This window comes from Callorhinus ursinus, unplaced genomic scaffold (genome assembly GCF_003265705.2).
Source record: "Callorhinus ursinus isolate GAN/ISIS: 27379988/994484 unplaced genomic scaffold, GSC_fseal_2.0 scaffold11, whole genome shotgun sequence".
NCBI lineage: Eukaryota > Metazoa > Chordata > Mammalia > Carnivora > Otariidae > Callorhinus > Callorhinus ursinus.
The window spans coordinates 14295205-14439383 of NW_027397073.1; the positions used below are offsets into that span (position 1 = coordinate 14295205).

The 144179-nt window shown below is 39.7% G+C and overlaps 1 long non-coding RNA gene across 1 annotated transcript; it reads left to right on the plus strand.

The window, feature by feature from the left end:
• Nucleotides 1-69043: 69043 nt before the first annotated feature.
• LOC112835296 (uncharacterized) lies at nucleotides 69044-119703 on the plus strand. The gene is made up of 3 exons (XR_003211169.2): nucleotides 69044-69161; nucleotides 73357-73489; nucleotides 119557-119703. It is a non-coding gene; the product is annotated as an uncharacterized lncRNA (long non-coding RNA).
• The last annotated feature ends 24476 nt before the right edge of the window (nucleotides 119704-144179 follow it).

A 144179-nucleotide genomic window follows, 5' to 3' on the forward strand; every position in this document is an offset into this window, starting at 1 on the left:
TGAAATTGATACATAAGAGTAAATATCTAATCAAATGCTTGATTTGCTGATATTAAAGAAGTTTCAGTGCACTTAATTATTCAGAAGACGACTCAAAACATTTATAGAGAATTAGTGACCGACAGATTTTTTTAACCAGCCTATTGCATTAATTACAATAATTGTTTTGGCAGGCTTCTCAAGAATAAGAAAACTCATTCAAAATGCTTTTTTTCTTCCCCCCATAAGAAACAGGAGATTTTATATAAGGATTGGTAGGAGTAGACTAATTTCACGGAGGTCTTGCCTATGAACAAATACATGGAAGAATTTAGGATTAGTTGACATCACTTTAGTGCCTACCAAGTAACAAGTGATGTAGTGTTTTACTTATGTTATTTCATTTAATGCTTTCTTACACCATAAGCAGTGGATATTATCTCTATTTTATAGATAAATAATCTAAGGTTGAGAGGTTAAGCAAGTTTTCTTGAACTAGCAGCCAGAAGTAGCTAGAACATTTTAGATGTTTAATAAAAAGCTATCATGTATTAAGTAAGCTTCTTCTATTCCAGATAAGAGATCTACAAAATGCATTATTTAACTAGTGTTAAGTAACTCCACCCCCCAACAGGAAGGGTGCTAGAGTAATGAAGCAAGAGCTCATAGTCCAAACAGTATGGTGTCCATCCTTCCTCTGAGATGAAGTGGTTGTGGGGTTGGGTGGGTGGGATTTACATGCATGCAATGCTCTGCCAGGTGATTTACTGTCAGCAGCTGCTCCTGAGTGCCCCCCCTCCCCAGGCTGGACTGTGTCCAAGGAAACATGCAAAGATGTTGGGAATTTGGATATAATACTCTGATCCTGAAAAGAAAGTAAACACTTTGGGGTTATCTACTCTGCTCAGACATTGTTTCCTACTGCTCTAGCCCCAGATGAATTGAGTTTTAGGGCAGCTGGTCAGTGGGGCTGCTGTCGCCCCCCCTATGTACTGAAGTGGGGAGCATTTTGGTTCAGGGCCCATTATTATTGGTGTCTTTGCTTTCTCTATCATGCTTGTATTACCCAGGTTATTGGCACCTGGGCTGGAATTGGAACGATTTTATCTGACGTAGGTTTATGGGTCTTCTCTCTGTTAGCAACGTGTCTTGTTTCCCACCAATGCCAGTCCTCAAGTGACCATGCTTTGTTCACTGCGGCCTAAGCCCCTACGAGGCAGGATGGCATGGTGGCTGCAGGTATAGACGTGGACACCTGACTGCCTGGGCTCAAATCGCGGGGCCCCATGTGACTTCATGCAGGTTATTTAAACTTCTGGTCTCTCACTTCCCTTGCCAAGAAAATGAGGGTAATACAGTAAGAGTACCTCATAGGGCTACTCTTGGGTCTAAATCAGATAATACGTATTAAGTGCTAACGAGTGGGTTTTTATGAAAGCGTAGTGGAGGGAGACAGGAGTTACTTTACGTTGGTACAATGAGGAAAGCATCACAAGCAGGATGGGGAGAATTTTAATTGGTGGCATTTGGGTTTCGGTGGAAGATACCCGTGGTAGAGGAAACCACGTAGGCAAAAGCATGAGGCAGTTTGTGTGAAGAGAACGATGTCTTCTGCTAGGGCCCTGCTGGAGAGTAGTGAATGGTTAGGGTATGTGGATTAGGGTATGACGGGCCTTCTTGGGTGCTGGGTGCAGAAACCACTGGAGCCAGGTGCTCCAGACTACTCCCCACTTCTCTACTCTGCTGTCTGCATCTTTCTGCATTACCAGGTTTTTTTCTTCCCGCTCATCATTTCTTTTCCTTTCCTTAACTTTTTAGCTTGCTTTTTGGGCTCATGCATCTTGACTTTATCTCTTTGGATCCTGTCAGCTTCAACACCTGACGCCAACTGCTTAGCCTCTGGGCATCGAATAATCACATTCCTTGGAGGAATCTGCTTGGTCATCCTATCTTTTCTCATCAGGACAAATCATAGGCCACTGCCAGCCTATGGATTGATTGCTTTGGGTCAGGTGCCATCCTTTTGTCTGATGAGCTATGAGTAGAGGTGGCAGGATCATGTGATATAAAATATAACCTTCTAAACATCAAGCACACTTTCCCGTAGAATTGCTATGGGCCTGACAAAATGCTGAGGCTTGCTGTGGCTAATATATTTGGGAAAGTTATCAGGGCTATAGACAGTCATTTGAATAATTCACAGAGCCATGTGACTTGAAGTCACGAGAATGGTTAGCATCACTGAAGAAATGAAAAAATAAATTTAAAATGTGTACATGACCTCTTAGGACTTGTTACATTTAACGGGTGAGAAGAGACAGAGGTTTTAAGCTATAGGCTAAGGTGGTGTAACGAAGGTGTCCACTGCCCCTGAACAGTGGCGAGAGAGTACATGGTAAGTTCTAGCCACTTCTGCAGCTGCATAGAGGGCCAAGGCAACACAAGCTGGACCTGCTATGGACTTCCACCAGCAAGATACAGAAGAAGAAGAGAAGCCAGCAGATCTATTTCTTGCCCTTCCTTTCCATCAAGGACTATTTCAAGAAATAGTTTCACAGGCTCTGTGGAGACAACTGGCGAGATTGAGCAACCAGCTGTGTTTGCCGTGAAGTTGTGACCAGTGCAGGAACACATCCCCATGTTTTTGCTCTCTCTCATTTCCTCCATCACTTCTCTCTCTCTCTTATTTTTTGCTTCCCTGGGTTTCTCCTCTTTATTCCCCAAAGCATTAGCTAATAAGTTTTTCCTAGAGCTCAATTTTCAAGGGAACCTGGGATAAAACACCTTCATTAAGTATACTGCTCACAGCCCACTGGACACCCAAAGCCACTACAGTCTGGTGCTTCTCACAGTGTGGTCCTTGGATCAACAATATCAGCATCATCTAGAGATTTGTTAGAAATGCGACCTCTTAGGCTTTAAGAGCCTTGTTATACATACTGAATCAAAAATTCTAGTTGATTTTGATGCACGCTAATGTTTGAGAATCACTGCTCTAATCTAGAGGTTGACAGACTCTTGTCTGCAGGCCAGCTACTTGTTTTTATGAATAAAGTTTTATTGAAATACGGCCACACTTATTTATTTATTTATTTTTTTACTTATACCTTATAGCTGCTTTTATGTCACAGGCAGAGTTGAGTAGTTGAGATGGTCTAAAATACTTCCTGTGTAGCCCTTTAAGTGATGGTTTGCCAACCTTGTTCCAGTCCAACTCTGTACTTTTTTCCCCCACAGTGAGTTATACCCTTATCAAGAGTCAGTGGTTTTCCTTCCCAAACTTGTTTGTATCAGCTGTTCTTGTTACTGCAATCATTTAACCTAATTGCATCTCAGTATCAACAAGTGTTATGAATTCAGTGAGGAAATAGGGATTTGGAATTGTGTCTTCATGAATACCAAGTTGACTGTTTTGTAGAGTTGTGGAGTGAGTAGCTAGAACATAGAGTAGGTATGTAACGTGAAAGTAGGTATGTTTAATATAACCATAAAGTACTAGAAGGAAACACTAACAATCCAGGAGGATTTTGCATTCATTTTGAATTTAGATTTAGACTCCACTTTAAAAAAGCTGGAACTGGGAATTGCAGAGAGTGTACTAGGGATATGGTTTAGGAAAGAATGGTCTTTTAGAACGTCTTTAGAAGAACCATAGGCTTAGCCCCATAATAAAAGACTAGTAAATAAATAAATATATTTTAAATTAAAGTGTATTTTTTTAATGATTTTTGTGATTTAAGCTTTAAATAATATTCTCGATCGAGTAGTCAGAATACTGACTGAGGCAGTAAGAGGGCTTAAGGCATATGGAGGCACAGTGTTCACGTGTCATGCCCACAGACACCTGCAATTCTATTTTTGTCCTTTGCCAGGCTAGTAGCAGACTTTCTCAAATGGGTTCTTTGAACTCATGCAACAGAAGCACCTTATTAAAATCTAGATGTTTGGAAAGATCCCCTGGAATTTTAATTTTAATGGCCTCCATGTGGTTCTTATATATTTGCAAAAGAACCAATGGTACAAGAATAATCACCTATTTAATTATTTCTGTTCAAGTCATTAAATATAATGCAACCCAAACTCGGAGGATTATATGAAATCACTTACTGCTTACTTTTTCCTAATTTCACCCATGAAAAACGTGTTACTGCATTCTTTGCAGCCCTCTTTAAATTCCTTTGATAGGAAATGTTGGATAAATAGGCAGGTTTTAGTCTTGCTCCTGTTTACTTTACAAAAGCCTCCACTGGACAGTGATTTTTAGTCATTTGGGGGAGTTCCAGAGTTGAACTATTTAAACCCTAAAGCTGTATAAGTATAAAGTATAAAATGGAATATAGATGTATGCATGAATGTACCTGCATACATATCTTTAAGTTTGGCTCAAGGCACCAACATAGAATAGATGTGAAATTTGAAAATGGAGCACCAAACTCCACTCAGGAATTTCAGCATCAGTGACTGAGAGCTGCCGGGATGGTGGAGAGGGTGGGGAGCAGGGCTCCTGAATCCATCTCTCTGGAGAGCTCTATGACGATCCTGTGCCTCCTCTTGCAAGTGCAGAGTAGGAAGGGGCCGCTTGAAAAGCCCAGTTTCCTGGGGCTGGGACTCTGAGGTCTGGTGCCTGACTGACATGTGAGAAAGCAAAAACAACATGGAGCATGGTCTGTTTCTTGCTGCAGCAGTTCTCAGCCAGAGAGGCTCTCCTGTTCTTCCCCTCCTTGTTTCCCCTGCGGGCAAGCTCTCCCCTGTGAGTGGGGAGAAGATGAGTAGGAAGAGAATGCAGAGGCGGACAGCAGCTCTCTCCCTAAGCAGGACTGTAGGCCGGCCTCCTACCCCAGAGGGATGGAGAGTCCTGGTCCCCTGGAGTTTTTAACCCCGGGCTGGGGAGAATCACCCCACTCAGCAAATCCAAAGAAACTTTGGGAAAGAAGAAAATAAGTTGTATTTTAACTGCATCTACCACGTGTTTGGTCAGCATGCCAATTACACGTGTATGTACATGCTGGTCCCTGAAGATAATGGCTAAGTAAAGACATTGACAAAGCAGCTTCAGTAGTAAGGCCCTCAAAATTTGGAGGGGGGATTTTTGGAGGCATTTGGCGATGTTGCTGTCACCTGCATTTTTAACCAAATCGCTTGAAGAAAAACCTGAAGATAGAGCTTCTTTGTAGCCATTTGGGCTGCAAGACTGTCTTTTGGATCACCTTTCAGGGCAGATACAATCATTTGTCTGCCTGAGACAGTCTTTAGCTAAAGGTCAAACAGAATTTTCCTAGACACCCCAGGGAGAAGTATTTAAAAACCTAAATCATTGTCCTCTGATGTCAAAGATAGTATTTGGAGCGCGTAGGGGCTTACATCATTTTCCTGAACTTAACACCACATAAATTGCCATCTTATATTATGTCACATGCTAAGTGATCTTATATTTTACTGTAATCCATGGATGAAAATGACACTAAAATATTCACTTACCTACAAATCACGCAAACTGTGCTGCGTTTTTCCTGTTTGTTGTTCCAGATCTACTTTCTACTCTTTCTCCTTCCTCTCTGAGGGTCTGTCTCAGGGTTTCTTGTCTTCTGGCTTCTGGATACAGGAGAACAGAGGGGAATCTGAGTGGCATCGGGGTATTTTTCTTCAGATTTTATCCTGACGGGCTCCCTATGCTGGCTGCTGCCCAACTAAGAACCCTCTTCCTGTGGGGGTCTCACCTCATAGCCCAGGGATGGTACCTCCTGCCTATTCGAATGGGATTCCCTGTTACCTCTTGTGGTCTCTCACACCTTTGCACACATTTATTGTTTTCCTCAGATTACCTAGTCTGAATCCCATCTGCCTCTTGCCAAGACCCTGATTGATACCCTGTCTGTTTTGTCATTTAGCACATAAAAATATAATACATATTTAAAATATTATTTTTCTTAATGAGAAAAGGGCTGCAGGAATCATTGGTTTACCTCTCTTCTACTTCCTTCTAACTTTCATGTCAGGATTTGGAAAACTCTGTTTCTCACAAACTCTCAAACTTAATTTTGAATTGAGGCAAAACCTCCACGTTCCAGAAGGATAACTTTGGAGGCGTTGGGGGGTAAAGAGCAGAGTGGATGAAGCTCAGGACGCTTCACTGCAGCTTCTACCAGAATACCTCCCTTTTCATCTGTTCTCTAGGTTGGACGTCTTTGTAAGAATAAGTTTGTACATTTGATGAACGGATTCTACTGTGTGAAAATCAGTAGGTTAAGGCATAGAATATTCCATTCCCTTTAAAGTATAAATCATTGACTTGAAAGGGCTAATACCTTATTGGCCATTACCAATTATTCAGATCCTTCCCAAGTAGGGCTTGGGAGTGTCTAGAGCTGGGTTGAAGGTCTTGGTCCTTGTGTTTGTGGAGACTCAAGGAAGGTGATATGGTCAAACTCAGGAGGAAAGCTGAAAAGACAGGTTTGAGTTCCCCATGTGAGGACAAAAAGATCCTGTACCCATTTTTTCCTGACTCGTAGTTTGGCCAACCTATCTGAAGACGAGGGGCTGCATCACAGGGCAGAGAATGGCCTCGAGAGGAAGCAACGCCTGGTGGCTGGCATTCGGGCATTTGTTATGAAAAAGAGTGTGTGGAGAGAGCTAATCACCGTCTGATTATTGTTCATAGCTGAAAGCTGGGAATCATCCCTTAGGCTTCCCTCTCCCTCAGTTCCACATCCATTCAATCACCAGTATAGGGATGCTCCTTGTGAATCAATCTCAATAATGTTGCTTCTTTCCACATTACTTCTTCTCCCTTGGGCATTCTTCTTGTCACTTGGCTCAGTCCTTCAGGACTCAGCTTTTAAAGGTTACCCCAGACAAGTCTTCTCTAATCTTCTAGTCTAAGCCAGTCACTTGTTATGATCTCTTACCATATTCTTTACTTTTCCTTTATACGTCTAAAACGTGAGTTTTAATGATACACTTATTTTTTTTTTAAGATTTTATTTATTTATTAGAGAGCAAGCGAGAGAGAAACAGCATGAGAGGGGAGAGAGTCAGAGGGAGAAGCAGGCTCCCCGCTGAGCCGGGAGCCCGATGTGGGACTCGATCCCAGGACTCCGGGATCATGACCTGAGCCGAAGGCAGTCACTTAACCAACTGAGCCACCCAGGCACCCCAATGATACACTTATTTGAGGTCGTGGGTTGCTATGTGACTCTCTTAATACTTTTACTTCAGTGAGGAAGTATGACTCTGGTTACCCTTGTATTCTTGGCACATAGACCAGTGCTTGGCATAGAGTGGGTGCTCAGTAAATACTTTTGAGAGAGAGAGAGAGAGAGAGAGAGAGAGAGAGAGTAGATGCATGCGCCTGAGCAGAGGAGGGAAGGGGCAGAGGGGGAGGGAGAGAGAGAATCTTAATCAGGCTCCATGCTCAGTGCAGAGACCAGTGCAGGGCTTGATCTCAGACTCTGAGATCATGACCTGAGCTGAAATCAAGAGTTGGACACTTAAGGAACTGAGCCACCCGGGTGCCCCAACTCAGTAAATATTTCTTAAGTGGGTGGATTAATCGTAGCCCCTCACCCTTTTATGGAAACTTCCAGGCTCCCAGTTCTGTCACTTCTCTCTGCTGCATCTCTCGAATCCCTCCCCTCCCTGCCATCTGCACTGTCACTACTCTAGTTTATGCCCCATCGTCCCTTCCCCTGGATGGCTGTCACTGCCTCCATGCTGGACTCCCTGATTCTACTTTTGCTTCTGCCAGGGACATTCTCCACACATGAGTAGGATGCTCTTCTTCTCTTGCTTAAGAGCTCCCATTGCCCTCAGTCGGAAGCCCAAATTGTTTGACTTGGCTGAAGGCCATTTCTTGGTTTTACACCTGCTTCCTCTCCAGTCGTAGCTCCTGGTTTCTCTTCTCCAGGTATATCAAACTGATTTCTAAACCTTTGGCTCCTTTTTCTTTGCTTCTGAACTGGTGCACAGGCTATTTTTAAAGCCTGAAATCCTTGTTTCCTCATTTTTCCTTCCTTCCCTTTTTGTCTCTTCTTTCCCTCCTTTTCATGGTTGACCCTTGTTCTTCGTCCGGGGTTGCTTTAGATGTCACTTCCTTGGGCCCCTGTCGCCATGCCTGGGCTTCACTGTCCCTTCTATGGCTCTGAGAATTCCCCATATATTTCCCATCAGAGCACTTTTGTGTACTGTCTTGCATTTCTTATTGACTTGTCTCTCTCCCACTAGACAGTGGAATCTCAGAGGAACCATGTTGGCCCTACACAGTGCTGAGTACGTGGAAAGTGCTTGGTTCATTCTTGTTGAATGAATGAGTGGAAGGGTGATTTTGGTGAACAGGGGTTTGGGTGTTGTTTTAGAGATAGTAGAAGTAGACAAGCTGTGATTGTTACTGAGATATTTCTTGGTTGGTTTGTTTATTATCTCATTAAATTTCTCCCTCCTGCTTTTTCAAGTGGGTATCCAGACCTTGCAATTTCTTCCCTCAGGCAAAGTTTAAAGTAAGGGGGCAGAAAGAAGGAACTACTTGGAACCCAGGGCTAATCTTATTATTGGGTTTTTTGTTTTTAGCCAAAGCTCTTTGAAGAAATGATGCTGCATATCTTAAAGAGGGAATGTAAAGAGGGCATTTTCAGAGGAAGAGAGACCAGAATGGAGAGATTCTTCTAAAATGGGCAAATGGGAAATATCTGTGAGTCCTTGGGCTAGAACAGGGCTGTGAGGAAACAGCAAGACCTCAGGGAGAAGACTGTCTAGTACGCCTAGGAAGTGAGCCTGTAAGGATGCTAGCATCTCCAAAAACAGTGGACGTGCTCTTTGTGGGACCCCCGTACTCAGGGGTTGGGTAAGGAAATAAAATAAACAAATAGAATATATATGTTAAATATATTGTTAAATTAGACTTTGTCTTTTAACAAAATTCTTTTAGGGCTTAATATTATGGTATCCATCCTTATTTTTAGTTGTGATATCTGTCTACTGGAATGCTTTCCCTAGGGTTCTGGGTGTGGTCTTAAGTAGGTAACAGAACCAGTGTGGGTTTTTTGTTTGTTTGTTTGTTTTATCATAGACATCTCTGATACAGTAGATTTGCCCTGTTTTCCAGAAGGAGAAATTACAGACGGGAGCTGTTCAAACATAGAAGAAAGGCCATAGAATAAAGTGACTGGAAATAAAAAATATCCAGGCTTTTGTAAGTTGTTTCCTTACTGTGTAACTCTTATTTGCTTTTAGATAATTAGACTCATTTGGCCTATTTCAGTAGTTCACGCATTTATTCATACACAGTTATTTTTTGTCTCCTAGTGCTGGGCTAGAAGCTGGGGACTCATAGCTGGGGAAAACAGGAGCATAGTACATTTGAGACCAGAGATGGATATTTTAGTTCCAAACCATGTTTTCAGAATGGACTTTCATACATTCTGCTTTGTCTAAAGGTGTTTATTTCATCTAGAGTGCATGCACTAAACCAGGGGCCTGTTTGGGCAAAGGTAGTGCTCTTTGGTGACACATATATATCTGGATAATCCCACTTCTTATGTAGCAACATCAGCAGTGTTGCAATCATCATTACCATGAGAGCAAACTCTTCTAATCTGACTTTGAATACTTTCCTCTCTTCTCACTCTACTCTGACAGCAGTGCGTATGGGCATGCCTCCATTATCACCCCCTTCCTTGAAATAGTATCTGCCGTGCTGAGGAAAGTGATGAACTGTGTATGTTTAATCTTCCAATTATTGAAATAGATTCATATATTGATCAAATTTACATTATGGATAGTGAATCACCCACTGATAACTGATAGCATTTAGTTCTTTGGAGAATTGATAAAAATAATCCACAAAGGCACATTGAGAGATCCAGATATGGAAGTTTCTGGATTTTAAACAGGACAGTTACAGAGGATACTGAAAATACCATCTGATATTAACTTTGCACAAACCCTGAAATCCAAACTACCTGATCCATGTAGAATAGATTTGAAGATAAGAGTTCATTTTGGCTTTACATTCCATCTTCAATGTCTATAAGAATTGGTTTACCCACTTTACAATCAGGCAACTAGAATGCTAAGCAAAGGGACAAGAACAGTCCTTAAAATTTGAAGAACTGAACTGAATTTGGCCTTACTTGGAAATTTCTGGCTTGATTAGAACCTTTGCCCCCAGTGTCAAGTCAGACCCTAAAGGTACTAACTTTGAACTTTGTTAAGACCATCATCATTTTCCTTTTTTATTTGTTCCCTTACAAACTCTGTCAAGTAAAAACAGAAACAACAAGCAAGTAAGCCAAAAGACCCAACAACAACAATAAAATCAAGACCATGCTGGTTCTAGGGTACTTTTATTCTGATAACAAGAACATTATACACCCTATAGCATATTTATCAAATAACATTAATATTGTTGTCTTATTAGACAGAGCATTATATAGAACATCAGGATCACTAATGACTAGATTTATTTTTTTCTTATTAATTCCTTTTTAAAATAGACTTAATCAGGGGCACCTGGGTGGCGCAGTCAGTGAAGCGTCCAACTCTTGGTTTCAGTTCAGGTCACGATCTCACAGTCTTGATACTGAGCCCTGTGTCAGGCTCTGCGCTCAGTGTGCAGTCTCCTTAAGACTCTCTCTGCCTCTCCTTCTGCCCTTCCCTATGGTGTACTCTCTCTCTGTCCCTCTAAAATAAATAAATCTTGAAAAAAATAAAATAAAATAGATTTATCAAAATACAAATAAAATTGACACTATTCATGCCTGCTTTTCTTACCTCTTTATACTAGCACCCTTCTGCTGCAGTGGGAAATAGTAGTTGCTGGTAGCATCAGTGTCAGATTAAAATAACCCAGTGCCTTATTCTTATTTATGAATCACAGTAATAATATAATTTAAAATAGTTCTTTTCCTCTGGGGGAAAAATAATGTACTGTAACATTAAGCCTAAAAGCACTGCTCAAAATCTAAGAGTGTTGATTCATTGCTTTCCTTTTTTTTTCTTTTTTTCAAGCTTAAACTCCTGTAATTCTCCTTTAACTGGTCTTCCCAGTGGGCAGATATAACCTCCAAATGGTATAAAACTCTGCAACTCATCTTTCCACTTGGAAACTAGCTAAATCTGCATATATTCTCTTCAGGGGAGAATTTACCTTGCCTTCCAGGAAGGCTCCATGGTGATTTGAAAGCATTATCTTTCAGTCTTTAGAACTCTGAGATCTGGCTTCTACCTCCAGGACCTACAGATAGTACATACCCTAGAGCTGCCATGCCAAGGACCTCTTAAGTGCTCAGCATTCGATCAGATAGGTTTTAGTGTTAAAGCTTTTGCATTTGTTGTTCTAGCACTTGGACTATTTATCTTTTACCCAGGAAATATTTGCCAGTCTGTTTTACAATTTCAAACCGAGATAAGAGACAATTTTTATTTGAGTATGTTACATAAAAGTGTCCTGAACTAGTTTCTTTCTTTCTTTCTTTCTTTCTTTTTTTTTTTTGAGTTGGAAACTCTTTGGAAATAAATATGCTTTAGAGTTAAGGAGTAGTGTGTCAAGCTGGAGCCTAGATTAAATTTGTGTGGGCTGTTGAGGCTGATATTCCAAGTGCTCCCTTAGCCAGAGTTACAGGGTTTGGTGAATAGATTGCAGAGTTTGGGATAAAAATGGATTGAGCTCTTGCAGCTCCATTCAATTTAAGATGAGAAGTATGTTCAAACACTCCTAAAGAAAACTTTGCCACTTTGCTTGGGGCTTATCTCTGATCCCTGGGATTGTAAACTCCCATCAAAAGACCCAAATTAATGATCGCATGCCTCAACTCTTCCTCTGCATGGAGCTTGGCTGTTACTTTTTAGTGCAGCCTTCCCCAACCCAACCCTTCTCCTCTGATTCCACAGAACCCTCAGCTCACGCCTCTTCTGTGACACCTTTCGTGATGCCTCGCTTAGCTGTTCGATTGCTTGTTGCCCATCACTGGGACATCAACATTTTGGGGATGCTGTAGTCTTGTTTATCTCATCTCTAAAGGCCAAGAACCTCTATCATGGTTTAAAACAAGTGTTGGTTGTTAAATTGATGAATGCACAAATAAAGCTGAAGAGGTACAATGTTTGAAATATGAATTGGGAGCCAGTGCTGCTCATGAGATGGAGGGGAAATCATTCTAAGACTTGTGTGCATTCCTGGAGGAGCACAACTGAACCTCGTTGTTACCTAGCTCCTCTTATTTCTGTTCTTTCTGATCAGATAGGACCAGTTTGGGTCATGTTTATTGGCAGGCCCAGGCAGAAGCTAATAATGACTCTGGAACGTCTCTGTTACCCAGAAGCTCCTCGTTTTTTATCATGTAGCTATCAGAACTCCCACTGGCTTATCTTTGCAATAAAACATTGCCCTGCAGAGGTTGTGCTCTTCCTAGGAGGTGGTCTTATATTGTGGAAAGAGAGACCCAGCTGTGCTACTCAGGATCTGTGTGGCCTTGACCACACTGCTTATGTCTCTGAGTCTCTTTCTTCAGTAAAATGTGGCCTGATCTATATAATTCAAGGTGAGGATTAAGTGAGGTTTAATATGAATCACATCAATTACATTGCTCTGCACATTGGGATATCTCCAGAAAAGGCTGATTTCCCTCATGCTGCACCTCTTCTCACACGCTCACTCTCTGTGATGGTCAGTGTTTCTTTGCGAGCTATATGTGCCTTGGGAAACAAGAGCTCCCGAAAGGAAAGCCTCCTTCCCTGGAGTGGCTGCAACAGAGCTAAGAGCTATTGTGTTTCTTTCTCTCTGGGCCCCTTCTTCTGAATCCCCATGTTTCTGAAGAGTTGGGCTCAGGGCAGAGGTCACCAACTTCATCAGACTCATCTTTGTGGGTACCCATGATCCCAGATGATCATGATGGCCTTTGAATCAAGGTGGCTCATTGGGCTTGGGATTGAGGGGAAGGCAGGTGGGTGAAGGCGCCATCATAAGCAAAATCTAGTGCTTCAGAGAAGAGGAGGAACAATGGATACGTTCAGAGGTTTGGAGTGATTTGGTGCCATCAGGCCAGTGGGCAGATTACACTCATGTTTAAGCAGTTAGTGCCCTGGTCCCAAACTCCAGGAAGTCTGAGTAGTCTAGATGCAGAATAGAAAGCCACATTTGTCCCCCATGTACATTGATTTCCCATGAAGTCTGTTGCTTCTCTGTGAGGGCACTGAAGGGGACTTTGACTTCTTGGAGGAATTGCAGCAAGTTAGTTGGACAGATTAATTAAGACAGATCACAGAAGCAAGCAAAGAAGGGGTTCTGGATAGCCAGTCAGAGTAGGAGGATCTGGGGTTGGTGCCTGGTAGCTAACTGATTAGGAGGGCAAAGCCCTATAGGAAGAGACTTGACTCCATGTGTTGGCTTTTTCCTTTCCATACCACTGAGTCTAAACCAGTCCCTTTAACATAATAAATGCTAAATCAATATTTGGTGGTTGAAGCCATGAATTCATGTTAGAGAAATAAGCAGAGACTCTCAGGAAGAACTTGAAACTGAGCTAGGACTGATTAGCAATAAGGCTCTCATTGTGTAGGCCTGCAGGGATAGGGGATGTTCTGGATCTAAATGAAGGCAAGAATTCAGATTTGGAGGAGTAAGAGGTACAGTTACTAAAATGGAGAACAAGACTGAATCTTACACATGATGTATTAGGTATGATCCTGGTTACGGGCACCTGGGAACGGCCTCAGTGTAGGTTCAAAATTGAACCAAGCAAGAAGCTTGGTTCCTGCCAAATATTAGGGCAGAGTAATATTGTATATGTTTAAAATAAAGTCAGTGATTTCATAAGTGAAATAGTTTCTATTCTGAGTTTTCAAGTCAGACGCATTAAAGTAGAAAATAAATATGTTTTGTATTTAAAAGATCATGTACATCTATTGATCACAAGAACATTACGTGTATTAATTGACTTAATCCTTGCAACTTTGTGGAACAAATTCTGTTATTATCCTATGTTACAATGAGAAAACTGAGGCCAAGAGAGCTTACATAACTTTGTAAAGGTCTTAAAGGCTTATCAGTGGTCGTGGTGGGATCCAAATCCAACAAGTCTGGCTCCTCCATCCACTCTTGTGACCACTGTTCTATTCTCCACTTCCTGTGGAGAAATGATGCACCATCATCCTTGGAATTAGGAATTTACAATAATTCTTTTTTGAAAAATAATCCCTCTGTGAGTTAGTTGCTTCTAAATTAGGCAAGTAATTGGACAACTGTTTACTTAGGCTGTTTGACACAAGCAATAATTGATCACCATGTACCAAGAAGACGTTCTAAAGTCAACAAGCCCAGGGATATATTGAACTTGTAAAACTGTAACATTTATATTTGACTTATTTGATAAAGGAACTAATAAAAAATAATGCTATCAGTTGCTCTCTCTCTTGCAAGTAATATTAAACCTTTATGGCATTCTTTGAAGGGTCAATTTTGGAAACCAGGGAACTTTCCCAAGCTTTAATTACTGTTGCATTTTAAAACAGGAAAAAAATTATGTGGTTACCTAGACTATCTTAAGGATAAAAGACATTTACACTAATTTGATCTTTTGCAGTAATTTATTTTAGAATTCTCAGTGGTAACATTAATCTTCAGTAACTTATTTGAGGTGATATTGGATTCCAAAAGTATTTTCAGAATTTTATTGTAGTCCAGTGTGAATTATCTATCTTTATTTGAATGTTATAAAATAGGCACTTTTTACAAAGCAAAAAGCATTTCTGATAGCCTAGACAGTGAAGCAAATGGCTGGCATTTGCTAGGTTTATTTTATTAATTTTCATTCTTTTTTGGTGACTTTAAAAGTAAATCTTTTATTGTAATTTAGACTTTTGTATACAATTCCAGGATTGAAATTAGTGTTAATGAAAATGAAAACATGTCCTAATTGTTGACATTATTTATTTCTGCAGTAGCATCACTTCTACATTTGAATTTTATGCCACGCAAATATCACCTGAAAAGGAAAGGAGTTAGCTATGGATTTATCACTTAGATAATATGGGAACATGGAGATCATTTAGGGCTAATATTTCCCATGTATAATAATTGCAGTAACTGGTTGATGAATAGGTCCTAATAGTGTTGGGCTGAAAATCTAGACTTAAGTCATTTTAGGCTCCTTTAGAATTTGTAGTGATGGGGAGAATTGGAGTGCCAGGAAAAGTGTCATATCACCTACAAATCACCCCTTCATGACAGCAGGTTAGGGTTGGCTTTGCATGCCAAATAACTCCATCCATGTACTTTCATTTTTTTTTTTTCAAGTTATATATGTTGAAATGTTACTGTCTGTGAAAAAGATTCCTAATGAGACCTTTAGGTATAATTCATGCAGGCTTATATCTGGGCAGAATTAATCTGCTCACAAATAGTGAATGATGGATTTTTTTTGTACCCAGTGTTGGGAAGGCTTTTGTATTAAGACAAACTCCCGTCAATAGAGGTGTCTTTGGGAATAGTGTAGTTATAATAAAGTGATTGGTACAAGGTCTAACCTATACATGGATCTGTGGGATTCAGCCTCCTACCCCCACCCCCCCCGACTCTTTTCTCCCTTTAATTGTGTTGATTACCTTGGAAGGTACAGGGTGAGCTTGACCTTCTTTAGTTATATAGGTTATAAAATATCTGACTGTTACCTGTTTTGGAGAGACATGGCTTCATCCTGGAGTGAACAACTTAGGACACCTTTGGATAAACCTAGGGTTCAAATCAGAGGCGCTTCTGACACCTAAAACCTCTCACTTTTAGCCTGCGATAGTTCTGAGTGTCCATCTGAACATAGGGGTTACAGCGAGATGAGAAAAGCTTCAAAGCCATTGGTGGATTTTTACAGCTTTTTGATTACTTGAAACTATAACAGTTATAGTTTACAAGTATGATTATATGCTATAAAACACAGTTTAAAAATTGAAGTTACACATATCTCGATTTATTACTAAAAACATTATATATATTTGGTTTAAATAATTTGCAGGAAGGGTGCTTGTTTTGTGGTCACGTGTAATCTTTAGAATCTGGAAACACTGAAGACTCATGTCTTCAAATCACCGATGGCAACCAATGATGTAGGGAAGAAAGCTAATAATCTGATTTTACTTTGTGCTTTCATCATTGCTCTCACAATTATGTGGGGTTACAAGGTGCAATTTCCTTTCCAGACTAAAATCATCTGGCCATCTTCCAAATTTTGAGGGCTTATTGATTATTCACTCAAGAAGCAGAGTGAACTTAGAACTCTTTCTTAAGAAAAATCCTGCTTTTGCCTGTGGGTACTTCCTTGTCCATCCCTGCCAGTGGGAAGCTCGATAAGATTCCTCAGTGGCCATCCATGAATGTTTATCTTACTCTTTTATTGTTTGTCTACAGTGTGTGATCTGCCCTCAGTTACCGACATAGAAATGCTTCACCCAGGCTGTTGGCAAATTGCCAAGTTTTTTATCAAAGGCAAGTGGAGAGTGATAATGATATTTGTTTTATATTCATTCAATCTCAGGTGTGCAGAGTTGGATTGCGATCCTTGTTTCATGATGTAGGGTAACCGCCTTTAAGGATGTTTTTTTAGAGGACATACATTTAGTATATCCATGACATAGGCTCAAAATGATTTCAGAATGTTTCATGTATAGTCATACAGTTGCTTTGACTGAGTTCCGTTTTGGTGTTGATCTGAATTTTTCAGGATACTGCTGAAAAGCCTGACTATTGAAACTACTATTAAATTTGCTATAGGGCTGTTATTAGACCTAATTATACGATTTGAAGCTCAGATGGAGACCCAGCTCTAGCACTTAAGACTCTTTTTAAAAAGTGAACACTTTTTTTTTTAGTTTTTTTTTTTTAGTTTAGTTTTAGTTTTTCTAGTTTTATTTTTAGTTTTTGCATACCTATTCCTCCTACTTCTGGAAATCACAACCATTTCAAATATGAATCATATCTAATCAAGTATCCATTGAGCAATTCTACACTTAGTTTGTGTGGGTGGAGTAGAGCCGATTCTACTTTCCCATGTGAGGAGGGGCCTGGCCAATCAGATTATCTCATCTACCTTACTATAATATTGGATTCAAGAATGGGGATGTGACTCAATTAAAGCTAATTTCAGTACTTCTAGAAAAACAAGAGGCACTGGCTTTTTTTTTTTTTTTTGAGTGATGAGGTTATGACATTTGGGCTGCTAGTAGCCATTTTGTCACTATGAATGAAGATCCCACCAATATAGCCAAAATGGGGGAAACAGAAGTTAGAGACGGAGAAATACTAGATCCTGATGACATGGTGTGAAGCCTTGGCTCCACCTGTCCCTAAAACTACTCTGTGGCCTTTCAGTGACACAGTAAGTTCAACCAGACAGTAAAGGCTCCTCCCGCTTACAACAATTTGAGATAAATGTAAAGAATTGCGAATCCCTTTGTTGCTGGATCTTGGGTCATCTAATTTCTCTATGCCTCAATTTGGCATTCTTTAAAATTATGTGTAATTTATGGCTCTGTTAAAAAACTTCATGGTCTGCTATCAAGTGTTACTTTTCCTCTGTGTTTTCCATCCTAATTTATATGTTGTCTGGTCCCTACATATGTATGTGTGCTTGCAGTAATGTATACATGTGTTTATGTATTAAGGTATGGCTTTCTTGAAGACCACACCAAATGCTCTGTAGAATGAATTGAAGTATAACTAAATAACATGCATTTTCTAGTAACATTTTAAAATAGAGCTAAAATATCTACCTGATGTAATATCTATCTGTCTATCCATCCATCCATTCATCCATCCTATCCTTTCCTATCCTACCCTTGGATACAAGAATACAATAAATTCCCAATTATATAGTAAAAATCTCAGTTAACTAGGAGGCTCTTATCTGTGATGATAGTCAACCAGTGGCTCCATGTCCACTAAGCAGTGGCATTGATAGGTAGTTTAAGCAGAGGAACTAACATTTATGGGGCTTCTGCTCCCATAAGCATGTTCTAGGTCTTTTACATAAGTTGTCCTATTTAGTTCTCAAAAACCACCCTAAGTTATCTTATTTATATATCATGGAAACTGACTAAGAGGGTTTTCATAACCTCTCAAGATCCCATAAACGGTAAGTTATAGAACAGGGATTAAAACCTTAGTCTTTCAGTTCAAAGCCAAGTTTGTGCTGTCCTTGCTGGTGTAGCCATGGAAGCTGCCTCGTCCAAAGCCAGCATTTAACTGCAGCTGGATAATTGGATATGCTGCTAATAACTCTGGTGTTTTCATTAGTCCCTTTTGAGGTCCACTGGTAAAAGAGATTCATGTTAAAGTTACTCTTGTGGGTACTGTTGGGTACCACCCTGTTCCCCCTTCAGAACCAAGGCATTCATTCTTCAGCTTCTGGGAGCATTGGTAAACAATTGCCTTTCAGCTGAGTCCTTCTCTGGGACTTATCCTCCATTGAAGGACCTGCCTTGTCCAAAGTTATGCCCCCTTCCCTCTTGGTTAGTGTGGGATGTAAAGGCCCATGCCCTGTGCCTCAAAATGGGATGACTCCGAAGGTCTGTCCCAGCTCCTGAGCTTCTTTTGGGACCTACAAGGAGACTTCTATTGAAACTACAACATGGCTTAGCTCCTCCCTCTTCTCATGCACTTCCCTCACTCCTTCATGAGCGAGAGCACATACCAGTCAGTCTCCTACACACAAATCCCTGTCTCCGTCTGTACCCCATTGACACCTGACCTACGACAGCACTCACTCATTTGCCTATTTATTCATCTGTTTACTTATCTATCCATTTATCCACCATATATCATTCACCATTTATTCATGTACCAAAGGCTTACTGTTTTTTTTTTTTTTTAAGATTTATTTATTAGAGAGCATGAGAGCATGGGGGGAGGGGCAGAGAAAGAGAGAGAGAGAGAATCCTCAAGCAGATAACCCACTGAGCGCAGAGCCCAGTGCGGGGCTCAATCCCACGACCCTGAGATTATGACTTGAGCTGAAATCAAGAGTTGGATGCTTAACCAACTGAGCCACCCAGGCGCCCCAAAGACTCATTGGTTTCTCATATGTGCCAGGAATAATGGAAGATTTGGGACATAATTGTTTTAGGATTAGCTAGCTAGTCATGTAGTAGAGATAAAGGAAAAAAAGGAGGAAAGGAAAAAAATAATAAATAGTTGAAAACATCTAAGGTGTGAAGTATTGCAAAACATTTATTAAAATCCTGTTTAGGCATCCACTGTGTGTCTTGAAAAATATGAAACTATATTTGCTCTGTAATTGCTTGAATCATACATCTTTTACCTTGATTAGCAATTTCAATCAACCAAGACATTACTGAGCATTTTCAAATAAAAAGCTGCATATTTCTCAACCAGAAGTCCTCTATTCAACCTTTTTACGTTTTAAACACTTCTGGTTTCTTAGAATTGGGTGGTGTCATTTCTTTTCTTTTTCTTTTTCTTTTTCTTTTAAGATTTTATTTATTTATTTGACAGAGAGAGAGAGCACAAGCAGGGGGAGCAGCAGAGGGAGAGGGAGAAGCAGACTCCCTGCTGAGCAGGGAGCCCAATGCGGGGCTCGATCCCAGGACTCTGGGATCATGACCTGAGCTGAAGGCAGATGCTTAACCGACTGAGCCACCCAGGCACCCCAGTGGTGTCATTTCTTATAAAAATAGTAATTTCTCTAAAATACAAAACTACGGATATGAACAAAAGGAGATATTTAAGATGTTTTCTGGTCTTTTAGATTTTTTAATGTGATTTTAACTTTGTGTCCTTTGATTTTTAAACTTACTTCCCTTTTGGTCTTATGTTCATCTACCTCTAGATTAGAATACTCTATTTTGACATGAAATGTACTTAGATTTTTAAACATCATAACTGCTAAAAAATAGCCTTGGTCAGATGTCTGAAAAGCTTAAGCTTACATAAGCTCAGAAGAGCAAAAGGCTGTTTTCTTGAGAGCCACCTCTGAGGGTTAGTGTTGGCTAAAATAAGCCTGTTGATAATAAGGTGGAGTAACTTGAACTAGTGGAGGCAAAGTGTGCTTCTATCTCGAAGATTTTGAGAATTTCCGTTCTATAATGCGAGATAGTCCTCTGCAGCATTTCCAAATCAGCCATCTAAATCTATTGCCTTTGTTTGATTTCTGTGTTGGCAGACCCGTGTAGTCCCTGTGGGATCTTGCCTTCTGTTTCTTCTGTGGGTTCTCCTTCTGCCAAACAAATTTTCTTGCTGTATCACAAAAGCTAAAGCCAGTCAAAAGAGGCTTTATCGCCATATTTAGACAGAAATACAATATCAGAAATTATAGTGAATGCTTTTGCTTCTAATGGCTGCAAACGGCTGTTGCCCCCCTGGCCATCTGGTGGCATGTTTTTCTTTCCTCTTCATTTATGGACCACGTGGTGGTTTCTATCTCTCTTTTTCTCTCTCTCTATTCATTTTGCCCACTGCTCTCATCCACTTAAGTCTTATTAAGGACATTGTCAGAGTCAATCACTATTGTGTGCAAAGTATTTGCAAGTCCTTAGAAAAAGAAGGGACATAAGCCTCTTATTCCAAGTAAACATTCTAAGGCCACACTGGAATCATTTGGGAAGAAAAAAAAAAAAAGCACAAGATTGCCCTTTCTATGACAAGTTGCTATTTATCTAGATAATGAGATGCACTCTCAATAAATCATGTATATTAATTTAGTGTGAATTTACTTGGCTCTATCAAGTTATCCTTATGAGATCCAAATATAATAACATTAGAAATATACTTTTTAAGGTTCTGGAATCAAAGCCAAACATGGACATGTTAACTGTACATATTTATATATAATATGTTGATATTAGTGACTTATCTGACTCACATTTGGATTTACACATGTCCACCCCTGCATTTGCTCCAGAGAGTGTCACCGTCAGCTAACAACGGCACCACTCTATGGGCCTGGAGAGCGGGAAGTGAGGAAGAAGCCTTATAGCTACTGAAATTTACAAAAGGAATTTTAAGTAGGCAGATTTTAATTACCCCAGAATAGAACTTGGCCGGCACACCAAATTGTTCTTCCTCCTACTCATTTTGGAATTTCTGAAAAGGAAAAAAAACAAAACAAAACAACCACTAAATTGGTGCACATATTTATATTCAAAAATATACCTGGCTCTAGTCCATTGCATTTGATATCAGAAGTTAACATCTTTAATTTTCAACTCTAGATCAGTAATTAGATTGCATACAGAGAGGTTACATATGGCTAAGTCATCTGTAAGTGAAAACTCTTATCATACCTGGCTGGTCAGTCTGGATAGATCATCTATCTATCTATCTATCTATCTATCTATCTATCTATCTATCTATCATCTGTGAAATTACCATAATATCAGGTCAGGCAAAGAATCCTGGGTAGAGTGGGTTATTTTTGTATTCTTGCCCATTCCTGTGAAATAGTGTTTCTCAAAGTACAATCTATACACCATCTGCTTTGAGTTTCCTGTAAGAAATTCAGATGCCTGGGTGTCACCTACACGTACCGAAACAGAAATCCTGGAGAGCTGGGTCTGGGAACGTGCATTTAAAATGTACTCCCAAAGTAATTCAGGAGTACATTAGAGTTGGAGGCCCACTACTCTAAAACATGCACAGGCCTTTTCCCTTAGGATCCAGTAAAATCTGCAAACTGAATGATATAAGAAGTAGATTTTGTTTATTAAAAATAGTTTGAAGGGGCGCCTGGGTGGCTCAGTCGTTAAGTGTCTGCCTTCGGCTCAGGTCATGATCCCAGGGTCCTGGGATCGAGCCCCGCATCGGGCTCCCTGCTCCACAGGAAGCCTGCTTCTCCCTCTCCCACTCCCCCTGCTTGTGTTCCCTCTCTCGCTGTGCCTCTCTCTGTCAAATAAATAAATAAACAAATCTTAAAAAAAAAAATAGTTTGAAAAGCCTAAAGCACAGTAGAGCTGTCCCATTCTAGTTGCCCTTCAAGCCCTGACACCCCCTTGAATGAGATGGGTAAAGCAGCTCTTTCTCTTCTCTCTTCCCTTTCTATCTCTCTTTGTGCTTGCATTCTCCGAGGTTTTCACATGTACTATGGCACAAAGGTACTTGTTGCTGAGATTGATTTTCAGCTGTTCTAGGGAATGGCATATGCTTCATTTTTAGCAGCTCAAAAGGTAGGAGAGGAGGAAGGCTAAGGGCTTGAGAGTAAGACAGACTTGGGGCCACATTTCATCTCTCTGTTTCCCTTCTGAGTCTCTTTGGGTCATTTAAAGAATGCTTTTTGAGTCCTGTGTCCCTCATCCCTAAACAAGTGGAAATGATACCAACTTCGAAGGGTTGGTTATGAGGATTAAATAAAATAATATATCCAAAGAGTTCAGTACAGTTTGACAGTGCTCAGTAAATATTAAAAAACCATTGTTAGTATTTTCTTTGTACTTCAAGCCTGGGACAGAGTTGTTTCACTATGACAGGGTGGAGCAGAGACCCCTCCAGGAGTTTGATAAGGACATTCATCAAGATAATCATATGCCACTCAACACTGAATCTTGTCTGCCGCACCCCTAGCCTGTGCTGTGCACATATACCTGGTGTTGGACTGGGTCTGTGCCCCACCAAGAACCCCTCAATCCCCCTTTCATGTTCTGTGGGCTCCTGTGCCCATCATCCAGCTTCCATGTGCTTTTCTTCGAATGACTCACACCTGTGACTTTCTAGGGAGCCCTGCCCTTGCTTTGCCTGTACCCCCAGATAGAAGAAAGTGGCTAGCCGTTTCTACCTCCACCTCACTCTCTCGGCCAGTGATTGGTGCATGAATGTGGAAGCCCATCTCTTTTGCCTGGAGGTGGGATCCACTGTGAGGTATAATTTACACTCCTGAATTCTCTACAGGATCAGGCTGAGGTTGGGACTTGGTTTCTTTCCCTGCTCCGTCTCGCTTCTGCCTTCCTTACTGGAGTTTCCTGGGAGCATTCCTTAAGAAATCACTTGCACACAAACTCTCATATCAGTGTCTGCTTTTGGGGTTCCTTAGTAAGGCACATCCCCACACCCCCGGGCTTGGACTCTGCAGAAGGTCCCCGGTTCTCTGCAGCTCCAAGGTCACACATAAACTGGTTTCCACATTTAGGTTTGAGCGTTTAGAACAGGGATAGGCAGGGTTCAGATAGTAAATATTTTGGGCTTTGCTGGCCATATACAAGTCTCCGATGCTTTGCTGACCCCTGGTTTAGGACAGATTTCCCTTTGCCTTCACTTCTGACTCACCTGTGTGTTTTTATACTCATGCCTGCCTGTCCTTCACTAGCTTTTAGTTGCTAATGATGGCTGGCCCAGAATGGATGGTATACCCTTCAGTGCCTTTACATTTCTGGGAATAAACTGAAAATATGAGGCTCAGCATTACTGCTAACACCTGGATCGTGTGACTGATCTCCAGATACTTTTTTATTTGTAAGTTACCAGTGTTCATATTTTAATGGTCCACAGCCATGTTAATATCAGAAAGACAGAATTTAGATCTATGAATCCTGTGGAAAGCAAGCAGTACCGACACCCAGAAGAGTCATTAGTATTTTGTAGTCTTTGCTTTATTGTTTTGCCTCAAACTAGCAACCTTCAGTGGATTGTTGACATTAATCCTACTCTGATACCAGTTTATTTACTAAGTGACAGAAATTCAGCATTAGCTGAGGTGAGAAAGGCTTATTTACATTCAACATTACTTGACATCTTTGTAATTTTCCCTTTTCATGACAAAGGGAGAATATTTACATTAAAAACACATCAGTAACCTTAGTAATCTCCTTGAGCAGACAAGGGTACATAAAATCAGGAAGCAAGCTAAGAATGATGGGAACGCAAATGCTGTTTCAGACAAATCTTAAAGCGGTAAGATTAAAGAAAACCATGCAACCGTAATTAGACCGGGGAGGTCAGGAGACACTGTGTGGTCTCCAGCTTTATTTTGGTGAGGGAAATCACTGTTTAAAGACCTGAAAAGAAGTCATTACCTGCATTTGAGATTCGGATCATTGCAGTGAAGGAGTTAAGGAAGTCGGAAGCCAGTCACTGCAGAGTAGTTGCAATATATCTGGAAGTAAAGCTTTTCTAAAAAGTTGAATTTTTATGTAGTATAAATTTAAATTTTGTCATCAAATAATTCTTTTTTGCTCTAAATAAAATCAATATTGGATTGCAACACCCACAGAGTAGAATGCATTAGGACATTGGGATATAATTTGTACTGTAGACATATTCACAACCCTCTCAACTTGTCTTGCAAGTGACAAAATGAAAATAGTGGGGTTTTCGTGTATCTCTGAGAAGCCGGCACCCTGTGGGATGTCTCCTGGCAAGGAGGCGTGCCAGGCAGAACTCAAACAAGTTCTAGGTGGGTCAGGTGTCATTGGCACAGATCAAAACTTACTCAGTGCTCTGCCCCTGTTCTCTCTGGGAGAGGACATATTAAACCTGTCCCAAAGTTCTGAGGAGCTATACTGAAATCCCCCGAAACTTCTGAGAGTAAGCTATGTCATACCGCATCTCCCAAATTTCAGTTGGACTTCTCTTTTAAAACTTGGCAATAAAAGTAAGAGTCCCTGAGAAGTGTAGATTGAAGCAAAGAGAGAAATAAGCTGGGCAGAATCCTTACTCTAGGCTGATGTCTTTTAATATGGAGTTTAAGACTTTTTTCCTGGAAAGTTATCTTGACATTATTTGGGGAATTACTTCTTGGACTATGTGAAAACACATTGCATTGACTGTGTACGTAGGTAAACGATGATTATCACCACAATATGTTACAGTTTTCTGTTGTCTGCTGAGTCCCTGACCCTCTGGCACTTGGGGAGGTGCTGGACCTACCTGGCCACACTTGGCAGGATGGCTCGAGGGGCAGCTCTCAAGCCCAAAGTCAGGCTGGAGACGACACAGAGCTGGCGGGTTCCCCTCAGTGATGCTGGAATATGAAAGAGTGGAATGTCTGTAGACCGGTGAGAGGCTCTGGGTGAAAAGTTGAGGGTTAATCACAGAACAAGCTGACCCAGAGTGTAGGCTGGGAGCCGGGTCCCAGCTGCATGGAATAGTCCTTTCATGTCTGGTTAGAAATTCACTAAATAGGTGTATCTCAGAAGTATTCATGTGGTAGGATCTTGACAGACAAGGTCGAAGTTGGTTTTCATTTCCCTGATCTGGAAGTAAGAATTCCCTTTGCGGTTCATGTTCAGCTATTCAGCATTCTTTTTCTCTACTTGGGAGATCATAGTTTTCTTTTCTGTCAGAACACTTAAGATTTTCCTTCTGGTACCAAATAGGATTGATTTTACACTATTGGCATCTCTGAACCTTACTCTTTATCTTTCTTTCCTGTATCTCTTTTGTGTGGGCACTTTTAATAGATTTTCATTGTTAAATAGTGAGAAGATCAATTAGTCCTGTTTGCTGGATGCTTTTGGCAAAGATGAAGATGATGGACACTCTGCTCAGCCCGCCAGCACTACTCACACGTGTTCCTAACTCTGACAATTTGAACTTGGTGGTTGAGACTTTCCCCTTGTGAACTCAGTATTTATCTGTGGCTCACAGGTGACTTGAGGAGGTGACATGGGAAAATCTGTATGTGAACAGTTAATTTGGCAGCATTTCACAGCCGGGGAAGAAAAGCAGCGTACGTACAATGTTGAAGCCACGGGGCTTCATCTGTCCTTTGTGTTTTGAGCACAGAAGGTGGGGGGGGGGAGGGTACAATGAGAATCTAATGTTTGCTCTTGTGCAGAGCCACAGAGCTCCCCCTTTCCACATCTGTCTTATTTTCCCACATTCCTGGTACAAACAGACAGAAGTTGTTATTACAGAAGGTGAAGCTGATAGCTTTTAATACATCACATCCACTAGGATGAAGGCATAATTGCTACTTTTATGTTCATTTTACAGTGAATAGTAATTAGCCTTTGGCCCATTACAGTGTGTGAACATCGAATTACCCACCTGCTCTTGCCATGTCTCGTTAACTTAAACTATGTGCCTACAGCTTTATCAGAAAACAACTCCTTCCCCATCTCCCAGCTGGTATGCTACTTTAGATACATTCATTTAGAAAAGGCACAAACTTGAGGATGACAGTCTCCCAATTTGTCCTGAGTACAGGACAAGGACTTTTAAAGATGTTTTTAGTTACAGTGGTTGGTATAGGTCACATAGCTTTTTGGAAATAAAGGCTCACTACTTCCTGTGAAGACCAAGATATCTTTTACTTTTGTTCATGGCATTATTTGTTTGACTGTTAACTGATTTATGAAGATAATTTGACAACCGTGTTACAAAATCAATGTGTATGCTCAGTCCCTGAGAAAAGGCAGGTCGATGATAAATAACCTTCGCTGATTTGTAGCAAAAAAATTTCCCTCTGGAGGAAATGGGACCCGAGGTGAAATAGTCAAGATTATCACCGAATAAAGCACGAAGGAAAGCTTGCCTCTCTGTAAAGCAAAAGTAACATATATTTGCACATTCTAGAAATTAGAGATTCTGGTGTAAGTTAGAACCTTAGGAATAAACTTGGGGAACATTTGGTTGAACCCTATCAGTTATAGAAGAGGCCCTGCAGGCTTAAAAGGTAAAATATCTTGCCTATTGTTGGAGAACACACTTAACTTTTTTCTTATAATATGTTTAAGTGACTCCAGCATCCAAAAGAAAAGTTTGGTGACACTTTAAAATTTGCATTTGAGTTAGAAGAGAAACAAGTAGCTTAATTTCTGGCTTAAAAAAAAAAATTCCTCCATGGAATTCTGCCATTGCTTTATTTCTATATATATGGTGATGCTTTTGTTCTCAGGAGGGAGGAATACCTCACTATTCGGGAGCCCCAGCCACTGGCTAGTTTTTAGGTTCTGAGTCCAAAGACTATGTAGGTGTATTGGTTTCCAAGGGCTGCTGCAACACGTTACCACAAACTTAGTGGCTTAAAACAGCGCAGATTTCTTATCTTACATGTCTGGAGGTCAGAAGTCCGAAATCAGTTACAATTGCTCCAAAATTAAGGCACCTGCAGGGCTGTAGGCAGGGTCTGTTTCCTTGCCTTTTCTAGCTTCTAGAGGCCGCCTTCATTCTCCAGCTTGTGGCCCCTTCTGCCTCCGTCTTCAAAGCACATCATTTCATCCCCCTTCTTTCATCTCAGGACCATTTACTTAATCACATCTGCAAAGTCTCTTTCATCGGTATAGGAAGGTATTCTCATAGGTTTCAGGGACCAGAAGGTAGACATTTTGGGAGGAGGGCATTATTCTGCTCACTACAGTAGGGCTGAGGGAAAGGAATGGGGCTTCCAGTAGTGAGGGCAGTGTGGCCTGTCTGTTGAGACTGTGGCAGCAATTGCTTTAGCTGCTCTGTTTACTGGTTTTGTGTCAGGAGGGCCAGCAGGTTATCCTTGAAGTTTGCCCTAACTGGTCTCTGCATGTTGCAGCTGCTGCGTCACATTTGAGCAACTTACCACGTAATATCTCTGAACGAGCAGGTTGGGGGACATGGGAAGCTGAAAACAAAGTACTGTAAGAGGCTTTGTGAGTCATGCTTGGTGTGATTGTCACAACGGTTTAGAAGCCATAGAGAGCTTTCAATTGAAGCCCGGCTGTCTGCAGTAACTAGATATGTATAAGGCTTGTACTTCAAAGGCAATAAACATCATCTTTAAAAATCTAGTCTTAAAATCTTATTTTTTTTGACCTGCGAATTGCAACTTAACTGTTTCACAATAGAAACATCAGGAAGGGCAAAGAAGAGGCATTTCTGTATGAAGTTTCTATGCACAGTTAGCTAATTACGTTTGTGGTTCATTAATATCTTGTTTATGAAAAAAATCAGTATGAGACCTTCAGGGTCTTTTCTCACTCAGGGGCTGTATAAAATTATCTCAATTTAAATAGCATCTTAAAAGGTTTAGCATCCCTTGGTAAAGATAAAACATCTCATCATTATCAATTAAAGGACTCCTGAAGTCTTTGAAAAGAGGACTTGTTTGCTTAAAATATGTGAAGGTCATGCTCACCCTGTAATAGTCAATGAGGAGTAGTCATTTGTTATTTTTAAACAGGCTGTCATTTAGCCATTATGAAGATGAATAACATTTGTTATTACCTAATAATCTTCCTGTTGATTACAGAGAAAAGACACTTGCAGACACCTCATGTGCCTTTCTTAGTTGCTAGATTATTAATGCCTTTTAATTAAATTCTGTAAACACAAATTAAGGTCTTTGTTCTCTAAATTTTGAGCCTCGCTTCTAGGCTGCTAAACCATGCCTTGGTCCATGGTATTTTGACTTGCATGTTATTTGCCTACTGTTCGTGCAACGTTGCAAAAACAAAGTTCATTTTTTAATATCAAAACAGATTGTCAATGGATCATATGCTGCCTCTATTAAGGTTAGTTTTTGGATGTCTGCCTTCTTGAAGAGAGTTAATGAAGCTATAAGTTACCTGTGTGCCTTCATTTGGAGTCAGGCCTAATTATCTGGATCTTGGCCACATTATTGTCCGAGCCTTATTTCTAAAGCAGATGGAGTCACTCAGGAATGACTTCATTTGTATTAATTTGTTGCACTGTCTTCTGCTATTCATCTCAGAAGAACTATACAGCCTTTGTCACAGAGAGCAGGGAAAGACAAAAGAATTTTGGTCAGAAATTAAGAGCAAGATCTACTCCTTCCATTTACGGATACTGATGTTCCAGCCTAGAGGCATTTAAGTAGTAGCTACTTTGGGGCAGTGGAATGGTGTAAGAGGGTAATTGTGCTCTCTAAGATTCATGAGCTTCCATTTTTTAGAATAAGTCAGATGACAGACATACTGATCCAGCACTTTAAAAGGGAAACTCTCTGGGGATGCCTGGGTGGCTCAGTTGGTTAAGCGGCTGCCTTCGCCTCAGGTCATGATCCCAGGGCCCTGGGGTCATCGAGTCCCACGTCGGCCTCCTTCCTCAGGGGGAAGCCTGCTTCTCCCTCTGCCTGTTGCTCTCCCTGCTTGTGCTCTGTGTCTCTCTCTGACAAATAAATAAATAAAATCTTTAACAAATAAATAAATAAAAGGGAAATTCTCTGGAGTTTTTTTTTTTTTTTTGCTGTTGTCAGTTTTTCACCAGGCTTTGGAGAGCGCTGGGGGCAATCTCTGAGGGACATCTCCACCTCTGCTGACTCTGAGCATCGTGTACCTTGTTGGAAAGAACAATCACACTTTGTTATTACTAATGGATCAGATACAGGATCTCCTGGCTAGGGGCTAAAGGGTGGTCACAATTCTACCTTGCATCCCAACTGTGGCCATCTCCAAGGAAAATAGTGGGGACTACACTCTTAATTCAACCATGTTCATACACTTTCTGGGGAGATAGGTTGGGCTTGGTTTCAGAGATAAGAGAATTTGGCTTTTTCTTTTTTTTCTTTAAAGATTTTATTTATTTATTAGAGAGAGAGAGAGAGAGAGAGCACAAGCGGGGGAGCAGCAGGCAGAAGGGGAAGCAGGCTCCCCGCTGAGGAAGAAGCCCGACATGGGGTTCAATCCCAGGACCCTGGGATCATGACTTGAGCTGAAGGCAGCCGCTTAACCGACTGAGCCACCCAGGCGCCCCAGAATTTGGCTTTTTCATTGGCAAATAATAGTGGAGGCTTCTTTTGCTACTATTTTGGCAACCATTAAAAATCGTCCCTAGCTTTGTCAAATAACAAAATTCAACTGAGTAAATTTAAAGAACCAACTGGCTTTTTAACAACTCATGAATTGGACAGCATCCCCAAGCAAGTAGAAAGGACCCCAGAGAAGCTGTACAAAGTGGAAAGTTTTTGTAGGTAGAAGGGGGAAGGGATGAAGAAAAAGCAGATTACTTCATCTTCCTTTGGGGGATGGAAAGGGTCTGTATAACAGATTACCTCATTGGTGCTGACCAGACAATTGCAGACTGACTGGTTAAGACTACATTTCTGGAGAAGGTGGTAGGTTGGGTATTAAACCTTGGTTTGGTGATGTGGGTTTAGCACAAGTGACTCCATTTTGGGCCTGTTGTCACTTTTTTAACAGCTTTCACGTGGTCAGCAGGATATGTCAATTTAGATAAAGAGTAACAACTTTATTCAATATCTAAATTGCTATTGGCAAATACATGAACTCTAATGATTCCACTAACTTATTCTAATTATGAAATGTACGATTAGAATGTGTCTACATTGATATCAAAATAACCAAATGAAAATAGATGATCTTACCATCAAGATAATGACAAGTAGTCATTGATTTGAAGAACCCAAAATACAGAGGCTATTTCTTCAAAAGAATTTTTTATTTGCCCTTGAGAGAAATTGCTTCTAGATGGTAACTTTTGGACATTTCTGAGATTATAATATATTTAAAGTTTTCATTAGAATTCCCTAAACTAGGAGTTAAATAAGACACAATGTTATTTTGTTCCATGTATTAATTTGCTAGGGCCTCTGTAACAAAATGCCACCAATTGGGACGCTTAAAACACCAGAAGTCTTTTGGCTCACCATTCTGGAGGCTGGAAATTCAAGATCAAGGCATTGGCAGGAAAAAACTTGGACACAGATGTTACAGGATTTCTTGCCTTCAGCGCCCTCAGTTCTTGGTCACACTGTTTCAAAGAATGAAGAGGTAGACCAGACAAAGAGTGGTGGGCACCAACACAAAGTTTATTGAGCGATAGTAAAGTTTAGCAAAGTTTATTGAGTGATAGTACAAAGCTCCCGAAGAGGGAGGGGACCCAAGAAGGGTGCCACCAGAGTTTCTAAGTCTAGGGGTTTTTATGGGCATGTTGGCAGGCTGTTTTAATCTGATTAACCCTCCCTGCACCTGTCACCCAGTCAGCATTTTGTCATCTACCTATCACATGGGAAAGGGTGGAGGGTTCCTTCCAGGGTGGTGTAAAATCCTTTTAAGGGTGGTTTCCTCTTAGGACGGGGGCCCCTGGTCCCTTTCCAAATATCTTTCATCACGGAGACAGACATAGATTCAGGGAGAACGGCATGCAAAGATGAAGGCAGAGATCCGGGTGATGCTTCTACCAGCCAAGGAAAGCCAAATATTGTTAGCAAACCCACAGAAGCAAGGGAGAGATGTGAAACAGACTCTCCCTCATGAAGCTCAGAAGGAGCCAAACCTGCCAACACCTTGATCTCTGATTTCTAGCCTCAAGAACTGGGAGACGATTCACTTTGGTTGTTTAAGTCCCCCAGCTTGTGGGACTTTGCTATGTCAGCCTGAGCAAATGTATACAGCTGCTCCTATGATCCAGATCCCGGTTCCTCGGGAGATCTCTGTCCATACAACGGAGGTAGCCCCTCACAGTCCCTCTCACACATCAGTGTCCCTCCTTCCACATTTCCCAATTATTTTCCTCCTATAAAAGGTAAGCTCTTTGAAGGGGACTTGTCTCCCTGTTTACCCTTAGGCTCCCAACTCTGGTACACATTGGGCCCTGAATAAATATTTTTTGAATAAATAAATCATTTTATGATTATTACCTATATTATATCTCCAGTGATATAAAAGAAGACAGTAACAAATGAGTGAGATAGCATAGGAATTAATTTGTAACAGCCTAAATATATCAAAAAGATTTTTTATTTTATGAAAAAGTTTTTTTTAAATTCAAGTCATAAAATCTTGGACGATCACTTTGAATTTTAGTTTTGGTTTTTTTAAAAAGTAACAACTAGCAACAACTAGTAACAAATTTAATTGGTAAAGGAATTGCATTTAAATAGAATGTATTACAAAAATGTAAAGCTAATCAAATTGCTTCATCCATTCAAAACATCTTTTATTCGGGCTCTCTAAAAGACGATAATTTAATTTGAAAAGATCAGATGTATTGATTGAAATATGATTTCTATGATACTTAATGGAAAATTGAGGCAAATGGAAAGGGAATTTATCTTTTGTATTTGTTAATATCTGACTGGAGGCTTGTGCAAGTTTAGTTTTAGGCAGAATATAATAGGATTTTTAAGCCTGATATATATCCCCAAATTATATTCATTCAGATGAACTGGCTAAGATGTCCAGATCTCTGACAACCAGTATTGTGTTGGCAGTTACGAAGTTTTGCAGAAATCTATAATAGTTCATAGCCAAGTGTGCTCTGTGCTAAAAAGCTTCTTGAAGAAAACTTCCATTGATATTTTCAAAGGATCCTGCCCCTTTTAATTGAGAAGTTGCTTGTTTAGACTTTAAATTAAATCTACACATAACAATTTGGATACTATCATTTTTAATATATATTTGTATTGAGGTATAACATCATACACACACACACACACGCACACACACTAGTGATGTGGTTTGGAGTGTTGGGGTTTGGAGCTGACGGACAAGAATGAATTCTTGAGACATCTGTGGTGCAAAAAGGTGGCTTCATTAAAGCACAGGGATGGGACCTGGGGGCAGAAAGAGCTGCTGCACCAGGGTTGTGAGGGGTAGCTGATTATAGACTGGAGTTGGGGGAGGTAAAGACAAAGGCAGGTTTCCAAAAGGACTTTCATGTGCGAAAGAAGACTCACAGGATCCTGGAGGCCAAGCTGTTCTGCAGCTAAGGTTGTTTTTCCCTCTAGCAAAGCATCAGCAATAAGACAGTTGGGAGTTCCTGGAGGAATATTATACTCTGCCTGCCTCAAGTTATTTGTCAATGGGCTGCAGGTTATAAGGAAATTTAACTTTATCTACATTTCCTTCTGCCTTTATTTCCCACATCACACACACACACACACACACACACACACACACACACACACACACTCTATAATAAGCATAAAACTCCACTGATTTTTACCAAGTTAATGTGCCAGTGTAACCAGCACTGAAACAGCAAATAACATTATTATTGGTGGAAGGGCCAGTTCAAGTGTTTTGACCATTTTTCTTTTCTTTTCTTTTCTTTTTTTAAGATTTTATTTATTTGGAAGAGAGAGAGCACACAAGGCGGGGGAGGGGCAGGGGAGAGGGAGGAACACACTCTCTGCTGAGCAGGAAGCCTGATGCAGGACTCCATCTCCCAAAACTGTGATCATGACCTGAGCCAAAGGCAGAAGCTTGACCAGGTGCCCTTATTTTGACCATTTTTCTATTGACGTGTTTGCTTTCTTCCTTACATATCCTGAGTATGATCCCTTAGGTTGGACATAGAGTTTATACATGTTTTGTTCATTCTGTGGCTTGTTTTTTCACACTTTTCCTGGTGTCTTTTGTTAGAAGGCATCTTTTATTTTAGTGTAGTCTGATGTCATAGTCTTTTACTTTAGCACTTTTTGTGTCCTGTTTAAGAAATCTTTATCTACCCCAAGATAATGAAATACCTTCTTATGTTTGCTTCTAAAAACTTCATTGCTTTACCTTTCCTATTAGATCTGTGGTTCATCTGGACTGATATGTAGCACCAAGGTATAGTCACAATTTATCTGTGATTGTGTTTGGGGATTGTAATGATAGGTAATTTTATTTTTCTTTAAAATTTTCATTATTTTCTATAATAAAAGTATATTAGTTTTATAATTTTAAAAGGGTAAATTAATCACCTTTCACTACATTATACTGGGTAACAAAAAATCTTGAAATCTCAGTGGATTTCAATAGCAGATACTTGGTTTTTTTCTTTACTTATGTTGGTGACCACCAGTCAGCTAGTATGGGTCTTATCTGATCTGTGGTTATAGAAGTTGAATTCTTTCCATTCTAAGACTCAGGCTAAAGAAGCAGACTCTCTCCATGGCAAAAGTACAAGAGCAAATAGTCTGGCAGAAATCTTCATTGCCTCTACAAGTTTCCACTTGAGGGTGATATAGGGCATGTCTGCTCACATTTGGCTCTGTTAGAAAATCACAAAAGAGAGCAGATCACATGATGGAGGCCAAAGGCAATGGCAGAGAGAAAATTGCTGTAAGGAGGGAATGAAAAATTCCAAATATTATGATCTGCCACAGAGGCTATTTTATAATGTCATAGGTCTCGTGTTGATTCTTCCTTGCACTGAGTTCCTCTGCATGACATTCAATGCCTTTCATAATGTGGCCTTAATTGACACCCCAGTCTCGGAGCCCACCACTCTTCTATACAACCTTGATCTTGTAACCTGGGACTGCTCACAATTCCACGAACACAATTTGCATTTATAAGCCTGTATGTTCTTATTCACTCTGTCCTTCCTTCCCCCAACACATTTTATGGGCTAGTATTAGGTTACTTGAAGTTTCCTGAATGAATCACAGTCTTCCATGACTGAGTTCAATTATTGCCTCTGCCTAGGATGTTCTTTACTTCTTCTTTCCTTGAAATTCTACTTATCCGTCTAAGACTTCGTGAAGTCTTCTTGTGTTCCCATTGTCAGAATTAATCATTCCCTTTTCTTGCCCAATTATGGCACTAATTGCAACCTACATTAATTTCTAGGTATCTGTTCACATATTGGTCTCCCCCAAGGGGTTCTATGAGTTCCTCAGTTGACATTTTATTCCCTTTGGCATTCCTTCTAGAGCAGAGAGGAAGCAGTTCCTGGCACATAGTAGGCATTCAACTGGAGTTTGTAGAATTAAATTGCACACCAATATGGCCATAGAATAGTATTTAGAAAACATGATGGGAGTTTTAAAAAGAATCCTAGAGTTGTTGGTAGTGAAAACTTTGTAACTTCTAAGGAAAGTTGCTGATCAGTGAAGCAAAGAACAAGTCAAGAATCAAGTAAGGTTTGCCCTTCAGGAACGGATGACTGACAACAAGAAAGCTACACGTGATTTATTACCTTCTTAAGGTGCATACATTTATTTTGCTCAGGGCGTGTATTTTATACCTCCTAACAGCCTTCTAGAGAGTTTAAAAAAATGGTCTCTGACTTTTATGCTCCCCAGGTCACTCTGGTGACTGTACCTGGTGGAGAGGAATAAAAATAAGCCATAAAGGCCTGCCTCTCGTGCTCTTGGGGTTCACTCTTTTTTCTTTATAAAAACATACATCTTACTTTTTGGTAGTCTGAGTTATTTTCAGTGGGGAATTCACTTTAAGCTAATTTCTCATTATTTTTAGAAATATGGTCTCATGCTCGGGAATGAAGTCTGTCTTACACTTTTGTACTTTTTAAGAATGCTTTTTATCATGGGTTCGCTAGGAGGACATTTTGCTAATTTTTGATCACTGACATCAACATGTATCGTATCTTGCATTATTTTAAATGCCTGTTTTATCCACTGTTCTTCTGAGAGCGGTGTTTTTCAAAGGCTGGTCCTTGGACTGGCTATTGGTCTTTGAACTGTTTGTTACCAACCGGTCCCCGGTAAGAGAAAGGGCTTGCGCTAGAGTGTAAATTAACTCTGTCACTAAGCACTACATTTATTTCAGCCGACTTTTTGTTTGTTTTTCCATAGCAAGACTTTATTGACGAAGGAAGCAGTGCATTGATTTACATTCTGACACAGGCTCCTTTTCTCACTGCGGACTGGCGTCTTGAGGAGCACTGCTGTAGAGAGCCTGCCCCTCTCTACGTGTGATATGCCCCTTGTCGCTGCTTACTGACGCTGGAGGGTGCTCATGGCTCATTCAGTGCAACATCAGTCTCTCTTCCTCCCTTTTGTCTCATTCTTTCTCCCCCTCTGTCTCTCTGTCGTCGGAACTAAAAGTGTAGCCTTATCTAGATGTAGATGTCTGTTTGTGGTGGATGTTCCTGAAGGTATTAGCTGGAGTCAGTCTCTGTCAAGACGAAGCCACAGCAAACCAACGTCTGGGGAATGGAAGCTGTGAGCACGCAGGAAAAGGGAATGCGTAAGAAATTTGGAGAAAAGCTATGGTTCAGGATGGCAGAGCCGAAGGGCCATCTGACGGGGAGAGGGCACACACACATGCTCCTTGCCAAACAAGCCCTCCTGTTCCCTTTCCCAGCCTGAGCTCCACCCCGCAGGGATTCTGATTGCAACAGGTCTTTGGGGGAGTCTGTAAATCTACGTTTTAACCGGTGCCCCGGGTTTATTGGGGAACTTCAGAGGAAGAACTCTGGCTGTTTTGTGAGATGACCTGTACTCATCAGCTTCAGTCCTAGCCAAACTGTAGACATCTGGACTAAATGCTGTATCATACCTTTCTCACACCTCCATGTTTTCTCATATGTTGTTCTTCTTGCCTGCAATTCCTCTCCCTTTTTCTCACCCTGGTAAGAGTCTCCTAATTCTTGCAAACATAACTGACACGTCAGCTCCTTTTGAAACTTCGCCTTCCTATCCCCATCCAATTTTCGCCACTCTGCTTGGGTCTTTGCTGCATTATTTTGGCCTTGACCAATTTCTTTGCTCTCCCTTAGAGAAAATCTCCCTGCTTGTTCCTCATTTCCCATTCTGTCTCCTCCTAACTTTACCACATCCCAAATCCCAAATTCCAAGAGTCTGTCATCTGCCCTTACTGTCTGGGATTGCTCAGGAACATTTTGGCACTGGTCATTAGCACCCTCCCTTTTTGCATCTGACATTTTATTATGAAAAATGTAAAAAATACAAGACATAGAACAAATAATACAGTGAACAACCCATACAGTGTGCACTTAGATTCAATAATTTTTTACAGATTTTGCTGTATTGCTTTTATGTTTACAAATATATTTTTATCTTTTAATTTTTACTGAACCATTTATAAGTTGAAGATACTGTGTTACTTTATTTAGAAATACTTCAGAATGCATTTCCAAAATATGGGGTCATTTCCCTACATTACCCCCACTTTTTGGATATACTTTTCCCATATTTTCCTCATTTTTCTCCTGTGTCAGTGGTCATTCCTCCTCAACCGCTTTTACTAGATTTTCTCCTTTTCCTGAGCCTCTGTATGTGGCTCCACTCCAAGGCTCAGGCCTGTTGCTCTTCATTTCTCTAAAATTTCTTTTTAGTTCATCTTATTCCATCCCGTGACATACATTTGTCTGTCTGTCTGTTTGTATTGAAATATAGTTGACACGCAGTGTCAACTGGCCTCAGTTTCAGGTGCACGACATAGTGATTCTGCGGCTCTGCCATGACATTTAAATACCATCCATAGGCTTCAAAATTTGAATTTCCAGTCCAGTCTTCTCATACTTGAACCCTAGATATGTTTATATAACTGTTACTTAGTATCCATATTTTGATATAAAATGGGCATCTCAAATTTATCATGACTGGAAAAAAACTATTTGTTTTCCTCTTATTCATGTCTTCCCCTGTGCAGTAAAGAATCTAACAATTGCCCAAGGAGAGGTCTCGCCTTTGCTACCAGTTTCTGGGAGGTTATCTCTAAGCCCTAGGCAACTCATGCCAGATAGGTGTGTATAGGAGTGTCTTTGCCTATGGACCTTGGGTCACGATAGTCTAATATGATTTAGGGTGGGCGCTGGCCACAGCAGAAGGACCAACAATGTAATACGGTTGGACGGGGGGATTTGGGTCATGCAGCATCACTAGATCTCTGGAGAGACTAGGGACTATGATCCCCCCACTTGGGCAATCAATCATGCCTACATGATGGAGCTTCAGTTAAAAGTCCAAATATGAGGCTCAGGTGAACTGCTTGGTTGACAATACTCTGTGTATATTTCAGAGTCCGGAGTGCTAACCATTACACCATGGAACCGCCACAATACTCTGTGTATATTTCCACACACGGATGCTGACAAATTAATGCTGTCTTGACTCTGTAAGAGATGACACCTGGGAGCGCCATGTTTGGTATTTCTTGGACTTCACCCTCTGTGTTTTCCCTTGACCAACTTTGATCCGTTTCCCTTACCTCTGATAACCCATAACTATGAGCATAACAACCTTCAATGAGTTCTGTGAGTCCTTCTAGTGAATTATAGAACCCCAAGGTGGTCTTGGGGTCCCTTGAACTTGCAGTTGGTATCAAAGGGAAGGTGGTCTTATGTGTGGGCCCTTCCCTCTGACTTTTCACTTGGCTAAACTTACACATCCCCTCATCAGTTATTATCTGTGTAGGCTCTAGTACACTACTTAAATTCACTCTGCTTTCTTCTTTACACCTATAAAGTCGGTATGATTATAGTACCTTATAGGGTTGTTATTAAATGGTTCAAATGTTGAATACAGGAGTCCAAATAAATTAATAAATGTCAATTTAGTAGAACAGTACATGATGCCACTGTGCTATCTGTATTAGTATTATGTTCGTTCTTGCTATCATGGCCACTCTAATCAAAGCCACCATTGTCCCTCACTTAGATCACTGCAGAGCCTCAAATTGCCCCGTCTCCTTCCCCTTTACAAACCTACAGATTTTTCTTTACGAATTGCCTAGACTGAGCTTTCTCAAGCACGTCATTTTTTTTTATAGTGCCCAAATGGTTTTATATCAGACAGAATAAAGTCCAGAGTTTTTAGTAGTTCCACTCCTCAGCCCCTGCCCATCTCTCCAGGGTTACACGTTACTACTGTTCCCCTTGCTCAGGGTGCTGTACTCTGCACGGGGCCTTTGCCTCCTATGCTCTTCTTGTGGGTCTGCACAGAACTGCATTCTTCCCATTGTCAGAGGCCTGCTCAGGGATTGTCCATTGACGGGTTTCTGCTCATCGCTTTAAGCTAGAATCCCCTCCCCTTGGCACTCTGAATTTCTTTCTTCTTTTTTTTTTTCCTTCAGAACCTTATCAGTCTCTGAATGTAAATAGGCTGTTTTAAAATGTATTTGTTTATTATCTCTTTTGCCCACTGGGATGTTAGTTCCACGAAGGTGTAGAGTTTAGCTGCTTTTTTTAGCATGTAATACTTGGAACATCCAAGATGCTTGGTAAGTATTTGTTGACTGAATAGCTAAATGGTAGATCAGGAAGCAGGCAGATGGGTTGTATCCAGCTAGGTAATTCTAGCCCCAGACACAGGGCACATAGTAGGACTCAGGATCTCTTGACTGCAGGGAGGAGCGGCCTGAATGCTCTTTCTAGAAGGATGAAAATAATTTTAGTTGTTCCCAGAATTTACTCTTAAGCTTTCTTTTCCTGGTAGGCTAAAATGGGATTCCCACTCTTTTACAGTCTTTTGAAAAAAAAAAAAGGAATATAGCTGTTACGAAATTATTGTAGTGCTTCTCTTCAAGTGCCCCCTCTCTTCTTTATGCCCTGAATGAAATATGTAGACTGGTAAATCATTGAGGCTATACAAAACTCTAAAAATTATCATCAAAAAGTGAAAAAAAATCATGAAAAATGAAATCTATTCACCTACTGTTTTATAGAATTTCAGTTTCAACATAAAAATAACTGCACAAATTACATATTCTTTTATTTGTCTAAGTGCATGTCTGTGTGTGTGTGTGTGTGATGTGCATATATATGAGATTTTATGGTGCACCCACCATGTAGCTAAAAATGTACCTAATCTAAGGAATTATGTGAGGGCAGTAAAGGGAAGGCAAAATCTGTCCCTCTTAGAGTAAAGCTTCTCCTGTGCAGTGTATTGAGTCTAAAATGACTGGGCATTGTTTGTGATGAGAACCAGCCACCTTAGCAGGAATATCAAGGAAAAGTTTTTTTCTGAATTATGGGGAAGGAGTTTTCTCTGTCACGGTTCATTGTCTTTTACTTAAAAGAAGGAGGCATGACTTTTTAGGGAAAGGTCTGTAGCTTCCTATTTGCAAGCAAAACCTTCCAGTAGTTACAATCATGGCATTTGCTTTCATTCCAGTAAGTGGATTTATTAAGAGAAAAGAGGATGGGAGGGAGTTGGAGGAGAATTTTCGTGCAGAAATGAAGCTTGAAAATGCCTGGAAAATGGGAAGTAAGGAGCTACTGGTACAATTTGGATTCTGCAGGTGTCTGACTCTCGTCGGTTAATTTGTAATGATGTTAGATGCTGTTTCCGTAGTGGAGCAAGTACTGATGTGGGGTCATGAGACCTGGATTCTTATTCTGATTTACTAATATTGTTACTTAAGCGTCTTTTAAGTTCTTGAGGCTTTTTTTCATATGAGTTACGAGATAGTAATATTTTCCCACCCACCTCACTGGGTTGCGAACAACTGCAAGCAAGAAGATCTATGTGGAAGTATTCTGCAAACTGTAAAGTACTATAAAGAACTATGATATAAAGTATTCTAAAGCATTTTCATCTTCTTAGTGCCAAACTCAGCATTCTAAGCAGAAAAGATATAAGCAATTAGCAGAGTGTTTGGGATACAGAAAAACATCCACAAAATGTTAGCTGGTGTGATGAGGATGATGATTACAGTATCCTTTCATTAGGAGCAGACCATCCCTCCATTGGTGTATTATGGTACAAACCAACAGTTAAACAAGAAGGTAGCAGGAAGTTATATCTGTGAAAGTGTAATTCAAATAAGCACCTGGTAGACTGTAGTATCTTTTCTCACTCCATTTTAATTCCTTTCCATTCACCTTTTATAGGCATTCATTGCCTAGCACCATCATAAAGATAAACAAAGTGTCTTGCCCTCAAGAGGCTTAAAGTCCAGTCGTGGAGATAGACAAGTAAATATTTAAATACATGTCATCAGATTTTAGAGTGCAGTGATCGACGTGTGGGCATGCCACAGATGAGGCACTTTGGATTATTTGTGACTCGCCTATCTCAAGGCAAGGGAAATTACACTTAAATTTGCCTTCTGTATGTAGAATTTGTCTGTATTTCAGGACTCCTGGTTTATTTTAAGCTTTCTGTCCTTTCCAGGACAATTTAGCACTGACAGATTAAAAGTCAAGGTTCAATTGATTAGATCATTAAGATAATCAGAATAGACTCTCTCTGATGCAAAAGATCTAATCTAGACTCAAACGAAGCTCAAGCAAAATAAGGAATGTACTGGTTCACAGCACTGGGAAATCCCCGATTGCCCAGACTAGCTAGCTCCTAGGACTTCCCTGGCTTTCCTTTCCTCCTCTTCCTTTTCTTTCTTTTGTTTTCTTTTTCTCTCTCTTTATCAGCTTTGCTTCCCTCTGTGGGTTGTCTTTGTTCCGTCCTAGTGAAGAAGGTTCTCCTTTGTGCATTCAGGGAGGATATCCCTCAGTAGTCCTAGATTCCCCTCCTTTTCCTTTATGAATCACAGTGGAAAGAAAACTTTTACCTTCTAGTTTTGTCATTCAGTTCTAGAGGGAGTGGGATTTGTCTTCCTTTAGTCATGGACTAACTTGGGAACAATAGTTGTGACCGGGGGAATATAGCACCATGCTTGACTAGGTCAGAGTCAAATGCACTTCCCCATTGCCCACTGGGTGGGGATGGGGGTGTTAACTGTGACTGCTCATTTTAAAGGATAATATTCCAAATAGAACAACTCTGTTCTGCAAAGGAAGCAGTACTGCATCAAAGCAACAGTATGTGCTTCTCACAAATAGAAACACAATGCAAGGATTTCTCTGCAATATTGTCAACACGTTCATACTACAATGGATATTTGTTAGATTGCCAACCCTATACCTTTGCTTCTTCTAGGAGCATCATCATTCTTCTTAGGGAACTCCTCCTCCCTCACTCCAGCCCTATAGTTAGCAGAGACCTGCATTTTCCTACAAATTCCACCCATTTGGCTGCAGTTATTGGTCTCATGCTTGGCACCTGACTTAAATCAGGCCAGAGCTCTTTCTGAGGTTTCTGTGTTGGGCCTAGTGAGGGTGTATTACTCAGTGACAGCGGGTTTAACAAAATGTCGAAGGGAAATGTGTGTGTGTGTGTGTGTGTGTGTGTGTGTGTTTTAAGAGCTTATTTATTTATTTAACACAGAGAGAGTGAGAGAGCACAAGCAGGGGGAATGGGAGAGGGAGAAGCAGGCTCCCCACTGAGCAGGGAGCCCGATGGGGGGCTTGATCCCAGAGCTCTGGGACACTTAACCGACTGAGTCACCCAGGCACCCTGGGAAGTGTGTTTCTGTTTCCTGCTATGTGGAGGAAATTGGTCCATAATTGGTTCATAGTTTGAATAAAGCTGATACACAGAAACCATGGATCAATCAGTTAGTGGTAGTGATTAATTGATCACTAGATTCCTGATTTTTACCACAAGCCCTTGCTACTCCCCAGGACTGTGACTCCAGAACAAGAACAGCACTATCCAATAGAAACAGAACGTGAGCCACAGAGGTGAACCATGTTTAGAAGTTGAAATTTCCTAGTAGACATACTAAGAAAGGACAAAGACACAGGTGAATTTAATTTGCACAGTATTTTATTTAACCAATGTAACAAAAATGTTATTTCACATTGTAATCACTATAAAATATAATTGATATACTATACGTTCCTTTTCTCATACTAAGTCTTCAAAGTTCGGTGTGCAGTTTACCCTCATGGTACAGCTCAGTCTAGACGAGTCACATTTCAGGTGCTCAGTAGCTACATGTGGGGCACGGCTGTGCTACCCCAGTGGACAGCAAAACCCTAGAGACATAGTCAGAGCCACAGGGATGGGGAACAAGGGAAATAATCCACACTGGGGATACTTCCTGAGACACTCAAACCAGATACTTACATTTTCTGACATCCTTCCTATTGATAAATATATCATCCCAAATATCTATAAAGGAATTCCTTACTTTGGGATTAAAAAAATGTTGATTCTCGCTCCATTCTTATAACTATTCCAGAGGTTAAGATCTTTTTGTTGTTACCTTGTCACTCATACTGCTTTACATTTTTGTCAGCACTTACTTAAATTTTTCCCCGTTGACCTGGTGTCACTAAATACGTTTTAGAAAATGATAAAAATTATCATAACTACACGAGAGATTTTCTTTTTACAATTGAAAAATACATTGAGGCTAATACTTCTTCTTTCCACTGGCGGAGATTTACTTGAAGGTATCTTTACAAATGACAGTTTAACCTTTTAATTGTTTTTTGTATATGCTAAATTTAATTGGTTTCTTGTAGCCTCTCATTAAAATGTGGAGCTGCAGTTAAGAAAAGTAATAAAAATCGTTTTTCTTCTCTTTGCATCTTATGAAAAGATAATCGTAGTTTATGTTGCTTTATGCCATGGCATGCATTGTGTTGTATAATGATGGCCTATAGTATTTTGATACTTTGAAAAGGATTACTGTAACTTTATAGTCAAATTCACTCATTATTTTCTTATCATAATACATAATTGCTTGAAACAGTTTAGGACAGATGTAATGACAGTTTTAGTTCACCATCCTTTCATTAAGAGAACAAAACAGGTAAGCTCCCTGAGGAAATGTCTTTCTGTGTCCTTTACTTCTGTATACCAGTTGCCTAGAGCAATGCCTAACCCAAAAAGACTTTCAATAAATATTGCTTGAATGAATGCAGTAGTTACTGTAAGTAAAGGGCTCAATTAAAAATTCAAAAGGCAAATAAAAAATCCATTTTGAGCACATACTCTATGCTAGGCTCTGTGTAAAGTTTGTAATATATATTACAGATGTAAATCTTATAAAAATCCCATGAAACACGTATTATCCCATTTTACAGATAAGAAAACTGAGACACAAAGAGAAGTTAATATTTTCCAAGCTCACATAATTAAATAGCAGAGTTGGGACTGACTTCAGAGTTGTCTGATCCCAAAGCTTAAATCGTGCATTAGTTTCCTAGGGCTGCTATACAAAGTACCACAAACTGGGGTGGCTTAAAACAACAGAATTGTATTCTTTCATAGTCCTGGGGACTAGAACTATGAAATCAAGGGCCATGCTCCATCGAGAACATAGAGAGGAAGATTCTTCCTTGTCTCATCTAGCTTCTGGTATTTGCCCCAATCCTTGACTATTCCTTGGCTTAATTAGAATAGATGCAGGGGATGCATCCTTCCAGTCTCTGCATCCACTGTCTTTGGTGTTCTTCACTCTATGCGTCTCTCTCCTCTTCTTACGGACACCAGTCACATCAGATTAAGGGCTCACTCTCCTTCAGCATGACCTCATCTTTTTTTTTTTTTTTTTAAAGATTTTATTTATTTATTTGAGAGAGAGAGAGAATGAGAGATAGAGAGCACGAGAGGGAAGAGGGTCAGAGGGAGAAGCAGACTCCCTGCTGAGCAGGGAGCCCGATGTAGGACTCGATCCCGGGACTCCAGGATCATGACCTGAGCCGAAGGCAGTCGCTTAACCAACTGAGCCACCCAGGTGCCCCCAGCATGACCTCATCTTAACTAATTATATTTGCAATAACACTATTTTGAAATAAGCTCTCACTTTGAGGTCCCAGAGTTTAGGACTTCAGTATCTCTCTTTTGGGGGACAGAGTTCTACCGTAACAATCACCGTATTTGATAAATTTGTCAAGCACAGATATTTATGAAGCACCTAGAAAGCCCAAGGCACTGGGCTTGCTTGCTGATCTAGGAATCCAAAAAGGTATAATGTAGTCTTCCTTTAATCTGGTTAGGAGGACAAGATGTATTTCCATACAAATAAATGTCAGTGATAAGGAGGTTTTAGACATGGGGAGTTGGAGGTGACGACAGTACTTATGAGAAGAATATCTTGCAGAAGTTCAGAGATAAAGCTGTAGATCTTACAGGGGAAGACAGGGCTGGAAACTGATAATTGGGGATTATGTGCACATAAGGGAGAGAAACCGTGGGAATTGGTGGAAATGCTGATGGTCATAATCAGTAGGAAAAGAGAACCGGCCCTCTATCAGGAAAATCAGAGAAACCACTCATAAAGGAGAGGGGCCGCTGCCCAGGTAAGTTCCGAGAGGGCAAATGCTGTGAGAGAGCAAAAGAGAACAAGGAGGGGGAAAGGCCACTGACTATTAGGATCAGAATGTTTGGGGGAACTCTGAGTACACCGTTTCAGCGGAGTGGCAGAGGCAGGAAGTTGCTTGCAGTTTGCATTGAGGTTGATGTGGACGGAAAACTAGACTTCGAAGGCCGCGAGCTGGTGGTGGTAGGGGAATCTGGGCTTCCTTGTAAGGGACTGCTGCGTGATTTCTGGGCTCAGTGAAGTGCCAGCTGGCCTTCTAAAATCTCAACTGTGAGTTGACTGATGAATGTTTCAAGTGTGTCCTGAGTGCCAGTTATGTGCCAGGCATTCTTCTCATTGGTGGGCTCTGGCAGAGAATAGGGAAGGTGTGAGCTGTGCCACGGCAGCACTTCTGTTCCAGTGGAGGAGGTGGACGATGAGCAAGCAGCTGAGTGCATAGGCAATATAGTTTCTAACCTGGTAAGAACAGCAAAGAAAAATAAAACATCGTGAGGTTGGAGAGCAACAGTGGAAATGAGGGAGAGGTGATGAGCTAAGATTAAAATTTTCCAGTTAGGACTTAATGCAACATATACATTTAGTTCTGGCTCTGCTGTGCATGCTGGTAATATGGAAAATATTGGCCAAATTCTGAAGATTAATTGTGTCATTTTGGCCAGTTTATTTAAATTTTTTTCTATGTCTCATGGAGGAATTAAAAGAGTAGGAGGGAAACTCTGGGTCCCTTCTGACTCCGCTATCACTGGGTCATAGTCTTTCTTGCAGCTCTTCATCCTGTATTGGTGTCAACCTTAAAAGTGATCCACGTGTCTTTCTTTTGTGTCCTAGTCCAGAAGTATTGTGAAAATACAGACATTGACAGTTTGTGATGATCTAAAATAATCACCATACTTTAAATGTAAATGATTATCATTTTGGATATATAAGAATACAGGAGGAGAAGGAGAGTTGAATTTAATACTACCTGTAGGTTATAAGCTGTGGCATAATGTAACGAAAGAGTAAAAATCATCAGGGAAGTAACCCCTTTTATTGATTTTTTTTTAATACTTTTTAAGATTTTATCTATTTGACAGAGAGAGAGAGAGAGAGAGAGAGTGTGCACAAGCAAGGGGAGTGGCAGAGGACAGAGGGAGAAGCAGGCTCCAGGCTGACACTTAATCGACTGAGCCACCCAGGTGCCCCATGAAGTAACTCCTTTTATAAGATATTTGTTGAGCATTAAGTGTCTGCCTTCGGCCCAGGTCATGATCCCAGGGTCCTGGGATGAACCCTGTTGGGGTTCCCGGCTCAGTGGGGAGCCTGCTTCTCCCTCTCCTTCTGCCCCTCCCCTCCTTGTACTCTCTCTTGTTCTGCTCTCTCTCAAATAAATAAATAAAATCTTAAAAAAAAAAAGATATTTGTTGGATGTTTTTCAGTGGATTAGGAAAGGGTGATACGCTGACTTTAAAACAGTGGCAGGCTCTAGTATGAGTCTCAAAAGGATGCCTGTTTACTAAGTATGCAGGAGATGCCCCTTTAAAACTCATTATTATGGGGTATCTTTATCTAAGAAAAGAATCATAGTGTCATTTCATTTCAAATATCTGTGGTTTTCTGATTTGGGAGAATTATTTTGTAATTAGGAACACTTGTTGTTTTGAAAAACCTGGCCAGCAAACACTTTAAGAAAAATAAAGTCATTACTGGGTGTTTGTGTCTAAAGGGTAATAAATGACACCCAAATATTCCATTTTGTATCGCCTCATGTTTTCCAGTTCTGACTGAAATTGAAAGCTTGAAAATCCCATCTCCTGCCTGGATGGCGAAGCTCTGGTGGCGACGGAGGGAGGTGAGGTGGCCCGCTGCTCGGTACTGGTGAATTCAAAGCCAGACGGTGTGCTGGGCACCCCCACGCCCGTTCCCCAAATCCTTCAAAAGAATATACTCTCACATGACAGTGCCAAGAAAATAAGGTCAATATGCATCTAAATAAATTACAAAGGCCCTCACTGTGCAGTAGGCAGCCAGGCCCGGAGGAGCCATGCTGGGGTCTGAGTTAGCACCAAATGTGCCGGCTCTGTGGGAGAACTGCTTTCCCTGCTTTGCTGGGGTGGGGAAGGGAAGGCAGCTGCTGCTGTCCTTTCACTGCCATCTTTGCTGACAAGGTTCAGAGTGACGGGGGCCTGCTGCTTCATCAACTGAGAAAGGCGTAGTGAATTGGCAGCTACTATAATGGCAAGAATGTTTCCTTCTCCGTAGGACTCCGTGTGGAAACGAACAAGAGAGTATGATAATGTGTGCCTCATTCTCCGACTTAGATGGTCAAATGCATCTTCTCTGTTGACCTGTTGATTATGTTGGTTATGCCTCCCTTGATTGCCCGGGACTCCAGTGATAGGCATCATAAAAACAGATAAAACACATAGCCGTGACTGCAAACACTCATTCGCAGTGCTGAGGCTTAACAGTCCAAAGTACCAAACAGATCGCATTTGACTTTGTAGTAAGGTTTTATGTGTAATCATGACAGATGTTCAGGGAGATTATCCTTTTCCATCTCCACCCTGCTTCCCTGCAACTGAGTGCATGTGTGACTTGCTCTAAAATAGCCTCTCTTTTATAAATAGATGAAGCTTGAGGCCTTCGACAGTATGAAGTCAACATTCTACTTATCAAGCGTTTGTTTTCCCAACAGAAGATGCTCCTTTCTTTTAGGCCAGTAGCAGGCTGCCCTGCAAGTCCTCTTTGGCTTTTTATGCCAAGAGCTGCCTGACTTCAAAGCCACTCTATGTCATAATGCAACTTTAAGAATTTGTCCCCTATAACAATTGCATTTTGGATGGTAAAGATATTTTTGATGTGTATTTACTTTGTCGCTGATCTCCCTTTAGGGGCTTAAAAGTGAACAGGCATAATAAAATGTTCCTTGCTGTTTCACTTCAAATTTAAGGATTGACTGCACCACATGCCTTCTCTAGACTTATTTGGTTATCTCTAGCACTGCCCCCCTGCCCAAGTTCTCAATGCCAAGTGATGGTTGAAGAGTTTGTGTTTGACATGGGTGTTTATCAGTCAGATTGTGACACCTTATGACATGATCTAATGTCAGATGAACTTCTCTAAGATTGGAAACAAGCAAGGAACCAGGGCATAAGAATCTCTGAAAATTTTTTTCAAAGCAGAGAGCTATAGATCTGTAGGAGGTGGTAAATAATGTCTTTAATCTTCTTCTATTTTGTATTATTTCTCATTCATTTCAAAAACTTCACAATTTCCTGGCATTTTCTCATTATTTGTTTGCATTTTCCAAGTCAATGAAAAGGTATGCTTAGGCTTTATCTGGAAGGCACACACATTTAAGTATTAAAATTTTCCTCTGCAGGTGCATTTAGGAAGCAAAACAATAACAACAACAACAACAACAACAACAAAAAACCAGGCCATTGAAAAAGAAGGAGAGCTTTCAGAGTCTCAGTGTAGAACTTAGGGTACATAGGAAGGTAATGAAAGAGCATCTCATTGCCTTTGTGGGCAGTCACTCGAAACACAATGCTCAGCAGAAAAAGGAGTCTGGGGGAGAACCCTCCTCAATGGTCTGAGTCCCATCTCCCATGAAGCACCCTGGTTGCTGTTTAAAAGGGCCATACTGTACAAGTTCCTAAGCCGTGAGTGAGGTTAGAAATCCTTAGCTTGGAAATTTACAGTTGTACAGGACAGTAAAGTCATCCAGGTCAGCATTTCTCATTTCACTTGCAGAAGGCATAAAGCCTAAAGGACTGAAGGATCTGTAAAAAGTTGCAAACCAAATTAACAACTAGAAACTAGACCTCAGACTTCCCTAAAAATTATTTCTTCCTCCAGGTACTGAAGGAAATGATTTCCAGAATAAATCTCTTGATCTGTGTGTGTGTGTGTGTGTGTGTGTGTGTGTGTGTGTGTTTTGGAGGTTTTAGTACTACATTTGACATTTTCTGAACTGATAAAATGGATAAAACAAGAGATCCATACAAATCCGTTTTCACTGGTCATTTATTTCCCCATGAAGTACCTTTATTTTTTTTCTTTCTTTTTTTGTTTTAGTTATCTGTCTCATAAATTCTCATCATTCTAATTCTGTGTATAATCAAGGCATCAGTTTTAATTTGACTTCTGAGACTTCTGTATTGGAGCCTATACTCTAAGAAGATACTATCATTCCTGGACTTTGGGAGACACAGAAGGATTAGATGCTATCTACCCTATCCTCAAGAAGCTTATAATTAATTTTGGGAAATAAGAAATCTATGGGAAAACAAAATTAAGCAATAATCTAAGATGACATACCACACACTGTTAGATTTCTGGAAGCCTGGGAAGACTTCGTGGAGGAGATGATTCAGGTAGATTGTAGAGAAAATGCATGATCTGATTGATTGTGGTTATTTGTTACACAGCATCAGTTGTGACTGGATTGGTAGCTGCTCTTTTGGGTTATTTGCGCGTTGCGCTGGGCCCCATCACTATCAGTGTTCACAGATGGAGCATCAAGGGCCAACTCGGGTCTTTCCACCACTTTCCAAAGAACAGGAGGCTATATGAGAAGTTCCTATTCTGTGTGTTTTAGCTTTGTGTTTTCAGTGCTCCACTTCTAGTGACTTTGGCTGAAGTCTGGAACAGCATTGCATTTGGGGGAAGGGGAGCCTAGAGGAGCTTTGCTTTAGGATCTGAGCATAAAGGCGAGTTTCTTCTTGCCAACACTTAGCAGAAGAAAACATTTTGATCTCTTAATTATGACATTAGTAAGTTGTCTGTTTCTTAAGATGTTCTTCCTGTGACCCTAGCAGCTCTCACTCCTTAGGCATCTGTAAGACACTCCAAAATTCAAAGAACAAAGGAATGCATTTAGTGTAAATTTATAAATTTATAAAACTTATTTATAAATCAGTAACTGAGAACTTCAGCTTTCATAACAAACTGGTAAAAAGTTATCCTCTTTGGGAATTCTAATAAAATATTCATCTGGTTAGTGTCAAAAAATTTCTGGGGGAAAATGCAGGGAACTTGAATGCCGAATATGATCGCTTCCTGACTTTATACTGGCATTAGTTTGTTAGCAGAATGAAGCTTGCTAGCTAGTGCTTTTCACTAAGAAGGCTGAAATAGATTACAGGTTGTTTTTTCTATCCCTGAGTTTTGTTTTGTTTTTTTTTTCCCCCTTTTTTTTTTTTCAATTGCTCTCCTGAGAGAAAATTGACTGTATGACAGGGAAGACAAGCGTGAAACCTTTCATAATCCAGGCTTGTGTTCTCAAGAGATTATCTTTGATATATGAGGCTACTCGTTGAGTCTTTCCTGGAGTTTATTTATTTGACTACATTCCCCCAGCCTTAAATGCCTCCATTAATCAATACTGAGCTTTTCCACACTGAGTCTGCAGAGCTCATCAAGATGAGAAATTTTTAATTAAAAAATTTTTAAAAAAATTCCCAGGTATATACATAATCCTTGGGGAAATAGCAGATCTATTCCTGGCCGATAACATATCCACTGACAGTTGAGTTTTATTTTTGTCCCTGTCTTAGCATTATTGATGGGATTGAGGCGAGAAGGGAAGGGTTTACTCAGAAACATATTCATTTAAGGAAGCAAGGGTGCTTCAGGAGTTTAAGGCAAGGGCACATTCTTCGTTCATTGTCTCACTCATTCAATGAGCTGGCACGTTCCAGGAGCCTGGTTGACTCTTGCGCTATTAAGTGAACAAGATTGCCCCTGTTGACAAGGAGCTAACGGTAGAGGAGGCTGAGACACAGCAGTCAGTGGCCCATTCTGGTGGAGCTTGGTACAAGTGACAGTAAGGATAAGTTTAGGGACATCAAATTCCATGTGTAAGGAAAGACTTTGTGGTTATGGAAAGGAATGCAGACAGAGCCAAAGAAGTCTCCTAACTGATCCATCTGACTTTGAAACAGACAGTAGCCCATGCAGAGTACATGTCCTGGATCAGCTAGGCTGGGAGAAGTGCAGGTGGGCTTCAGGGAAGAAGCAGAAGGCAATGGAAGGCTGGAAGCACTCTTCTTGGTCATAAGAATGTCATTTTTTTATGCCACCCTTTCTCTATTTGTATAGTTTAATTTTTATCTTGTCTTCGAAGTAAAATGACTTTTAAATTAGTGGACACAGCATACACTTTGATGCTGCAGCACCTATAGAAGAAAATGTCATTCATTCATTTATTCAGTACTTATTGAGCACCTACCATGCATGCACGGTGGGGACTTAGAGTTAGGAAGAAGGCAGACACTGTTTGGGGGTAGGGAGATATTTTGATTCTTAAAACAATGCTAGCTGATAGTATATATGTGTATTCCTAAAGGTATGTGTCTGAGTGTGACTGTTTTTTGCTGTGTCAACTTACTTAGCTAGGCTAAACTCTGGGGGCAAAAGAGAGGGCAGCAGCCATTCGGGAGCATACACATACCCTCTTCCAGTTATTCGATGAAACACAGATCTAGGTGTTTCTGTGAAGACGTATTGCAAATGTCACGAAAGTTCCTGAAGAGTTGACGTGAAACTATGGAGATTATCCTTGGTAGGCTAGACCTAATCAGATAAGTCCTTAAAAGGGACTGGATTCTTCCTGGAAAAAGAGATTCCCAACAGCAACGGAGACTGCGGTTGCTCTCCCTTTGCTGGATCTGTCCCCCCTGCCTGCCTGTGACATCAGCTTTGGCCTGTGCCTCTGGGGTTCCGGCTTGCTCATACTCTTCTCTTCCGGCCTGCCTGCCTGCCCACACATCTCAGCAATACTTAGCCAGCCTCTACAATGGTAGAAGCCAATTCCTCATGATAAATCTCTCTCTCGCCCCCTCCTCCTCTCTCTCTCTGTACGTATACACATATGTACATCTATGTGTGTACGTGTGTACGTGTGTACGTGTGTGTGTGTGTGTGTGTGTGTGTGTCCATCCTACTGGTTCTGTTTATGTGCTTGACCTTTGACTGATACATTGAGATTTTAAAATAATACTATAACCTCATTTAACACGCATTTTAGGCTCAGAACAGTTATCATCACTTGTGAAATGAAGAAGATATTATAAATCTATGCAGAAATCACCCAAATATATTTCATGAGGTCTGGTTGGCCCCTCATTCATCATCTTTGCCTCGCATCTTAGGTTAAACTGTGAAAGGCATCTGGCCACAGAGTGAATTGCCTGTGTGATTACACCGCTCGTGCTTGCAGCTTTTTCTGGCTCTGTTCTGGAATGGTGGTCTTTCCAGCTGGCTGGATGGGAAAGCAGCACCATGCCAAGCTCTGCTGGAACATTTGAAAACAACATGGCATATAACGTAATTAAGTAGGGATGACTGAAGACTTAATGCTTTCACTAGCTAGAGTCAAGTCTAAGTTGAACCCAGAAACTTTATCTTTGTGTTTTTAAAGAGGAGAAAATAAAATTTTATGGAAAACTTTGGACTCTTTGTTGTAATTCTTTTAATTTCATCAGAATACAGAAAATTCTTCAAACTCACTTGAGTGGATTTTTATAACTTTGTTCATTATTTATTGTGAGAGAAGTATATATTTTTAAAAAAGATAAAATATAAGGAACTACCCATAGTAGTAGGAGGTACCTTATGACCATATTTTTGCATTTTTTTTTTCTGTGCATCTCTAAACCACCTTTACCCTGCTCTGCTGCGTGTCACAGGTGGCTGGACCCTGCAGACTCTTTCATTGGTTGCCTTGCCAAATGGCTTCTGCTAGTTTCAGCCAAAGGAAGGCCCTGGTGGGGAGGTGGGAGGAAGGAGAAACTTAGTCCATATCTTGCCATTCTTCTTTGTCAGAGGATCAGTGTCTCTGGTGGTGGTCCCAGAGAGCCCTGTCCTCTGTAGTGTTCTCACAGGGAAACCCCTGCTTTTATTCTAGCTCCTCTGGAATGACGCTGCTCCTGGAATCTGATAACAGCATCTTTTCTTTTTTTTTAAATTTATTTCTACCTTATGTGTGATAGTGACTTCCTGATATTTGATTATTTTTCTCCAGTTGTCCTTTCAGTTCTTCCAATACCTTAATTAATTAGTTCCCACAAATGAAATTCTTCTATTAAACAGCCTGACAAAGGTACCCATTTCTTGGCAGTCTTCTGATAGATCCACTTACTTTGTTAATATATTCTAAATGCTTTTCTATGGCCATATGGTCTAAGACCTGCATCATATTTTTTTATCATCTTTATTGAGGAACAATTTACATACAGTAACATTCACCAGTTTTAAGTGTACAACTTGATGAGTTTTGACAAACAGATACAGACGCATAACTACCACTACACTTACGAGATAAACATTTCCGTTACTCTCCAAATTCCCTTGTGCTTTTGTGCAGCCATATCTTTCTCCCTATTCCAGCCTCTTGCACCCACTGACCTGCTTTCCACCCATTTTGCTTTTTTAGAAAAGATTTCACATAAGTGGACTCCTACATGGTGTTGTCTTTTGTGTCTGACTTCTTTCATTTTGCCTACTGATTTTGAAATTAATCAATGGTGTTGTATGTATCAGTAGTATTCCTTTCAATTGTTGAGTGGTATTCCATTGTATGAATAGATTACAGTTTGCTTTTCATTCCCCAGTTGTAGGATATTTGGCTTATTCCCAGTTTTTTGCTCTATTATGAATAAAGCTTCTGTGAACATTAGAGTACAAGTCTTTTTGTAGACATGTGTTTCATTTGTTTGGGGTAAGAAGTTAGGAGTGGAATCTTTGGGTCTTATAGTAATTATATGTTTGACATTATAAGAAACTAACACTGTTTTCCCAAGTGTCCATACCATTTTGCGTTCCCACCAGTTTATGAGTACTCGTTGCTTCACTTCCTTACCATTACTTAGTATTGTCAGTCTTTGTAACTTGTTCCTTTTAGTAGATATGTAGTGGTGTATTGTTGAGGTTTCATTTGTATTTCCCTAGTAACTACTGATGTTGGGTATCTCTATGTGTGCTTATTTGTCATTTGTGTATCTCTTTGGTGAAGTAACTATTAAAATATTTGACTCCCTTTTAATAGAGCTGCTTATTTTCTGATTGAACTGACATAGTCACTGTTGTATTTCACATACAACTCTTTTATTATATATATGTTTTGCAATTATTTTCTCTCACCCTGTAGCTTGCGTTTGTATTTTCTTAACATTGTCTTTGAAGAGCAACATTTAAAAATTTTGACCTCAATCATATTTTAATGGCTCTATAGTATTCCATCTTAGGAATTTGCCATAATATGAATGAGTGAACATTCTGTTTCCACAGCTTTACTGCTATCACTACACTGTTTTGCTCCTTCTTGTCTTCATATCTTCTGTGAGTTAATTGTCATCTTATTTGGGAAAGTGCTATAATGATTCAGCATTGTTGTGTTTTTATCTGAGAAAGATTAAGTATTTTGAACTCTGTGGGCCTCTTTATATTTTAATTTTTCACTGGGGGCATAGAGAAGAAAAACAGTGCCTAAATCATATCAATTTTTTTCTATGGTAAAATGCATTCACTTTCTTTCTCCTTCCCTTTTAATGCTGAGATCTTGAGAATTTTGTTTAAAAATGTTAAATACTGTGATTGTCTTTAAAAATTTTTTTGAATATGTTAAAATCATATTAATGCTTCAGGATAAGTGTGTATGGTCAATTGATCATACACACTTATTTAATTAAATGATAGTAAAGGGATAGCAAGTTATGAGGGCAATAGGCCCAGTACAATGAGAGGGAAGATAACAGCAGACAAGCAATCTCAACAGTTGTTGATTTTTTGTAACATGGAAATCCCATGGAGAAGTGATAGCTGATTAGCAGAGAGGAGGAAGCAACCCTATGGATTTTACAGGGAGATATTAATGAGAAGCTAGCTGATTTCCTTTGCAGAAATTTGGAACCTAAGAATTAGCAAATGGTAGTGGTTTTGGTATGCTTGCTTGGAGGTTCTTATAGCTAGACATATATCCTTAGCAGGGAGAAAAATGGAGATTTTATCCTTAGAGACCTGACAGATCCCTGAAAATAGATCCCAGATACTGTACGTTGGATGTCCTTTTAGTAGGAAAAAACAGCTTTTCCATCCCTGCAGCAGAGACCTTCCTCTCATTCCTTCAGTGTCTACTTAACTTGTTCGTGCTCCAGGTTAAAAGTTAGTGAATGACCAATAATCACAAGACTTTTGAGGAAAACTTTCTACCTAAAAAAGAAAAAAAAAAAAAAACCAAAACCACATGAATCTGTAAGAAGCAGAGAATGAGGGAATAAGAAAAATGTCTAAAAACTTCTTTAAGGAATATTCTAAGTTGGATAAATGGTACATACTAATTTAGCCAACAAAATGAAGATGGTTTGAAATAGATACATTTAGACGACCAAAAAAAACAAAAACAGAACCCAAAACAAAACCCTCCTGGAAATAAAAAAAAAGAGAGAATAGCCAAAATTTAAAAAAATTAATTGAAGAGTTGGATGATAAGGTCAAAGAAATATTTCCAAGAATAATCCAAAAGGACCAGAGGGAAACTAAAACCAGAATAGAGGTTTCGGATGTTCAAAGTCTTGCTAAATGGATTATAGAAACAAAGAACAGTGAAAGAAACGTGAAGGAAGTTATGATAGAAATAACACAAGAAAAATTTTCCAAACTGAGGGATGTAAGTGTCCAAATGACAAGTCCGGCATAGTGAAAGAAAAAAAAAAGCCCACATTAAACCACATTATCATGAAATTTTAGTAACTTAGAAATAAAGAAAAGATTTTTAAGCTTCCAGAAGGGAGAAAGATAGTCCACATACAAATGATCTGAATGGAATATTGAAATTGGAAGCAGGAAACAATAAAACAATTGGTATGGTATTGATAGTGAAGATGATTTTCGATTATCCTTTAAGGATAATTGAAAGATGTTTTCAAACATGCAAAAAGTTCAGAACCCATAACTTTAACACTTACTTTCTTAAAAAATTACTGGAGGCTATACTTAAGCAGAATAAGGAGTAAACTAAAAAAGTGTAAGACACAGGGTGAACCCTATTAAGAGGAGACCCAACACAGGGACATCCACGGATGTCAGTAAAGGGAAATCCTAGGACTTCTACAGTGCAGCAGAGCCAAAGAGCAAGCAGTCTAGATTGAAATAAACTTTTGAGAGGCTTTGGAAGGAAAACTACAGTAGAAAAAAAGCAAAATGATGCATAAGATTTTATATATATGTATATATTTATATAGATATCACTCAAGGCTATGTATAGTACTTTTCCAGACATGATAATGTAAACACTAGCTTTTATTTAATATATATTAACATTTATATGCCAGTATATTGAATTACATATTAAATAATAATACATGACTTTAATATATTAGCATACACATACATATTAGTTGAGAGTGTACATGTTAGATGTGGAAGTGGGATGATGGTGGTGTGGGAGAGATAAAAGGGGGTTGGAGGGAAAATATGGAAGTAAATAATGGAAGACACACTCTAAGAGTTAAAAGTCATGAGCCCAAAGGAGTGGATATCGGGAGTGGGGAGGGGATAGGACAGTGTTTGCCATTTTCCATTGTAAACCTTTTAATACAACATAAATTTAGTACATGAATTGCTTTGAAAAATTTATTTTTGAAATTATCATATTGTACACTTTAAGTATATACCACTTTTATTCAAAAAAATTCAGGCCCAAGATATATATCTCCTCTTATCACCATTAATTTCTGTCTAACTTCTAGGGGGACTACATGAAATAAAGGGAAAATCTTTTCATGAATCTTAACTGTGTTTACTTAAATCAACACTGCTTATATTTCAACAGCAAAGTTGCTTTAATACATTCCTGATTCACAGTATCATTTTTATGATTTTCAGTAAGTCACTAATCCTAACACAAGATCAGTCATTCAAGTCATTTGGGTTAGTAGTTATTTTAGACTCAATTTCTGTAACATTTCTCATGGTATAGACTTTTAGATTTCTACTGTCCCTTGACTGTGATATACAGTAGCATTTAGATTCATGGAGTGTATGTGACTAAATCTTAGCAATCAGCCCAAATTATCCCTTGGCAGGAAGAAAGAGTAACCTACATATTTGTTTGAAGTTATTGAATTACAGAAGTAGTGTGATTCCTTTCTTGGTTATGGAGTGAAACAGGTGCAAAAATCCCTGATGATGGAGCAGGTTATATTAACCTTTTCAACAAGACATTTGGGACAGGCAGTTAATCTATGAAGCCATCAACTGGAAAAAGACATCAAATCCTTACAGCTCTATTGAAGAACTGTCTGAAATGATATATATGTATATATATATTTGGGTGATAAGAAGGAGAAGTAAGACCCCTTTTGAAAATTAAAACAGTAGTTCTTAACCTTGTTTGTGAAAAGTGGCCCTAAAAGATTTTTCCTAGTTGATGGGAGTGTTTGCTTTACTGCATCTGATGTAGTTGGGTTAAAATTCCCAAGTTAGGTATTTAGCTACAGGAGAGTATACCAACTCTGGGAATCTGCAGACCTGGCTGCCTTATAATATTATTTATAAGAGTTGGCGTTTGAGACCAATAATGGGAAGACTTAAGTGGGAGGGAGCTTTGCACAAATGGAAGTCCTCATTTTCTTGCTGCTTATTCATTATTTCAAGGCCTTTAGATCATATTGACCTGAAAGTTCCATATCAAAAGAGATGGGCCTGTTCTGAACTGTTTTTATTCTAAAGGTTAGTGCAGCTATTGTATCATGATGGAAATTAAAGTAAGCACTGGAGGAAGTGTTTTCGTTGTGATTACAGAGACTGAGGAAAAGGTTTTTAATGGAGATGGAAGAATGACTTTATTTCTTTAGAGGGAAAGAAACTACTTTTTTAGAGTAAAAAGGAAAAGAATCAATCAGGAAAGTTCTAGTGTTACTCTGAAAGAAGGTCGGAGGGCAATGTTGAAAAATCCCCAAATGACGAAAAGTGCTGCACAGTTCAGATTAAAATGAGTTTAGTCATTAATTTAGCCAAATTAGAAGTTGACTAAAACGTTTGATGGGACTGTGGATTCTGGTCTGCATTTTTCCATGTCCTCGATACGTACACACAGTATTGCGTACTCCTCTAATTTGATGGGTGGCAGTACAAATCAGAAGTGGGGGGCAAATAGTTGATCCAGATTGTTTTAAGTTAGAGATGTTCAGGATGAGCCATAGAATATTCCCCATGGGTCCATTCATCTTCATGCATATTTTTTTTCCCGGGTGAAAGGAAGATTCAGGACTATTTTCTTGTATCTGAAACCTGACTGTTGTTTCTGTCAATGAAATGTTACCACCGTCTGCTCATTTACTGAGCTTAGGAGTTGGCTTGCTTAAGCTTCAGGGCATATGGAGTCAGTGGGATTCCCAGAAGAACCCTTACAGGTTTGTACTGGCAAACCTCAAAGTAAAAGCCGAATATGGGATTACTGTGAATTGAGAAGTGTAACATCTGGGGACATAAATGGACAGTTTTTAATTGGCAAGCTCAACATTCAAATGAAATTGTAATAGTGTTCACCAAATTTGGTTCACAAATGTCGATACTTAAATATTCAAATATTAGGACCTACGTGATTTTGTACAGTAACTGTTTCCCACATTATTTTAAGTTATAATAATGTAGCTACTTTTCGAAGATGGTGATTTCTGTGTTCTAAAACATTTGGATGATCTCTAGGACAGAGTTGCATGACTCTACATCTGTGTCTTTTCTATGCTAGGAAATGATTAAGTAAGAAAATCATGATTGAAATGCACTAAGATCCATGCTAGGTTCTCTCTCTTTCTCTCTCAACCATTTCTTTAGAACCTATAGCTAGCTTTGGGGTCTCGGTAGAATATCTGGATAGACTGATTGTCTCTTATAATTTCCATTGTTTGGTCTAAAGCCCCCCGACGTAATTGATAGCTGTTAGCACTGTTGGAGTTATGCCACTGATGCAAACTTGTCTTTCTTTTCTCTCTTTCTTTCCTCCTTTCCCTTCCTTGATTGGCCTAGATTCACACCAAATGTGAAGAAATATTAATAAAATGGTATAGGTATTATTAATACGGAGGTCAAAAGGAGATTTAATATTTAAAGTGAATTGGTATGAACACAGAAAGGCAAATACATATGAAACCCTAGCATCTGTACCTACTTTGCTAAAGTTTTGATATTTTCCACTTAAGGTAAAATTGCCTAGAGTGTCCATACTATTGGAGAATATTCTTCTAGTTGGGTCTTTCGTTTATTGCCTCAACAATTTACTTTTAAAAAAATAACTTCTATCTTCTCTACATTTTTTCCGTGTTAATCTACCATCACTAATATGCGAGTTTAGAAAACATGGACCCTTTAAGCATAATATTAATATTTTGGCAATACTGAAAGTCATGGGATATCAAAAGATATGTGGACATGGAGACATGACAAACTTCATTCCATGACCCTTTTGAATTCTGAGAGCCTAGATCATAGAAGGAACTAATTGAAAGGAGAATAGAGAAGGCAGTGTAATAATATAAATCATGAATTTTTCACAGAGGTTAAATTTTCTTGCACCAGGTTGTACCCAGACGTTGCTTCAGTGGTGTAGTGGAGTTCAAGCAGACACATGGACTCTAAGCTTCTGGAAGGCAAATACTATTTGCATTAGTTTTATGTTGCCTGGTAGTGTAAGGGACCGAGGTTACTGAGGATGATTGGATCTTGGTACACTAGTACTTTCCACGTAGAGGTGTGTTTTTGAACAGCATATGGGTTTCTATTGCTTTAAACTATTCTTTTACCCAGAATTAACCTTGACATGGAGCAGCCCTTCAGAGGGAGTGAATTCTCAGTACTGATTCTACCAGAGATTATGGTTTATTGATATTCATTCCTGTTTTCAGTAGAATAAGAATCAAAGTTATGTTCTTGTCCATTTTCAGAGTCCCCATTGAAATCAACAAGAACAGTTATTGGTGTATACAGAACGTTCCACAATATAACCCAAATACAAAAACATGTTTTGTTATTTGGCTCAGTAAAATGTATTTCTTCCTATTTTTTTCTTTTACCTAACTTGCCCCTCCCCTGAAATTTTACTCTAGTTATTATTTTTTTAAAGAAAAATCTGTCTGTGTATTTGAGCAGGGGACTATCTGCTAAAAAAATGGCTTTAAGTTTTTAAAACATTTTATTTATTTATTTGAGAGAGAGAGCACAAGCTGGGGGCGGGCACGGGCAGAGGGAGAGGGAGAAGCAGGCTCCCCGCTGAGCAAGGAGCCCCATGCGGGACTAGATTCCAGGACCCTGGGATCATGACCTGAGCTGAAGGCAGATGCTTAACCGACTGAGCCACCCAGGTGCTCTGGCTTTAAGTTTTTTGACAGGACAAGTTTTTGAAGCAAAATGAGTGTGCTAGAGCTTCATGTCAAAACAGTAAATGAACCTTTTAACATTGCTAATAACTGTCATTATGAGAAAAACATATGACATTGCAGGTTGGAGTGTCTCAGAATTACACAAGAGCCTATTCCAGTTCCAAGACAAAGAAATGCCACAGTTATAACAATACGAATACGGTCAAAATGCAGTGTATCACATCTGCGTTTTAATTTATTATGAGACCTCTTCTGTCACAGGCTTCAACAGGCTGCACCTTTTTCATGTCTGCATCGTGTAAGAATGGTGCCATTTTTTCTTTAACAGACAGTAAAATGTCACTGGTAAATCATTACCTTCATCACCTCAAATAACTCAAAGCTTGCCTGTCAAAATGCAGGAAGGAATTCACATGATTACAAATAAGCTTATCATCACCAATCTCAAGAAATAGTGGATACTGCCAAACTGACAAGGATACCAAACTCATTTCAAACTAGGAGAGGAATTGGCTTTCACCAGGTTGAACATATTCTTTGGACACAACAGTAACCCTCCACATTCCATGTTGTACTCATGGTGCCTTTTATTTTTCTCATAGTGATCACAGAGATAAACTGAGACATCTACAGTTTCCAAACAAGCCTTCTTTATGACTAAATATGCATCTTTCTTAAAAATCTTGGTACTCCTGCTGCATCCAGAAATGAGCAGAGTTATTTGGACCTCCCGGGTTGTTTTCTAGCCAACCAGTGTCCTAGCCATAGTCATTCATTGTCTTCAATTCCTAAGCCATATAACAAAAGCAGGCATGAACAGTGCTGTATCTAGTTCCTGGTACTATGTGCTAATTCTCTTCAAGCCAGAACGGTACTAACTGTGCCAAGCACATATCTCTTGTTTGGTTTTCCTTTGCATAATTTCTTCAGTTAAAGATTCACGTGACTCTTGGAGTGGATTTATATACCTGTTTGGAATAGTCACAGACTTTTCCATTGGTGAATGTGCCCTTACATCTGTATGGGAAGCCAAAAGCAATTAGTATTCCAGTTGAGATGAGATTATAGCAAATGATATAAGCATATGGCCAAATATTCCTTTTATGCCAGAGTCTACTTACTAGTTTTCACTTCTGGAGTCAATAAAGAAATCAATTCTGTCAAAAAAGAAAATTCAATAAGAAAATCCTTTACTATAAAACTGTAATTATAGATGAGAAATTTCTTTTGCAAGAGAAAAAAAAGAGCATAAATATAGTAACTCCCTTATAGATCATTCAACGGAACATGAAATAGCTATGCAAACAAAAATGACTGTATTTTCATTATTCCTTACATAGAAATTCACAAGGGAGGAATTTGAATGTTTTTTTCTTCCTGACTAAATCATTGTGATATGCCATCATGGTAGTTTATATACAGAAAAGGAAAAGCATTATAAATATGTTGGGTTAAGCAATAATTTAAAAACTGAATGCTCTTCTTTCAACACATTGATTCAATCATTAAAGCTCCCATCTGTGAGCTGGTTTAGAAAATATTGAACTGAGCAGCATCCCCAATGTCTTTGGCACTATAGAAGCCATGTTCTCACTGTCCCGATGACCTATTTAATGACCTGAGTATCAATATCCACTTCATGTGAATTCTGCTTGAACATACCCAGGTATTGTTGACTTTGTATGAAAAACAGAGAATTGTTTGCTAGAGAGTGGGTTTACATTTGATTAATTTTATCATTCTTCCAAGGCTGTTTTGCTCTTGATGCATAACTTAAAATTGTAATACTGTACTCTCATTTCCAGGTCATGAATGTGAAAAGTAATTATTTTATTTATACAATAATTAATTGATAGGATTTAGTATGTTCAGTAGAGTGTTGCATTTTTATAGCATTAAAGCCTTAGTGTCTTTAACCTTAGAATTCTTGTTCAAGTAGAATAATGAATTAGCCTGTTTGCTAGCACCTTCTTCACCCCTGTGTAACCTTTCAACGCATGGACATTCCACAGACTTCCAAAAATGCTTTCTTCAGGGAGGAGGGAAGCCTGGTGGTGATAAAGCATGAAAACAGAGTCAGATGCTCACTCTTACAGATGCATTTGGGCAAGTCTTTTTTAAGATTTTTGACTTTTTTAAGTCAAAATCTCATTATAAATAAGGTGTTAACAAAAGTGAAGTAAATGAAAAAATTAAGCACAGGATCAGATATTTTTAGTGTCTTAAAAATCATATTATTGTATGATAAAACTACTAGGCCAACTGGGTTAATTCACTCATGCTTCACGCACACGTGTCCTCTTCTTGGGAGGGGATCCAGCTGAGATTATTGTTAGTACATCTAATTTCCCAAACAGGGGCGCCTGGGTGGCTCAGTTGGTTAAGCGACTGCCTTCAGCTCAGGTCATGATCCTGGAGTCCCGGGATCGAGTCCCACATCGGGCTCCCTGCTCAGCAGGGGGGTCTGCTTCTCCCTCTGACCCTCTCCCCTCTCATTCTCTTTCTCTCTCTGTCATTCTCTTTCTCTCAAAAATAAATAAAATTTTTTAAAAAATTAAATAAATAAATAAATAATTTCCCGAACAGGGAATTTTGACATTAGGATTCATTGTGGGGGGAGGGGCCCGCTGGTGAACTTATTAAGTTGTGTGGTTCATGATATTTTTTTCTGGTGACAAAGTCCTTAGTTTGCATCAAGTTCTCTGAAGAGCTCATACCCCATAGGTTTAAGATCTCTGCTCATCACCAATAAAGGATCATGGTGATGACAGTGATAAGTCACATTTTGTTCATAAATTCACTAACCCATATCTAGTGCCCAAATCTGGAAGTTAACCCTCTCTGAAAGATTTCATTGTATTCTCTCAAGTTACACATATTTTTAAATTCCCATTCATGCAGTGGCTTCTCTGGTCTCAGTGTCCTGAGCTAGAAACCAGGAAGTCATTATGCTGGATTTTGCTTTGTCGCTTTCAACCACCAATCAGCCAGTCATGTTGTGTGGATTCAGCATCATACATAGCTCTCAAAATTTGCAGTTTATGTCTTCAGACATCCCCATAATTTCTCACTGAGATGACAGTATTTGCTTCTAAATGGATTGCTGCATACAACCCAAGACGAGTGATTTTTCTAATGTACAAATCGGATTAAATAACACCCCTTGCTGTTTAAAACCTCTGTGCCTTCCATCTGTTCTCTAGTGGAGATAGTGTTACCACGGCACAAATACAAAACTCTTGTGATGTAATATATGACAACGAATGAAGAACATTTTGATCTCATTTTCTTTCTGTTACGACTTTCTAAAATGAATTTCTGGCAATAGAATGGCTTATCTTTCACTGTACCATACCTTCTAAGTGACAATTCAGTATGGATACAGATGAAAGAATTTGTCACATGGGAAATAGCCAAATAGGCAATTTGGACTGGTAGGACCAGATTGTTTTCTGTCATGGCTTTCCAGAAGAAGTCATGTTTATTTGAGATCTTAAGGGGATAGTATGAGAATAGAAAGAGTTCTAAGCAGAGGAAACAGCATATACTATCACCTTTCACACTGTTACCTGGCAAATGTCTATCTTCCACACTAAGCTATAATTTCTTGAAGTCAAGGACAATCTCATATTAAATGTTCAATATATATTTGTGGAGTTTTGACTATTTGTGGTAGTTATGCCTTTACTCCTCCTTATAGTCATACCTTTGCACTGTGACTTTGCAGGGCTTCCTATTAGAGGTAGCCTGTTCCCTCTCTCCTTGACGTTGGACTGTTTTGTGACCTCCTTTGACCAACAGAATGTATCAGAAGTGATGTGTCAGCTCGGCACCTAGGCCTCAGGAGACTTGGCAAGCTCCAGTTTCTCTGCAGTTCTTAGCTGGCTTCCCAGGGAATTGCTGGAGGTGAGAGATGACACAGGATCAGAAATGAACCTTCCCACTTGAGGCCATCCTAAACCAGTCAGCCTTCTTTGGACCTGGTTGCTGATTGTAGGCACATGAACAAGCCCAGCCTAAGTTAGAAGAACCAGCCCAGCTCAAGTTGCCAACCCACAGAATCATTAACTAAATAAATTACTGACTTTTTAAAGCCATCTGGATTTGGGGTAGTTTGTTAGGCATTCAAAGCCAGCTTGTGCATCATTTAAACTTATAAAGCAAAATCAATCTTGAGAAATAAATATTATGCTTAAATGTACCAGATATAACTGAATTGACTGAATTAATTATTACCTTAGTACCATCCTAGATTTAAAACTACAGACTTACAACTTGAAGATGAGACATTAGTTGGTTATTTGGAAGTCAGCCTGTCTGTCTGTCTCTCTTTTTCCCTTTGGAAGAACATTTCATACTCCCCCTTTCTTTTCATGCTCAGTATTAACCAATAGTAACTGAGTAATAAATAAGGACTTGATAAATTTTGGTCAGGTATTTTGACAGTATTAAAAATCTAGAACCATTTTGAAGAAAACAATTTCAGTATAGAAAATCTAATGTCATTAAATCCAAAAGTCTGAGCAAAAACCATTTTACTATGTATCTTCATCTTTCTCTTGATTCACTCTTAATTAACAACCATATAAGTAAACAAGCATCTGTTACAAGCTGGCATAGTCCTAGATTCTACTATGGGGGAAATGGAGATAAGTGTCCTCCTTTTATAAGCTTATAATTTTTGGGGGGGTGTCAGACCTGTGACCTTGAATTATAAATTTTGAAATATGACCTTGAGCCTTGAATTATAAACTGTAATTCCAGGCAGAATAGATAGGGGCATAATAACAGAAGTAAAAGCAGCAAGTGAAGAGGATAATTATTAATCTGACTGAAGAAACTGAGAAAGACTTTATGGAATAGTCGGTTTCTAAACTACACTTTGAATGATTGATGACATTTTCATCGGAAGAGAAGGTTGAAAAAGACATTCTGTGCTGGCATAACAAAACAAATGAAAACATGGAGGCTTTTGAGTATGTGATGAACGTAAGCAATTGGGATGGCGAGACCCAAGGGTTGAGGGGCTGAGGGGTGATGGTGGAAGATCATTTGTTATATGGTGACCTACTTCATAATTTTAAGAACTAAATGTAAGATAAATTAGAGATAACAATACAACTACCTTTTGAAAAGAATACTTTGAGGGGAAAAAAGTAGAGCATTGACACACCTAGAGGGGAATTCAGGGGAAAAAATGTAAAGAAAATATTTTTTTTACAGCATGTTTGTAGACTGAAAACAATGATCCAGTAGATGGGGAAAGACTTAGGCTTGTGGAAGAGAAACATATACAAGAGAAGTTCATGGATGGGTGACAGAGGGTGGGATTTGAAGTACAAGTTGAGGGATTTTCTCTTCCGAGCAGTTAAGGGCAGTTCTTCCATCAATATGGGAGGGAAATCAGAGTTGAAGTCTACAGAATAAGGAAGGTTAGTAGATTTGTGGTGGGAAGAAGTTATATGGTGGAATTTTAGAGAAATGTGGGTCATCAGGTCAATTGATACTCTGGAGTCTGCTCATTTGTAGGGTGACTGTTCTTTCCTGCAGTACTCAGTGGTGAAGTATTCTAGAGGGAGAATTAGTTCCTCCAGTTGCCTATGGACTATGATAAGCCTTTTAATAATACCCCTCCTGCAGTTCACAGTGGCTTCCCATTCACACTGCCTTAATTCAGGCCCTGTCTCTAGTCTCCACCAACCTACTTCTACCTTCCATATTGAGACCAGAGTGATTTTTGTAAAGCATCTCTTTTCAATCACTTTAGTGTTGAAAATTTCATCAGAAGTCTTCAGTCCCCATAAGATCAAATTCAGATCCCATAGCATGATGCCTACGGCCATTCATTCTCTGCCATTTGCCCTTTCTAACTCATCTACTACTTTTTCACCACTGTGACTTGTGCAAAAATCAGACTGATGTACTTAAGTTCCCCCAATATCTTGTGCTATCTTATGCTTCTGTGCCCATGCCTTATGCTTGCCTCTGTCCATAATGGCAGGTATCTTTTTGTCTGTAGGTTGAACTCCTCATTCTGGAATCACCTCAAATGTTGTCTCTTCTGAGAAGTCTTTTTTGTCCTGTTTAGTGGAGTTCAGCAAGTTCCCTCTGTGCTCCCATAGTGCCTTTCTTAGTTGTGTAACAATAATTGATTGTGTGGCTCTGGAAGGCAGAGATCTGGTTCTCTTCCATCTGGATATCTCCATATCTGACATAGTGCTCAGAAAATAACTGTTTGATCAATGCATAAACTGTTGAATGAGAGAAATTGAGGTTTTGATGTTCCTAGTGTGGGCAATGGAATATATACACAGAGATGCCATTAAACATGATAATGAATACGCATGAGATTCAGGTTTGGGGAATGGGAAGAGGAATGATGTAGCCAACACACATGAAAAGGATGGGAAGACATTCCGTGTTGGTAGCTGAAGGGCACACAAGCATGATGCTCGAGGAAGTCACGACAGTACTATGTCTTTGTCTCTTCTCATTAGTCTTAAGCTTGTAAATTTTCACTGTACACTGTGCAAACTGAATAGCCGGCTTAGTATTATTTTTGCACTATCTATTCAGAGATGGGTATGTGTTTCACCTCAGAAATCTATAATGCATGCATGTATAATTAACATGAGATCTGCTTGAGGAGTGCAGTAGACCCGTGTTCATGGGCAATCATTTGCATTCTTTTTTTTTTTTTTAAGATTTTATTTATTTATGTTAGAGATTGAGCGAGCATGATTGGGGGAGGAGCAGAGGTAGAAGGACAAGCAGACTCTGTGCTGAGTGTGGAGCCTGACGTGGGGCTTGATCCCATGACCCTGAGATCAGGACCTGAGCTGAAATTAAGAATCAGATGCCCAACTGACTGAGCCACCCAGGTGCCCCAATCATTTGCATTCTTGAGGATGTTTATGCTTATCTTATTCCACGTCTGAAATCTAGCCTTACCCTTACATAGGTGAGGCTCCAAGTAACTGCCTGATTTAATTAATTTATGATAAAGTTGACTCTGTTTTTACCAGTGTATCCATTGTCTCTCTCTCATTATCAGAATAATGGGACTCAGAAGGCTAGGAACACCAGTGAACCTAAGGGGAAGGGATCGAAGTGACTACCTGGCTTATTTCTTATCTAGGCTTTAACTTGATGGGTCAAGAAGTTCCTGTGGTTCACTTCCAGTCTAATTCAGCCTGCTAAACACATTGGTGCTAGGGATCAAAGACCTGAATGGTAATGAACAGGGTCAGTATGCTTGTGTGCCCTCTGCACAACCCCCATGAGCATTTGCAGCAGGGATAGTTGATAGGAGAGTTTGGGATTCTAACGACTGCTATAAATGGGCAGAGTAAGGCAGATACATGCACAAAGGACTGGAATTTGGGGAGCAGACTCTCCTGGGAACCTCCAACTATGGAAACAGCTGTAAATTTTATAGATAATGCTCCACATGGAGGAAACATGGTTCTCGTGCTGGAAAAAGGATAGGCGGAGACTCATGTTGGCAGGGATGGGAATTCATTTTCTGTGCCAGAACAGACTCTGTAAGAGCAGCTCCATGTCCGCTGGGTAACATCCTAGATGGAATAAGGAAGAATCTAGTCTTGCAAGGGAGGGAAATTTGTTTTCCAAAGAGGACTCGCACCAGAACAAGTAACCTTTCCTTGTGTGTGTATTTGGATTTGCTGACTGGGATGCCTTCACTGCCCTGTGTTATCTTTTTTGTTCTAAGTTTTGGCCAGGGATGGGAAGTGGACATGTTTTTCAGCTTTTATTACGAGAATCCAAATTTGGGTATCCAGAATGTCTACCACAGGGAGCTTTTGTTATTGGAATTTTCTTGACGTTTTATCACCAGTTTACTTATTACAATTCACAGTTCAAAGAGGACTTTAAGAGAACCCAAATTTGTGATTTCTTGATGCTGAGGAAGCCCGGTTCCTAGAGGTAGAGGGAACTATGAAAGCTTTCTTGGCCACCAAATATGATTATTGGCATGTGCACAGAAAATTGTTGCTTTGATTTTGAAAGGGGGTTTCTGGGAATTCAAGAAGAAAATGGGAAAAAATGATTATTGAAGTCAATACAGAAACTGTGGGAAAGCAAACAGGTCAGGAGACATTCAGATTCAGAAGATGGGTCTCTTCTTACTGTAATAGTTTAAGGTTTATAAGGCCGAGCTGAAGGGGTGAGGTAACTTCTGAGTGACTGAGGACCTCGGGGGAAGCAGGGTCAGATCCGATGTAGCAGCTGGACAAGGGGATAACCTAGCAGTGTGTGTGTGTTACCATTAACATGGGAAACATCGTTCATGTTCTAGTGAATTTTGAAGCTGAGGAAAGCAGTTTGGGAGAGCAGCTGGAGGGGAGTATCATGCATTTTTCTCGTGGCTCCTTAGGGGCAGACTTAGGAAGAAATGAGTGGAATGCCAAATTCTGAAGCCTGCAGAGAGGGATTTGACCCAAATGTGGACATAACGTGGAGACTTGACTTTGGTAATTGGAAATCACAAGCTGAAAACACTTCTGAATAAGAGTTATGGTTATGGGAATGGCAGAATTGGTCTGACTTTGTACTCTGGTAGAGAAATTCTGAAAGAAGAACCAAAGATTGGAATCGCAGAGAATATCAGGACCTGGAATTTAGAGGCTCGAATGCTATCATGTGGCTTGCCTTGTTCATAGGAAAGAGGAGAGTTCAGAATAGAGACTTCTCAGTTCTACGCTGGGTTCCAGGACCGAGGGAGAAGCCTTACGGGCAGAGTGTCATCAGGCAAGGAATTCTGCATGACCTCATGCCCACAAATGGAAGTGCTCTCCATATGTGACAGTAATCTCTCACCAGCATTGTCACCAGACATAAATGTGAGATTTCTTGGTCTAGACTTTAAAATAATAGAACTCTTCTCAAATTGCAGGCTGCTATACTGATCATGTTTAGTTCTGAGATTCCATGTGTTTCCAAATCTTATGGGTGTTATTTATATGTATTTTGACAGCTCCTGGGAACTCTGAACAGATTGTGCTCAATTTGGAGGAGTCCATCGTAACTTTCAATGGAAGTGTTCAAGGCTGCAGTTGTTCCTGGTTGCTCTTGCTCGAGAATAGACCCAGACCCCACCCAGGAACTGGGGTAAGACCCCTCCAGCTGAGATGGAGCCACATAGGAGAAAATTCAATCAACAGTTATTGGGGAGACACCTGCTTTGTGTCAGGCACTCTTCTATGCCCTCATAGTCAAGAACTTCGTCTCCTAGAACTTATGTTTTAGTGGAATGTGACAAACAATAAATATGGTGAAAAGAAATGTGTTGGAGGAAAAAAAAAAGGAGTAGGGTAGGGGGGTTAAGATGCTAAGGTGCTAAGCCTGGGTGCCATTTCCAGGGTTGGACTGGGCAGCTTGAATAGGTTTCATTTAGAAAATGACATTTAAGCAATGACTTGAATGAGTGAGGGGTTAGCCTTCTGGGGGAGGTGTGACGGAGAAAGTGAGCCTTTCAGACAGAGGTGCATAGTGCATCAGAGGAATAGGAGAGGGCACCACGGCAGGGAGGGAGGAGGTGCAGGAGGGAGGGAGGAGATCTTCGACATATTGAGGAAGACTGTCAGCAGCTGTAAGGATTTGGGATTTTATTGAGTGAAATGGGGAGACACATGGGGGATCCAAGTGAGGGGGTGACATGATTTGACATATTTTATAAGGACTATTCTCGAGTTTATACAGTTTGTGTGTAAGGGAGCAAGGGTAGAAAGATGGAAGCTCTGTGTAGGGTGGTAGCAGTGGGGTTGGTGAGAGGTGGCTGGGTTTGGGTATATACCAAAGGCAGATTTTGGGTGTTTCTCCAAGGCAGAGTAAAAGGATTTGCTGATGGATTGACATGCAAAGCGAGAGAGAGACGTGAATAAAGTTTTTTGGTGTGAGCCACTGTACGGAAGGAAGACCGTCTTCCTGAGGTGGGAAAGGATGTGGGTGCAGGAGGTTTGGAGTAGGGGGAACATTAGAAATCCAGTAATGAAAATGCTAATGCTAGATGCTTTTGCCCAATTCTGACACTTGTATCAGTGTGAACCAATCGAAGATTTATTTTGTTGAACATTAGTGTCTTTGTGGAACAAAGGAGTGACCAGACAAGGAGAGAATTTGTGGTATTCTGGGATGGGGAATATTGGCATATTGTGTAGAGATGACCTTGTAGCTCTTGGACTGAGGTGTTGCCTGTCAGCCACACTGTAACTTTGCTTAATAAACTTGATTCAATTAAAAATGAGGTAGAAATAAATAGGAAATTTGGCGTGGTGGCCCTGTAAGCCTGAGAAGCAGATTAAGCAAGTTATTTCAAGAGACATTTCTAAAAATCCATGGGACTGACCTGTCCATCTTGTTGGATCCTGGAACAGCAGGGGTATTATAGTAGCAAGCTTGCATGATGCTGAAAAGGCTTTTAGAATATGACACCCATCTCCTCCCTTTAGAACAGGAAGCCCTCTGCCTTATATTTTAAGGCCATCCAGCTGAATAAAACATGGCCAATATGAAGGAGTGTCCTTAGGAGAAGGAGAGCCCAGGACTCCTTTTCCTTCATCACACTGCCCTAATAACGCCGAAGAATCAAATCTGGGCTATAACGCAAATGAGTGGAGCTTTCTATGGGACGAGCGAAGATGGTACAAGCCCTGGGATCACTATGAAATGCGGTTTTGGCAGTTGAAATATTGTCTCTTAAAGTCCCACGCAGTTGGTGTGGCAAAATGTCTTGGGCCACTTCCTGCTGGGTGTGGTTGCTCTCGCCTTTGGAAGTCTCAGCAGGCCGCTGAAGTAAGACACCAGGACAGGGAGGCTCCTTCCGATGGGGACTTGTCTCTATGCTTTCTCTTACCAGGGGTAACCAGGGGTTACCAGGGGAGGTGACCAGACTCCAGTACAGTCCTGCTTTCATCTCCAGATCCCAGACCTCACTCCACCTCCAAGGACACTCTACTAAACTACTGCTGTACTTTTAATATTGGTCTGAAGTTTTAGTACTGTGATAGAATAAAGGGTTAGAAATCTAATGCATTAAAATATTCTGTATAAGAAAATTTAATTTTATATAATTGCAGAGTGTATAAATACGTTTATCTCATTTTTAAGATAATGAATGCACACTTGGACTAGAAGCACACAAGGTCTCAAATGAACTGTATTAGAACAAAAGTATCTTCAGTGTTAAAACAGATATAATCTCTCATTAAGCTCATAGTGGCCAAATAGGTTTATTCTTAAGCCTTCTTATCTGATTTTTTTCTCTTATCAGCATTTTGGAGGCAATAGTACACATAACTGTAGCCACAGGACTCATGCTATCAAGATTTAAAGGAGTGCAGTTAAAAGACCTCCCACGTGGCTTTGAAATGGTAATATTAAATACATTTGAGTGCTATACAAGTAAAATTAGCCATAGGTAATTAAATATGGTTCACTTGATGATTATAGCCATATTCCAGACTATGTGGAAGACTCGAACTCTCTGTAAACAAAAGTATGATTATTTTCATTTCAAAGACCAAAGCTGAAAGTAGGACCCCACAGGAGGTCTGTCACCCACTAGCTTGCACATGTGACTGTGTAAAAATAACTTTCTGAGGGCAAAGATCGATGGCGTTCTTTAAAGAAGAACATAGGGACTCAATAACTAATTAGCTTATGTCTCCCTGTTCCTGTAATTGCAAGCCATGCTGGAATCAACTTCCTGAAAGTGTGAAATAGCTATTACTGTACGGCTTGCTTCTACCACCAAACTCTATTTTTACACTTGGGATATTTCTTTTCTATGGACTTAGTTCAGCCAAAAATTTATATAAGAATTCTCTCTTATGTCCAAAATATAAATATAACATCCTTCTCTAGGGTGAAACTAACAATTTTAAGACGAATATGAGGAAAAGGTTCAGGTTGATGAGCTGAATGTTAGAAGTCAAGAGCTCTCGACTCTCTTTTTTATCTTCAAAACAGACCTGTGCCAATTCTCATTCTGGAATAGGCATCTCATAATTTACTTCACTTTTTTAACCTGCAAAATGGCACAGTAGACATCTATATATACAGTATCATCAACTCAAACTCATTGGAAAGATTCATGCAAGTGAATTGATTTGGAGAGAGAGTCTGGCTTTATCGTAAGTGACATTTTTAAATAGACAGCTGGGTAGAAGTAACATAGCAACATAAAGATAGACTTGTATTTTCATAAAACTTCATCACAACTAGTTGAAAAATGGAAAAGAAAAAACCCACACAATCCAACCAGGTAATTTGATCTACTTAATATCAAATATTTTTTTAATAAATTGTCAGTTGCACTGATTATAGAAGTAGGGTCTTGTCTTTCTTTTTTTTTTTTTCAGATTTTATTTATTTATTTGTCAGAGAGAGAGAGAAAGAGCACAAGCAGGGGGAGCATCAGGCAGAGCCAAAGCAGAGCTCCCCGCTGAGCAGGGAGCCCAATGCAGGGCTCCATCCCAGGACCCTGGGATCATGACCTGAGCCAAAGGCAGACGCTTAACGGACTGAGGCACCCAGGAGTCTCAGGGTCTTGTCTTTCCCTGCTTTGTTCACTGTTGGCTGACAGTGTGTAAAAGTGAGGCCACATTTGACATGTAGTCATGATCACAGAAACTTTTAGACCTAGTCATCTGGGATGACTACACCTGGATGACTCCCTCTCATTCTTCAGGCCTTAAATATCATGTCCTCAGACAGGTCTTTGTTGACACCCTCTGTCTAAAGAAGCCTTTTCTCTTAGCACTTTCTCTCTTAAAATCACTTTGTTTCGTTGTTTTATTTTATTTTATTTTAAAGATTTTATTTATTTTAGAGAGAGAGAAACAGAGAGATAGTGTGCACATGTGGAGGGGAGGGGCAGAGGGAGAGAGAGAGAGAGAAACCTAAGCAGACCATGCTGAACACAGAGCCCAATGCGGGGCTTGATCTCATGACCTTGAGATCAGACCTGAGCTGACTCTCAACTGACTGCGCCACCCAGTGGTGCAGGCGCCCCTGTTTCATTCCTTTAGAACACTTAACAGTTTGGGGCACCTAGGTGCCTCAGTCATTAAGCGTCTGCCTTCAGGTCAGGTCCTGGGATCGAGCCCCACATTGAGCCCCACATGGGGCTCCCTGCTCGGCGGGAAGCCTGCTTGTCCATCTCCCACTCCCCCTGCTTGTGCTCCCTTTCTCACTGTGTCTCTCTCTGTCAAATAAATAAGTAAATAAAATCTTAAAAAAAACACGATTTTTAATAATCATGTTTTTAAGATGTTTGGGGTAATTGTCTGTTTTTCTCCTCCAGGATGGATGTTCCATGAGGACCTTGCTTATCTTGTCTGTCAATGTCTAGCTCAATGCTGGGCACATGGAAGATACTCAGGAAATAATTGCCAAATGACTGGAATAATGAACAAAGAAGATCGAGCACTGCCAAGGTCAGTCAATAATGGTCCTATATAGTTGATCAATTATATGTTGGTACAATGGGGGAATACAAAGAGTTGTATGTCCTCTAATAACTGTGTTTTATTTAGAGAAGTCAGGCACTTGAAGCACATATAGTTGTATAAGAAGCATTGTATAAACGAGGGGTGCAAAAAAATAACTGTCTTTCCAAGCCTGATTTCTATTTTGAGAACTGATTCAGTGGGTAGAAACAATTTGGTGTCACTCCCACTGAGTTAGATTTAATTTCAGGTGGCTGACATATTGACAGAGTCTTCAGTGGTTCTATTAGTATACCAGTCTGATGACAGCTATTAGTCACAATGGCCCCGGGTGAGATGCCCATCACCCATTATTTGATCTATCCTGGTCAGATAAAACACTCTTCATTTCTGTCCTGAGAGGTTCCTCCAAGCGTTGTCGTCTTTCACATAATTGAGCCTTGCTCATCAGTCCCATGTCTCTTTTCTGGCCCAGAGAAATAGGGAAAGACAGAGTGGAAGCCTTGTGATTTTTAATGGTTTGAAATAGGAACCATTTATTTGCTCCCAGTTCTGCTGGTCAGCAACTTGGGCAAGGCGGAGAGCGTTTCATCACTACTTCGCATCGTGTTGGCGGGACTCATTTGTTGATGGGCAGATAGGCTGGACCTGGCCTGTTCCGAACCACTTCACTCACATGTCTGACGGTTGCATGGGACTGTCAGCCAACCCATCTTAGTTCTCGTCCATGTGATCTCTCCATATGGCAAAGGAGTCCCCCCTAAAGGTAAGACCTAATGCACAAGCACTTAACTAGCTTCTGTTTGCCCTGCATTTGCTGATGTGCCATTGGCCAAAGAAAGTTACATAGCCAATCCCAGAATCAGTAAAGGAGAGAGGATTACACAAGGGGGTGGACACCAGGAAAAGTGAGTCATTAAAGGGAACAAGCTAGATGATGTTTGCAGGCAACAATAGACTAGGAGCTCTATCCTTTACAAATACTGTTATGTTCTCAAATATGATTAAGACAAAGCAGCCCAGAGATCACATAATTAAAATGGAGAGGTACAGGGCCCTGGTTTTGTGTTAATGCTTTCATGTCTGAGGCAGTGTTCCCTGAGAGTTCATTGTTAGAAGCATCAGTATGAAATCCAAGGCAGAATAAAAGGCCTTGTTAAGTAAATCCTTGCTCTAAAAAAGTGATGCCACCAAATATTGAGAACAACAACTCACATCCATCCTGAGGAACAAAGAACACATCAGGAATTAAACAAGCCTTTGCAGCTACTTAGAAAATCATTAGTTTAGCAAATCTTTCTTATGTAATTGGTATTTGAGGCAGTTTAGTGGAAAGGGATGTTATTTTGCTTTTATTAAGCATCAAATATTTAATGCATTCACGTAACACATTTTGAGAAAAATCACCCTTATCCAGTGGGCAATCTTGACTGCACCATGCTATCAAACTTTATTGCTCATTTTGCAGTCATGAGGGACAGTTCATAGTTTTAATGAAACAGGAAATATTTTGATTAGCATTGCAATTTTTATTGAAACATTTATAGTATTCTAAAATGATTAAGTAGCCATAATTAATGCAATATTCATTTCTTATTGTAAAATAAAGATGGTTATTATCATCAGGCAGTGAAAGATAAAATGGGTTGCTTTAAATGGAATCAAGTCATGAAATAGAATACACGGATTGTAACAAAGCCACTTCCCTAATGGGTTCGCTGCTCATACTCAGTGTCCAGGGTTCTCTAGGAGTGCAAACATCACACAAAACCCAGGGGTTTTCTGGATGTTACTGGAAGTCGATGGATGAGACTAGTTTTGTGAAATAAAGTGAAACAACAACCTCCCGGGCAGAAAGCAAGGAGCTTTCTGAGTGCGTCTTTCAGTGATTGATGAAACTGAGTTAGATGACAAGATAACAATATCTAATCTAATCTAACCATCCCCCAAATCATTATTTCAGCCATATCTTAGCATAGGACAGAGAAGAGCAACTCAGGTTTAATGTATTTGCTATGTGTCAAGAACTGCTCTGATTTCTTCATACGTATTATTTCCCTTAGACACTGGAAAACTCCGTGTCTGCCAAATGATGCATGATATTGTTGACTAAGTGACAAAAAAGTTCTTAGACTCTCTCTGCCATATTGTATGTAGAACAGACAGTAAAGAAATGGAAAATGAAAGGGGGGATGATTTTTATATTGCTTTCCCCCTGAAAACCTCTGTTGTTTATTGTTTATTAGTACAATTCTGGATTTCCTTAAAGTGTATTGGTCTGCTACATAGTTACCTTTACATAAGGGGAATCCAGAGGATGAAATACACACTTAACTTTTCAGCTCTGCTTCTTTATGGTCATCGTCAAAATTACTTATATGTTCAATGTTCAGCTTGGTAACAGATTCCCTTTTGAACACTATATGCTATACTCTTGGCAAATGGACATTTGCATAATTTTCAGTTTGGGGCTATTGGAATAGTGCGGGTATGAATATTCTGGTGTATGTTTCTGGAAGAATACACATTTTGGTTGGTTCTATGCTCTTATGTCCAAAATATAAATATGTGCAAATGGTCAATTTTGGTAGACACAACCAATTTTCTAAAATTAAATCAACTATATTCCACCATCATGTATGAGAGTCTGGTTACTTAATATCTTCACCAGCATTTACAAATGTTTTCTCTTTTCCATCTAGCCATTCTCTTGTGCATGTGATTGCATTGTGGTTTTAATTTTCTTTCCCCTCATGGCCAGTGGAATAATCACCTTTTCATATGTTTATTGACTATTTGTGCACACTGTTTAGAATTTTTAAAGAGCACTTTTATTTGCATAAAGGGGAGGTACTTGGGGGGTAGTTTTTTTCTGATAGCCTCAGCCAAAAAGTCATTTATTCACAGTTGGTAAATTCACTGAGCCAGCAGGATTAGGTACTGTGACTGACCAGCTGAGTGGTCTGTAGTATTCCATTTACCTGGTGTTCATAATAGAGTTGTCTTGTTTTGTTTCTTTAGGGTAAGACTGTATCGTGAACATTTTCTGCAACTTTTCCCCTACAATAGCACAGATCTATTTAATTTTATTTAATGACTGAATAGTAGTCAGTATGTCATCTCACAGAACACAGAACTTATCCAACCAGCCCCTTCTTGGTGGACATTCAAGTTATTTTTATTTTTTTACTATCATCAAAAATGGTTCAAGTGATATCATTGTGAATTTGTATGATTTCTGTGAGTAAATACCTAAAAGTGGGATCTCTGGTTCAAAGGTGGTACATATTTAAAATTTTTAATTAATGGCAACGTGAGGTCCTCCAAAAAGATGGCATGAATGTAATAAAGTAAAGAATTCTCTGTTCCTTGCTACCACACCAATATTGGTTAATGTCAATAATTTTATTTTTACCAAACAGCTGAGTGAGAGATGATATACATTTTCTTGAATTTACTTATGTCTTTTATATTTTTCTTCTGTAAATTGCCTGTTTATATTCTTTGCTCAGGGTTACATAGTTCAGCTTTTTCAGGGGCGAGGTAGTTGAAGTAAATAAAGGACTGAGGCAGGTGTAAGACAGTGGGGAGCGAGGGGGTGTTGCAGAACTGCCTCACCACTCATTTCACATAGGATTCCTGTTTATCTTTTTGCTCATCCATTGCAGCCTTTTGTCTGGTACTTCTTCGTGTCTTCTACTATGTTTTTAATTTTTCAAAGAGCCATTTTTTTTTGTGGTTATATTCTGAATAAAACAGACTTCAATTTTTAACTTTCAGATACTGTGTTAGAATTATGTCTTTTCTTCAGTTTTAGTTTGATTTATATTGTTATTATTTTCGCCTATCCTATTAAGTTGAATTCATTTTTAGTCCTTTTTGGTTAATAATTAAAGGTCAGCTGCGAAGAGTTTGACCACTCTTCGCCTAGGACATAAAAAAATTTCCAAAAAGGAGACTCAAATAATCTTTAAAAGTAGGATGTGGCTAAAACCATATTAGAGGAGACTTCATAGCCTGACATATTTTAAGCCGGCAAGGTTGAAGTCTTTCTTTCACCAATATCCACAGATGCAAATGGCATCATTTTAGTAAATTCCCATTAATCTTGGCTCTAGGTATTTGGAACTTTTAGCAATGATGACAGAATTTGAATAGAATCTTCCCTATACTTCACAAATCCATTATAGATTATGAGTCTAACTGGTATAAACAGACTCATAGAGAATATATATATATATCTATTTAGAAATCTTGTTAGAAAACTTGTCTTAAGCACCTTCTGACAATTTGACCCTGCTTGTTAAGTATGAATAGTTTGTGCACTAATTACTGATAACTTGTATGAATTGGAAAAATCAGCTAGCACTTGGTTGATGTAATTTAAATTGGGGTGTGTGTGTGTGTGTGTGTGTGTGTGTGTATTTAATGAATGAATGCTTGTAAAAAATGAGGGTAATTTATTTTTGTGTGATAGTAAAAGTGAATGTGTTTCTTCCTTTTATTCCGTTTCTGTTCTCTTCCTTAGAAGGCAATTACTGTTAACATTTGGTTGTATATACTTCTAGGACCTTCTCTATACACTTATGTTTATAGAAACATGACTCTTAAATTAGGGATATGGGCATACAGGTGCAGTTTTTAAAATATGCAAATGGAATTCTATCGTGGCTCTTTTTATTTCACCTATCTTTGTGATCTTTGCCCATTTGCACAGGTATGGTCTCCTCATTTCTCTTACTGGCTTCATAATATTCCACATATATGCACAATAATGTATTTATCGGAAAACATTTAGAGTAGTCTTTTTTTTTTTTAAAGATTTTATTTATTTATTTGACAGAGAGTGAGTAGTGAGAGCAGGAGCACAAGCAGGGGGAGTAGGAGAGGGAGAAGCAGACTTCCCGCTGAGCAGGGAGCCCAGTGCGGGGCTTGGTCCCAGGACCCTGGGACCATGACCTGAGCCAAAGGCAGATGCTTAACAACTGAGCCACCCAGGCATCCCATTGAGAGTATTCTTAAAGTTATACTTTGACAACAGTGTAATGACCATTTTCTAAAGACATAGCTTTGTGCACATTCTGGAGGAGAAACCCCTGGCAATGTAATTCCTTGGTCAGAGGGGATGTATATTTTAAAAATTTGGATTGGTGATACTAAATTGTTCTCCAAGAAGCTCTGTCTGTTTATATGTTCACCCTCTCCAAATGTAAATGTCTGATTTCCCATAAAATATTCAACAGTAATGATTACGAATCTTTATAGTTTTTGCAGTAGGGTAGGTGAAAAATTGTATTTTATTTTACTTTTGCCCAACTGGGAGTGAGGTCGAGCATCTTTTTCTTTGTTTATCATCCAGTTATGTGTAAATTATCTATGCAAAGCATTTACTTGGACTTTTTTCTTCTCGAGTAAAATAATTTTAGGTTAGCTTTACATTTATGCAAATATAGTTCTACATTTCTACTGAGGATTTTTGTTTTTCTGAACCCAAAGCACAATACAGATGACATGGACTGTGACTCTTTTGCCTCTCCTCCTACTGTTTATATTTACAGGCTATCTTCTAGTTGTTTTATAAACAAGCACATTAATTTTTAGATCATCGAGCTATATCTTTGACAGGAATTCATTTCATGATCACTACCCTGCATTCTTGTTCTTCCAAAGGTCAAGCCGTTTCAGTAGTCTCCCTCACTGTTGAGGGACAAACAAATATATTTCATCAAATGTGTTGAAAAAATAAAATCTATTCTTATTTTGCTTTCCAAGACTGATAGTGTTTCAACAAAAATCTTTCACAAAACATGGCATGGAATTACTTCTCTGAATTCTGTGTTTGAGTACATGGTATGGACATTTCATTCACTTTAAAACAGATACTACTAAATTATTAAAGAGGGAATATACCTTAAGACTTTTAGAAGAAAGAATTGTCATGAGGGTGTGGACCTGAAAAAGAAGGTCCAAGTAGAGAGAGTAGAGAGAATTTGGAAACCTGGTTTTGGTCCCGTTGTGGCACTAACTAGTGATATGTTGGTTCACTTGTATTTGTGATATGTTGGGGGTCGTGGTTGATACTTTTAATGATTTCTTTTGTCTTTCACCTTCTGTGCTACACAGTACAATTTCATGCAAGTGCTTTCTTAGCCTGCTAGTTTTCAGGATGAAAATATCTCTTGAGGTCAGTGAGAGGGTGGTCACTTACCCTCTTGAAGAGACATGTGGGCGGTGGTCCGTTGGCGAATCTGATGCATGTGTGCACTGCCATTACTAACCACACAACATTTTGGACTCTCTGTTGAAAATAGCATTTTTACAGAGAATTGGGGACTACATCAAACATTCCCAACTGGCAGTCAGATATATAAAAATTTAAAGCTTAATTCAGCAGTGAAACTTGTTTGTCAGAATGATTGACGTCCTAACAACTCCAAACCTACATCTTAATTTATTATTTGAAGGCCAACCATTCCTTGTCATTTTAAAGCTGACTTGATATAAACTTTTAAACCTTAACAAATACAGAAATATAAATATAAAAAAACATAAAAGTGTTCTCTTTTGAAATCGACAATTCAGACTTTAAAATGTGTCTTAAACATTTTAAAAGAAAGCATCCTTCCACTGACATTCTGTCATCCATTGTCTTGTGATCTCTAGCTGTTCTTGCTGAGGGGAGCCTGCATGCTGCTGTTGGGTCTTGCCAGCACACATAGAAATCAAAGTACTGAGTGGAATTACCAGACCTAGAGATGATTATGTTAGCCATCAAATCATAAATGACTCAAGGACGCCTGGGTGGTGCAGTGGGTTAAGCATCCGACTCTTAGTTTCGGCTCAGGTCATGATCTCAGGGTCCTGGGATCAAGGCCCTGTGTCAGGCTCTGTGCTCAACAGGGAGTCTGCTTGAGATTCTCTCTCCCTCTCCCCTGCCCCTCCCACTTGTGCACTCTCTCTCTCAATAAATAAACAAATGTAAGAAAATCATAAAGGACTCAATTTTCAAAAATTGGAAAATCTCTACTGTGCAGATAAGTTCACTTCCTTGAAATTGTTATTTTTATAGTTGCGGCTAATACAACAGACAGTAACAAAAGATGCCCCTAAGTGCACAATATAATCTGAGTACAGAAGGCTGCATATTATTGTTTTAAAAAAGACCTACATTGGTAAAATGTATATATTTTACACACGTATTACCTATTACTGAGAAAAATGACATGTATCCACTCAATATTTATGTATAAAACAGGAACCCTAAAGTCTTGAGTATGTCTCTTTAAGAAACTCTGTCTCAAGGCATCTTTTAAAAAAGTGATGACCTTTGGGAAGAGCAGAATTAATGCTGTAATAAGAAGCTCACTGATTGTGAGAGGATTGCCATTGTGAATTAATAGATATGTCAATATACAACGTCTTTGAAAGGAAATGCACTTTACTTCACTTTCAAGAGAGACAGCATTGTAGAGGGTCAAGGAGTATCTGACAAATTGTTAGGAGATGTAAATTCTGGTCCTGGGACTGGTACCTGTAATTTGTGTCATCTTAGAATAGTAAACTTTGAGGGTCAAGTTTCCCTTAGTTGTAAGATGAGGCACTGGATGGTTCTTGAAGTCTCTTCTGTCTCTCATATTCTGATTCCAAGAGACTCACATTCATTGCAATGAATTCTCCAGTGCAAAAGCTACCAGCTGGAAGCAGTCAAAGCACTTTTGGGAGCGACTGTGATATTCCCCCCCATTCATTTATTTATCAAATAGTATTAGTTACTTAATGTGTTCCAGATACACTCTAGGCATTGGGAATAGAAAATGAATCAAATACAGCATCTGGCCCCAAGAAACATACAGCTTACGAGGAGTCAGCTAAAACGAAAGTGTTGCAGATGCACGACATACAGTGCACAGGGGGTACGCACTGGGGAGGAGCAATCTGCCACCATTCAGTTGGATGAAGGGGGAACGGACAGAAAAAAACTTTGAAGAGGAGGGAAGAACTGAATCATTTCTCGGAGTTCGCTAGAGGGATGGTGGATGGTATGGAGTAGGCGAGAGTGGGGAACCTAAGATTGCACTGAAACAGTTATTTACTTAGGAAAAATGAGAGTTTTAGGCTCAAAGCGAACATAAGCATTTGTGAATTAAATTCCACTTCGTATGTCAACACCAAGGTGTCATGATTATTAATTAATACTGATGGCCTATGAGTTGTAGGAAGATGTTCACAACACAGAGGAGGGTGGTAAACTGTCCTTTTAGGGAATTTTAGGAAGGGAGCTTCGTAAATTTGTAGTTAACTGCTTTTATTATTCTTTTTTCTTCTTTTGTGCAGGTAATGGGTTAAAACGTAACACGGAAGGGTGCTCTGGTTACATGTGTTATTTAACCTAAAGAGTGAAGAAAATAGATTGCTTATTGCAGAGCCGTACCTTTGTACCTACCCATATATACACGAAAAGTATGCTTTACTAAATAATGATCCCAACAGAACAGATTATGACTCGCAGGTTAACGTTTGTTATTTAACACCCAAGTAAAAAGTGGGCACTAGGGCTACAACAAGCTGGTCACTAACCCCTGTAATTTCGTAGGGTTATTGTTATTGCATCATGAACATATATAATGACCTAACAATTTTATTCACCGTGTATGTTGTGTTTACCGTACCTTACCGAGATGGTCCCTATATCCCTGCAGAGACTGTGCTTCCACAAAAATACTGGAAATGATAACGGACACGTTATTCTTTTTTATTGGTGTCAATCATTTTGATGAGGGGATATCTGAATGTGGCATAGGCCTTATTGACAGGGCTGCAACATGCCCTTGAGCGGCTCAAGCTCTGGACTTCGTGTGACATGTGATGCAAATATCTGTTTGTCTTCCAGACTAGATTTAAGCTCCTCTGAGGGTAATAACCTCGTCATCCTGACTTGTTTATATTACTCCTCTGTGTGCACCCTCTATCCCCCTTCTCTTCTCAGACCTGATGAAACGCCAGTGTTTGCTAAAGAAATAGCATAACTATACAGCATGTGATAACTCTGCGTAAAACAAATTAGTATTTTATATTCTTGACATTGGGATATGAGTTTTTTTAATTAGCAGACTAGCTTGAAGCCAGCCAACCTTGAATTTGAATCTGGTTCTGCCCTGTGAGGGGTGGTAAAGTAGAAGCACCTGCTTATCACAGGTCTCTTTCTCTTCCATGCATAGTATCAAATACTTTATCTCATTGAATCCATACAACAACCAGGAAAATTATGCTAAAGAATCCCTTTTACAATTGGAAGAACTGAGGCTCAGTTAATTCCCCAGGTTCCCACAGCTAGTAATTATTGCAGCTGGGATGCGTTCGCAAACATTTTTCCAAAGCTTGTACACTGCTGCTTTTTTGAAATTCCTATGTGCCCTCGGATGGGGTACTAGCATCTCTGAGCCTCCATTTCTCCATTTCGAAAAATGAGGGTGTGACGATGAATTTTACGTGTCAAATTGGCTAGGCTACTGTGCCAAGCTTTTTGTCAAATAGCAGTGTAGTTGCTGCAGTGAAGGTATTTTTAAGAGGTGATTAACATTTCAATCAGTGTACTCTGAGTAAACAGATTACTCTCCATAATGTGGGTGGGCCTCATCCAGTTAGTTGAAGACCTTGAAAGACTGATGTCTTCGGAAGCAGAAGGAATTTTGCTTCCAGACCTCAACATAGAAATTCTACCTGAGTTTCTAGCCTTCAAACTCAAAACATCAGACAATAGCAGTTTGCTAGATTTTCCAGCTTTCTGGCCTGCCCTTCAGATTTCAGATTTACCAACCATATGAACCAATGCCTTTAAATAAATCTCTCTGTCTCTCTATCTCGGTCTCTGTCTCTGCCTCTCTCTATGTATACGTACATACATTTATTTATTCTATTGATTCTGTTTCTGTGGAGAACACTAACACAGAGGTGAAGAATACTTATTTCTTGGATATAAAAATAAATACTGGATGGGGTAATGTATGTAAAAACACCTAGCATTCCCAACCACTCAGTATGAGTTTTGTTATGTTTCTTCTCTATTTTTCGTCTCTTTCCCTACTGTCTTCTTTCATGCTTATTTTTATTTTTTCTTTCTTTTGCCTTTCCCTTGTAATACAACAGTTTCTTTATGGCATAAAAATAATATCTTTTTAAATTTACTAACTGTATCAATACAAATATTCTATTAAAAGTAGAGTGATAGTGCATGACCATTACTGCCTACAGTGGCATTTACATGTTTGCTTTCACAAGTGAGTAGTGATAATTCATATATGCCACGTGGCTGTGAGTAATTGCTCCCTTCTGAAGATAAAGGTTAGAATGGTCTGTAGCCGTCAGAAGTTATTCACTGAGTGTGTACAGTTTCAAAATATATTTTCCAGAGTGTTGTTCTGTCTCTATTTTCATTTAAATATTCCTCATTTTTATGCAATGCAGACTTTACATTGGAAAAGCATTTTATTGTTGATTTCTTCATTGGATAAGTAGTATGGTGAATATGGTGAATTTGACACTCAATGCACTTTTCCTTCCACAACAAATTAGAAGACACTGGGAGTTGTGAGGTCTCAATATAGGGATTGAGAATGTGTGTAGGGATATAAGATGAGAGAGAGCGCAAGAGAGACAAAGGAGAGAGGGAGAGAGATTTGAGATGGCAGCACGAAGGCTCTTTTATCACTGAAGCTATCACCAACGTCTTAACTACTGATACATGAAATTTAATTTACAAGAAAGAAGGTTTGCTTCTTAATACTCTTGGGAGGCAGTGCATGGACCGAATTCCCACTAAGATGTCAAATGTAAGCTCCTAAAGGGCAGGGACCACATCTTGATCACTGTTGTAGTTTTGACTGCTAGCACATAGGCGCTTAATAAACATTTTGATTGGATAAATGATGCTAGAATCGATTCTGGAGTCTGTGTGTGATGAGTTAGGCAGGAGTGTGTGGATGTACTAGAAGCTTGGCAGCAAAGGTGGGGGCAATTGATGGTGTAGAAGGGGACAAAGGAAACAGAGAAGCTTTGTAGTAGAATAAGCCAACTTGACACATTTTATCATTCTGTCACAAACAGATCAGGACGTTGTCAGCTTCGTATCTCCATTTACCTCTCAGGTATATACTGTGCTGATGAGTCACCTGGCCAGCCAGCTATGCTGCTAGTCACAGCTGAACCAAAAACAGCCCCTGTGGACAGCCCAGGGGGCGGGCAGCCTGGCAGGATGGCAGGCATCCAGTGACCATGCGTGTGGCTTTCCCTGGCTGGGATCTTGCTCTCTCTGGCGAATCCAACCTCCCTGCCATTCCTGAGGCGGTATCTGTTGTGCTCACTGCTGCAGTGCTATCCTGAAGGAGTTAATGCAGCTTCCAGAAGGGACCTAATTTAGAACCTGGCAACAGCTTAGCCATTGAAAGAAATATGGCTCACTGCATGCCAGGTGATATAAATTAAAGTTAATGTTATATGTGTTGAAATGTCCTTTTAGATATTATGTGTAATTTTGAGTATTAGGAAGTCCCAGGAGGCTACTTTTTTTTAGAAATCATTCTACAAGATTTCCCCTTATATTCCTTCTTTTAAAACCACCAGTAAAATGTTATATGAATAATCGTATTTTTAGCATAGCAGGTAGACTAAACATATAAAAAGTTATTAATAATAGACTGTGAAAATTTCTATCACAAAAATAACAGCCAAAAGGTTAGCGTATTATTATATAAAAAGCTGACGTTTCTTTGGTTAAAAAAACAAACAGTGAAGCTCCCTTAAGAGTTTGCTTAAGCGGAGATATAATTAGTTAGCACACATATGGAAAAATATCCAACTAAGCTACAAAGAAATTAAATTTAAAGCATCTCTGACATTACCTCATATTCTGGCTGTGCAAACCTGGAAAAATTACTTGATCTCCCTGCTTCAGGTTTTTCATCTGTTAAATGGGGTAAAAATATGACACAGGGATACTATGAGCATCTCATGTATTCTTGTGCATGTATTAACCATACATGAAAACTGCTGACATACTACCTGGCTCAGAATAAGGCTCAGTAAGCTTAGTTGTTATCATTATTATCCCAACATTTAAAAAAGTGATCATATAAGCTAAAAAACATGCTGTGAGAAGTACATATGTTCATACTGCAGCGGTATAAATGGGAATAAGCTTTTTGGAAATCAATACGAAAATATGGTTTAAGAATTGTAAGCTTTTATATTCTTCACACAGTAATTCCAATTAAAGGTTATTTATCTTAAGGAAAAAAGATTCGGAGAAATTAAAAAATAACTCTGTGTACAATATACATAACCCTCACACTACTGGGGTGCTTAAAATGTCTCTTTCTATGAAGAACTATTATGTAGTCATTAGAAATAATAATTACAAAGATTATTTAGCCAACCAAAAAACATTAGTATGAGGAAGCAAATAATGCAAATAAAATAAAAAATGGTCCCTATAGCAAAGACAGTGTTTTCTGATTTTTCATTATCAATAGGACCCCCCCCCCCCCCAATCCGCATTTTGGCTCTGGGATAGAGAGCAGAGCAAATAACTCCTCAGGAAAGAAAAGGAAGTGACATGGAGGACACGTCCTGTGAGTGTGGTAAGTTGGAGACAGGGAGTTAAGGGAAGTGAAATAATGAGGCCATCCTATCATTGCCTCCCCACTTCCTCCCCCCCCCCAGGCTACAATCTTTGAGGGAGTGGGTGTTACCAGATACAGCGACAAGAAAGCCAAAAGCAAAGAGCCTTTTGTGTCCTACTTTCCCTGTGGGACTTGGGGTGGGGGAAAAGGAGAAGTCTGCCATGCCTAGTAACCTTGCAGCAACATGATGCAGACCCAGCAGGATGGGAGTGGTGATGTGGTAAGCTTGCACAGAGGCACAGTTGTGAGTTAGAGCCTCCATCAGCTCCCATTGCCATGGAACGGGCCCCAAAGTGAGAGACTGTGCAGTATGCACTGTGGAAGAATAAGAGAATAGCTAAAACGAGAGCCTTTCATGAAAGTATTTGCCTTGAGGTGGAGATGATCTTGACACATAATCCATGGGAGGTTCACTTTAACCAGGAGCTACTTAAAAGCTGTGACTAAAACCCAGAAGGGTGAGATTAAGGTGGTGTCAAAAACAAAAGGTTGCCATTCTCAGTTTGAGGCAAAAAACAAATCACAAATGCACTGCTACTTGCTTAGTGGACACCAGTATGGAGGGGCATTTGGTAGGTAGAATAATGGCCCACCTAGGCATGTCCACATCCTAATCCCTAGAACCTGTAAATATTCTACTTTTGTTGGCAAAGGAGGGCATTGCAGCTGTGACTAAGTTAAGGATCGTGAGATGGAAATTATCCTGGTTAGCCCAATGTAATCACAGGGGCCCTAATGAAGGTTGAAAAGGAGGCAGGAGTGTCAGGGTCAGAGGAGGAGATGTGATGATGGAAGCAGAGGTCAGAGTGATGTGGTCATGAGCCATGGAACTGTGGGTCGCCTCTAGAAGCTGGAAAGGGCAGGGAAACAGGTTCTCCTCCAATGCCTCCAAAAGGAATACAGCCTTGCCAAAACCTTGATTTTAGGACTTCTGCCCTCCTGAACTGTAAAATAATATAGCTGCATTTTTTAGTTTTTAAGCCAATAAGTTTGTAGTAATTTGTTACAGCAGCAATAGGAAATTAATAAAAGATCCAAGAAGAAACCAGGCCAACCTTTTCTCAGCAGAGACCAACAGTGATCGCTAAGGCACCATGTGGACTCCAAGTCCAAAATGCCCTGTGGACTCACCAGCGACTGCCATATTGGGGAGCGGTGCGGTGGTAGAGGTGTGCGTGAGGGGAATCTCAAACTCAGTTTTTACCTGAAAGATACTGACTAGGCACAGACTTCTCATAATTGTCAAGTTTACATTTTTCTTCCTGCTACTTATTTGGAGGAGGCTCACAGGAAAATAGATCAGTCATATCATGAAACTGAGTAAGAGTAGGTGGTTACACTGCTGTGATCATAAGTAATGATAACATATCACTGACTGACTTTGCATCATATGCCAGGGACCACCCAAGCACTTCACGTGCTTTTTGAATGCTCAGAACAGTACTCTGGGGAAGGTACTGTTACTGCCTTCATTTCCACAGAAGCAGAAACTGAGGGATCAAGAAATTCACTAATTTACCAAAGGTCTTGTGGGTTTTAAGCTGCTGAGTCAAAATTTGAACACAAACAAGGCTGAAAGGAAATATAGGAAAGTGAAAACAGTTTGATTTATTCTGTTGGCACGATTGTGGGTTTGTTCTTTTTGTTTTATTTTTTGTTTATGGCAAAATAAAGTCATGATCACACTTTTTTTTTTTTTAATATTGGCAATTTCCAATCCGTGAACAAGTTGTATTCTGAAATTACCAGCCAGGAGAGTTGGAAAAGCATGTGGTTTGTAGACAAACAACGGCTGTATTTGAGTCTCTACTCCAATACTTATTAGAGATGGCACATTGGGCAATGTACTTAACTTCTCCGAGTTTCAATTTTCTTATCTATGAAATGAGGATAAAAATACCTGTTTTGAAGGCCTTTTTGAAATATAGTGCCTGAAATGCAGTCACTCAACAAATGTACTTTCCTTTCCCCAACAAAAGCTTTATTTTGATAGTTATCAGTACTGGCAACCTGGTTTCCTACTTAAAACAATAAAATTCTTGAAGGCTGAAATTGCACATCAGTCAACAAATCTGTGTCACTTACAGTTTACCGGAGGTGTTTACTAGGAGTGCTCCTTCAACTATACATACCTATTGGTCCTAATATTGCTTCAATTGGGAAATGAAATCTGAGTTACAACTTGGTGGGACAAGGCTATGTGCTGTCGGGCCCCAGACATGAGTGAGCTCTACCCTCTGCCCTTCTTCTTCACCACCCGCAGCCTTGGCGATGAGCTCTCCATTACTACTGTTGAAAACTACAGCTGGTGCTGAGCAAGGAGTGAGAATCGGCATTAAGGAAGGGGGTAGGACAGGGCTTTTTCCAAAAAGAGGTTGGGTAGATATCCCTGGGCAATTTTACTCAATTCTCTGTAGCTGCTCTAGAGAAGAGAAACATTCTCCCGGGGGTCTAATCATGACTAAGTATCATTGCTTCCATCGCTGGGTTATCAGGCCTTAGAACTGACTCCATAGATCTCTCATTGGCACACCTAGGTCATTCATAAAATCTAACACTTAGAGTGGATTCTTGGGCACACACTGTAATACACAAAAATCTTTCGCCAACCTTATGGTCAGGTACTGTCTATGCACTTATCTGTGAGAACCCATGCCATGGCTAAGCAAACATCATTGTTTAGCAACCTGGATAGAATCAGTTAATCAGGACATTATTTACCATTGAGTATTTTGTGCAGTTTGTACCCAAAAGCCGCTCTGTTTTAAAGGATGTTAAAAATGTGTTTGGTTAAGAGGATAGGAAAAAAAAAATAAAAAAAAGAAATCATGGAGAGAATAAATAAACGCATCCAGCCATAAGGCCTGGAATGCGACTGAGCAAAATTAAAAGGCACGAAAAAGGGAAGAAGCACACTGTTAGATGTGATCTGAGAAGAGATAGAGGGTTGATGGAGTGCTAATCAATCATGCCATCTCAAGCAGTCCTCTGGCAATGGATTCCGATATTTCTGCCCTAAGGCCGTTGCCATGAATTCATAAAAGAAAGAAGGTAAACAGAGCATTTCTGTTGCACTTAAACAACAGCCCCACATGAGAATGTTTTCACTCCCCTGCCACCAACTGCTCCATAAAGATCTGTTACTTTTCAGAAATCTTGGGTTGGCATCATTAAATGAGTTTTTCTTTTTCCTTCTTTTTTTTTCTAACTAGAGAACCAAGTCCCTCTATTTGTACTGTTTCCTTTATCATTGTGACTACCTTCCTTCAACTGAACCACCTATTCATGTGGATCCATAAAGCATAGAATGAAGAATATCCCACTTTTCATGCATCTCATCTTCAGCGATGACCTGACAAAAGCAAAGAAGACAAGACAAATACAAAATAACACTAGCAAGCTAGTTTTAATCATTTGAGACATCAGTGCTCTCTGCCATTTTTTGCTCAAAGCATCATTTCGGACTATTGCTTTAATAAATTCTGGACAGTTGGCATTTGAGTTGATCACATAATAGTTTGGGGAACACAGCTAAGGAATTATATACAGCATTAGAATTTAGCAGGTTGAACACACAAAAGTAATCATCAGTAGGAGTCCATGAGTAGTGGATGAGACTTGCTCTGTGTATCTAGGTCGCGAACGTTGGAGGGAAAGGAGCAATCCCATATGAAGAAGATTAGCACTTAGAGGTTAAATGAAAAAGTTCAGTGAGTCCTGGATTAACACTAAGCCTCAGAGTTAACAGCTTGATATAATGCAGCAATTTTCCACCTATGTCACACAGCCCATACCAAACTACATAGCTGACAAGTAAGCCCAAGGTATCTTCAGTGCACGCTTAGATCCTCACAAGAATCTTTGCCTTCACAGACCTGCCTTGTTTGGGGTAAATAGGAGGCTGGCCCCAAGAAACCAGGGCTGGAGATACTGAAGGGAAAATTCCCAAGAACACTGGGCTTATTTGTTCCTCTTTTGAAGCTTGTCAGTTACAAGACCATTTTTGTATTGCAAATATTTTGTAAACGATATAATAATTTGGGGAGAACTTACTTTCAGAGCATTGTAGGTATATTTTAGTTAACCAAGAAATGGTAGGTAACTAAATAAAGGGAAGAGGTATGTCAGGGCCACAACTCTGAATTTCTCTACCTCACAGAATTATGTCCCTGAGCACCTGAAAACAAAGGTTGGAGGTCAGTATGCATAATTTGAAAGCATCTGGTAGGAATGCAGAAACCCCCTGGCTGCTTTATCTGCACAGCCTCAAACATCTGGGTATTGGAACTGTTGGTTATCGTTCTGACTCCTTTTTTTTTCCCCCAGGTATTTTATGCTTTCTGGGTATAGTCACTGAATTGAGTTCACAGAAAGTATAGGCTGAAAATAGGTAAATATAAATAATGCCTCCAGGCCTTTTTAACTTAAAGGGAGGAGATTAATGGTACTATGGTTAGGGTCTGGGGCAGAAGGACTCTGAAGGCATCTTCATATTCTTTTTCCTTAGCCACTTTTGTGATCCTTCTGAACTCATGAGCTCTCTTAGTAATCATGTTTGTTGAGTGGAGAAAATCAAAATGGAAAGACTGCAGATAGCCTCATAGCTGTTTTAAAAGGTTTCCTCATTTCTCAGAGCCACACAGACATTGAAGAGGGAATATTTTTCTCAATCTAGGCTTTTACTGTCCTTGCCTTCCGTGATGTTTTCATTTATGTTAGAAATAAAGAGTTGGGAGAATTGACAAAAGGATCTTCAGAGACATTGAGAAATAAAGGACCAAGATGTAATAGCAGCAAAGCTCTTATAGTTGAATGTCATGGCAGAATGAGAAGGATTTCCAGAATGTTCCTGGGTTGCTTTGTTAAGCGCTTTGCCCTGGGCTCCATGCTGGACTGTGCTGATTCCTTGTGGAACTCTCCAGAGCTCCAGGCAGACAGGTGGAGATCACAGAAGAGTAGCCTGGAAAAGCCTGCGGTACAGAACTGGATGCTAGGAGAGAGCAGTGGGACTGGGCATTAGGCAGCGAGTGTTATGTCACCGCTTCTTCCAAAGTGGAGAGTGATGGAGAAGACTAATTTGAGGGCTAGAGCAGTGTGCAGGGATCCAGTCGAGGGAACTTAAGTAAAAATCATACTGCATTTCTTATCCTTGCCACTATCACTTTTATCTCCTGGATGGTGCATTTGTTTCACAGGACTGAATATTTTCTCTTTAATAATGATAATAATAAAAGGTAGGCAATGAATGATATGGACCCTGAAAACTTCACATGAGAAACTTTTTAAAAGCTCCCCTGTGATCAAGAAAGTGGCTCAGATCACACCAAAGTGTTTCATTGGGAAAACAAGTTAGGAGAAAATAGAAGAGTTCCATATGTCACTTCAGATCGAGTTTTCTTGGAATTTGTTCGAGGGCCAGTTCTGAACGGGTTTGATGGCAGGCCAGATGATGTGGGAAGCAAGTATAAGGAGAATGGAGGTCTAGAAGGCACAGAGGTGGCATTAGTAAACGTAAGGAAGACGGTTAGAATTGTGCAGGCTGGTGAAAACTTTTATTTGTACTGTACGTATTTTAGCATCTGTTATTCAAAGATGCACTTAGGAATTAAGATTTACAGCACTCAAAAAAGCACCTCTAAAATATCCATATGGATAGATTAAATTCCAAAGTTCTACAGCGCAATACTCCGATCGTTAATGTTATCCGCTGAGGAAAATTTCATCCCTTAAGTGGGAAGGTGAGCGAGAGCTGTTGCTCTAGTTTCCCCAACTGCACTCAAAGCGCAATATACTGAGCACGGGCTGTTGTTGTTGCATTTATTATGCAAACTCTCTGGGCAGTTAGTCTTCTGGAACCTCACCACCCTAGCCTATTTTCCTGTCCCTGTACCTCTAGGAATATCTTATCGCCAGATATTAAAATGGAAGTATTTGTGCCTCGGTTTTACTATGGTCCAACGTGACACCAAAGTGGGCATCAGGCATACCGTCTAGATGGAGAATTTATAGATGAAATTTTGGGCAACTTGTTCCATGATTTTTGTATTCCTCAACCAGACTTCAGGATTATAAAAATCGGTCAGAGTGGAAAGAGGAAAGGATTTGGGAAGAGATTTCCTTGTATAGTCAGTGCTCTGATGCGATGGCCCACCCTCCAGTCTAGGGAGGGGGTTCCCGTGGAACCTCTGTGTTCCCTGTAGTTTGGAGACCTGCAAGGTTGGGCTGTCACTTCTATGCCAGCAGGAAAGAGGTGGCTGCTGTGGGTTCCCCTGCTTTCCTGGTGTCTATCAAGGCAAAAAAGTGAGGACGTGTTTTTATGGACCAGATGTGGATGAAGAGAAGAGAGAGATGGGTGGGTTTGCCTTGGGTCTGGTAAAGTAGTACAAGTAGGAGAACAAAGGGCCCACAACAACGAGAATCTGGAAATAAATGCTGGATCCTTTGGGGCTGAGGAAGGAGTCTTAAGTTGGCTTTCCACATCTCCCTGGGTCCAGTGAACTGAAGTCAGAGACTGGGAGCAGGGGAATATCCAAGGAACCTGCAGTGGGGGCTGCAGGGTCCCCAGTTAACCTTTGAGGCCAAGCTTGCACAAAGCCTGTGTTAAGTGGTATTTCTGGGGACTTGGTAGCTTTTCCTACTCCTTCCTCCATCTACTCATAGTTATAAGAAACAAACTAGCAAACTGGGATGAGTTGAGAGCAAGGGTTGAATCACAAGGCAAGGAAATGAGGAAGAAGGGCACACCTTTGTATCTCAGGCTGGAAGCCTGAGAAAGGGGTAAATTGCCAAGAGAGGATTGTTGCCCTTAATTAGTTTTTGTTTATTTTTATTTTTAATGAGACTGGTCATTCTAATTTCTGATTTAGATTGTGTTCGCAAAAGATCTTAGTGCTGCCTAATACCTAAGACTGTGCAGAAAGATCACGAGCCTGCTGGGACTTGCTTCCTGGGGCAGCTGAAGATCACCCACATTGAATAAAGTCTGAAAGGATGGTGGGAGATCAAAATAAAGTTGTGTCAGGAATTGTGTTGCCCACATATCTAAAGACCTGTATTTAAATTTCTCTGGTTGTTTTACTGCTCATCCTTTTGGAATCCTGCTCCAGAAGACATGGGTTGGCGTAGTTACAAGGGAATCAAGCTGGGCCAGCACTGTGAGGCGCAGTATTAGAGTGTGAGGCTAAAGAAAATAATCAGCGGTACTGATCTCGTCTTTGTTTAAAATTCTGATATTTTATTCATCATGGACTTATTTGCATTACTTTTGATTTCTTAAAGTCTGCAAAATATTCTTGATCTTGAGTCAAGATTTTGGTCCCCACCCAATTACATTTTGTGCCTCAGATGAGTGTCTTTAGTCTCCTCCTGGCCTTGGCCCTGTTTGGAGCAATTAAGTTTTCCAGGGGAAGAAAACCTGGTGTCTATTCTTTGTAGTAACGATCTTTTTCTCTCCCTTCCTCCCATATTATCATTTGCTGCCAGATTCTTTTTTTTTTCCCCCCAGACTCCTCTGGAGATTGGAAGTGTCTTCACTTTCCAGTCCCTCCACAGATGTCTGTCTGGGCATCCGCCCCAGTAAGTGACATCAGTATTGCTGCTTGGTATAATGTTACAATTATTAAGTGTGGTCAAAAGGTAATGGAATTTTTTCTCTCATAATAGGAGTAATATAACCTATGTTCTAAATCAGGGGTTGGCAAGCTTTTTTTGTAAGAGGCCGGAGAAGAAACATCATAGGCTTTGGAGATCGTATAGTCTCAGTTGCAACTATTCAGCTCTGCCCTTGTGGCACCAAAGCAGCCATGAGCTGTACATGAATGAATTGGAATGACTGTTCCAATAAAACTTTATTTACAAAAACAAGTTCAGGGGAGACTTGGCCCGTAGGTCCTAGTTTGAAAACACCATCACCCCACTCCTCTTTTTTTCCCCTCAGAGGTAATTTAAAAAGGAATGAGAATTTCAGATAATTACTTTCAGAGAGATCTTTATGCCATTAAGATATTTTTTACTGTGTGAGCATTGACTTAGCTTGGTTTTCAAAAGTTAATCTATTTTTGAGGTATAAACTTCTATCAGGTAGTAAATGGGCAACTGATTTTTATAATTATAGCTACCATTTATTGAGTATTACCCTGGTGGGCAAGACCATATATATATATATATATATATATATATATATATATATATATGCATATATGTAGATAGATTATGTAAGTTAACCCCAAAACAACTGTGCAATTGTTGTTAACCCCATTTTAAGGATGAGATGACAAGGGTCAGAAGTCAAGACAATTCAACGTGTCTGAGGCCACAAAGTCGATGTTTGGTAGAGCTGAGACACGAGGCAAGGCTCAAATGCCACAGCGTCTGAGGCTCTGAGCCCCTGCACTGAAGTCTTCGGCTGGAACAAATACCCAGGGCAACTTCCTTAGAACCAGTTTAGGACCAACCTCGAAGAAGAAAACAAGGAAGTCATACTCTTCAGTGCTACAAAACCACCAGAAATGGGATTAGCGAGCAGGGGGCAGTTATTTTGATAACCTCACACTGAAGGTTGACTGAGAATGGGCTTTGAGTCTATGAAGCTTAGGGAGCTCAAATTGGAACCTTTTTCTAGCCTGGTGAAATCAGTATCTCGTTTCACCCGTAACCGGGAAAGTAAGTGACCCCAAACATTTGCTATATAGTGTTTCCTGAGGTGACTGTCTCATACCTTTACTGATTAGTTTAACTCTTTTGGTGGAGAATGACCTCAATATACTTTTGGGGCTTTGGTCTGCACTGACAAGGTTAAGCATTATTGGAGTGGCAAGAACTAAGGGAAGCTAAAGGAATAGTATTTGATTTCTGGATTTGGAAAAACAACACACGCACACTTGTGTGTGTGTGTGTGTGTGAATGCAGTCACCTGTTCTTTGATAAATATTCTGCTTTTCTTGAGTATATAGACTGCCCTTTTGGAATTAGTTGTTACAAGCTTTCCACTTTTCAAAATATTAGATATAGTCACCTCTAAACTTATTTATTTTAATATAATCCTTTATGATTTAGTGAACTGTTAATTATGAGGATGATATATAAGGATTATAGGGATAAGTTTCAGCTTCAATTGAAATAGAATGACTACATTGACCAGCTTTGCTCTGTGTGTGTCCAGTATGAGGAATACAGTGGGGAGCAGAGTATATATGCTGGCGTTAGTCACAATTTCTTAGAGTCAGACTGCTTATTTTGTGTCATGTAGTAAAAGGAAAAACGTTTTCGCTTTTTAACAGGCTGCCATGATATTAAAGTGCTCTTGGCAGAAATTCTAAAGATTCAGGAAAATGAATTTGTGAGAGTAATTGGGGTAAAATTTCTGAAGTATAAAAAATTCTGGCCAAATATAAGTTCCTAAATAAAGTGAAAACCCAGAGCAGTGAATACATAGGAGAGCTGGAAAAGGCAGGTGGGTGACCTTTCTAGCTAGTTGGCTCTGTGATGTGCTGTCTAAACTTTTAAAGCTCTCCAGTGGTGGGCAAGATTCTGCAAAAATGGATCATTGATTGTATCAAAATGAATATCTTAAAATGTTCATTTTTGTGCTTTAACATTATAGGGCTACTTCATTAAACACAAAGCAAAACACCATCTCATAATTAGCTTAGCAGCGGCCAGGATATTTGTGAACATGTTTGGCCCAGCTTGTGTGAACATTTCAAAGCCTTTTATTTTTCATTTTTTAAAAAGAATTTAAACACTTTGTTTTGATCCTATCTTTTCATTTCTGGTGCCTACCTCATTCTGTATACATTTTCCTTTAATAATCTTTCAACTGGTAGCAAAAAAGTTTCCAAAGAAGCCTGAGAAAATTACAGATGCTACTAAAGAAATGTCTCAATGTTTGGCAAATTATTTCCAGCATTTTCTGGTTTCAAATACTTGCCTTTTGTTCACTTTCTCTCTAGAGATTGATGAGAACAGATAGGAGGCACAAGGGAGTTGATAGAATCCCATGGTAGTAATCCTTTTCTTTACTTTCTCTCAGGAAAAAGATATTGTGGATTTAGTGGGAACTGGTCAAATTTTATTTTTTTCTTATATTTCTTACATTCATGGCAGAATGCTTATAATAGTCTAACAAAGTGTTCTTCATGTTTATTCGCTCATCTCTAAAGAGTAGGAGACTCCATCAGATTCCACCTTTGTAATGCGCCGAGTCTTCCTGCCCCAAGCATCTTCTTCCTCCTCTGATACTTCAAATTTCCACGATAGGGTTCTCTCATGTCTCGGGTTGACCAGTTCCCTCACTTACTTTAACTGTGTTCCCTGGAAGAATCAGTCACTTCACTTGATTGCGATCATTACCAAGTCTAAATCGATTCATTTGTCAGCTCTGTAAGCTATATTGAGACCCCGAGCCAGGGTGAAATAGAAAAGGCAGACGTGGTGGAGCAGATGCTTCTAGACCAAGTGAGCAGCTGGTAGGTAGGTCAGGTGTGGGTGAAGCTTGGTTGATGGAGACCTCAGTTACAGCAAAGGAGTTGGTAGTTTGAAGAGCGTGAGGCAAGTTTGTATGTTTCTGTGCACGTTTGTATGTGCGTGTGTGTGTGTGTGTTTATTCTAACTTGTGTATAGTTTGTTTACATTATAAAGGTGACTTTAGGAGGCTTCTTTTATCTATCTGTACCTAGGCTTTTAAAGTGTTTGCATGTCACAGAGGACATGTGAGTCTCCAGGTTTAGGAATTGCGACAAGAGACAAGCTAGACTCTCTGCCTTTGCTAACATCATTTGTGATCTTGATGGCTTTTTTCTGAGGTTGCAGCCCTGGGAATGTGGCATGTCTCCTTTTGGTCATGATCACTCAGGCTTTCTTGTTAAGAACTATGAACACAAAGATTGAAAGCTCACAACCTTGCCTCCGGGGCTGTAGGCCCAAATCTGGGAATTAACCCATCAGGGAGCATGCAGGAGCCCACAAAGGGGGGAAGGTGGGAAGATCAATAAACAGGTTCTGAAATGAGGCAATATTAAGAGTTTTTTCCCTCAGTTCATAAAGAGGCTATCTTGGGATCATGGGTTTATTCTGGGGCCAAAGTCCCTGGCAAAATCTATAGAGGCCAGAATGAACCCAATGTGGCAGGAACAGATGAAACCGGAACTTCATATTCCCCCCCTCTTTCCTCCTACTTTTGGGCTGTTCTCTCCTGCTACGCTTCTTAACCCTCTAACACCTTCCTGTCCTTCTCTCTCTCCCTTGAATATCTTCCTCATTCACTCACGCAACAACTGTAGTTAGTAGAACTAATATGTGGCAGGCAGTGCTCTAGATATTGGGGGAGGAAATAAATAACTCAGCCTCAAAAAACCCAACAATATATTTTTGGTCCTCAAGAGCTAGCAGTGTATCTTCAGCTCTGACCCCCCCATCCCCCAACCCCCACTTAACTTACAACTCTCAGTATTTCTCTTGAGCGCTAAATTTGTTGAAAAAGTAGTCCATATCCACTGTCTGTACTTCTTTGACTAGTTTGTATTTCCCAATTCAACCCATTTAATTCCATTGTAACTGCAGTCACTAAAGTCACCGGTGACTAACTAGGTGCCAAAGCCAATGGTCATTTTTCAGCTAATTCCCACTTCTCTGCTGCACTTGGCACTACTGGTTACTCTTTTCTTCCTGAAACTCTGCTTGCCTGGGGTCTCCTCTCTTGTCACGAATTCTTATTATTTTTATTTGTTTTCCTACCTGCCCTTTTATTGTTCATGTACTTCAGGGTTATGTTGCTGTTCTTTGACACACAAACCTTTCTAGGGGATCTCATGCACTTCAAGTCCATATAAGGATAATGATATATCAATAATTACCATTTATTGAGTTTGTACTCAACCCTAGGTGACTTACATATTAATTATAATATGCAGTTATACATCTATTCATACATATGGACTTGATTCCTTCAAAAGCATTGGAAGTGCAATCATATTCTCCCCATTTCAAAATTAAGGAAACTGAATCTCGGAGATACTGAGTAACTGGCTCAAAGCTACATAGCCAATGAGTCTCCTATTTGTAAAGTCCATCCTCTTGCCATGGTGCCATGTTGTGTCTCAGTGTATTCTTTTTTTTTTTTTTTTAAGATTTTATTTATTTATTTGAGAGAGAGAGAGAATGAGAGATAGAGAGCACGAGAAGGAAGAGGGTCAGAGGGAGAAGCAGACTCCCCGCCGAGCAGGAAGCCCAACGCGGGACCCGATCCCGGGACTCCAGGATCACGACCCGAGCCGAAGGCAGCCGCCCAACCAACTGAGCCACCCAGGCGCCCCGTGTCTCAGTGTATTCTTGACTTTAAGATCTACTTCTGTATTTTTGATTGCCCACCGATTTTCATTCCCTCAGTGAAATAAGCCCTTCTGGGATGCCCTCGTGTGCCAGGCACTGGGCTAGGCACATAACATGGAAGAGACCCATTTCCCCTTAGGGGATTTCATTTCCACAAGTATCTAAACTGCAGTCTGTTCAAAAACAAAGTTGTCTTTCTCCTTCGGAAGCCAAATCTGTATGTCTGCTATGTTTCCTGTGTCAGTAGCTTCTCAGTCCTGGCTCCACATCACCCTCACCTGTGAGATTTGTAAAAAATGTCAGTGCCTGGTTTTTACTCCAGTCCTACTATTTCATGATGTCTAGGGGTGGCTCGGGGGCATCTGTATTTTTATAAAACTCCCCAGGGGGTTTTGACAGGTTAGAGAAGCATTTTCCCATCTCAAAACATGGCATTATCTGATCTCTTGGAGTTCCGCTATGAGCTTCTTTTTTTTTTTTTAAATGATAAGATTTTATTTATTTATTTGACAGAGAGAGAGAGATACAGCAAGAGAGGGAACACAAGCAGGGGGAGTGAGAGAGGGAGAAGCAGGCTTCCCACTGAGCAGGGAGCCCGATGCAGGGCTTGATCCCAGGACCCTGGGATCATGACCTGAGCCGAAGGCAGATGCTTAACGACTGAGCCACCCAGGCGCCCCAACTATAAGCTTCTTTGTAACCCCTTCCCCATATTCAGTCAATCCCAACATTCTGCAAATGCTATTTCTCAAGTGACTCTTGAAGACCTCACTTTGTTTTTCTTTCATTGACATTACTATATTTCAGAGACTCATCATTTTTCCTAGATACTGAGATAGCTTTTTAATAAATCTTTTTGCCTACCTCTTGAGTAGGTCTATACTCCCACCAGAGTGATATTTTGAGAACTCCTATTTAATGATGCCATTACCCAGCTCAAAACCTTCAATGGTACCTGTTAGCGGTAGGATAATTCCAAATCCTGTGGTGGGGCATAGAAAGCCTTCAACAGTGTATCCATTCCTGTTACATTTTTGCAACCTGGTTCCCTTTCTGGCCTCAACTCCTGCCTTGGTCCTTATTCTACTTCAATGGAAAGATTTGCTTATTTAATGAGTAACTGTATAATGGGCGTAGGGTATAGCCATTTTTTTGCTTATGCAGTAGGACAAGATGGTGTGCAATTGTCAACGCAAGTGACAAATATAGGACTGCTTTTGGAAGCATTTTGAATTATCTATCTTGTTAAGTGAAAGAATTTCCTTTATAGTCAGAGGATAGTATTATTTTCAGTTTTATCATTCATTGATGTTTACTGTGATGAACTCAGGTTCTGATGGAGACAGAGTGAAAAGAACAATTATCCCTTCCACTTGTTATGGAGACGACTGGCTTAGCAACTACATCTGAATTAGTCCTTCACTTCTCTGAGACTAGAGCAAAAGCAACACTGCATTTTGGGCATTAAAAAAATAAATATCTGCCTTCTCCCTTGTGCGGCTTTGTGCTTGTGCTGCTGACTTTGCTCTGTGGTTCTTCCACCCAGAAACAGTGCCCGGTGCAGAGAGGTGTCCAGAAGTATTTTGACTACCCTCTGATTTGCATTAATGCAAAGTAGTCCAAAAGAAGCAGCTGTTGCCCCCTACTTCTTCATGGTAATACTGATGCATCTAAAGGAGACTAGTTGTATCTTTGAGATTCTGCCTGAGTGACTTGTACAGAATTTCCAGCTTGGGCCCCATTGCTCTGTTCACAACTGTGGAAGGAAGGTGATGAAGGGAAGGAGGACTCCCATTGATTTCAGACAGTTTAATAAATGTGTATTTTACATCATTTGAGAATAAGTCTTAAGTCTATGCTCTAAGCACTTGAATATGCTCTAAGCACTTGAATATTGATTCAGTGGGTGTAGAATCATCTCTCCAGTAATGACTTAACTCTGTGGTTCAGGGGAAGACATACAGAAACATGACAGATTCACTCAATTGTAAGGTATCCTATAAAAGAGGGAAGCAGTTCTTTCTAATGCCAACTGAAGCAAGTGATGCACTCTGATGCAAGTGATCAGATAACCTTTCTCATTAACTTTGCTTGCCAAACTCAGGAAGTTATTAATGGACATAAAATGATCCAGTCTTTTTAAAAATCCAGCCACTGTACTCATCTCATGACCTCTTGCTGCAGAGAATTCCATATACCCAGCTAATGAAGTATGGTCTATTATTAGATCTAAATTTACTGCCTACTAATTTCATTGAGTGTCTCTGCTCTCATATTACAGAAGAGGGTAAAAGGGAAAGACTCATTCATTTTCACTGTGCCCTTCATTCTTTGGAATCCCTTATGTCATTTCCTTGCTTTTCTTATCAAAAATTTGTTGGTTTGCATTTCGAAGAAGGGGGGATTATTATTAGGGTGCTTTAAAAAAAGTTGGAATAGGGACACCTGGGTGGCTCAGTTGGTTGAGCATCTGCCTTTGGCTCAGGTCGTGATCCCAGGGTCCTGGGATTGAGTCCCGCATCGGGCTTCTTCTCAGCGGGGAGCCTGCTTCTCCCTCTGCCTGCCGCTCCCCCTGCTTGTGCTCTCTCTCTCTCTGACAAATACATAGATAAAAAATTTAAAATATTTTTTAAATAAATAAAAAAAAGTTGGAATATAATGACAAAAGGCCTTTCCCATATTTACTTCTGGAAAAAAACTAACCAAAATCAATAATGTGTGTTAATTCAGATTTATTTCTGGGAGGCATGAACAGTTACTGTGGAGGATCAGTGTGACTGGCTTCTGGTTTTTAATTCTGTCTTGGACATTGTCTCTTCTGTCTTCTAGCAGGTTGTCAAATACCACTGGGGGTCTCTGGTGATGTTGCATTGTTCATTCCACGTCTTTTATTTCCCTAGTAATATTCTGGCTGCCTGTAAAGTCACTATGATGCTCCTCTTGTTTGTATGTTTGTGAACAGGTAGAAAGGTCTGTAGCTTTGTATAGAGAAAGGTGGCAAAGGAGGACTTGTGACTGAAACATACTTGAATTGTAACCATAGCATGTGGATCCTCCACGATGAGGAAGCCAGTTAAAAAAAAAAAAAAAAAAAAAGGACTGGGTATTTTGTTACCTTCCTAGGATATGGGGAAGCCAAGATTATATGGGGTCCCTTGGTGGCATATTACTGGTTGACATTTTTTAAAAATAATTTTTATAAGAAGAGACACCCTCTCCCCCCCGCCCCCGCAAGTATTTTACTCTTGCTCAATCCTCTGTAAAGTCGCAGAGAGGCTGGAGTATAGGAAAGACTGGATCACTGACTCTGTATTCTGTTTGTAGGTCCTTCATCCCTAGAAAGTGCTAGGCTTTCTAGAGATTGTGTTGCTGTGAACTCCAAAAAGCCACAATTCAGCAGAAGGCATATAGGATTTAAAGAAAGTAGTTTATTTTGCTGAAGTCACAGTTTCTTGGCATTATCAACAAATTATCTTTTTTCCACTACCCATTTCTGAAATTGTAACCTATATAATATTGACCACTAGTGATGTGTCCTGCTGTTGCTTAAAAGACATTTCATTGCTCTGCTTGAATGGGGTCCTTTATCAGGACCAGGAGAAATAGCCAGTTCAGATGAATGCTGAGCTTCCAGAGTAAATGCTGCTGAGGGAAGACCACAAAGAAATCTGTCTCAAGAGATGGAGCTGCAACTTTAAGCAGCCTTGTCAGAACTACCGAGAAAAGAGCGTAATCTGTAATCCACCTGTAATCTTCAGCGTGGACCCTGAGGCAAGGAACGGACGTCCTACCATAGAGGCGAGGGGAGCACATGGGATGAAGCCAGCACGGATCCCAGGGTTAGGCTCCAGCTCAGGCCGGCCAAGAAGGTATTCACTGTCGGTGGCACCTTCCCAAATGCCTTGAAGATTTGCTGGAAGTGGCCTCCTGAGCTTGATTTCCCCAGCTTTCCAATGTTACAGTAAAGCTGCTCCTGCCTGAAATTCCTAGAAAGACTTCTTGAACTTCATCAAACTCTGACTGGTAAAGTATTTGATACTGGAAACGAGGTGTTACTGTAACAATGACCTGAAGTGTTTGGCAGTTACTTAGCAGTTTAACAACAAACAGCGAGGAGACTGATACCGGAAACCGAAGAGATAGTGGCCCGTATTATGCAAAATACTTTAGAAATACTGTCACCTACTTGGTATTGATAGGTAGGCTTTGCACCTTCTCAGCTTATAGCTCTAGGGGAAGAATCTGGAAAACAGAACCACAGCAGTGCGTGCTCGCAACTGTGTACAAGTTGTACTGTTGGGTATTAGCTGCACTGGCAAGGTATTTAGGAAAGAATTCTGTAGTTTGCAGGCAGACACAAAAAGAGAGCTTCCAGAGGTTCAGGGCTTTGAGTTTTGGAAAAATCTACTGCTTCTGGAAGTGTTTTAAAAGGCTTTGAGTGACAAAGGTCCAGCCAAACTTAGCTGAATGGAGTAGCTCGGAGAAGTTCAGGTTAAGAACATGGCACTCCCTCTCACCGTTTTGTGTGCAACCTCAGGGTAGTCACTGTTGTGTTAAGAACCACGTGTAGAAAGAATTTTGGTTGTAGTTACTTGCACATGGAGTTGGCTAGAAGCAAAAGGATTAGAAGCCTGTTGTTAGTGACAGAACTATTTTGACAAAGAATCCATGAGTCTTTACTAGTAAGACCTTTGTTCAACACTTAAAACACCTGTTGGGCCGCCAGCCTTCCATGAACAGGAGACAGATTTCAGAGGCTATAAATAGACCTCAAGTAGGGCATGTTTCTGTCCCCATCTCCCCCATACTTGAGGTGTTGCCAAGCACGGTAATGAAGAAGGAGGAGCCTCCTGGAAGATGAGCCAGAAGTCGCTAAGAACAATGGCCCAGGATGCTCCTTCTTGAAAGCAGAATCCGGGCTTTACCTGTATTAGGAACCTCTCTCTTCCCTGATTGAGGTGCTGAGATATCACAGATTCTCCCAGAAGGATATAAAAATTGCTCTGAAGCAAATTGCAAAGCGATTGCTTTGTGTCCACATTCTTCTCCTTTGGATGAATTCTGTCCTTGCTCCAGGATTTTATACTGTGAGAATATGGAGGGAGCCTAGACTTTCCATCTTTAACCCAACGAGTTAGAGAAGCCAGGTCTAGAGAAGCCACATCTAGACCATTTGGAGGATCATACAAATTGTCCTAACATCCTGGACTCTAAGCTGGATGCAATGACTAGATGGGTTTTCTCCCTTTGGGAGGTTGGGTGAGAGAGCTCTCTAAGTGGGAAGTGAGAGGAAAATGCCTGGGAATTTTCTACATGGGTCGACTGTGCCAGGAGCAACGTGATATGTCAGCATACACATTTCCTCTTCAAGGTCAGTGAGAAGAACCATTGCCGAGTTGCCTTGCACATAGTTTGAAGGCAAGAGACTTGAGTTCTGCATGACGAAATGAGCTTCAGACATCCTCTAGCTTTTCTCATGCAACCACAGTAGTTAGTGGTGTCGTGAGATGGAGGAAGTGGAGTCATGGTCACTGCTGGGATCCCAGAGTAAGCCTTATAGTGTTATGCCGCCGAGTGTGCCCTATCTTGCCTCACACACCGCCCAACTCAAGCTAGATACTTGCTACCGGGACACACCTAATTACACCTTTCTGTCCTTCAGAAAATACACAATTGGAGCCAAAGTTTTTTACCGCTTTGGGTACATCTAACTTCCTTGCTGTTCCAGTTGCATTACAATGATAAAACATGCACATCTTTGGATGAATATTACTGTTTTCATTTTCTCATTATTTTAATAATATTAGAGGGAAAATATTTAATAACATTTTAATAAATATTAGAGGGAAAATAAGTAGAATTTTGGAGTGATTGCTCAAACCACTCTTGAGACAGAATGCAACCTAAATTGTTGGCTGGCAGGGAAGGCTAAATGAAAAATCACTAGCCAGCAGACATGAAAAAAACCATTCACCCCATGAAAGGCAGTTAAAAGCTATCATTGTAGAAGATGGCAAATTGTGGTACACCTGGGTGGCTTAGTTGGTTGAGCCTCTGACTCTTGATTTCAGTTCAGGTCATGATCTCAGGGTCCTGGGTTTGAGCCCCGAGTTGGGCTCCACACTCAGCAGGAAGTCTGCTTGAGATTCTCTCTCTCTCCCTTTCCCTCTGCACCTCCCCTGCTCATGCTCTCCCCCCTAAAATAAATAAATCTTAAAAAAAAAGATGTCAGATTGCAACTTTACTCAACAACAAGGACTACTTCTAAAATAAATCATATATTAATTATAGTGCATAGAATGAAATCAGTAATTTTCTTCAGGATATTTTATAGCTTTTAGGAAGGCTTGGTTTGAAAACCCCTCTTGGCATTGCTGTATGTAGAAACTCAAGTTGTGTAGACCCACACTGTCAAATAGAACTTTCTGCAAAATGGAAATGTTCTATATCTGTGCTGTGCAGCATCCCAGCCACTAACCACATGTGGCTACTGAACAGTGGAAGTGTGGCCAGGGCAACTGCAGAACTAAATTTTTATATTTATTTAATTCTTATCAATTTAAGTCAAAAGAGTTTCATGTGACTAGGGGCTACTGACCTGGACAGCACAGGTATAGAGCTTACCTGGTTGAGTCTGCTGCATGAAATAGGAAAAAAACCTGTAAAATACACGTAACTTCTTCTTGAGACTTATTTCTTACTCTGTAAGTACACACTATACCAGGTCAACTTTAATGGCCATTTTACAAAATGTGTTAAGAATTAAGACAAGAAAACACAAATTTTTTTCTATAAAACAGAAATTGGTAGGTTAACTCACCCAAACCTCACACATAGTTTACAGAACAACAAAAAACTTATCTTTCTTCTTAAAAATTTAATAATCAAGGAATAATAATTTAGAATCCTAAGAGTAGTCTCCGTTGGGGAAGGAATATAACATGACCAAGGTGAACACAGACAAATCATCTGGTTATTGACTCATCAATCCATTTTGTGGAGCGTATTACAGCTTTTCCTTTAACAGGAATCTGAAGAGCTGCCCTCCCGTGAGGATGGGAACATTAAGTATTGCAGAAGCTCTCGCTATTAAAGAGTTGCTGGTCATATTGATTTACACCCTCCTTCAGCTTCCTTTCCCCCACAAGGGGCCATTTGGAATATATTATGTTGGAACCAACTGGTAAGAAGAGAGTAGTGAAGGGTCACTGTTGCTGCTTAGCTACTTTATAGGCACCTGAGACTCAGCCTTGTACGGGGCGAACTAGCAACCCAGTTCTAAGTTCCCTGGAGTTTCTAATAAATTCGAAAAAGAGGCAAAGATATCTGTATTCTTAAAGGGTGGAGGACTATTACACATAGGAAAAGGAAAAGAGCAGAGTCTAGCATTTTACTCCCAATGATTTTCTTCCCTGTGAACAGGAGTCCGGCAGATGGAAAACCAGGAAAAACAATTTCCTTTCCCTACCATTCTTTTCCCTCCTGCCTGAAAAATTTCTAACAGGTTTTTCAGCTAATGGGGAAAGCAGATTTGCCTTCTGTTGTGAGTGGGCCTTTCTGTATTCAACTTGGCTCTCGTGTTTGTTCCACTTACTCTGATTACTCAGAAGTGTCTGCCTCTTTTCTTCCCCTCCAGGAACTCTTTGCATAAGGATGACCTCTTCCTGAACCATGAAGGACCTACCAAAAGAACATTCTTTTAGTAAAAACTCTTTTTGTAGGTCTTTAATATTTGATTGAGATGCATGCACATTTACTTTGGGAAAATAAAATAATTGGTGAATTAGTTATCACATTTAAATTTTAATTTAGGGCTTTTAAGAGAACATCTCACAAGGTGTTAAAACTCACATATCATCAAGGAGCTCTGAACCATAAAAATAGAACGTCAAGTTCATTTGTTTCTAACCTCCTCCTTTTACAGATGGTAAAAACTGAGACTCAGAGCTGGGAGCACCCAAGGCTTAATGCAAAAAAGGGATGCTTGTAAAAGCCATTCCAGGAAATAGGCACCATATTCCTTATTTTCAGCCTTTATTGTGTAAACTGAGGACTGTTCTTGCTTGTCTTTACTTTTGCACCTCTGTGTGAACTAACCATGATCAGTGTTATCTCCTGAGTGTTTTGGGCTAGGCGATATTCACAGAATCATAATATTATTGTTTGCATGGAAAAATTGTATGAAAGAGAATTTTTACATATGGAGGAAAGCTTTCTGTAACATCTCATTCACTTTCTAAGTTCTCTCTACGAATTGATGAATATGCACTTCTTATTACCTCAGTCCCTTCGGCTGAAATTTGTCTCTACACTGTGCAGTAAGGGTACAATTAAAAACAAACAAACAAATAAAAAAACAAAGCAAATTACTGACATTAAGGCTCATATCCATTTGTTTTCTCAATCAATAGATCAAGGCCCTACCTAACTGTTCATTTAGACACATCACTTGCCTGTGGGAAGCCTGTTTAGTGCTTCTTTGTTTTATTGCATTCAGAGCAATAGGATATGATAACGAAGTCTTTTCTTAATGTCTGGAGTTTGAAGAATTTCCAGAATTGGCCAGCTCTAAGTGGATTGTTGTGTACTGCTGAACCTCAAGGAGTTCTGTTCTCATGTGGTAGAACCCTCAGAATATTTAAAGCAAGGCCTGGCAATGGTGAAAGTATCATATTAACAAATCAAAATAAGAAGAGCGAATGAATGGTCACATCTAGGAATCTAAGAAAGCAGATTTACAGAATCCATTTAAATACTCAAATAGTAAAACAGGAAGCTAGATGGCCAAGTTGGGTTCTGAGCTGCAAAATTGTCACATACATTTTCTTCCAGCGTTATAGGAATGGGTCTGGCAAACAGTGTGAGGACTTCAGTGAGTGCCAATAGCCCAGATACCCACAGAGCTGCACCTCAAAGTGCCAAGAGAAAATCCATTCATCCAGCAATAGCTGTATCTGTTTGCAAATTAATTTACTTGAATAAATTCCCATTCCCCAGAAAACAAATTCAGAGGACACATACCCTGCTGATAATCCAAGTAAAGTGTGTTTTACAGATGGGAGATTAATACGGCCGAATGTTTGATGGCACTTGCTTTAAAAAAAAAAAAAAGTGTTCTTCTTACTAATAAGTAGCTGTGAAAAGGAAAAGCTAGGAGCTGATGGTTGCTGATGGTTGTACAGAAAAGGGTGTGTTGGCCCATCACAACTCCTGATTTTGGGTCTGTGTGGTGTGTGTGCACTGGGATGGACATACGGCAGTGAGGGATGGAAATCGGAATAGTGCTAGTTTAGAGTAGATCAAGGCCATTATTAAGTAGCTGTTCTTCACAGTCTTCCCAATTAAAAAAACATACATTTTTAAAAAAAGATTTATTTATTTCTTTTTTAGAGAGGGAGAGAGAAAGTGGGGCAGGGGAAGGGCAGAGGGAGAGAGAATCCTCAAGCAGACTCCCTGCTGAGACTCCCCACTGAGTGCGGAGCCCAACACCAGGCTCCATCCCACAGCCCTGAGATCATAACCTGAGCCGAAATCAAGAGTTGGATGCTTAACTGACTGAGCCACCCAGGTGCCCCCAAAACATACATATTTTTTTCTACTGAAAGTGTGTTTGAGTCAGTAGGTTTTCCCTCTTTTCATGAAAGTACCCAGCTTTACCTTCAAATCAGTCATTGCTTAGAGCCAATGACTCTAATGTGGTTTGATGTCTTCTAACACCTAACCGAGAATAGTCTGTTGAGGAGCCAGAGAGTTTGGGGGGTTGAACAGGGAACTGCTGGAATAGACAGTAAAGGGTACATGTACGCAGGATGCCAGTGAGCCAGAAAGTGAGAAAGGAGCATTGAAATAAGCATTGAAAATAAGGTGGGAAGAAATCAAAGGAAACCGCATCCTCTTAACCAATATGGCATGAACGCTTTTCCTGAGTGCCCCTGTGCCTCATGTTAATAAATTGCTAATGCCCAATCAAGTAGATAATGCTGACAGCTCTATGAAAAGAATAAATTCATAAAATGAAGGAGATAGGGCTAAAGAATTATATAGCAAATGGGATATTCTTTTTTATAAAAGAGGTAGATCTAACTTAATTGGAGCCAAAGTTAGTTTTAAACTAATGATAATTCACATAGTTCAGGCAAATTTGATTTTTAGAATAGGTTTTAATAAATGGTGTTTTATTACTTTCAAGTGCAGACACTAACTAGAACTCGGTTTGTTATTAGCATATCAAATGCCCATCATGTATAAATCGCCTCTCTGGAATCAGGCAGGCCCCAGAACTTGTGCTGCTCCTGGCAATGCTCCTGTCCCTCCCGTGTTTCTCAATGCTTGCATCCTCAGCAGGCAGGCGGACGGTTTGGGGCCCACGTGGGCTAATCTCATCATGACTGCTTCACATTCAGTGAGGTCAGGCCCCCAAGCTCATTTGTCTTATCTAAGAGCCACATGACTCCAAGCACCAACTTCCCCGACTCCCGTCTCCCATCTGTCTCTGCTTTCTGAACCCCTGTCACATTTGACCTCTGAACATCCCCTGTATCCTCAATCTCTGCTGTGATTGTTTCCTTCGCCTTCTTGTTTTAATGGAAACCTGGCTCTTCCCTGGTGCTTTACCATGAAACCCTCTCAAGGGGTTTTCTCCCTCAAAGAGATCTTCCCTATATGAAAGGAGGAGAGAGGAGCCCTCTTTGATTCCCACTGACATCCCCAGACCAGGTGTTCTCCCTAAAAAATCCAGGGTTAATCTCATATGTATATATTATCCTTCCTTAATGCAGCTACTGCCATCTTCAATCCCCCTTTACGCAACCCTTCACCCACCTCATGTCTTCCCTTCCTTTTTTATCCAGTTTATATTCAAAGCTCAGTCATCGTGGTCACTCTCTTGCATATACTCTCTTCTCCCTTGCTCTACCCTCACCTTGTTGTACCTGTTTGACCAAGTTCCTTGGCTAATACTCATCCCCTGTTCTGCCCCTGCACATGAGAACATCGTGGCCTTCGGTGAGCCTGAATGCTGCTTGGCAGGCAGTGCTGTTTCGTTCACTATGTTCACTCTTTTACTCAGCTGACCGTATCCTATCTTCCCCTCATTTCTCCCATTTTCACTCTGTAACAATGTATATACACTCTTATTTTCTCTGCCAATCCCCTGAGTAACTGGTCTTTTCCCAGCTAAGGCTACTCAAAGATATCCGTCCAGCAGTTCTCATTTCTCTCTCCCGCATCAGGAATTCTTCCCCTCTCTATGGAATAATTTCCATCAGCCTACAACATGCTGTTATTTCTCCAATCTTAAGACAAATGTTAACATCTTCCCTCAACCCTACATTCCTCTCTTACTACTTACCCCATTTCACTGTTTCCTTTTTTTTTTTTTTTAAGTAAGCTTGAGGCCCAACGTGGGACTTGAACTCATGACCCCAAGATCAAGAGTCACATACTCTGCCAAGTGAGCCAGCCAAGCGCCCCTCACTGGTTCCTTGGCAAAACTCCTTGAATGGGATTTCTGCACTTGGCTGACTCCAATTTCTTTCTTTTTCTCTTGAAACCATTCCAATCAGCCCATCATTTCCCCACCTCACTGAAAGCACTCTTATCAAGGGTTGACCCTTGAAGATCAGTGTCGGATGGTGTTCACCTTGCTAAATCCAGTAGTTGATTCTCGGTCTCCACTGACTTGACCTCAGAAGCATTTAGCACAGTGCATTATTCTTTTTTTTTTTTTTAAGATTTTATTTATTTATTTGAGAGAGAGTGTGTGTGTATGAGGTGGGGGAGGGGCAGAGGGAGAGGGACAAGCAGACTCCCTGCTGAATACAGAGCCTGATAAAGGGGGGTTCAATCCAAGGAACCTGAGAACATAACCTGAGCTGAAGTCAAACATTTTACCAACTAAACCACCCAGGCGCCCCACATTATTCTCTTCTTGAAAAACTTCCTTGATTTCCAAAAAACACTCTCTGAATTTTTTTTCATATTCTTCAGCTGTTCCTTCTCTTTCTCTCTCTCTCTTTTTTTCCTATCTTCTCCTGTTCTGATCTCTAATGATGGAGTCCCACTAGACTTAGTCCTTGGACATCTTTTCCCTGTATCTCTACGTACCAGATCCACTTAGATGTCTAACGGGCATTTTAAATTTAATCTGTCGAAGCTGGACTCCTGATATTTCATCTTTTCCCTCACCCTACCCTCCTCCTTTCATAGGCTCAGTTAACGACTGCTTTATTTTTCCACTTGCTCAGGCCAAAAATCTTGGAGTTATCTCTGCCTTCTCTTTTTCTCTCACGCTCATTATTGAATCCATCAGCACATTATACTGGCTTATCTACAAAGTATATCCAGTGACCACTCGCCCACATTCATGACAACATTATCACTCACCCACAGATCTCAACAGCCTCCTAACTGGTTTCCCTTCCCCTCAGAGCAGGCAGAGAGGTTCTGTTCCTCCTCTCATGGAATCCCTCCGAGGGAGGAATAAAAGCTGCATGATGGCGTCAGGGTACTACCACATGGCCTGGCCCAGCCTTAGCTCTCTGTCCTTCTCTCCCCTTACTCATTCATTCACCTCCAGCTGTACTAGCCTCCTCGCTGTTCCTTTCTGTTGGCCAAGAACCTAGCAATGGCTTGTAGTAAGCACTTAACTAAGTAAATTTCAGCTGAATCAATCAGAGAGAGAGATACTGGGAGATATTGTGCTTACCCAAACACATACAACAAAGATACCATTAGAGCTATGCTGGCCCCAAAGCCTATGCTTTTTCTATGCTGCGAATGATGCCACTTGTACTTTTGGAGGATGACTCTGGTTTGGTCATGTTAAAATAACTACCAAAATCAGGGGGTGCCTGGGTGGCTCAGTCGTTAAGCATCTGCCTTTGGCTCGGGTCATGGTCCCAGGGTCCTGGGATCGAGCCCCGCATCGGGTTCCCTGCTCCGTGGGAGGCCTGCTTCTCCGTCTCCCACTCCCCCTGCTTGTGTTCCCTCTCTCGCTGTGTCTCTCTCTGTCAAATAAATAAAATCTTAAAAAAAAATAACTACCAAAAACAGAGTTTTCGGGTTTTAGGATTCTTGGGAAACATTCTTTCTTGAGTTTATGTATAAACCATCAAAGGGCAGAAATTTCAGGTATTTTTCTTTTCTGTGAAAATGTGTATTTACCATTTCAACCCTTTAAGACATGGGTGACTAATTTGTTTTTATATCTCATAGGGTAGCCTTGAACTGTATCTTATCCCCTGACAAATACCACCAGCAATTATCTTGTTTGTTACAACTTTTTTTCCTTAGAAAAGAATATGGGTTTTCCACCATTATTGAACTTCTTATAGATTTTCGTTCAAAGGAAACCTTTTGAACTCATAATAAGTTTTGAATTCATGAATCCTGAAATGAATTTATGGCTTCTGGTAACTTGTCCTAGAGACGGAGAAAGGAAAGAGTGATCCTAACACAGATAAACACATTAAGCAGTTTCAGTAAATAAGCACTGATTCTTCTAACTGCTGTCAGCTCAGAAACAGATTAGTTGGAGGGCTGCTTTCTAGCACTCGGATTCACAAATTCTCCTTGGAATTCGAGGACACAGGGTCTTTTTATAGTTAAACAGGTTAGAGCCGAGAAGAGGGACACATACCACACAATATGAGTGTGTCTGGGGAAGACAGGATGCACTTTCTTTCGGATCTAATTTTCCTTTCTTCTTTTCAACTTCCTCCCCTTCTGCAATGACTTCCCAACAAAAGCAGCTTCCTTGGAGAGGCTGCTTCAGCCTTCTAGCTGTGTTGTGACTCAGCGCACAACAGGAGCCACTTTCCTCTCCCAGCTGATAATTTTGTCAGGAGACCTGGTGTGAAAAGCATTCCTCGGTGCCAAGCCCCCCCGCTGCTGAAGGACCCAGCCTCTGAGATAAACAACCGATTATTCTGTTCTCCTGGAGAGCTTGTTGCATCGCGTGGCGTCTTTCTTTAGAGAAGAACCTCTGCGTTGTTGTTTGCGACAACACGAAAACATGCTCAGGGGCCAAGGAGGAAAGTTGTGGGGAAACAATTTATTATTTTAAATGGTAATTTGAAGATGGATAATTGGCCTTTTTCTGATCTTTCGTGAGGAAACTGCATTCCCATTTCTCCCCCAGACTAATTCAAGATAAATATATTTGCAAGTTTAATGCAACTCATTCGCTTTGGAAGCTTCCTGGCTTTAAAGATGCCTGTTCTATGAGAATTACAGACTTCAGAGTTCTAGAGGGCATAACTAATAAAAAAGGTGGCAGCATGGTAGCTGGAGTATGAGTCTCAAAATACAGATTCCTAAACCACACAGTGGCTTGTGGGGCACTTTCCAGACCTCGTTTCTGAGATGGTTGTGTGGAGTATGACTGCCTGACATGGAATCCTAAGTGAGGCTTCCTTTCTCCTTATGCCGGGAGCAAGACAAACAGGTGGAATGAGTGACTTCATTTTTCACTTTTGTGTTTGATTGAATTAGACGACCCAGTTTACTGCTTGATTTGGAATCTTCTGAACAGAGCCTATTTAGCCAAACAGTATTTGGACTGTTTGACTGGCATTGACCTTTGTAGCCTAAGTAGATGAAGAAGAAAACAGGAGGAAGGAAGAAAACTAGAAAGATACGATGGCACATTAAAGGGAAGCACATTTTATAAACGAAAATAAAAAGCCACTGTAAAGTAAGCCCTTTTCAGGGGGAAGCTATTTCTCTATTGTATAGCCAGAGTCTTAATATTATTTGAGTCAGTATCTCCTGTAGTGATGTCAAGGTTAGGGGGCATCGGAATCATGAGTGGTGGAGACTTATTAGGATACACTTAGTTGGGTCCCACCTTAAGTTTTTGGGTGCAGTAGGTCTGGGCTGGAGGCTGAGGATGTGCATTTCTGGCAAGTTCCCAGGAGATGCTACTGCTGCATCAAGTTGAACTCAAATGAAAATATAAAAGCAAATTGAAATGAACAACTTTAACTTAATGTGACTAATGATGCTATTTTGAAGAAATTAAAGCAATATTGGCATTGTGACTATGGCAGGATCTTTCTTCAACATGTCATACCAGAGTGACTATGTGGGAAGACCCACTTTTTTCACCCTTTTAAATTTAAACTGAAAAATATTCATTCCGTTAGTGTAATATGTCATGATTTGGCCTTTTCGTGATTTATCACATCATTTACTTATTAGGTCTGTTTTTAGTTGTTTTTCTTTTTCTTTTTCGAAGCTCTCAACAATTAGCAATGTAAGCATTCATTCGTTTGGAAGTATTTGTTTTGTGAGTACCTGTCCTGTGGTTTGGAGTGTTGTATAGGTATAGGAGAAAAAAAAATCCGGAAGAGGGGCCTCCCCTCCAGGAGTTACTGAGAGGGGGCAGAGTGGGGGGTGGGGGGAAGAGGTGAAAGACCAGGCTGGAAAAGTAGATCATGTGGAGTCTCGTGAAGTGAGGCAAGGAATTTTGATTTTCTTGGAATGGCAGTAGGAAATCATTGGAGGGTTTTGTTTAGGATTACTTTTTAAAAATCTGGCTACTAGGAAGAGAAGGAGCTGTAAAGGAATGTGATGTGGATCCTAAAACTGTGGCAATGCTTCATCTTAACTTTTTCATCCAGGTGATCTGTGACATGCCATACATAAATTTATTGGATGTGTATGGAGAACACACGTTGTCCACCACGTTTTTATTATTAAAAAAAGCTGAAAATATCATAGAGAAGTCTGAAGGCCCTCAACGTATCACCTAGCGGATAGAAAGGAGCTGTTTTAGAAGAAATTATATAGGCTTTGAAGTCAGACTGGTCAGCACTGGTTGGGCCACTTAAGCAAGTTGGTTAACCTTGCAGGGTCTCTTTCCTCCAGAATGGTACTAATCACATTTCTAACTCAGGTGTGTGTGTGTGTGTGTGTGTGTGTGTGTGTGTGTGTGTGTGTGTTGAGGGGGGCAGTTGGGTGCATAGTCTTTGCACAGATATTTGAAATAGTCACTTTGCATATATTTACATACATTTAAATAAAGGTGTCAAGAGAAAAATATAACACAAAATAAAAGCCAGTTAAAATCTAGAGGACCAGGGCAGGTATAATTATCATAGGTGAGAAAAGAAAACCAGGAACCTGAGACTGGGTCAGGATGAAGGGGCCTCTCCCTCAGCCTTGGCCCTCCTACTTGTGCTTTTTAAGCATGCTGTTAAATAGAAAACTCTCACTAAGGGGGATGAAAAGGCTTTCCACTTCTCTGAGAGGAATCAGTTCACTTCTGTGTAGTTATTCTTGCTTTGTAGATACGGAAAATTTTTATTCAAGAGGCTAATCCATTGTTTTAATTTCTGTATTAAACTCCTAGTCAACCCCACCTTGTACTGTTGTCAGTGGACCACTGAATTCTGCCTCTTGGTGGAATTATGGTGGTAGTTCCGTAACCATTTGTTACAGTCTACGTGCTGACTTCCATTTGCTTTTAAATTATGCCACAATTCAAATGACTATAATGCCATTCTCTGAAGAATGCTTAAAAGAGGGGTCTCCGAAAAGCTTTGTGAGATGGGAGCACCCTGGTCAATTTTTAGAAATAAGGAATGGGAGATGGAGGAAGAGAGAAAGTGAAATTGAAAGAATATTCTAGGGGCGCCTGGGTGGCTCAGTTGGTCAAGCATCTGACTCTTGATTTCAGCTCAGGTCATGATCTCAGGGTTGTGAGATGGAGCCCTGTGTTTCTGCACTCAGCGGGGAGTCTGTGTAAGACTCTCTCTCCCTCTCTCTGCCCCCCCTCCTTCTCTCTCTCTCAAATAAATAAGTAGAATCTTCAGAAAAGAAAGAATATTCTGTATTCTCTTAATGTTCTACATCTTTGATAAAAAATTTCAATAAAAAGATTTTATTGTAAATACTGTTGCAGAATATGTATTTACACAGAGAGAAACAGAAATCTTATTTTGTCCAAACACCACCAGGCCTGCTCAGTTACTTCACTGTCCTTGCAATTACTTTTGTGATGACAATGAATAAACTTAACTCTTCCACCAAATATGCTTAAGGATAATTTCACACCCCAGTGCAATGCAGCTGCTTCTGCCATGGCCAGAGTTTAAGAGCACATGGGAGCATCAGAAAGGAAGCATAACAGACTATTTCAATTTAAAACCATGGCATCAAGAATATTGTGTGTTATCTTCACGTTCAGACTTTTTCCCCCACTGAACAATTCCAAAGGGACAAGAAGTCCTAGTTGTTGTATGTTTAGCAAAATGTTTCTAATAACTTTCTAAATGAGTAGGGCTTTTCAAGATCATGGTACATTTTGCCTGAAGTCTTTTTCTCTTTTAATTTTTAAATTCAGGTATGTTTGGAGCATGTTACCATTTCATTTACACTTAGCCTACCAAGCTGTAGTATTTGAAGAGTTATTTGATGTTGGAGAAGTCCTATACATATTTTATAAGCCATGTTAAGCGTTTCTCTTTGAACCATAAAGTTGCATTTTTGCGGTCTCTAAGTGGAAATAAGTTTAAAAAATAACATAACTAGGGTTCCTAAATGCAAAATCACTAAGAGGAGGAAGAAAATGTATCTCAGTATCTTTTCTCACCCAATAAGAGGATACTCATCTACAAAGAGCCGGAAGTTGCTCCATTCTTTAATAACAATCTCCAGAAACAAATGGAATTTATGAAGGCTATTATGTCACTGAAGCAAACAACCAGTCACTTGATGGTTCTATCAAAAGATCAATGCAAAGTTAAAAAAAAAATGGGGTGGAAGGGTTGGTAAATGGTTATTCAGTATCATGCATACATTTCTCTGCCCCAGCTTTGTTGATGGAATCTTTCACTTCTTTTTTTGCATAAAAGGATTGAAATTCAGGGACTACTTCAGTGGTTTAGTCCCCTTTTCTTCTCTTTCATTCGATTCAAAGGACTATCCACTGTTTCTTACTGATGCATTTAGAAATTTTAAAGCCTAAGGTAACCTAAACAACAGCTTCTTCTCAGTATTTTCAAGGCACAAGGTTCTACCCAAAGTAGTATAGACCCAAAGCTGTGAATGAAAGGGCTTCAAAATGTTGACTGATGAACATACAGATTTTATATTGAAGAAAGTGAACCTGCCTGCTCTGATCTAGGACGGGACTTGACAAGTGAAAACCCAGAGAGTTGCCTCTGTTGTGGGCATGAGGTCAAGACGGGAAAGCTAAAGGGCAGAATGAGGCCTACCTACAACCTGGGAGGCCCTTTCAGGAGTGGTCAAATCTGGTTTTTTATTTTTGGTACTGCAGTTTGTTTCTCAGAAATGTTCTTTAGAAAATCAGATCCCAGAGTCATGGTTCCGGTTGAAGAAGGGTGATTATAGGAAGGGCAAAGGTCTTCCCTGTTGACTTCTTTCTTCTGCACTTTGACAACGGCTCCTTAGCCAACTACAGCATTCCTGAGGGGTTAGCTTGATCACCACTGTGACCAAGGGCAACTCTCTCTTTTTATAGCTGAGAAAACCTGAGGTAAGAGAAAAGTAGCAGTATTTTATTCATAGTGACAGTAATAATATTTTTTGGCAGAAACTAAGTTATTTTCCATTGCACTATGCCAGTGGTTGACGACAACCTTTTTTCTGTAAAGGACCAGATAGGAAATATTTAGACCGTGGGCCATATGGTCTCTCTGGGGATGACTCAGTTCTGCTTTTGTAGTGAGAAAGCAGATGTAGACAATACATAAACAAATGGGTTGGCAGGGTTCCAATAAAATGTTATTTATGGAAACTGAAATTTGAATTTTGTATAATTTTCATGTGTTATAAAACATATTCTTATATTCCTCCTTTTTTTTTTTTTAACCGTTCAAAAACGTAAAGATCATTCTTAGCTCCTGGAACTGTACAAAAATAGGCATCAGGCTGTGTTTGCTGACCTCTGCACTATTCCACCTCTTTATCCAGTTTAAATAGTACATTTCATGCACTTCTTTAAAATAGTTTAGACCATCTTTGGGATTCATAAAAGTATCATTTTTTCCCCCCCATGGATGTTTCCTACTCAACTACTCTCTGCTGCCCTGATCTGTATATTTGCGTGTTTTCCCCCAACCCCATCTTATTTCTCTATAGTTTTACCTGAGGGTTCAGAGCCATTTACTGAAAAGTTAGGATTCTCCTGACCGGTTTGCCAGTGAGTGTGTGAATATATATACACCCAATCAAAATCAGAGCTAAACTAGGTTGGATTTCCTGTCCATAACTAATCCTCCCAACATCAGGGACTCTGTTCGGGGAGACCTGGCTTCCTGCTCTTTCAATGCTCATGATGCTCTGGCAGGATATACTCTGCCTAATTTTCTTAGCTGTCGTCCTCCTGAGCTGGATTTTTCTAAAAGGATGAGGGTCAACAACAACAGAAGTAGCAACATTTGTAATAAGACTAATAAAATAATAACTAACACTTATTCAGCAACCATTATGAGATAGAATATTACATGATAGGTAAAGATGTAAAATCTAGGGATGCCTGGATGACTCAGTTGGTTAAGCGTCTGCCTTCAGCTCAGGTCATGATCCCAGGGTCTTGGGATTGAGTCCTGCATCAGGCTCCTTGCTCAGTGGGAAGCCTATTTCTCCCTCTGCCTGCAGCTCCCCCTGCTTGTGCTCTCTCTCTCTCTCTGGCAAATAAATAAAATCTTAAAAAAAATTATGTAGAATCTATCGCCAGACCTCATGGGATAATCCTAGTTCTGCCACTTACTAGCTGTGTGATAATGGGCAAGTTACTGCTACCTCTGTTTCCTCATCTGTAAAATGGTGATGATGATGGCAGTATATATATACCTTATAAAGTTATAAAACCAAATGACTTAATATATGTAAAACTCTTTAAACAGTGCCTGATAAATGGTAAGCACTATGTAAATATAAAATGGTATTATTGTTATTATTGGCTAGATATAATATTTCAAGTGCACTTTTTTCATATTTCCTCCCAATTCTTCTATTTCTTCACCCTAGAGTTAGGCATCATTAACTTCAGACAATAAAATCTAGACATTGCCTATGTCTACAATGAAAACAATAGTTAAGAATTATTGAAAACTTATTATAGAAATCAGGCATTAGTCCAAAGTCTTTCTATGCATTGAATAATTTAATTTTTGTAATATTCTCAAGATAGATACTATTAAGATATATTTAAAGATGAAGGAACTGAGACACAGACAAATCATTGTAGCTAGTCCAAGGTCACATACCTGGTAAATGATTGAGTCATTACTGAAAGCAAAATAATTAAGAGTCAAACCTGAATAGATGTAGGTTGAAAGTTCGCATGATCATATAACTGAAGTCCAAGTGTCAGATGAATGCGGGCTTTCATAGTTCTTGGAATATTAAATCTAAGAGGCATCTTTTGAAACCCAGAAGAGTAATTTTAGAGAATGACAAGAAAGTACTGTTTTATATTGTGGACAGAAAAGCCACAAAATTTATTACTTTAAGAGGCTGTAGAGGCTTCAGGAAGACAGAATAGAGATATTTGGGATTCTTCACCTAATCATGTAAGATTAGTCTTTGGGGGAGAGGCAATAACATATCTCCCCCACTCCCAAACCCTACTTGTTACTTCTCTAGGTTAAAGAATGACACTTTGAATAAAATATGAGACTGACTTAGAATAGTAATTTTATACTACCTTTGCCTTAGTAAGTTTCATCTCTCTCTCTCTCTTTTTTTTTTTCTTCTATTTTCTCCCACTTGGTTCTTTGTCAGAGCAACAGGAGGTGGAGAGACACCTGGGATATTGGATCCCAGCTTAACAGACGCTGGTGTATTAATCCCAGTTGGGAGTCTCTGTTCCCATGTCTCCCCAGCTCTCCTTGGCAAGAGCAAGCCTCCGAAGATTGACAATTAACTTGGGTCAGAAAGGATTATTTTGGGAGCATCTAGAAGAATTTAAACACCCCCATGGGACAACTTCAGGCATCTTAAACAATCATGGGTTTGAAATCTAGGGGCACATTAATGTGTTATTTGGCTCAAAATGTTTCCCATTATATTTTCTTGCAGTTCAGAAAGACTACAACTTCAAAAGACATTAATTAGGGGACGGAGCAAGATGGCGGAGGAGTAGGAGACCTAGATTTTGTCTGGTCTCAGGAATTCAGCTGAATACGGATCAAACCATTCTGAACACCTACGAACTCAACAGGAGATCGAAGAGGAGAGTAGCAACAACTCTCTGAACAGAGAAGCGACCACTTACTGGAAGGTAGGACGCGCGGAGAAGTGAATCCGAGGCGATATTCGGGAGGATAGACGGCGGGGGAGGGGGGCCTCCGCCGGCCGCTTCTGGCAAGTGATAGAGCCGCGGAGCACAAAATCGGAACTTTAGAAGATGGCTCCGCTGAGGGACGTCGCTCCAGTGGCTAAGCGGGGGGTGGAACCCTCGCGGGACAGTGTGGTCTTAGGACCCTCGGGGTCACAGAAAGACCGGGGGTGCCTGAGTGCAGCAGAGCTCTCAGGTATCGGAGCGGGGAAGCTGGCTGCAGAGACGGAGCCGAGGCGCGGGATCTCAGCTCGGGGTTGCCATAAACTGTGATCCGCGGCCCAGTCGGGCCACTGCTCCTCCAGCAGGGACCCAACAAGCGGAGGATCCGGGGAGACTCCCCTTGCTCCCCCAGGAGGAGTGGCGCAGGAGCGCACCGCAGGGATCTGCTGGGTTTGGAGACTCCACACGGGGTCGGGTGCCAGACATAGAAACGCTCAGTCACAGGCCGGGTGAGCACGGAGTGCGGCCGGAGACCAGGGACATGGGAGTGACTGCTTTTCTCTGGGGGCGCACTGAGGAGCGGGGCCCCGAGTTCTCAGCTCCTCCGGGTGGAGATTGGGAGGCCACCATTTTCGCCCTGGTCCTCCAAAGCTGTACCGAGAGCTTGCAGGGAACAAAAGCTCCTGAGAGCAAACCCGAGCAGCTTGCTTAGCCCAGACTCACAAGGGCGGGGCAATTCCGCCTCCGGCAAAGACATTTGGGAACCACGGCAACAGGCCCCTCCCCCAGAAGATCAGCACAAACAGCCAGCAAGCCAAGACCAAGTTTACCGATCAAGGAGAACGGGAGAACTCCAGCGCTAGGGGAATACTGCACATAGAATTCATGGCTTTTTTTACCATGATTCATTAGTTCATCAAAGTTAATTTTTGTTGACTGTTTTTCTTTAATTTTTCTTTTTCCCTTTTTCAACCAACATCTTATCAATCCCTTTTTTAAAAAAACACATTTTTTATTTTTCATTTTTAGAGTCATATTTTATCCCTTCATAGTAGTTACCCTTATTTTTGGCATATATATATAAGTTGTTCTCTCTTTAAAATGTTGACATACAGTTTCTCCTAACAGATCAAAATATACCCTAAATCACTAGAGTATGGCTTTGTTCTAGTCTCCTGCCTGATCACATTCTCTCCCCTTATTCTTTCTTTTTTTTTAAATCTTCTTTCTTTTTTCAAACAACTTATCTAATCAATTCCTTTTATAAAATCTTTTATAATTTTCATCTTTACAGTCATCTTCCATCCCTTCATTGTATCAACCCTTATTTTGTACATATATGTCTTTCTTCCTTTAAAATTTTAGGAGGCACTTTTTTCTAACAGACCAAAATACACCCAAAATCTAGCATGTGGCACTGATCTATGCACTAGCCTGATCATGTTTGATCATATTCTGCTTTTTTTTTATATTGTTGTTTTTGTTTTTATCTTTTTTTCTTTTTTTTTCTCTATCTTTTTTTCTTTCTTTCCCTTTCTTTTCCCCTGGTTTCAGGTCTTTTCTGATTGGTATAGAGTATATTTCCTGGGGACGTTGTTAACCTGTTAGCATTTTGTTCTCTCATTCATCTGTTCTCCTCTGGACAAAATGACAAGACGAAAAAAATCACCTCAGCAAAAAGAACAAGAGGTAGTACCGTCAGCCAGGGACCTACTCAATACGGACATTAGTACGATGTCGGACCTAGAGTTCAGAATCATGACTTTAAAGATACTAGCTGGGTTTGAAAAAAGCGTGGAAGTTATTAGAGAAACCCTTTCTGGAGAAATAAAAGAACTAAAATCTAACCAAGTTGAAATCAAAAAGGCTATTGATGAGGTGCAATCCAAAATGGGGGCACTAACTGCTAGGATAAATGAGGCAGAAGAGAGGATCAATGATATAGAAGACCAAATGATGGAAAATAAAGAGGCTGAGAAAAAGAGAGAGAAACAACTACAGGATCACGAGGTCAGAATTCAAGAGATAAGCGATACGATAAGACGAAACAACATTAGAATAATTGGGATCGCAGAAGAAGAAGAAAGAGAGAGAGGGGCAGAAGGTATATTGGAGCAAATAATAGCAGAGAACTTCCCTAATGTGAGGAAGGAAACAGGCATCAAAATCCAGGAGACACAGAGAACCCCTCTCAAAATCAATAAAAATAGGTCAACACCCCGACATCTAATAGTAAAACTTACGAGTCTCAGAGACAAACAGAAAAGCCTGAAAGCAGCTCGGGAGAAGAGATATGTAACCTACAATGGTAGAAATATTAGATTGGCAACAGACCTATCCACAGAGACCTGGAAGGCCAGAAAGGACTGGCAAGATATCTTCAGAGCACTAAATGAGAAAAATATGCAGTCAAGAACACTATATCCAGCTAGGCTGTCGTTGAAAATAGAAAGAGAGATAAAAAGCTTCCAGGACAAACAAAAACTAAAGGAATTTGCAAACACAAAACCAGCCCTCCAAGAAATATTGAAAGGTGTCCTCTAAGCAAAGAGAGAGCCTAAAAGCAGCATAGATCAGAAAGGAACACAGACAATATACAGTAACAGTCACCTTCCAGGCAATACAATGGCACTAAATTCATACCTTTCAGTAGTTACCCTGAATGTAAATGGGCTAAATGCCCCAATCAAAAGACACAGGCTATCAGATTGGATTCAAAAACAAGACCCCTCAATATGCTGTCTGCAAGAGACTCAATTTAGACCCAAAGACACCCCCGGATTGAAAGTGAGGGGGTGGAAAATCATCTACCATGCTAATGGACACCAAAAGAAAGCTGGGGTGGCAATCCTTATATCAGACAAATTAGATTTTAAACCAAAGACTGTAATAAGAGATGAGGAAGGACACTATATCCTACTTAAAGGGTCTGTCCAACAAGAAGATCTAACAACTGTAAATATCTATGCCCCGAACATGGGAGCAGCCAATTATATAAGGCAATTAATAACAAAAGCAAAGAAACACATTGACAACAATACAATAATCCTGGGGGACTTTAACACCCCCCTCACTGAAATGAACAGATCATCTAAGCAAAAGATCAACAAGGAAATAAAGACTTTAAATGACACACTGGACCAAATGGACTTCACAGACATATTCAGAACATTCCATCCCAAAGCAACGGAATACACATTCTTCTCTAGTGGCCATGGAACATTCTCCAGAATTGATCACATCCTGGGTCACAAATCAGTTCTCAACCGGTACCAAAAGATTGGGATTATTCCCTGCATGTTTTCAGACCACAATGCTTTGAAACTAGAACTCAATCACAAGAGGAAAGTCGGAAAGAACTCAAATACATGGAGGCTAAAGAGCATACTACTAAAGAATTAATGAGTCAACCAGGAAATTAAAGAAGAATTAAAAAAATTCATGGAAACCAATGAAAATGAAAACACAACTGTTCAAAATCTTTGGGATGCAGCAAAGGCAGTCCTGAGAGGATAGTATATAGCAATACAAGCCTTTCTCAAGAAACAAGAAAGGTCTCAAATACACAACCTAACCCTACACCTAAAGGAGCTGGAGAAAGAACAGCAAATAAAGCCTAAACCCAGCAGGAGAAGAGAAATAATAAAGATCAGAGCAGAAGTCAATGAACTAGAAACCAAAAGAACAGTAGAACAGATCAACGAAACTAGGAGCTTGTTCTTTGAAAGAATTAACAAGATTGATGAATCCCTGGCCAGACTTATCAAAAAGAAAAGAGAAATGACCCAAATCCACAAAATCATGAATGAAAGAGGAGAGATCACAACCAACACCAGAGAAATACAAACAATTGTAAGAACATCTTATGAGCAACTCTATGCCAGCAAATTAGATAACCTGGAAGAAATGGGTGCATTCCTAGAGATGTATCAACTACCAAAATTGAACCAGGAAGAAATAGAAAACCTGAACAGACCTGTAGCCACTAAGGAAATTGAAGCAGTCATCCAAAATCTCCCAAGAAACAAAAGCCCAGGGCCAGATGGCTTCCCAGGGGAATTCTATCAGACATTTAAAGAAGAATTAATACCTATTCTCCTGAAACTGTTCCAAAAAATAGAAATGGAAGGAAAACTTCCAAACTCATTTTATGAGGCCACCATTACCTTGATCCCAAAACCAGACAAAGACCCCATCAAAAAGGAGAATTACAGACCAATATCCTTGATGAACATGGATGCAAAAATTCTCACCAAAATACTAGCCAGTAGGATCCAACAGTACATTAAAAGGATTATTCAGCACGACCAAGTGGGATTTATCCCTGGGCTGCAAGGATGGTTCAACATCCACAAATCAATCAATGTGATACAATACATTAACAAAAGAAAGAACAAGAACCATATGATCCTCTCAATAGTTGCAGAAAAAAGCATTTGACAAAGTACCCCGTCCTTTTTTGATCAAAACTCTTCAGAGTATAGGGATAGAGGGGACATACCTCAATATCCTAAAAGCCATCTATGAAAAACCTACAGCGAATATCATTCTGCATGGGGAAAAGCTGAGAGCTTTTCCCCTAAGGTCAGGAACGTGGCAGGGATGTCCACTCTCACCACTGCTATTCAACATAGTATCAGAAGTCCTAGCCACAGCAATCAGACGACAAAAAGAAATCAAAGGCATCCAAATCGGCAAAGAGGAAGTCAAACTCTCACTCTTTGCAGATGATATGATACTGTATGTGGAAAACCCAGGAGACTCCACCCCAAAACTGCTAGAACTCATACAGGAATTCAGTCAAGTAGCAGGATATAAAATCAATGCACAGAAATCAGTGGCATTCCTATACACCAACAACAAGACAGAAGAGAGAGAAATCAAGGAGTCGATCCCATTTACAATTGCACCCAAAACCATAAGATACCTAGGAATAAATCTAACCAAAGAGGCAAAGGATCTGTACTCAGAAAACTCTAAAATACTCATGAAAGAAATTGAAGAAGACACAAAGAAATGGAAAAACGTTCCATGCTCATGGATTGGGAGAACCAACATTGTGAAGATGTCAATGCTACCTAGGGCAATCTACACATTCATTGCAATCCCCATCAAAGTACCATCCGCTTTTTTCAAAGAAATGGAATAAATAATCCTAAAATTTGTATGGAACCAGAAGAGACCCCGAATAGCCAGAGGAATGTTGAAAAAGAAAAGCAAAGCTGGCGGCATCACAATTCCTGACTTCCAGTTCTGTTACAAAGCTGTCATCATCAAGACAGTATGGTACTGGCATAAAAACAGACACATAGATCAATGGAACAGAATCGAGAGCCCAGAAATGGACCCTCAACTCTATGGTCAACTTATCTTTGACAAAGCAGGAAAGAATGTCCAATGGCAAAAAGACAGTCTCTTCAACAAATGGTGTTGGGAAAATTGGACAGCCAATGCAGAAGAATGAAACTGGACCATTTCCTTACACCACACACAAAAATAGACTCCAAATGGTTGAAAGACCTAAATGTGAGACAGGAGTCCATCAAAATCCTAAAGGAGAACACAGGTAGCAACCTCTTCGACCTCAGCTGCAGCAACTTCTTCCTAGAAACATTGCCAAAGGCAAGGGAAGCAAGGGCAAAAATGAACTATTGGGATTTCATCAAGATAAAAAGCTTTTGCACAGCAAAAGAAACAGTCCCCAAAACCAAAAGACAACCGACAGAATGGGAGAAAATATTTGCAAATGACATATCAGATAAAGGGCTAGTATCCAAAATGTATAAAGAACTTATCAAACTCAACACCCAAAGAACAAATTATCCAATCAAGAAATGGGCAGAAGACATGAACAGACATTTGTCCAAAGAAGACATCCAAATGGCCAACAGACACATGAAAAAGTGCTCAACATCGCTCGGCATCAGGGAAATCCAAATCAAAACCTTGATGAGATACCACCTCACACCAGTCAGAATGGCTAAAATTAAGAAGTCAGGAAATGACAGATGTTGGCGGGGATGAGGAGAAAGGGGAACCCTCCTACACTGTTGGTGGGAATGCAAGCTGGTGCGACCCCTCTGGAAAACAGTATGGGGGTTCCTCAAACAGTTGAAAATAGAGCTACCATAGGATCCAGCAATTGCACTACTGGGTATTTATCCCAAAGATACAAATGTAGGGATCTGATGGGGTACGTGCACCCCAATGTTTATGGCAGCAATGTCCATAATAGCCAAACTGTGGAAAGAGCCAAGATGTCCATCGACAGAGGAATGGATAAAGAAGAGGTGGTATATATACACAATGGAATATTATGCAGCCGTCAAAAGGAATGAGATCTTGCCATTTGCAGTGACGTGGATGGAACTGGAGGGTGTTATGCTGAGTGAAATAAGTCAAGCAGAGAAAGACATGTATCATATGACCTCACTGATATGAGGAATTCTTCATCTCAGGAAACAAACTGAGGGTTTCTGGAGTGGTGGGGGGTGGGAGGGATGGGGTGGCTGGGTGATAGACATTGGGGAGGGTATGTGCTATGGTGAGCGCTGTGAATTGTGCAAGACTCTTGAATCACAGAATTGTTATTCTGAAACAATGGAACATATGTCAAGAAAAAAGTAAAAGAAGAAGATAGCAGGAGGGGAAGAATGAAGGGGAGTAAGTTGGAGGGGGAGACGAATCATGAGAGATGATGGACTCTGAAAAACAAACTGAGGGTTCTAGAGGGGAGGAGGGTAGGGGGATTGGTTAGCCTGGTTATGGGTATTAAAGAGGGCACATTCTGCATGGAGCACTGGGTATTATGCACAAACAATGAATCATGGAACACTACATCAAAAACTAATGATGTAATATATGGTGATTAACATAACAATAAAAGAATTTAAAAAAAGACATTAATTAATTGCTGACAGTCTTCCCCAGCCTGCAGTAGGAAAAAATGAACAAACAAAAACTAAACAGTTTTAGCTAAAAAGAATTGTGTTGTTGAAAAATAATATTTTCACCTTTATATATAAAGCATTTCATTATAGAGTTTTCAAATAATCCCAAGGGTTTACACATATTTCAGCCTATAAAAGCATAATTTTCATATTTTCCTCTTCTGCCCAATTAATATCTCTCTTACCCTTAAAGTCAGATAAAGATAATGTCTCGATATAATAATTGGTTATGAGTTACTCACTTCAATGTGTTAACGTGCTACAAACTTGTTTTCATTTTGGGGTTCGTATTTAATGAATGGCATCATTAGAGCTAGAGCCTCCAAATCAACTTCAAATTATCCACAGTCCACCAGATTCACACTGGCAGGTTGGTTCTTCTTCAGGAATGCAGATCTAACATCCCGTAGTCATTTACCTTACCGGGAGCCTGATCATGACAATAGTTTTTAAAGACAGACTCTATGCCACTTCTTTTTGAAAACCTTCTTTGAGTCATCAAGGTGGAATGAATCACTCCTTTATCTGTAATTTAATGGCATATCTTTAAAAAAGAATAAAGATATAAACAGGTATTGGAAGTAGGAAGAGCTTTGAATCTCAGCTCTGCTGCCTACCATGAGCAGGTGATTTCACATCTCTGAATCTCTAAACATATCTGTAAAATATGACATCATGAGGTTTTTATAAAGATGAAGTGAGCTATCAGAGGTTAGTGTCTTATAGGTGATCAGTAGATTGTTTTTTTTCCCCCAATATTCACTACAGTCTTTGCCAGCTAGGATATAATTGGTCACGATTAGATGTATAATTGTGTGTATACGTGTGTATGTTGTGTGAGCTCCTTGAAGACAGGGGCCTTCCAGTACGTAGTAAGTGTTAATAAAACATTTGTTGAGCAGAGTCGAGTCCTAAGTCCTATGTCTTTCATTTAGTTGCAATATTAACACTATGGTCTCGAGAAAATCGTTATCTTTTCATTTAAATGGATAAGCTGAATGACTTACTTTATTAATTTTTTATTATTTTTCTTTATTATTTTTTTCTCCAAAACTTGGTTGGGAAAATCAATGTGTATGAAATTATCTGAGCTATATCTATTAAAATAATCAGTTAAAGTGAAAACAATGAATAAAAACATTGAAAGCAACAACAGTTTTGGGTTTCAGTTTTTTAAAGTCAGATGTTTGGCATGATAGAAACTATATACATATATGTGTGCAACTATAAAACTAAGTTTTTTAAGGATAGGTATTTCATTTTGAGAAAGATGAATCTTAAAATTATTACGCAAAGTGCTAAGAGCCCATATCCATTAATATTAGAAATGAGTGGTAGAATCTAAGATCCGGAGCTAATGGCTCCATAATATAAGGGACATATTTTAATTAAAAGTAAAATCCGCAGACTATTTGTGATCAGTACTTTAATGGTTGCCACCCAGGAATGAAAGGAGGAATGGGTGAAGAGAGCCCCTTTTGGCAAAATAGAACTTCTCCAACCTAAGCCAGTTTACTTCAATAGGGAAAGGCTAATTTGATGTGTACTTTAAAGAGAACCCCAGACTGGCTGTCATCATTTCCTGAGGACCTGGGCCTTTATCCTGTGACTTTATTCCCTCCTTCCCCCCTTTTTTTTTGATAGGTCCTTAACAGAACCATAGTCTCTTGGCCAATGTCATTTTCTATGCTGCTACTTACTATGTCTTGTTCAGACTGCACATTCCATGAGCTCCTAAAAAAGTCATTGCTTCTCTTTTGTGTCTTTTAGTTACTTCATCTTTACTGTGTGAACAACATATATCTGCTAATGCCTGGATTTTATTAAAGCAGTCTCTCTCTCTCTAATTGTCCAAAATACCACACAGAAGACTGCATTCTCATATGATTTCAGATTTCTAGGCAGAGAGAAACCCATTAATATGTCTTGTAGAGAAGAGCATCTTGTAATAATTTATCATCTCTTAGGCATTTTGGGAAATTTTTATTTTGATAACATTTTACACTTGCAGAAAAGTTGCAAGAATAGTAAGAGGAATTCCATATACTTTTACCCCAGATTCAGCAGCAACTGTTACTTTTTGTTCTGTTTGTTCTAAATCTATATGTAGATATATAGCCAATTATGTATCTATATTTACATCTATCTATCTATCATTTATGTATAGGAAATTGCTGTAATTTGTAGTAGTCATGTTCTGTAAAGTCACTGTGAACACTGAGTGAGTGAATCCAGAACCATTGCTCCTAGAGGAAATATGGGATTAGGTTCCTGTGAGTCTCAGGTCACAAGCTTTTTTTTTTTTTTTAATCAAGTGATTAATACATAACTTTTATGTGTGTTTTTGTTTAAAGATACCTTATTTAGTATATAAATTATAAATAGTATTATTTAAAACACTTGATTTATTAACAAGATAACATAATTGACAATGTTGATTCATTAATACTGAACCTTCAACCAACAGCACTACCACTCATGCCTGAAGGAAGCTTATTTAATGTATGTATTTTTCTGGAAGGCACATTACAGCTTTCTTGAGCTTAGGAACACTAGACAGCACTTCTGCCCTGCAGTGGAAGGTCTTTTTAAATATCAAAATCACTAAACACACAAAAATGCAAAAAAATGTGCCACTAAATAGACCGTAAAAAGGACATTTGTTTACAAGATTAGAGCTGAAAGAAGGCCGAGTGTGTCTGTTTTCTTCCTCAGCTGGGAACATGCAAGTCAAGAGACTCAAATTTTGTACTGCTTTGTCTCTGTCTGTGAATGATCACTAAAGCACTGTGTTGATTTTAGGGTTATAAATAAATTTAATGAGTAGGCAAATTCACAAATACAGATTATTGGCTGCATATATATTTGACCCATATATTTATGTAAAGATAGCACTTTCCAAACCATAGGAGAGCAAATTGGAGATGTAGCTGCTTACCCATAAATAAGTATGTTTTTCCCTTGGAGCAAAGACATTGTCTTTCATAACCATAGTACAATGATAAAATTCAGGAAATACAATAGCGATGTAATATAATCTGTATTCCATATTAAATCTCATCAACTGCCCCAACAAAGTCCTTAAAGGCTATTTCCTGTTTCCTGCTGTCCTAGAATTCAGTGCAGGATCATGCATTTCCTTTATTTGTTTGTTTGTTTATTTATTTAACATATAATGTATTATTTGTTTCAGGGGTACAGGTCTTTGATTCATCAGCCTTACACAATTCACAGAGCTCACCATAGCACATACTCTCCCCAGTGTCCGTCACCCAGCCACCCCATCCCTCCCACCCCTCTCCACTCCAGCAACCCTCGGTTTGTTTCCTGAGGTTGAGTCTCTTATTGTTTGTCTCCCTTTCTGGTTTTGTCTTGTTTCATTTTTCCTTCCCTTCTCCTATGATCCTCTGCCTTCTCAAATTCCTCATATCATGAGATCATATGATAATTCTTTCTCTAACTGACTTATTTCGCTTAGCATAATACCCTCTAGTTCCATCCATGTCACTGCAAATAGCAAGATTTCATTTTTTTTGATGGCTGCATAATATTCCATAGTATATATATACTACATCTTTATCCATTCATCTGTTGATGGACATCTAGGCTCTTTCCATAGTTTGGCTATTGTAGACATTGCTGCTATAAACATTGGGGTGCAGGTGCCCCTTCAGATCACTACATTTGTATCTTTGGGGTTAATACCCAGTAGTGCAATTGCTGGGTCATAGGGTAGCTCTATTTTCAACTTTTTGAGGAACCTCCATGTTGTTTTCCAGAGTGGCTGCATCAGCTTGCATTCCCACCAACAGTGTAGAAAGGATCCCCTTTCTCCGTCATGCATTTCCTTTAATTCTCGTATCTCTCGTCTTTATCTGGAGCAGTTCCTTATTCTTTCGTTGTTTCTTTTGACCTTGATATTTCTAAATAGCACTGACCAATTATTTTGTAGAATGTTTCTCGGTTTTGGGTTTGTTTCTTTATAATGAGATTGATGTGATGTGGTTTTTTTTTTATAAGATTTTTTTTATTTATTTACTTGGCAGAGAGAGAGAGAGAGAGAGAGAGAGCACAAGTAGGCAGAGTGGAAGACAGAGGGAGAGGGTGAAGCAGGCTCCCCATTGAGCAGAGAGCCTGACACGGGGTTCGATCCCAGGACCCTGGGATCATGACCTGAGCTGAAGGCAGACGCTTAACCGACTGAGCCACCCTGGTGCCCCTTTGTGACGCATTTTTAGTAGGACTTCCAAAGAAGCGTGTTGTGTCTTCAATGTATCATATCAGAATTGCATGTTTTAGGTGTATATCACATGGTTAAGGTGGTGTCTGCCAAGTTTTCTACCATTTTTTCCTTTGAAATTAATAAGCAGTTTGAGAGGGAGCTATTTTGAGACTTACACAAATAGACTGCTTTTCATCAAATTTTTGTCCACTAGTTTAAGCATCCCTCTATATTTATGAGTTCTACTGTAAAGAAGAACTTCCCTGCCCTTTCCCATCTACTTATGTACTTTGATGTATTTATATCAAATGAACTAATGGATTTTTATTTGATTCAATGGGATATAAGCCATTTCCATCAGTATTTATTTTTAATATTCAAATTGTTCAAAATTTGGCCAGTGGGATCCCTTTCAAACTGGCCTGTATTCTTTTGATATGTTGCTAGTATTACTTTAGTTCTTCCTTTCTTTATGATACAACAAGATATCCTAAGCTTTTCTGCAAAAATCCCTGCGCTTTTAGTGGATAATGGTCTTTAGAAACTAAAATTTGGGGACTAGGTATGTTCAGTACTACTGATGGGTCATTTTTTTCTAGGTCCCTTTATCAGGTAGCCTAGGAAATATATGTGTGGGGATTTATACATGCACACCCCCACACAAATACACGCATGTGTAGACATATACACCTGTATCTATATGAATGCACATGTATATATGTATGTGCACACATACACATATATGTATGGATTTATATTTATTTCTATATATTTATATGCTCATGCTCATATTTCTCCTTCCAGTCCAGCATACAGAGTGTATGCTAGTCTTTCCTCTTTCCATATTTGTAACTCTCTTCTCCAATGATGAGAAACCTAGCTTTCATTATTGTCAATGTAGTCCCATTTCTGCTCAAGCTAGAGTATAGGGCATACAATATTAAAATTGCTAATTCTTACCACTGTGAAAAAAAGCATACCTACAAACTATAATTCAATATCCATTTATAGTGTTTTAGAGAGTGAAATGCACACATCTCAAGTGCACAATTCAATACATTTTAATGAATGTAAAAATACCCCTTGTTTTTTCTGAAGGTAAGTCAGCTGTTCTTTCTATTATTGTTCTCCTGTGTATAATGTATCATATGTTTTTTCTGGCTGTCTGCAGTTTGACTATGATATGCCCTAGTATGGTTTTCTTTATATTTATTTTGCTTGTGCTTTGCTGATTTTCTCAAACTGTAAGTTTCTGTTTCAACAATTTTAAGAAATTTTATGCAACTATTTCCTCAAATATATATATATATATATATATATATATATATATATATATATATATATATTGGTCCCAGTCTCTTTTCTGTCCTTTTCTGACTTCAACTACTCATATGTTAGACTTTTTGGTATTGTCCTCATGTCACTGAGGTTCTATTCTTTTCTCTGTTCTTGAGATTAGTTTCTACTGATCTGTCTTCAGGTTCACTAATTCCATCTCCAATCTTCTGCTAACTGCATCCACTGATTTTTAAAATTTCAGATATGGTACTGTTGAGTCTCCATCGTTTGGTAGTTTTTATCTCTCTGCTGAAATTCTCCATCTTTTTGTTCTGGACATATTTATAATAAAATAACTGCTTTGTATTATGACATCTGTAGGTTTCAGTTGATTCCTGATGACTGATATTGCAATATTTCCCTCTGAATCAGATTTTTTTATGTTTTCCTTATTTAGGAATTTTTGTTTATAAACAGAACATTGTGCATAAAACCACTCCAGGACTAAATTCTGCTACCTTCCCCTGGAGAGTGTTTATAGTTGTTTTATCAAGAATTAATCTGGGTAGACTCAATCTCAAAGTGCTAGTTCCCTTATGGTTGGCAGCAGCTAAAAGCTCTGACAGTCTGTCACTTTCTCTTAGACATTCAGGAGTCAGCTCTTTATATATCAGGGGCCAGCCAAGGGTTTGGGCAGATTTTAAATGCAGAATTTTGGATTTTACCATACTCTTTCCTTTCCACAGTTTCCTTTAACATATTCTACGTAACATGGCAGCCCCAAAGCCAAGCCAGTAAGACTCAGGCTTTTTACCTAAGGTCCAGACATCCCACACTGTGTAGAATGAGGACTTCCCTCACATGAAAAGTTGCATAAATGCAAACCTACCAAGTGCATTTTCCTATTTCAGAGGTTGATTCTTCCAGTTTCTTTCTGCTTTTGACCACTTGTTTTCTCAATTATGTCCAGTGTTTATAATTTTATCTGCAGTTTTCATCCCTTACAAGCTACTCTGCCCTCACCAGAAGCAGAACTCCATTAACTTTTAATGAAGTAATATTTGTTTTTTTCTAATTCTAAAAATAAACCTTCCTTGTAGAAAAATTGAACGATATGGAAAAAATAGAAAAAAAATTTGTAATAGATTTACCCAGAAAAAAACATTATTAACATTTTGAAATACATTACTATAGTTTTCTCTCTCCTGCTTTCTTATACCCATATACTCACTCACTCCAAATTGGTATATATCTACTATTTTGTATCCTGATTTTTTCATTTATCATGTCATGGACATTTCCATTTGATTACATACACTTTGTAATGACATTTTAATTATTAAATAATATGTTCTAATATGGATGTACATCATTTATTTAAATATTAGTGTTGATCACTTAGATTGATGCCAGTTTTCATTCTGTTAAATAGGTCTGTGAAACACATGCATCAGTATTTTATAGTATCTTGGATTATTTTATTAAGATTGATTTCCAGAAATAAGGGTAGTACATCAAAAGTATGAATATTTAAGGATTCTTGCTTGTACTTGATGTTTTCAAGAAAGTTGTTTTAACTAATTTATGCTTCAATTGGTTATGTATGAGAGTTCTGCCTCACCACAACTTCTGTGTATGCATGCATTATCGTAAATGTAAACAATCTCCAATTTCTCATGGGAAAAGTGATAACTCACTGTAGGCTTAACTTGCATTACTAGTGAGAAAAAAATTAAACACATTTATTAGCCACGTGTAATTATTTTCTGAACTATCTATTTATCTATTTTACCTTCTTTTTTTTCCTATTTAGGTGCTGTCCTCTGACAGATTTGTAAGAGCTCTTTATGTCTTATTTATTAACATCAACCACATGCCAGACACTGAATGATGATTGAAACTTTGTGGTGGACAAGATCGTATACAATTTCTGATGCTTGAATTTTAAACATCAAGGGCCATATGAAATTTTGCCTATATTCATTAACTTTGGTAAAATATTTTTTTTTATCAAAGTAGTCCATGGATTTGGTAACAAATCAAGTAAAATAGAAATACTAGTTCTGCTTCCCTCCTTGCTCCCAGATCCATGCTTCCTTCCTTCCTTCCTTCCTTTTTCTTTCTTTCTTTTTCTCTTTCTTTCTTTCTTTCTTTCTTTCTTTCAAGATTTTATTTATTTATTTGACAGAGAGACACAGCAAGAGAGGGAACACAAGCAAGGGGGGTGGGAGAAGGAGAAGAAGGCTTCCCACGGAGCAGGGAGCCTGATGCGGGGCTTGATCCCAGGACCCTGGGATCATGACCTGAGCTGAAGGCAGATGCTTAGCTGACTGAGCCACCTAGGCAACCCATGTATTAATGTCTTTTGAACTCTTTTTACTGAGATATATTTGACATACAACATGATGCTAATTAAGATGCACATGTTGATTTGATATATTAATATATTATGATGTGGTTGCCATTGTAGTGATAGATAGCAGCTCTGTCACATCATGTAATTATCATCTCTTTTTTGTGGTTGGAATAATTAAGAAATAGTTTGAATATTATATAATATTGTCTATAATCACTGTACTTTGCATTGGATCTCTAGAAGTTAGCCACTACTATTTGCAAGTTTGTACCCTTATCAACATCTTATTTCCCCACTCTCCAGCCTCTGTAACTACTATTTTACTCTGTGTTTATGAGTTTGGCTTTTTTAGACTCCATATGTAAGTGATATCATACATATTCATCTGATTTATTTCATTTAGCATAATGTCCTCAAGGTCCATCCATGTTTTGGCAAATGGCAGGATTTCCTTCTTTTTCATGGCCAAATAATACTCCATTATATATCTATATCACACCTTCTTTATCCATTCATCTATTGATGGACACTTAGGTTGGTTCCTTATATTAGCCATTGTGAATAATGCTGCCATAAACATAGCAGTACAGATATCTCTTTGATATCCTGTTTTCATTTCCTTTGGTTTACACCCAGAAGTGGAATTGCTGGATTGTATGGTAGATCAGTTTTTACTTTTTTGAGGAACCTCCATATTGCTTTCCAGGCATTGCTGCACCAATGTTATCTTGTAGCCAGTGGACTGACCAAACATCAGATGTCAGATTGCCTCATTTTCCTCTGAAAGCAGTTAGTTTATTCTCAAAGATTTTATTTACTTGACAGAGAGAGCACAAGCAGAGGGAGACAGAGGGAGAAGCAGCCTCCCTGCTGAGCAAGGAGCCCAGTGTGGTACTCGATCCCAGGACCCTGGGATCATGACCCGGGCCGAAGGCAGCCGCTTAACTGACTGAGCCACCCAGGCGTCCCAGCAGCAGTTAGTTTATTCTGTAAAGAAGCTTTTAGGAACTTCTTTTTATTCTTAAATATTTTGCAATTTCTTGTGCCCCAGCATGGTTCCTTTTGCATTTGTTTGGTGACTCTTTTTTATTTATCTTTAGTCTGATGATGTGTCCTCCTTTAGCTCTAGGAAATTATTTTCTGTTATTATTTTGGTGTGTATCCCTCTCCACTCTCTTGCTCTTTCTTTCTAGAATTCCTACTAGCTGGACAATGGAACACCTAGGTGGTTTTATTCCTCATCTCTCTCATGTTTCCTGACTCTTTATCTTTTTGTGCTCTGTATTCCAGATGTCTTCAACCTTACTTTCTGTCGTTCTTCAGTTGTATGATAATATGTTTAATCTCTGAGATCATCTTCTCAGATTGTTCCTTGTTCATAGCTTTATGTTTTTGTTTTATAAATATAATACTTCTTCTGATCACTCTGATTACATTACTTCTCAAAGGCCTTTCCTATTTTCTTAACCTTTCAAAATACCGCTGAAAATTTTTATTTTGTCCTTTCTCTTGTATGCTTCTGGTTTTCATCACATACCTGGCATTTTATTCCTATTTCTCCATTCACACTTAAGAAAGATACAGGTTTTCTAAGCTACCAGGAGAGTAAGATGGTTCTCTAGATGTTTTCTCTAAGGAGCTCTGTGTAGGTCGCTTTGGTAGGTAGAGCTATGTAATCTAGGTAACAGACTGCAGATGCCATTCCACAATGTGAAGTCAACACCAATAGCATTTTATTTAGCCAGAAAGGGAAAGGGGAAAGGATGCTTGCCATGAGAATCTGACCTTTGTCCAACATTGATTTTGCTTCCTTTAGAGAATAGCCTTTGGAGTTCTGCCTGGGGAGATAATGCTGGCTGTTTATGCTCTGCATTTGACTTTATGGGATGGGGAGTAAGATGGGAGTCCTGACTACTCTAGTTGCCTCATATATAACTCATTAATTATTTCACTGTAACTATAACTATATCACAATATATACTTACCCATGTCATTCCTTAGATGCATACTCAATTATCCTGTGTCATAAGGGTGCCTGGAATCTGGCAATGTATGTTAATATAATTGCCTTGAACCCTCTGAGCTCCATGGCTAATTTATGAATAGGTTCTGTTGATTTTATATTAATTCTCCCTCAGCCTTCTAAGTAGCTAGATGTCTTACCTTACCTCACTTTCTCAATTTTTCTCTTTCCTATTAGGGGAAAGGGACTCTCTTTTCCCCAAAAACTAAGCATCAATTTCCTTCTCCTTTTTATTTTTATCTTGGATTTTGGCTTTTCCTTTCCAATTTTGGCAGACTGCCTCACATAGAAGTTACTTTAATGACCGAATTTCAGTGCTTCTTCCTTCCAATTTACATTTGGCTTCATGGAAGACTTAATTAAGTAACAAGGAAACTATGATGAAAATATAACACAGAGGACATCAGGGGGAATGAGCAAATGGGTTTTAGACTAGGCTACAGATCATTCATCAATATGTGATCCTTACTTGGGTCATCAAGACACTTAGAGACTCAAAGTATCTAGAACTACGAAATAAAACATGTGTACTAAATAATGATAGCAAGAAAGAAAAACAGCTACTTTATTTTTGCGTAAAGTCCTGCTCTTCTTTATTGCACATATGCATAATGTGGTAATTTTTTAAAGCCTAGTGCCTTCTCAATGAGGCTTTGTTCATTTTTTTTCTCTCCTATTCTCTTTCTCTGGTTCCTTTTGGGTTACTGGACGTTTCAGTGCTCATACGCTTTATTGCTTTTCTTGACTTTAGTCCAGTCTCGCAATTTCCCCCATCTTCCCTCCTCTACCAAAAGTGCCCCATTGGAACTCTTGAGAGCTGTTCCATTGTATCCCCTCTTAAGCATCTTCCTATCCTACATCTGGCTACCGTGTGCTCACTCCGAGGTCAGAAACCCCATGACCGAGCAAGAGTGTAAAGATTGAAATCCAAGACAAAAAGTCTGTTAATTCTCAACAGTTAGTTCTAGCCATTAGCTGAGGGACACAAAATGCACATCAATTTTAGGACTTAGGACTCTGAATAAGGTCATATACTTGGCTTGTGCAGAAGGATATAATTTGCCATATAAAATGTTGAGCACAAAAGTGGGTGTAGAAGAGAAAGCACTGGACTAGGTGTGATGTTTAATTTAACATTTTAATTGGACCAGTATAGCATTACTTGTAAGTGGTATTGAGAACTTCAGGCTGTGGTGCCCGTGGCTGCCTCTGGTGAGAACTGTTTGTTAACGTGGCTTGTGCTGGTGTCAGACAACCAGAGGGCTCCTCTCAGCTGTCAGTTTCTCTAATGAAGGAAGAGAAGAACATGCACTAGATTTCTGTATTGACTTTTCAAGAGCTAGTGCAAACCTCCAGGTGCCAACCTATAAATACTTTTGAAAACAGGGTTGAGAGTCTCTTTCATATTGGTGCTTTTAATCTATTCACACCAATATCAACCAAGTAAATAGAGCAGAACTTCAGGAACAAAGCATGCTTTTGACTATTAACAGTTTAAAATTTAACTTTATTATGTATCTTTATATGATTTTGTGTGGAAAGGTGGAAAGGGTTGCCGTCACTGATCAAAATCTTATCTCTCTGAAATGTTTGATTTATACAGATTCTTTCCATAACAATTATATGATTTTAAAAAATTAAACTACCCTTCTTTGCCAAGATGATAGCAGTCTTTTTTAGTCCATCTTATAATTTATCTCTAAAATGCCTGTCTTCATAATATGCCGATCATTAGAGTAATGCATATTTGATGACAATGGGTAATAAATAACATTTCAAAGCCTATTTCTAGGCATTGATTGATGTACGTATTGTTTTGTCTGCTGTGTTTAATGGCCACGTCTTACTTTTTCTAGTTTTTTTAGCAGCACCTGCTGAGGAGTAAATGAGAACTGACCTGTTTTGAAATCCTCTTCCAGAAATAAAACTCTCATCCTATTACTTTTGTGGCTGGGGAGAGGATTTGGCACACATATTGTCATTCATTTGCAAATGCAAAGTCACCCACTTGAAAGCCTATTCACTCTGAGGAGGATAGAGTCTATCAAACAAGATCAAGGGTACTTTTTATAGACTCACAAACATCTCTCTTTATGTACATACATAAAAGGAGCTGATAAGAATAGAATTTCTCTCACTGGGAAAAGTCCCTTAAGTAAAAATACCCAGTTCTATGAAATTTATTGATCATAAAGGGGAAGTATTCTTGCAAAAGTGCCGCCAAGCGACCAGGGCTCTATTGATACACAACACGTATATGGCTCAGTACTATTGAGAAACTCTCTTGTGCGCTCTCTGGGAAAAACCAGTTCAGACAAATTCTTAATGTGCACTTTACCCATTCTTATATCATTTGCAGATAGCCACTTGGCTGTTTGCCCAGGGATATTAAACCCTGGGGGAAGGGACAGGGCTTTGCTTGGGGTCTCAGTCTGCCTGTGCTCTTGTGGCCTACGTGAAGCCCTGGTGCCAAGCCCCTCCTCACACTCAGGCTCTGTTCCCACCAGGCACAGGCCACAGGTCAGTGGGACCACCAGTAAGATTATATATCAGCCAAGTGGAAAACACAGCAGTCCTACCAGTTGTCTGACTCAACTTGTAAATTTTTTTCTTTCTCGCAGTCACTGTTCCCTTTTTTCCTTATAGAAATAGTTGGTGAGTTCAAGTGCTGTGCAGTCGTTGGGTTTGTTTGTTTCTTCCTTTCCTTCTGACTGACTTTTTTTTTTTTCTTCTGGAAATGTAGTATATGTCAAATAAGGGAGCACTGGCATCTAAGTTCAGGAAAGAAGAATAAAAAGGTTAGAAGAGGGAGAAAAAGGATCAAAGCTCATGGAGGCAGACTAAGAGTTACATATAAATTCAATCTGAGGATTGGTCACTCATATACAGTATTTAAATAGGTCATCTCAGTATTTGCTTCAAACTCCAAAATGGCTGAAAATGCTCAAGAAAATGCTATTTTATTTGATTGCCAAAAGAAGATAAGCAGGTCCACTTTTTTATTTTATTTTTTTCTTTTTGAAAAGATGTTTACTTTCTGAATTTAACCCCTGAAGTAGATAAAGAACATACTTTGGTGAATATGTTGTTGGATATTATTTTTTGGGGATCCATCCATGAAATGTTTCCAAACATGAATTAATTATGATTTCTGGTCTCTCTTTGGTAATTCACTGTTCTCTTCTTTTGCTACTTTTATTTCTTCTACAAGTCTCTAGAGATAGTGTAGATTCCAAAGACGCTTTTCTTTTCAGCCATCCTAATGTAATGGTTTGAAACCATTAAATTCACTCCTTACCTGTCGGTATTCCTTAATTTGCCAACCTTTCCTCAGCCTCAGTCAATTTCCATTATTCAACTAATTCCTCAACCAATCAGATTAAAAGTTATATATTTACTATTAATACATGTCCAATAGTAGGTACTTTAGTGAATTTCAGAAAAATCCCACATGGTTCTGGTTTTGATGGGCACTTAACCATATTTGATTCTAACCTGGCCACAGAGTTGATTCTCTGCAAATTCTGTGTGTCATGGTAGAAATTCATAACCATCAGACCTATTCATGTTCCTAAAGTGTGTGCTATGAAGAAAAAGAAAGTGACTGGAAAAACTAAGCCTTTAAGCTCAATGGCTATTTAAATTGGAGGGTTTTAATATTTTCAAAATATGCCCATTGGCATATATAATTTACATTTATTGGTCATCAACATGTACTTAAAAATGAGAGAAAAGATGAGCACTGGGCATTTAAGTAATATGTGTACCGTATACAAACACTCATGTATACATACATACACACACGTAACATATATTCATACGTACGGACATACACAAAATACTGTTTTATATGACAGCTCTGAAGGGGTGGTCCATTGACGTTGCCCCATAGAATTATTTAATAAAATGGAAACACAAAAGAAATAATTTGTCATGCTGTCGATCTCAAACACTAATTTGAGCACGTGCTTTCTTTCCACCCTAAGAATGTGTTTCTGTTAAGCATCATTGTCATTTCCACTGAGATCTTGAGGGAAGTTACTGCTTTTCATTACTTTTCGTATCTTACATCTTCTAGCTTGGCTCCCGACCTACATTGACTGAACTATGAAATTTGAATATGAAGTAGGAACATTTGGGTACATTCGCTTGTATGAAAATTGTCATCTCTCTGGTCAGAAGGTGCGTCTCTTAGGACTGTAATACTACATGCATTATTAAATGATCTGGGATAAGCCATGTAGAGGAAGAACAGCATACCACCTAACTTGCAATCATCGTCTGGGATAGTAACTGTCTTAAGTGGTAAAAAATTACTGTCAGTTTTTCTAGAGCCATTAGGAACTTGCTGCACCCTGGAGTGCTGTGAGCCATAAAAGCAGAGTGGAGAGAAACACACCCTGGGGTGTCATAAGCTGTGAAGCACAGATGTGTTCACCCATATTATGATAACCGTTGCTTAGAGAAATCCTGTTTTTAGTGAAAGAAGCAAAAGAAGGAAAAATGCCTTTTCCTATGCAATAAAGATGTAGCAATTTCATCTCTGATTTCTTAAGCACGTGGGGCCACTGGACTGGGAAGAGTTACATAGATCTTTCTCTCTTTTTAACAGCTCCTTTCACCAGTATTGCAAAAGAGCCTCTGAAAGTGACGTTTTAAGGCCTGACTGTACATTATGTACAGTCACTGGATAAAGCAAACCAAAACTTCATCCTTAGCATCAGGGCTTTAAAAAAGTTACCTGGTTGGTAAATACTGCCAGACTTCGGTTCCTTTCCTTTTGTACAGGAAAGAGAAATACAGAGTTCTGTAGTTTTCATATCTGCACAAAACTTGAGTCAAAAGTGTTGGGTACTTATTTCTTGGCTCTGCTCTTGCCCAAAAGCTAAATTGTGCAATTCACTATAAAAATGAAGGCTGGAGGGGCAACGGGGTGGCTTAGTGGGTTGAGTGTCTGGCTCTTGGTTACCGCTCGGGTCGAGATATCAGGGTGGTGGGATCAAGCCCCCCGCTGGGCTCCGCACTCAGCATGGAGTCTACTTAGGACTCTCTCCCCTCTCCCTCTCCCCCTCCCCCCCTCAAATAAATAAGTAAATCTTAAAAAAAAAATCATTAAAAAAAAAAGCTTTAGGGGATAATCTCCAAGGCCACCTATAGGTCTGACATTCTAGATAGATGGTTACTTATCTCTCTTTTAGGTCAAATTCATAGTAGCCAAAGTATAGCCAGACTTGATTAAATTGGGGGTTTATACTCTCAAGCCACTGCTAAATTCTAAATTTTAATGAAAGTTTTAGCATCAGCTGAACACATAATGTGGATCTCCAGCATAGACATTATCTCAAGAAGATTCTCACTGATAGGTGTCAGACCTGTTGCTGTTTCACTTAGCAGGATGAGATTGAAGAGTTATTAGACATAGTTCCTCAAGGCATAGCTGATGTACGTGATTGTGTTGTTGAAGAATATTCTCAATTTCTTCTGTATCTCTCAAATGAAAACAAAGGATATTCATATAGCTCCTAAAAAATACTTCTAAAAGTTGTTGGCATTCTAAGGGTGTTGGTACTTTAATCAGAGACAAAGTGAGCAAATTTCATGAGGTAGTCATGGTGAAAATATCAGATTTTATGGTTTGTCACAGACTAATAAGCAAATAATATTAAGGTTGTGCAAACTCTTTTTCAATAACTTGAATGATTATCAAAGATTACACAGGGCATGTTTAGCAAAAGAACAAAAACTAATAAATATGAACATGAGTCTGTGAGCTGTGCCTCATTAGTTCTTTACATACCAGTGAAATTGGGGTAAAGCAAAAAATATTCATTGTAGAATAACCAGGGACTTGTGTAGAGAAGTTTTTAAAATACTATTTTTCATTAATAATTTAAGAGAATAAATGAAACTGCTATTTCAGGAAAGTGAATTGGCGTTGCCTGGATTTGGCACTGAAAATACTGTTGTGTTAGAAAGAATGAACCTGACCCAAAGCCTTTCCCTCAGCACCTGGAAGGTGGTCTCTAGGTTCTTGAAATGTCCTGCCTGATGGGAGTATTGTTTTTGGCTGGGGGCTTTGGTCACTGAACAGACTAACAGTGTGATTTAGGCTGGAGGCTTTGGGCCATGTCATATCAGTTCTGATGTCCAGAGGAACTGGAGACTAAAGGTATTAGCCTGATCTCCCAGAAGGTTGGAGCCTAATGGTCAGCCATGTAGGCAGCGTGTGATCAGTATGATGTCTGGACACCAAAGGCTGGGTGGGCTTTTCTGGTTGGCAGCGTTGCATGTGCATATTGTCACTCATCATAAAGCTGGGAGGAGGGGATGCTGTCCTTGAGTGCACAGGAAGGGGACAACTCGAAGTGCCTCATCTGAATCTGTCCAGGACTCTGTCTTATGTGTCTTTTCCCTTGTTGATTTTAACTAGTATCTTTTCCCTGGAATAAACTGTAACCGTGACTAAAACAGACTTCAGTCACTTTTGGGAGTTCTTTTAGTGAATCGCTAAATTTGAGGATGGTTTTCAGAAACCCCCAAACTTGCAATTGGTGTCAGAAGTGAAGGCAGATTTGTGGGAACTATTTCCTTAGATGTTGTAATTTGGCTAACTCTGGGTAACTACCTAAGGCTGTAAATAAAACTAAAGCAACTACAAAAATAAGATAAATCAAACACACACACACTTGCTTATGTGCATATACACAAGATAAAACAAATGTGCGCATACGAGTATACATATATGTTAACATATAGATATTTTGTGTAATTATCATTTTTGCTTGCCCCAAATCACTTCCCCCTTTTTTTCTGATAACAAATTCCTCTTTCCTCATGGTTACACATTCTGTACCCATCCACCTCCCACTCTCAGGGTAGTCACATGATCCAGCCTTGGTTAATCAGAATCCTTCCTGAGGCCCTATCTTCCAGAATAAAATTATTGGTTTACATGACGAAGCTAGACCAAAGTATTCCCTAAGATTTGTCTGCTAGAGCTATTAAGGGAAAAAATCTCTCTTTTTATCTAGAGTTGCCACAAGAACAAGATACATGCTTGGGATTGCTGATAGCCATTTAAGCATCTCTGCTACATGTAAAGAAGTGCTGCTTTTAAGAATGAAGAACCCCATACAGGAAAGAGATGTCAAGAAATAGAAATCCAGTGGTACAATTTGATTTGATTTCTTGAGTACGACACTCATTGTGTTTTAAATATCTGAACCCATATTCTCATTCTGCTTTTTGCCAGAGTAGATTGAAGGTTTTTTTTTTTAAATTTTATTTATTTATTTATTTGAGAGAAAGAGTGAGGGAGTGGGGGGGAGGGGCGGAGGGAGAGGCAGAGAATCTCAGGCAGACTTCCTGCTGAGTGTGGAGTCCCACATGGGGCTCGATCTCATGACCCTGAGCTGAGATCATGACCTGAGCCAAAATCAAGAGTTGGTCGCTTAACCGACTGAGCCACACAGGGACCCCTATGTTGAAGGTTTTTTGGTTTGTTACAAACTCATGCTAGATACTGTCAGCATTATATATATAAATGTGTGTGTGTATGATATTTAGGTTTATAACAAAATTAAGAAGAAGAT